The sequence below is a fragment of the Protomyctophum bolini genome, assembly GCF_963924005.1.
Source record: "Protomyctophum bolini genome assembly, chromosome: 9".
NCBI classification, from domain to species: Eukaryota; Metazoa; Chordata; class Actinopteri; order Myctophiformes; family Myctophidae; genus Protomyctophum; species Protomyctophum bolini.
The window spans coordinates 10,281,772-10,416,876 of record NC_137870.1 but is presented as its reverse complement, the minus strand read 5'-3'; the positions used below and the strand labels follow the sequence as shown (position 1 = coordinate 10,416,876).

The following is a 135,105-nucleotide window of genomic DNA, read 5'->3' as shown; positions in this document are numbered from 1 at the left end:
GTATTTACATTATGAAGAGAGGATATATACAAAATAAATTGATTTTTAAGTGATGGAAATAAGCGAATTAGCACAACACCCGATAGCCCCATTCAATTCAATGCAATTAATTGAGGGCTTATGGTAGGGGAAATGGCCAATAATGCACTTTTGCACAAAACAACACCTGGACCTCTTTGGTGGAGAGGTAAGAAAGCCTTCTAGCATGGAATTGTTTATTGAATGGATCCCCATTAGCTGACACCGGGGCGACAGCTAATCTTCCTGGGGTCCATATAAAATACATACAAAAAGTACATAAATACATAATTACAAATAATTCTATAAAATTGAATACAACATAATAATGGTCAGCTGTAACAAGTGTTCCTTTAACCCTCTAAGACCCGCATTAATTTCTACTTGAGCAAAAAATAGATTTCAACCTTACTACTACTTTGTACTACTAGGACTAAGACTAAAAAATATGTTAAAAAAAATAAAGAAATAAAGTTTGATGAAAAAATTATAATAATTATATAATAATATAATAATTTACATTTGGGGGATATCTTTCACAATAATGAATAAAACATGTTCTAGACGTTCTAATGATCACAAAAAAACATATATTACAATTATTTTACCTACTTTTATTATAGGGTAAAGGTCAAAAGTAGGTGTTAATAAAATGTTCAAAATTGCACAGAGTCCAGACATTTTTAATTTGTGTGAATTTCAGCCTCTGTGGGGGGTATTTATATGCCAATATCATGACCAATAGCATTGAAATGGCATTGCAATGAACATCACTGATGACGTTTAGGTGAAAAAAGAACAGAAAAAAATAATAATAATTTAGTAATTAATTAAAATAAAATTGTTGCTAAAAAGCAAACACTGGGTCTTAGTCTGTTTGTTTAAGGAGGTTCGTTTTTGGAGCAGGAAGTGTTAAATGACCGAGGCTGGCAATTGTGGTGGTTATGATTATGTCTGTCACTTGATTTTAATAACTGTTTGAAGAAGTAATCTGGTGTTTGATTTGAAATGGAGTTTGTTTTTAACAGATAACCAGGACAGGCATGTATGCATATATTCAATATTTGTGCGAGTAGAACAATGTTCTTTAATGGACTGAAAATTACTCAGTCATTAGAAATGACAGAAACAAACATGGTGGTGGTGTGTGCATGTATATTCACCAAGATACTGAATACATTACACGTATTGACTTGCAGCATGATGAAATTGAAACTGTGTGGGTTGAATTAATTTTCAAAAATGCTAAATCAATATTAGTTGGCACTGTCTATAGACCGCCCGACTAGCATGGGTTCTATGATATTCTTGAAGGGTGCTTAGCTGGGGAGGAATGTGTAGAGAAAATCCTGATTGGATGCATCGTAAGGAAGCACCTGTGTTTAAGTCATTCAGTCGGTTCTGTGATCTGCATAGTGTCAGTTAGCTAATTACCTCCTAGAAACCCAACGTAACAAGCTAAGAAACAGTGTAACTGCTATGACCAAATCAGCCAAAAGAAACTATCAATGATAAAGCCGAGGAAAACAAAAACAATCCTCGGGAGCTGTGGAAGCTACTAAACAACCAACTAGGCTGTGGTCAGAAACTAAAAACCAGGTTTACAAACATAAACATCAAATCGAATGACACCCTCATCACTGACAAGCTTGATGTAGCTTCTTTGACTATGCATGCAGCTCTTGGTACCACAGCACCTCAAAGGCCCTTAAAACAAGGCTCCAGACTTCACAAAACAAACTGGTCAGGCTCCTACTTGGCCTCTCTTCCCCCCCCCCCCTTTTCCCCTCACTGTATATGTTTCTTTTCCCTTTTTGCTTCCTTTATGATGAATTCCTGTTCTGTTCTTTAACTATATAGAAGTCTAAATGTTTTGATGAATTGAACATGGTGGACCCTCTTGTAATCAAGTGTAATGCTTAATTGGGTCGTCCACTCACAGTTAACAATCTTTGTATTGAGTTTGTGCTTGAAATTTACTGTAATTCTGCAAACTGTTAAATATTTCAATCAATCAATCAACAAAATGAAACCTAATGAAAAGGTACCCTGAACAGAAAATCTGCATTTTTATTATGCATCATTCTGTGAACCCATCCAGTCTAAAAAGTTGTTCTCAGTAGCAAATAGCACATTATGGTTGTGTGTAACAGGATATAATTGGGCTTGATGCAGCAGGCACCTCTTACAAAACTGACTGGGGCAACAGTGAGAAACAAATCCACCCCCCACCAATCTCCTCTCAATCCTGATCAGCAACGCCGATCAAAGGCAGGCAAGCTGTGAGAAAAGCTAACGACGCAAAAATCTACATGATTACAAAACCATGAATTTCCATTATGCTTTATTTTCAAAGTCGAATTTGCATAAAAAAATAATTCCAAGGTGTTAGGGATACGAATACAATGCATGTCTGTTGATCTTGCTTACAATATGAATACTGAGAGGATCATGGAAACATATCTTAACTGATTGAATACAAAAATCACACCTGTGTGAAGTGAGCATTGCAACTACTAGCCCTCCTCCCTGGTGTGTGTGTGTGTGTGTGTGTGTGCGTGTGTGTGCGTGTGTGTGTGTGTGTGTGTGTGTGTGTGTGTGTGTGTGTGTGTGTGTGTGTGTGAGAGAGATATGCTGCACAACAGCGCAATCCTAAGTGTGGAAAATACACATTAGCCTACTGACAAATTATGTAATTTCAAATAATGTAGCTTAATTTTCTAATAGCTTAATGATTTTTGATTTAGTCTTCTGGTGCGGCTATACAATTCTATCGCTCTGTGGATACTACAGCCTGAATGTTTGTGAAAGGTTGAATTTCTTCCCCAACCCTTGGGAATATCAGTTCTTCCCGAACCGGTAGGCCAAATGAAAAGTGCCTCTATGCATTCCTTCTCCCCCCCTCCCCTGTGCCTATCCAACGAGATTGTCGTGGTGATTGTATAGCCCTTGTGGATAATTATCCTGTCAACGTGTGACTGAGGAAACCGCAAGGGCCGTGCATCACTCCACCGGGGAGCGGAACACGGAGATGGAGAGGGGGAGGGAACAGAGGTAATGTAGGCAGAAACAAGAACTTTAGAAGTGAGGTATGTGATGGGGGAGTCAAACAGCCTTTCATTGTTATTCTTTCTCACTTTGAAGTCATCTGTCACTTTCGGAGGGATTTTATCCCCACCACCCCATCTCCCCTCTTGAGTATTGAGACAAAGAAAAGACGGAGTTGCGCCGCTAGGTGTGTGTGTGTGTGTGTGTGTGTGTGTGTGTGTGTGTGTGTGTGTGTGTGTGTGTGTGTGTGTTAGAGAACGTGTTGGGTCACTGCAGTGACAGCTGGCCCTCTCCGCTCATCCTGATTAATGGGCAAAGCAGCAGAGAGTGAACGCTCGTGTGCCCCTCAGTTCAATATGCTGTCATACTGGCCAATACATCATTCTGCCCACAGTGGACATGCACACGTCCAGACCCACACCACATGCACACTACTATGTCTTATCTACGGAACCGTGTCCAACAGACTGACCCAGACCTGCAACGACCTCAATGTTGGCATCGCTTTGTAATCATAATCGTATTTCTTTTTTTTATCCCGCGATTTTTATAACCCCTTTTTTTTCCACCCAAGGTCAATTGCCAAATGTAATCCTGGGCGCTATACACTCCCTCTGCCAACCTGGACTGACCTCATGTTTCCTTCAATGCATGAGGAGTCCAAGCTGCTTCTTTTCACCTGACAGGGGGGAGTTGACCAGGTAAGACGTAGCGTGTGGAAGGAACAAGTTCCTTTCACCTCCATCAGGTGCCCCGGCTGGCCAGGGGGAGGCAGTATTAGAGATCAGGATTACTGCCATGTTTTTTTTGTATTTTTGTGTGTGAGGGTACCTAGCCTAGGGGACACGGGGAGAACATGCAAACTCAGAAGGGCCATTTTGCCAACCCCATGGGTATAGTCTGGGTTCCAGCCTGATTCGCTGCGTTCCCTGGATTTGTTTTGTCACTCGCTACTGAGTCTGGAAAGGGTTCCATCTCCAAGGACATGGGTGAAATGGACCCATTGTTCTGAACCAAATGGACCTGTTCCATTTGTACACTCTCAAGAGTTAAATTAACTTTGATTTTACAATATACATTGAGGTCCCAGAGATAGAACTGCCATTAAATGAGGGGCTGTACTAGGGCATTCACTCTAGTCATTTTTACTAGTTGACTAGTTGCCTAGTTTTACCTATTATGTAAAAAAAAATTATAATGAAAAAAAAATTGTACATTGGTGACTATAACTATACCTGATCTTTTTTCTTAACTAGTCAACTAGTACCAACTAGTAAACTAGTCGACTAGTTGCTTAATGCCCTAGGCTGTAGCCTAATTCAGGTCAAACCTGAGGTCCTCTAAATGAAAATGGATGAGAATCACTGCTAGAGCTGTAAAACATTTCTCTTATGGGGGTCCGTAGCATATATTTTTCCGCAAGCTCAATTTGGGGGTCCGTGACATGAAAACCACTGGCATAGACATAACGCACTTATGTCGTTAAAACAGTCAGTGCTAGTGAATATAATACTATAATAGCCGCTAGATCCTACACTTAAGAGATAGTACAATTATTTATGACGGTAATAAAACTTACCACGCCGATACCTTCGAAGGCAAAGATGGCAGTCCCGAAGAAGAAGGGGAACTTTCCCACAGGGGACGTGAGAGGGATTCGGTGGGCAGCGCCAATGTCCTATAAAAAATGACAGAAAAATAATTTAGAACAGGGCATATACAGTGCTTTCGGGCAGAAACTTTTTCTCTCGGCCATTGCAGTCATCACAAATGTGATGTCAGCACATTTGTGTGTGACTATGGCCTTTTTAGCCCAATGAGTGTTTTTTTTTGTGCAAAACTAATGCTTGGAATGGATTTTTAATTGAATCTTTTGCCTTCTATAGGTTGTTAATGGATTGGTCACATTATGCCAATTTTGAAAATTGCTCAACATAATGCAAGTTACGTATAGCATCTGGCAGTTTCTATACATGCTGGAGACCCATTACTCAGCATTTCATTTCATTTCAACATAAAGCCTTGGTGTACTCAACATGTCTGGGTTCACAACGGGGCTCTATACGGGCTGGCAAGTAGACTAATATGATGTCATACATGACATGCAAACCACTCCAAGGAACAGCAATGTCCGTGTGTACCTACAGTATGTGACGTTCACCTAGAGTATGAGACAACGAGCACCAGTATGTACCAGTAGGGGCCAGTAGGGGTTAGCTGCACTGTTGCCTGCTAATGAATATATGAGAGAGAGAGAGAGAGAGAGAGAGAGAGAGAGAGAGAGAGGGATTTTCTAAATCATGATACAAAAAATACCACAATTTGTCTCATAGGAGATGTGGGCAGTTCAGAAACCTGTCCACCATTGACATCTGCGTTAGGCAGATTAAAAATAAAAAAAACAAGAAAGAAAATGATCTTTTTACATTTTTCAAAAATATCTGATCTAGTAGTTGATCAACATGTTGTAAGCTTGTAGATCAACTATTTCCACTATTTTGGATTTTCTTTTTTAGAAAGAAAAATATAGATAAAAAATAGATAGTGTCAATGATTTCTTTGTATTTGTCACATCTCCCTGTACAATTTGTGATTACCAAGCCTAAAGGGCAAACAGAAATACAAATTGATTCAGCAAACACCACAATTAAATCGCTAATCGCAGTAATTTGTGTGACAATTAATCGTCACCTTAAATTTGTAATCGTGACAGCCCTACTACAGTATATAGATAATATGCAGTGGAAAGATGACATTACACACGCCTGGGTAGGCCAACAGGCCTGGCTCTCTGCTCTGTGGAACACGGCTTTCTATTTGACAGAGCTTCTTTTCATCTGTGCTGATATTTAAGATCATCACTGATTCCTTTGATCTGTGTGTTATACCGGGGAATTATGAAAAACAGTGTTTCATTATTTATAACCTCCACTCAATTATCTCTCAGGGTGTGTGAGCAACAGGATACAACTATTGCCATTTGGCATTGTCATCCTTGATTTGATTTTCTCTAACCAACTTCCAGCTTGCACTTTCAAAAGATAATCATGTCGCCTCACAGCTAGAAGGTCCTGGGTTCGATTCCCGCTCGGGATGCTGTGGGTGCTGGCGGCGTGTTTCCTCCTCCGCGTCATCAGTGCCCATACCCGAGGCGGGGTTGGCTAAAGGGCCTTTCTGTGTGGGGTTTGCATGTTCTCCCCGTGTCCCCTAGGGTAGGTACCCTCACAAAAACATGCAGTAATCCTGGTCTCTAAACTGCCTCCCCCTGGCCAGCCGGGGCGCCTGATGGAGGGGAAAGGAACTGGTTGGAATAACGTGTTCCTTCCGCACTCTACGTCCAATCAGGGAATACTCCACCCTGTCAGGTGTAAAGGAGCAACTTGGACACTCAGGCATGAAGGAAGCATGAGTTCAAGTCCGTTGCTCTCCCCATGTACCCCATATATGGGGACTAGGTTGGCGGAGGGTGTGTAGAGCCCAGGATCACATTAGATAATTGACAAAGGGGTGAAAAATGGGTTACAAAATCGTGGGATAAAAATTATATAATATTTTTTTAATCCGATACTTAATACACTGGTATGCTTCTTTTCTTACTACAGAGGGTGAAAGTGAACACAACCCTCTCCTCAGCATTAACTACTAATGTTGGTGCTCCCCAGGGGTGTGTAAGCCCAGCTGTACTTTTCACCCTTTATACTGACAGCTGTCGTACTGAGGAATGTCTGTCTGAATGTCGCACTGACACGTACACCAGAGCAATACTTTCTAAAATACAGTTCGATACAGTTTAGATTTTTCTCCTAGATAGTTCCAGTGATGCAGATGATTGGGGTCACACTTGAGCAGCCAGGCCATTCAAACAGAGCCAATTATCCCATCGAGCAGAAATAAGTAGATATGCATGGATTGCAATTTTGTGCATACACGACTAGAAAAGCAAATAATCTGTACATGTGACACTAAAATACTTCCCCATAGACAATGACGGAGGGCCTCTACCGAACCTGAGCCACGTGAGACCACAGAGTTGCCGTGTCAAGCGTTGCAAAGTTTGGTAGAGCCGACTCAGCTCTGTTCGAGTTGTAAACAGAGGCACAGAATAGTAAATAATATAAAACCCAAACTCACCCAGCGCAAACCAGCCACAGTGAAATAGCACTTCCGACCGTGTTTGTGAAAGCCACGCTTCCGTCAGAAGTATATATATATATAGTATATACAGAATACAGATTTTTGGCTTTTCTAGTCGTGTATGCACCTACTTATTTCTGTGCGATCAGGCTGACCGAGCAGTCAGCTAATTGGGGTCGCATTTTGTGTCATACGCACACAGCCTGCACTGACTTACTGTTTCACACACAAACACACAGACCAAAATATCTAATAACCTCCAGGTGTGTATGTAATTTATAATAATTGGCAAAATAGTGTAATAAGGGATAATAATTGAACACTCTCAAACAACAGGCCCCAGAGGTGACGGCCGTCTCCTGTACGCCACATTTCCTGCACCCCATTCCCCCGATATTGGGGGAATTCTTGTTAGTTTCTTATCCTCTGCTTAGTAATCCCTAAATTCAGCGGGTCGCATTTTTATAGCGCTTTTCCAAGTGCTCAAAGCGCTTTACAATGGTTCATTCATTCATACTTTGGGAGGTGAAGCGGCGAACAGTCGACGCCAGCGTCCTCACTTCCCACATTAACACACCAATGGTGGCGAGCTCACACCGACCGACTCATTGGAGGCAACGTGGGGTCCAGTGTCTTGCCCAAGGACACTTTGACATGTGGACAGGAGGAGCCAGGATTCGAACCGCCGACCCTGGGGTCATTGGACGCAGGGGTCGCAGCTCCCCCGGGGGTGGGAGGCTCAGGCGGTCAGGGAGAGGCGACTCTCCCCACCGGTCGGACAGAGTCCGCCGGGATGCCCAACGAGCTGCTCCAGATGCAACGGTCCACAGGCAGCCGCCGCCGCCAGTGCCCGCCGCAGAACCGGGTCAGACGTGGGCACACAGGACGGGGCGGGGGCGGGAGGGAGGCTTGGGGGTGCGTGGAGTCTTTCCACGTCTGCATTTCGGGGGACGAAGCGCCAAGAGGTGCTGCGAATCCCCAGCCGTGGAGATGCAGGGTACTTCCTTTACTTTCCAAAAATGACAGGTGTTGAATTTAGCACCCAGCTATATATTTAGTCTCTCTGTCTCCTGTCGGACACACCGGACAGCCTACATTAAAGCACACCAACTGGCTACTCAGCATTAACGGAACCCAATCTATTCCAATCTGCTGTTAACCACTATGTCTCCCAGACTTTATGGGCTTTATCACAGCTAAAGGACACTTTCACTACTCTTCACATTAACGGTGGCCTACTATACGTAAAAATGAAATAATGCTGGTGTCATCTCTCTCCACCCCCAGCAGCAGATGCTACTGTCTCACTGTGGAAACCAAGTAGTGGCTGGTTCAAGTACACAGCATTTTCTCTGAGGGGCACAGATTTTTAGCATGTTAATGGTTATTACAGCAGTGTACTAAAATAGCGTGTAATAAAAGCAAAGGGAAAACAGGTGCAGGTCGTCTGATACACATGAATAACATGCAGAGTACATAATAGGGCCCTCCTAGTTCCTCCCACAACTCGCATTTGTCACTCGAGGTGACCGCGGGCCTTTGCATCTCGAGAACCGTTGCTCTGGAACTCCCTGCCCTCTTATAGCAGAGTCAGTGTCTTCTTTTAAAAGGCTTTTAAAACAACATTTTTATGTGAAGTGTATTTCCTAATATTGTTTTTGATGCCCTGTTATCTTTCATGTTTTATCGTTTTCTGATGTCTTGATGTTTTTGATGACCTGTTTTATAACCTAGTCTGTAAAGCACTTTGTAACTATACGTTTGGAAAAGTGCTATATAAATAATATAATAATAATAAACTTTATTTATATAGCCCCTTTCATACATAAATGTAGCTCAAAGTGCTTTACAGAGCAGAAAAGATAAAAACAAAAGCAAAACAAAAAATTAAGACAGGCAGGCAGTTAAAACAATAGGACAATAACGCAGTGTCAAAACAGGCAAAGGCAGTGGTACAAAGATAAGAACAGATATTTTAAAACTCAACTAAAAGCAAGAGTAAAAAGGTGAGTCTTAAGCTGTGTCTTAAAAATGTCTATAGAGGGTGCCCGTCTGATCCGCAGTGGTAATTTATTCCAGGCCGTTGGGCCATAAAAGCAGAATGCTGCCTCGCCATATTTCTTACTAGCCACCTTTTTAGGGAGTCGAGTAGGCCAGCAGTGGAGGACCTGAGGGGGTGGTTAGGGATATATCTAGGCAGACAATTATGGAGATAAGAAGGTGCAAGACCATTAAGAGCTTTATAAACGAGTAATATCTATAAAATGCATATCTATAAAATGCATTGATTCATTTATTCATAGTAAGGAGAGTCCAGAGAAGAAAAAAAGGTCAACAAAATTATTCACATTCACAGTTTCATATTATCATCAGTGAAACTGAAAACAGCACATTATTAAGTATGCTCTTATTTTACATTCCACAGACCATAATACGCAGCCACTGGGGGTGTGTGTGTGTGTGTGTGTGTGTGTGTGTGTGTGTGTGTGTGTGTGTGTGTGTGTGTGCGCATGCGCGCGCTGGCCACATTCAGCCCGAAAGCAAACTCCGCCTGCCCAAAATGTACAGTACCTTCAGTGGGTTTCTACTGTGTGGTTCTGTTAAACTGTGAGTGAGTCATGGAAGCAGAATATGTTCTGCACACAAAGCAGGGGAGAAAATAACTACCACGAAGGGCTTTCTCTCAACATTAATCCATCCCTCAAACAGGATGACAGGGACAATTATGAAGACTGTCATTCTGGATCTACATGATAACTGTGTCCTCTTTTAAAACACGACCTTGGGAGCTATCTACAGTACACAAGCCATTAAAAGTTGGCTCTGCCTGCCGGTGCCACCCCTACTCAAAATTAATAAAACATTGTTCAACTATTAAATCAGGTCAATCCCAAAAGGCAAAAGTTTCTGAATGTTCTCGGTTCTCACAGCCTGTATATCTCCGTGTGCTTGTAGATCAGCTTGTAGATCAGCTATTTTCAGCACGCAGGAACACGTTGTACGACGAAGAATAAATCAGCCATTACTGCAATTCACTCACTGTGGGAGGGAGATGTCTTTTGTTGGCCGTTTGGGGCGATATGGCCATATACCTCCTCGACACAAAAAGAAACAAGCTATTGGAAGCTATTTTTCGTTGAATCAAACAACAAGTTTCCTCAGTGTTTGGGTCGGGCGTGTTCTGGGGGATGGGATGTTCTGTGTCTGACTGCATGACAGGATCATGCAGTTGCGCGCTCCAGTGAAATTGTACGGCTGAGAAAGATAGTTAATTTGTGTCGGATAAGGGCCGATTCATACTCCTATTTTACCTCTGTACGAGCCGAAATGATTTCGGCTCGTCAGAAATTTTCATTAGCACCGAAGAGACTTTAGGACGGTACCCGCCCCCCCGAACCTAAAATGACGTCACATTGTAGGCTCTACAGCGCCGAACCGACTTTTATTCGGCTCTAAAATAGGAGTATGAATCGGCCCCAAGGGCTTATTGGTGGGTTTTCCGCTAGATAATAACGACTGTTGAGGGTGTGTTTTAGCGCCGGGGATTTCGCCTGGAAGGCTCTATGGAAACACTCACTCTTCAACGAAGTTGAACGTGAGAAAGTGACGTTCACACACACGCCAGAAATGAACGCGTTCACAATGACGTTCATCAGGCAGAAATACAGTACGCTCAGTCTCACGCTCCGCCAAAATGTGAACGTATTCCTGAATGATCGTTCTTTGAACGCATTCCGGGACAACACTGCCTGTAACACCATCATGTCACTCGTCAAAAATACCGGATTTTCCAAGCTGACAAATATGATGTCAGCCAACACGCTTCTTCACTATCTGACATCATGCTCGCAGGCATGTCTCCACACGTGTGTGTGTGTGTGTGTGTGTGTGTGTGCTGCTGACAGAGAGAGCAGGTCTTCGGGTCAAGTGCTGGTTTTGCATACTGATTAAAGTCAATAAATAGCCTTTTCTCAGAACTTGAGCCCTCTTGTCATTTGGTTAACACTTAACACAACACAGCCATGCTGTCGATTCTTCCAGCACAAAGAGACCCCAAGTCGCCGGCTCGATGGCTGATGTAACGGGTTGTGACAGCTGCCCCCCCCCCAGTGTGTGTGTGTGTGTGTGTGTGTGTGTGTGTGTGTGTGTGTGTGTGTGTGTGTGTGTGTGTGTGTGTGTGTGTATGGGTGAATGTAATGCACAATCTATTTAAAGGTGTATGAATGTGTGTGTGTGAATGGGTGAAAGTAGTGCATCTATGTAAAGCGATTAGGATAAAAGTGCTAGCCTATATAAATGCACCATTTACCAATTTTTCACCATTTATCTGGAAAGATTGCAATTCTGAAGGCTGAGGGGGAAACTAATAACTCTTCATTTGCCAATACCGTTGGTGCGATCCAATGGTGCATGGATATTTCATTGAGTGAAGCAAGGATATTTCATTGAGTGAAGCAAGGATATTTCATTGAGTGAAGCAAGGATATTTCATTGAGTGAAATTGTGGTATAAAAAAGGTTAATAATACTTTTTTCTCCATGAAATATAATGCAATAGTGTTGGGATTGCAACATCATCAACCTAAGAGGTTATAGGTTGTCTAAGTCACACATGTGGCACGGGGGCTTGTGAACGGGTCACAACAGCGTAAAACCACAACTATGAAAACCAATTATTATTGAAATGAATACAGCACAGGCTTGTGGCAGAGAGGACACAAGGAAAACTTTCCTCTTGCTTTGAATATGCATACTGTACATAATTAGTTGCCAACTTTACTTTCAGATGCCATTAACAGCATGTAGACATAGCGTTTCTGTGGCTTCAGCCAGTTCAGTCGAGATGGGACGCTGAACCAAAAGGTTTTAATTTGGAGTTACCCCCAAGACTATAATTATTGTGTGATGCATGGCCTAGGTATATGCGAGTGCAAACGACAAGGAGGATGTCACATAATGTTTGCTGTTGAATTTGCACCCAAAATGTGTTTTTTCTGTTTTTGTGGAGGCACAGGCTGAAGAACTATATCTTCAAATTGAGTTCTGTATGGAAATGTAAATCAGCTTGACATCAGACATTAACCATATGAACCCCAGTGGCCCTGTTCTGGGCATGTCATATAGGCCAAAGTTCTGCAGAAATATAGGCTGACAGTCATTCCGTGAAACTAGCCAACGTACACAAGCTCACAATGCACCGCCTTGCAAGCTTGTAGATCGGCCATTTTAGGCCTAGAGATTTGGTGCAGAGGGAAAAGACGAGGGGATTAAGTATAGATTCCTGGGGGGTCGCGGTCAAGGACGTACATTGGAGCACAGGGGGGGGGGGGGAGAAAGTATATATAAATAAAGCCTTACACTGGAGATGTACTGGAAGATGATGACCACACTGACGGCCATGCACACGTTGGCCAGGAAGGCCAGCACGGCCATGTTCTTCAGGTCCTTCATGAACACCAGGAGGACGAGGAACGGCAAGAAGAACAGCATGTAGAGGCGCAGGTCCAAGTCCCACCGTGGCTCTGGAGGATGGAACACTTTATTAGTCCCAAATGTAAACAGAGTACAGAGTACAGTCAAACACTATATGGTGACCCACTTACAGGTGGGTCATGACCCACGCCAGGCCGAGAAGCTAGAAGCAGTCTTTGTTCCTCATAGCACAATAAGTGACTGCGGTTAGGGTTACGGTTTGGGATGGTAGTGTTTAGTAAATCGGTCGGACTAACGGGAGGTCTGGAAAAACAATGACATGTCAAACGAAATCATTTTACACCTACCTGTACCTGTAGCGGGAGACACACTGCCGGACAGAGCTGTCGTCTGCGGCGCCGCGGTGGCATTGGTTGACCCGTTGGCCATGAAGGATATCAGTGAATCAGCATCCAACGCCGTCACATTCCTCTGGTCCCCCTCCACCACCTGGGAGGGGATGACACAATCACACAGTGAGAAAAACCCACATCACATACACATGATTAATGGTCCTCTTTTAATGCATCAAGACCTGGAACGCATCTGTGTCACCTTATAGCTTTTAGCCAATATATTATACTTCAGCTTGTTGAAAAATAGCAGATCTACAAGCTTGTAGATCTGCAATATTTTTTCCACAGCAAACGTTTTTAACTCGTATCTTTGCTTCTGGGCGCGGGGGGGGGGGACCGGGAACAACATAATTTCAGCGGCCAATTACATATGATTTTGGGGCTCCTTGACGTGAAACAGTTTGAGAACCACTGACATAGAAACAGGTTTTTTTTCCAGAAAACCGTCACGATTTAGACGACATCTTATAGAATCTGGTCTCAGCAGGTCTCACTGGATTAATGAGTGAGACGTCACCAGCTCCAGTTCAACTCCGGTGACCTTCAACAACGAACGGCACGTGGCCACGTGTACGTGTGCACGTGGCCGCGTGCACGTGGCCACATCCTCTTCTCGGAACAGAGATGGATCACCTGCTCCTCCCTCGGAGACATCTCTTTAAGCCACTGTGACCCGACGACGGATTCTACAAAAATGTCTTTGAAATAAAAATAAAAAAAACATCGTTTCTATATCAGGACTAGTTCTCAAACGATTTCATGTCAAGGACCGCAAACATTAAATTATGTAATTGGCCGCCGTAATTTGCCGCCGGACAGAGTGCCGTTGTACGAGCTTGTAGATCTGCTACTAACGGCTTAAATAAATGGTTAAAGTGGTTAAATGCTATGAGGTGACACGGATGCGTTCGAGGTGTTAATGGCTTAACCCTCTAGAATCTAGATATGAGGAACCGGGGTGGTGGTGGGGAGAGAAACGCGGAGAGGGGTAGCACCGAGAGGGGGGGAGGGGGGTGTCAGGGGAGAGTGATTGTCCCCGTTGGGTACACTAAGGGACGGGGGTGACATGGAACACGGGGAGAAACCAAGATGTGCATCTAGAATTGATTTGCGGAGGGGCCTGGGGGGGGGGGGAGGGGCTGTGAGCAGTGAGCTAAAGCCATTACATTGAGGTTGAGTGAGGACATGTCCTTGTCCCGAAGGAATTCAAAATTTAAATAATTGCACTGTGATGTGTTCGTCTAGTAGTGACTTTGTTATTACATTGTTTGGAGGTAAGTACGTGGAGGAAGGTCTTGTCTTTGACAGACACACAGTAGAGTAGGTATTGATTGTAAACTTAAACATGGGGCACGAGTTAACTAATCAGAATCTGCTGGAGTTGTGAAATCAATAATAAGCCATATAACATAGCTGCAAGCAGCAATAAGGCGGGACCAAGAAAGAAGACAATACGCAATAAGAACAATATGCACAAAAAAGACTGACGCGTTGAGTTTCAGTTCCCGGATTTGAACCGACAACCTTGTGGTCCGAAAGCAAGAGCTCTACTGACTGAGCTACACGGAGACAATCAGTTACTACATTTTAAACAGTAACATTCAGTGTCAAACTGCTCAAATTGGCGGAAAATCTGAGGGCGGAGCTTAGTTGTCAAAGTGACAGATGTGTTCCCCATTCCCCAAGTTCATGTGTAGACGTTTTTGTGCATTTTGATCAAAGATCCTGGGAGGAGATACATTTCAACTGATTTTCATATAATTCAAAATGGCGGGTGATCTAAAGGTCAGAGGTCAAAAGTCAGAACACGAAAGTTGTTTGGCATGAGGAGATGCATATGTGTCTCAAAGTTTTATTCCAGACGGTCAAACGGTTCATGAGCGCTATAGCGCCACCCTTTGACCAATGGTCATGGGCTTCCCATAGTCACCGTTTGGCATGGCCCTCTACCAGATTCCCGCATTTCGCGAAAACCGACTGCACGGTTCAGCCAAAATGGCTATTTTTGGCGGAAGGAGAAGAAGAAGAAAAACTAAAACACAAAAACAATTGAGCAAAGTCACTTCGTGACTTCATGGTCCCCCGCCGGCGGGGGCAAACGGCTGTCCACCTCATGAACAGCTCTCAGCGGGTAAATGGGGCTGGTCAAGGTCTCAGGTTCCAACTCCGATATTTTAGATTTTCCCTCCCGGACCCCTGTGGCGTTTAAGAGGTTAATTATTAAGGGACCATGAAGTCACGAAGTGACTTTGGTCAATTGCCTCCGTCCCCCCATCTGAACCAGTGGATCGACATACAGTAAGCGATGAGAGAGGGCAAGTAATGCTCAGGCACTGAACACAGGTCTATAGGTGAATGACTGAGGAGCCATTTTTTTTGCTTTACACTGACTGACTGCTCCATTAAACAGGTTATTGAGTTCCCAAACTAACTTCTGACTGACTGTTCCATTAAACAGGTTATTGAGTTCCCAAACTAACTTCTGACTGACTGTTCCATTAAACAGGTTATTGAGTCCCCAAACTAACTTCTGACTGACTGCTTCATTAAACAGGTTATTGAGTCCCCAAACTAACTTCCATGCAGATTCTGAACAAAGCAAAAACTGGGGGGTAATTGCTGACTCTCTCTTATTGCTCTGGCAATTTTCAGGAGTATATTAAATCAGGATTCAGATACAGTATGTGAACTCCTCCACGAAAGAATAGGAGGGAGAAAATAAACACCCTTTCTTTTTGCCAGAGAAATAATTGCAAAATATATATATTCATCATCGCTGGTCCGGAAGGGAGTGAACGTGATTTGTGGTAGGTGGGTGGTCTTATAATTTGGCAGATGAGCTCAAAATGATCATCCACCAAAATGATCCAATATCATTAATTCAATTTGACGTCTGGGACTCAAGAGTCTGCGTGTGTGCATGAGTGCATGTGTGCGGTGTGCACATACGTGCATGCATAATTTTGCATTCATATATTTTTTTATACACATTCCTTGCATGGGTCGACTGCTTGGGTGACTTACTGTATCTTAGACATGTTTATTGATTGATCCAGCTGTGCATGTTAGCACACTGCTGGCACGCCCCCAACCCCAAGACTCTACATTAGCCATGCAAATATAATCTACTGTGCTGACCCCATGAAAATAAAGTTATTATAGTAAAGTGAACACCAGCTGTGTTTACACGTGTTACGCTTGTTTACAGGAGATAAATAATGCATAGGGGGTGCTGATGTTGGGGGGGTGTGTGTGTGTGTGTGTGTGTGTGTGTGTGTGTGTGTGTGTGTGTGTGTGTGTGTGTGTGTGTGTGTGTGTGTGTGTGTGTGTGTGTGTGTGTGTGTGTGCGTGCGTGCGTGCGTGCGTGCGTGCGTGCGTGCGTGCGTGCGTGCATGCGTGCGTGCGTGCGTGCGCCATGATACTCGGGGGGATCAAAACATCGTAGTGATCCGCTAAGGCACCTCCAGACAAGTTCTATTGAATAATATACACCGATTTGATATATTTATTTATATATATATATATAATCCCATAAGGAGGATTACGCCATCGGGTCTCATAAGAAGAAGCCGATGGAAATGATGGGCATAAGCAGCTACGTGTCATATCGCACAGACCTAAGAGACATGTGTGTGTGTGTGCGTGCGTGTGTGCGTGCGTGCGTGGGAGGGAGAGTATTTGTCTACTTAACAATACGACACCATGCAAGGTCACCTCTGTGCTATATCACGGGTAAGAGACACTGGCAGACAGAGAGAGAGAGAGAGAGAGAGAGAGAGAGGGCACTGTCCTGACCAAGAAGACTAGGACTCCCTCTTACGGTGAACATAGGGAGAAACATGTACGGTATAATCCATGGAACTCAAAGCGCTTACAGTGTCAACACTACAGCACAGATAAACAAAGCTGCATCCAGGGAGGGAAAATGGTTGTACTGTACAAAACATGAAGACAAAAAAAAGCATTAGAACTAAGCCAATTGGGATGGAATGTACGGAAAGGGGAAATGTGCAGTGACCGATACGTCTTCATTGACTACGCAGATGATATATACGAATTGGCATGAGGTTTGGACAAAATACTGGATGTAGGAGCAGTTAAAAAGAAAACTGTCTCACGGTGGCGCTATAACTGGCCAATAATGAGATCCTGTCCGACTTGGAATCCAGGACAAGAAATGTCCCGCAATGTACACCTTAGCTTTTAACCACTTTAGCCATTATTTTAAACTTTAGCTGTTGAAAAATAGCAGATCTACAAGCTCATAGCAGTGCAGCGCTACGAGCTTGTAGTGCTGCTATTTTTTAAAAATTGTGAAAACGTGTGGGGGTGACATGACATGAAATAGTTTGAGAACCACTGATATAGAAACAGGTTTTTCAGAAAACAGAAACAATATTATGTCTGTTCCCACATTAAGATAACTGTTACGATACAGTACGAAAAACCTGTACAAGAAGTGTCTAAAGCACGCAAGACAAGGCATTTGGGGACAAAAGTAAAAATAGGTATTTGGGACAAGCGGCAGATATATCACCCCCATGATGAAGAGGATTTATTTCATTTTTCACTCGGGAAATGTCGACTGTCAGTCTGCATGAAACAGACCCTGGCTAATGGTACGTGATGTCTTGTCTTTGTAAAAGCAGGAAATGCCAACTTCGTGAAAGGTTGCATTGTAGCTTATGATAATATGAAGCCAATGGGCTGGGTTGGCCAATCAGAGAAGCCAATGCCTAAAAACTAGGGTCAACGGAGCACCTAAACCCCCCGTTATTCTGGCAATTATCACCACCAGCTTGTTTTAAACATGCCACCATTCAGCCACTACTCAAAAAACCCGGCCTCGACCCCACAGAGCACAATAATTATCGTCCCATCTCCAAGCTACCATTCCTCTCCAAAGTTTTAGAAAAAGTTGTGTTCTCACAGGTCTCATCTTACGGGTTTTACGGGCACTGTTTTAAATTGGTTTGCTTCTTATTTACAAAACAGGACTTTCTTTTTAGATACAACCCATGCATTCATCACCTCCCGCTGCCCCAGTCCGCCATCTCTCGATTACAGAGAGTTCAAAATGCTGCAGCTAGACTCATTACCGGAACCAAGAGAAAGTCTTTTTTAGTCTGGCCTTTATCATAGCTTGATGTTGTTATTTTTTGTATGTTGCCGTTTGCCTTTTTTTCTTTTTGCTTATCCCGTTTCATTATTGAGCCATATTTGTACTATTGCTATTGTTTTTTACTATCTGCACTACGAATATTTGTTCTGTAAAGCACTTTGCGTCAACTGCTGTTGTTTTGTGCTATATACAGTAAATAAAATTGACTTGCCTTGACTTGATTAAACATTGTTGGGCACCTCCCTTTTACATTGGCTATTTATCTATTCCAGTGGTTTTCAAACCTTTTCATGTCAAGGCCCATTTCTTTTATTTTTTAGCCTCACAGACCCAAAACTGAGGGATATTTTTGTTATCGTTGAATAAGATGTTGTCCACAATTCCATGCTGTATTGATGTTGGTGCCATAGGAGAGATAACAGGTAGATGTTGATCGAAATAACAATTATGGTGTAGACTTCTTGTAAATTAAGTAATGCAGCCGTTTAATACTTTCTCCGCGGAAAAACGTAGCCTACGTTAATCATTAGTCTCGGCAAGCACCAATAAACGTATAAGTTATGTTTATTCAGTTGTATAAATCGTGCGTGCGTGCGTCTGTCTGTCAAATTCTGCATAGGGTGTCAAAAGAGAGTTGAGCTGGCCTTGAAGCTTTGTTTTGTTTTGTTTGTTTTAAAACTTGACATTGATAAAAACATTTGCTCAGCTTTTGACAGTACAAATAAACGCTTCAGTGCGTGCCATGAGTGCAAATAATTAGACTGTAAACCAACAAAGCCTAAATCTACACACCCCGAGCTGGGACTTTTGCACATTTATGGCCATGGCACCATCCTGTGTAACAATCATCGATGATGTATGATACGGAATACTATTAACTTGAAAGTTAAAACACATTTCATATAGTAAAACGCCTTCCCTTTCCCCCCCCAACCTGTGCATGTCTATTTTATTATTTATTTTGTGATGACTTGAATTTTGTTGTTGTTGTTTCATATCATGATTATGAATTTGAATACCCAGGACCTGAATGGAAACAAGACTGCAAGGACTTTTTCCTTTAGTTAATTTCTGCCTAATAAAGTATTCAATTATTGAATCAATCAGATGCATGAATATGAATTCTTACATCCATGTCTATCTACAGTACACTCCAATATGATTGAGAACTAAAAAAATAAGGCTGAAATGGTGGGATTAAAATCTTGTCTTGAAGAGAGAGAGAGAGAGAGAGAGAGAGAGAGAGTGTGTCATCGTTACTTCTATCTACACATCTTTTGATTAGCTTCTTAACTCTTGTCTAAAGTCGTGTAGTCGCTGGGATTGATTTAACATTTCAGTCACTGTCTTTATCTATCCATGTCCAAGAGAGAGAGAGAGAGAGAGAGAGAGAGAGAGAGAGAGAGAGAGAGAGAGAGAGAGACAGAGAGAGAGAGAGAGAGAGAGAGACAGAGAGAGAGAGAGAGAGAGAGAGAGAGAGAGAGAGAGAGAGAGAGAGAGAGAGAGAGATAGATAGTCTGAGGGGAATGTATCAGTGAGTGTGCCTGAATATGTAGTGAATGATGTTGCCATTTATATAGCACTTCAACGTCTTCAAGAGACAGTGGTGAAATATCGCAGCCAAGCTCATTTAGTGTGACGGACAGATGATTTCAAACTAAACGGATTATATTGTTCACTTTCTTCTGTCAGTTCTCTGTGAACCTCAATTTAGGACTCCGATTCTGTGGATCAATCTGTCAATGAAAACACAGTCACCCTTGACTCGGGGCTGAGTGAAGAGAGAGACGCCATTATCCCCAAACACAGTTATTTTACTTTTTAATTATGAAAGCACCACAAGACAGTGGCTCTAGATGTTTCTGAGCATCAAGGCATGTCAATGCTCCTCATGAGGAAGGTAGCAGAGACAAGTAGTACGTTTTGTCTGGTAAGAGTTCTGATTGGATTAAGCACAATGTAAAGAAATGACACGATTCACGATGCATTGTGAGCTTGCCGATCGGATATTTAAAATAAATGCAGGTGAAAGTTGATAACGATAGGGCACATGTAGTGCGTGAGCTTGAGCTCTTCACGGATGTTTGCAAGGCAAGGCAGCTGCCACTGCCTGCCAGGGCGATTTGATTTGAAAACACCAGCAGGTCGGAATGGGACCAAATTGTCACGGGTCCACTCGGGCTTGGTGTAGTCATTTGAAAGAATTCATTTGAACCCATCCGGGTTTGGTTTTCTTATTTCAAAATGTTTTCGGAACGGGTCGGAATCGGATCACATTTCGGGGTCAGGACCTTTTATTTTTATTTGACCCGTGAAGAGCTCTAGCACAGCCACATACCAATAAACCATTTGTGATAAAGTGATGTTCAGAAATACGATGTACCTGTTTGATGTTCTCTGCCAGGAAGACAAAGTATGCACTGCAGAAGCCCAGCTGTGTCAACACTAGGAAGAAATTGACAAGGTGCCTGCCGGGGACAGAGTGAGACAAATATACATGTTACTTCTATGTTCTGCGACATACTGGCGTCATATCCAGGGGGTGTACTTCAAGCTGCCTCACGCAACAGAAACAGGAGATAGGCTCCTGTCCTATGGGCCTCGGCAAGGCTTACTTACTCTATGTTCGCTCTATAAATTAACCATATTGCCATGTCTTATTATTATTATCATTATGTTCAATTTAGATACTGTAAAACTCCCGTTGGAACAACGTTTTTTGGGTCATTTTATCGTCCACTCAGTCTCTTGTGAAGACCCCAGAGTAGACCGTTTTTACGTTGCTCTTCAAAGCACTTCATACAGTATATATCAGAGGGAACAAAAGGCTGTGTTAAATTCAGTAAGTTAATGGAAAAAGCCTTTGGATGTTCTGTGGTCAAATTAGTTCATAAATGCAATGTACCATTAGCAATCAACTTAATTTGTTCAGACTCAGGGTCCATTAAAAACAGAAAACACATACAAAATGCAACAGAGGTGACTCCTTTATTAGAATTATTCAGAGTTGCACAAAGGCCCAGTGTCACACTGAATTTTAAGAGATATTGAAAAATCAAACCAAACCTTTTTACATAATAAATTTAATAATACAACGAGAAGAATAAAGAAGGTGCTAATGTCGCTGGGTTTCTTTTGCTTTTGGCAATAACTGGTGTTAAGGTCCAATCCATTCAGTATTATTGATCATTAGCTCAGATTGGACCTGTAACAAAGGCTGATATCACACTCTGAGTATTAGGTGGTCTTTACACGAGAACTGTGTTCATAGAAAACGCAAAATAAAGTATCGTTTGCTGATGACTGGTCCATTTGGCAGCCCGTTACCGCCACCTAGCGACATTATAGCGTTTTCATAAAGAGTGCGTTTCTCGTGTAAAGGGTCAATAAAAATTGAGAACGCAACAGGACTTTGCCGTTTTATCTGGAGATGGTCGCCGTGTAAAAGAGGCCTTAGATTCCTTTCCAGTTGATTAGTGATTAGTGATGAGTGATGATGCAGTGAGACATGGACGCAGTGGGCCTGGCACTGTGAACGCAACTGTGGCGTGTCAGTAAGTGGACTTTCTGGGAATACTCGCCGGGCACACACAGACAATGTTAAAGGGGAATTATTTTCAACATTTTACTGTCATTAACCCATTCTGACCTGAGATCAGATTAAAAAAATGTCTTCTACATCCTGACAGTTTTCTGAAAAAGCTATGTTTCTATGTCAGTCGTTCTTCGATTTTTCAAAAATAGCAGACCTACAAGCTCGTAGCGCGCCACTCGGTGGCACGCTATGAGCTTGTAGATCTGCAATTTTTCATCAGCTAAAGCATAACATAATGCTAACACCAAAAGGGGTTCCCACCCAAAATGGATTAATATACCTTAGGGCTGTGTGGAAATAATAATAAAAAGTCCCCTCCCCCTCCCCATTCTGTGTTTCCTAGAACTGGAGGTATGGAAAACATCATTAACATGGTGAAGTACATCTTGATGACATCATCAAGATGTACTTCAATATGCTCCTCATTGTTTACGCACTACAAGAGTGACTTTGAGAGCAGTTTCAGTGTACAATGTAAGTCAATGTTGATTCAGACAATATATTACCAAACCCAATAGTGTTTTTTGAAAAAAATGTTAACTTCCTTTTGCCATTTTTATTAGGAAGAAAACCCGGACTGGATCCATGGTTCCGTATCCAGATCAGTAAAATCAACAGGAGGTTTGAAAACTTTAGTTACTTTGTAGATTTTGATAATTTAGCTTTTATTCACTGCTGTAGCACTTTGAGATTCTTGCGAATGTTAAGTGCGTTATAAATAAAATCCATTATTATTATTATTAATTATTATAAAGAACATGCATTATTACCCACTTCAGCCCTACATACATTTTGGCGATGCATTGTGAGCTCATAGATCGGCTATTTTCTTGAAATAGGACATTCTGCATAATGAGTACTTTCTACTTTTGGTACTTAAAAGTACATTTTGACACCGATACTTTTGTACTATTAATCAAGTACATTTTGAATTCTGTGCTTTTAATTTCTGTATTGCAGTATTGATACTTTTACTTGGGTAAGACATTTTAGTGCTTTTTTCCCACCACTGGTTTATAGACTTCGTCAATCTGCATGCACGGACCTGCAGGTCAAACACAGAGCGGAGCTGTTCGACAGTGGAAGGAGAGAGAACGCCCAACGCAGAATCACCAGAATGCCACCCTGGCAGCAGAACAGAGGAGCAGCAAAGCCACGCGAAACTGATAAAGTACTCAAACGCTTTATCTGCGTTTTGGAAATGCCAAGCTATTACATTTGTGACTGTACAAGCGAATGCTAGAGTTCCGACAGGACCTAGGCATAGGTTTCATGTCAATTCATGAATGCCAAAAGTCCACCGTAGACAGACAAACGAGAGCCATACACGGAATGGAACCCGGGGTTATGGAATGGCATGTAACACCGTATTTCAGATAACAGAGCAAAGTGACATGTACTGAAGCTAAATATAATATTGCGACTGAAATTAGATTAGGATTCGTGTCAGTCCGAATCTGTGATTTGTGAAACAGCATGAAAGTTTCCTAAACAAGTTAAACAACAAACTAATATGTAGACTGAGATGTTTAGATGAAATCGTTCTGTTTTTTCTATATCGAGGCTTTAATTTCATGATATAATCGAGAGCATTACCGTTTCAGAGCTACCAACCTGCACACATTTTGTGTACCAACCACGCAATTCTAGCACGCAATTGAGTTTGTGCTTGAAATGTACTGTAATTCTGCAAACTGTTAATAAAGATTTCAATCAATCAATTCTAGGTGTCTATACGCCTAGAATTGCGTGGTTGGTACACAAAATGTGTGCAGGTTGGTAGCTCTGCCGTTTTATGGTTTTTTCTAGTTTGAGCAAATACTATTTTATCTTAAAACAGCCAAACACTGAAAATAGCCGATCTACAAGCTCACAACACGTCGCAGTGTAGATCGGCCTATGGAAGACACACAGTACTGGCTTCTGTGGCATCCCAAAGACTGAATTCAGTCGTGGCGACTGAGAACTTTAATCCATGCATCATGCCATGAATTACAGTGTGTGCAGACTATACAGAAAAGCATTGTAGTAATGTCTTGTATTTGTCATACCTGCCAAAGTTGGCGTTTTTTCTTAAGAACTGATAGGAGCTGTGCTCCATGCCGGAGGCGACAGTGTCACTGTAGCTCAACGCAGGCCTCTTCAACCTGTAATGGAAGAGAGGACGCAGGAAAATAAGGTGCAATTAATAATTACATCAGCAAATCAGCAAATATTGGAAATTAGAGGGAGATATGAAAACGTTCAATAATGTTGAACGCTGAATTAGAATGATATTGGTAAATGGAATGCATTTATAGAGCACCTTTATCCAGAGTGATCGCTCGTCAAGAGATTAGTAGCTAGTGTACTTTACTGGAGGCCAGCAATACAGTACGAGTATACCATAGCCAAAAAGTCCTATGGGATTTGTTCTTACAGGAAAGTTGCACGAACGAACGAATGCACGCACGCACGCACGCAGAGAGGGGAAGGGGAGGGGAAGCATGTCAGGAACTGTGATCATCTGAGAAAACTGCTGCTGGCTGCTTTTCATCAAGCTACTAGTATTCACCACAGTTTGGAATATATGTAATTGAGATTACTGTAGTGTAGTATGCCGTCTTTGCAGCCCACAGTAAATAGTCATTAGGCCTAAATATTAGCCTGGCATGGCCAGAGAGTGACATGCAGACCTCAATCCGTCCAGGGTATTAACCTCCTCTGCATCTCATAAACATTCTCGTGGTCAAATTCTACAGTATGACTCAGTGATCACACACAGCCAGCTGATAACAGGTCACGTTGAAAGGTCATTGCTGGTCATGTCATGTACACTGAATCTTGGCAAGATTTGTCCTGAATCCGGATTATAAATGCAATTCACAAACTCCAGCACCATGTGTTAACTCATAAACTGGTGTGGACTCCTGGTGTGGTGGAGGACGCACACATGGGCGTGCATTATTCTGCGGCAGAGCTGCGGAGAAAATGGTTTTACCAACCATTTACCAACGCTGACCTGCTTAGCTGACCACATTTTAGCGATTGGAGCGACTGGAAAACAATTTTATACAGGTCTACAGGTCTGAACGCAGCTTTAGAGCCTCGCCACTATAGCGTGACAAAAAGAAAACAGCATTGCGTACAGCGTGCCATCTACAGTAAGAACTGGGATGCAATTTGGATGAATATATTCTATGTTAATAGCAGGGCATGTATGCAAAACAAACTAAATGAAAAAGAGCAAATAAGGATGCCTCAATGAGAGTCCACGCCATGAAATATTCATTGCATAGCATTTAGGTGAGATTAGAAAATCATCGGGCTATGAAAATGTAAACGAAAGGACTAAAACGATTGTTCCTCCTGTCCCATTCGCTCAAGACCTCCACACAAACGTGTGCAGCACACATGCAAATTCAGGAACTCTAAACGAATATAAGCACGCGGCGCGCACACACACACACACACACACAAACACACACACACACACACACACGTGTGTGGCCTATCTGAACACACAGGGTATTAAATCACTATTAGGATGCAAATGTGATGCAGACAAAACGTGGTGTGTTATCTTCTCTTGGCACTAGAACGGTAAACAGGCTCAGGATGGTTTTGGACACAATAAACAAATAGTAAAGGGGGGGGGCGGCGGGGGGGAATGAAAATACATTCTGCCTCGCTCCCTCCATTATGGAGCTTTCAGTCTCTCTCCGACTATTTATTTGAAAACCGGTAGGGACACTGTGTGGGCTTGATTACACATTGTGCACAAACTAAAGACGGCGTGTGTGAGATGAGTGCTTTCTGAGAAAGCGATGCCGAAGCACTCCGTTACTCAGATGAGTAACGGAGTGGGCCGACGTCTCGCTGTGTTGTCCGTTTAGTGTTTACACATTTTGACATCTTGAGTCACAGGAGGAATGCATCATTAGACAGACAAAAAGGACATGCACATTAACTAGTATATATATATAAAGAGCAACTCCAGACTGATAACATATAGGCTCATTTTCCTACTTACTGTATATTGACCCCAAATGACTTGCCATGAAATCTCTATGGGAAAAATGGAATGGACGATTTTTCAGTGGGTCCCGAAAACCATGGCCACTGCTATGCTCTATACTAGAGCGGAGCCCATAAGCATATCACTTTTACACCATCTGTTGCTTTGTGTTTTTTTCCCAGAAAAGACACTGTGATTGACCAGTACAGTCACTTTGATTGGCAGTTGTACCGAACGCTCACCCCATAACATGATTTGCTGCACGTCGTCACTGCAGATCAAAGGCATGGAGGCGCTTTTGCGTCCCGCTGGGACAGGAATGAACTTCCTGAGAATCCTGAGACAACATTCCGGTACATTACAGCCAGGCACTCTCAGGAAGAAGAAAGCCCCATCACGAGCTTCATGGCTGTCTGTCTGTCTAGTGGCTTCTCAAAATAAGAGCTAAACTGGGAAAATGCTGGCGAGAATTATATCATAATTTGTAGGGATGCACCGAAAGGGAAATTCTTGGCCGAAACCGAATACCGAATATAGGAAACAGTTGGCCGAAAACCGAATACCGAATAGCCGAATATATCTTTGTTGTAAAGCTACCTGATTATGGCAAAAGACATGATTATGGCAAAACCTAACTTAAATAATAAACATTTATGGGTCCATTAAAAAACATCTAAATAATTGGAGGCTTTGTGATTAATTAATCTCAATTAATCACATTTTAATCGCATATCAATAGGCCTATTTGACCTGAGCAGTGAGCTTTTTTTCTACATAAGCATATGCAATAAAACCAAGTAGTAATAATAATAGTGATAATAATATTATTTATATAAAGCTTCTCTGAGTACTTAAAGACACTTTTCAAGGAGAACATGAGAAAACAAATAAAAACAACTTTATTAGAGAAAAACTAAGACTATGGAATAAAATAAATTAAAGTGGAATGAGATAGCAATATTCCAGAGGTGGGTTTGAATTAATACGTGGTGGCATGTCTCTGAGTTTTGGGAAGTGCATCGTTTTGACAGGTCTGCCTGCTCATGTGAACAGTGAAACCCTGACCATTAAACACGGGCAGAAGCAACGATACAGTCTATCATTCATTGTTAAAGCTCCAAATGATATTCCCATTCGTCTTTGTGTCTGCCCGTGTAAACGCAGCAGCGAGTGTGAGGGGTTGGGGAACGGATGGAAAGTACTAGTGTTAAAACTAACGTTAGCTCCCATGCTAGCTACTAGCTTCCCTCGTCAACAGTACACCACAACAGATCGGGTGGAAGCTGCTAATATCACGTTGCTTGTGCCCGTGGATGGGACATAAGATTTAGAAGGCTATGGAATCGTGGATGAAAGCACAGATGTGTGGATCTGCCTGTGCATTCTGTGACTGCTGCTCGTGTGTTGTGTTGCCTGCGACTGTCGCTGGCTGCAGGCTGCTGAATGATGCATAGTTAAAGAGCGTCATAAGCATGCGCCCTTCCTGCGCTGAAAGTAGCAGATCTACAAGCTATCTACCCGTCGCAATGCACAGCGCGTTGGGCTTGTACATCTGTGTTTTCCTCGCAGTTTAGTTCGATTCACAACTTTAGGACCACTACTACGATTCGGTGATATTTTTCGGCTTATTTGAGCCGAAACCGAATAGGCCGAAAATACATTTTTAGCCATTTTCGGCCGAATATTTTCGGTGGCCGAATTTTCGGTGCATCCCTAATAATTTGTCAATAAATGCTAGCGCTGTAAGTGTTAATGAAAAATAATAATAAAAATGACCGCATCATTATGGGCTCCACTTATGAGAGCTGCTGGGGTCTGCGGGGGAAACTGGAGGACAGTGGCATTTCTGCAAAACAGACGCTATGGCAAGTCCTTTGGGATCAATACAAGTAGGAAAATGAGCCTACAGTATGTGTTATTTAGTCTGAAGTTGTCCTTTACGTACTCTGCACTTACTATATGAATATACAGTATATACACCCGTGTGAAGTGAGGGGCATTCTTATCATACATCATCACATTCCAGCCAATCACAATTGTCTTCAATGTTTACACAAACACTCAAAGCTGGCCCAAAGCGCCCCTCAAAATCACACCCGTGCGAAGTGAGGGGCGCTCTAATCATCATCTCATTCGTTCCAGTCAATCACAATTTGCGTCCTCACTTTTGTCTTCAATGTTTGACTTTTGTCTTCAAACACTCAAAGCCGGGCATGGGAGGGGACAGCGCAAGTCAAAAACACACGCAGGCGACTCGGAGGGAGGGCGAGTGAGGGGATGCCGGCAACGAAGTACAGGGAGCAGAGTCCACATGAATACACATGTACTTAATACATCATGTTAAACAGCATGTGTCTGTAAAGGCTTGTTCATCCATCATTCTATTAGCGAGGCCAATTTTCACATAGCACCATTACTGCAGGAGAAGGTGGTTTGTGGATTCAGAGAGAGAGAGAACATACAGGTGGCTGGACTGACCGATGGACAGAGGAAGACGCCAGGTAGTCGACCAGGGGCCGCCCTGTTTCACGAAACTTGGATTAGGGATTAACACCGGGATTTAACAGATATCCTGGCTAATTTATACTGGATCAGCGATTAACCGGTTTCATAAAAGCTGGTTAATCTTGCCAGATTAATATGTTGAGGCTTGATTCGGTTTCATGAAAGCAATGCCACATGGACATGGTTACCATGGAAACTAATGCTGTGGATTTAGCCTGCCCCCGGACCAGGCTAACAGCCAGGTTTAACCTAATCCTGATGTCTTTTACTGTTCATTAAGCATTCAATCTGATCACAAACCAAAGATCAGGTCGAGGCCAAATTTTGCACACACTTGATATTACTCCTCCAGATTCTCCTCCAGATCCCGCAAATCGTTACTCTATACTCTATAGTCATGTGTTCAAGCCGGGTCTGTCCGATATTTCATATCCCATTCTAATTGGCTAACATTGGCTTTCAAAGTTTGCAGGATTGGCCCGTTTTGAACAAAAAGCCTCAGAATGCAATTTACCGTATATGAAATCTTTCACAGACTTTCCTACATTCTGAGGAATATATCCCACCCTTTTCACATTGGCCAGTTATAGCACCACCAACAGGTGGATTTTTGCAAAACACATTTTTGGAACAAATGCCTCAAATCATCCAATTGCCATCCAAGGCGTAAGAAGAAATGGCACCCTTTTTACATTGGCCTAATATAGCACCACCAGGAGGTCACAACCTGACTTGCCCTGGTGGAGACCTGTGTAACAACCCCCTTCCCCAAAGGTAGCTCCCTCAGAGGAGGGAGTTATGGCCAAATATCACGATGCTACAATATCATGATGCTTACAATATTAAGAATTCTATTCTATTTATTATGACGATAAATCTGAGCCAGGATCAGTTAATCATTAGTTAATCAAGGTTTCATGAAACAGGCCCCAGGCTAGTAAGATCATTGGCGACAGACAATTGCAACTTGAATCAGGACATATACAACCGCTCCACAACCAAACTAGAGACCTGTGCCTCACTCACGGGGCACAGGTCTCCACCAGGGCAAGTCAGGTTGTGGCCTCCTGGTGGCGCTATAATAGGCCAATGTGAAAAGTGTGTCATTTCTTCTTACGCCTTGGATGGCAATTGGGATGATTTGAGGCATTTTGTTCCAAAAATGTGTTTTGCAAAAATGCACCTGTTGGTGGCGCTATAACAGGCCAATGTGAAAAGAGTGGGATATATTCCTCAGCCTAGTAGGAAAGTCTGTCAAAGATGTCACGTAAATTGCACGCTGCATTCATGATTTGAGGCTTTTTGTTAAAAACGGGCCAATCCTTCCAATTTTGAAAGCCAATGTTGGCCAATTAGGATGGAATACGAAATATCGGTCAGATCCGGCTTGACCACATGACTATAGAGATAGTGTGCAACGTTTTGTGCAAATGCAAATGTGTTTTTCAAAAGTCCGGCTCCTGGTGGCGCTATAACAGGCCGTTCTGGAAAATATGGGGCAGAGGTTCATTGTTGGCATCCAGGGAGTGGGTGTGCAAAATTTGGCATTGACCGGGTTAACGGTGCCGGAGATTAGCTGGTAACAGGCGCACACACACACACACACACACACACACGGAGTGCAAAGCATACTCTCTCTCCCCATGCCTTCGGCCTGGTGGAGACAAAAAGGCAATTCAGATTTACAATGTTTCACTTTCTACCCACCCTCTTCGCCCTGAATTTGACATGGAGGCTTAGAGTGCCATTAGCAAAAAAAAAGAAGAAGGGTTACAATTACAAGACATTGTTTGTGCCAACTGCAGTGGACATTTAAAATGTTTAAATATTTCCACCGCCTAATCCCTCAGCCCCTGATCACTGTTGCTGCGTTATGGGAATGCATTTCATGTAGTATTTTAATGCATTTGTGTATTTTATGTAATGACGTTTTTTATTGCTGTATATCGACTGCCAGTGTGCCAAAGGAAAATGTCCATTTAATGTAAGATTTAATGGCCAATAAAGCTTTCTTCATCTTTATCGTTATCTTTATCCGCTGTGGAGACCGCAATAGGAATCAGTCAGAAGAAGAAGAAGACCATTACTGCAGGCTACTTTGCTTAATTTGGTGGGAAATTAAAACTATTATCAACTTTTATTATACCGTATTGTGGTGGAGAGGTTTGTGTGCCCCCAATCAGTGTTGTTTTTGTCGACTAAAAAATGTTTGTCGACTACCTTTTTCCACTAACGAAAACTAAATGGAAACTAAATGGAAACTAAGCTATGATGACTGAAACTAAGACTAAATATACTGACGATTTCGTCAATAAATAAAAATAAAGACTAAAATGTTAGGAAGGGACTAGTGGAGAAGAGATCCAGTATACGTCATTTTACACTAGGTTGCATGCTGAAAATACCACATCTACAAGCTTATAGATCGGCTATTTTCAGCAAGTGAAAAAAAAACAGTCATTACGATGACATCAAGGCCCGCCAAAAGACATTTTGTTCCACTAAATCAACTGTAGATGTAGTCGACTAAAATCATATGATATTTAGTCGACTAAAACGAGACTAACACTAAAACATTGGTGACACAGGTGGTGACTATAATGTGACTAAATGAAACTACAACACTGCCCCCAATGAACCTCGGAGCTGTGTTGTCTGGAGCCCAATGCTCCTGGTATGGGTCCCATCATGGCAAAGTGGTCTCGGGGGAGACCACTTTGCCATGGGAAGCTTCTATTGCTGAAGCTGCGACTGTGAGCTGTGGTCAGAAAGTCTTAGGTGCCTGGAGGAGCGTGAAACCCCAGTCTGCTCCATCGTGATCCTCTCAGACACATTCCCACAATTGAAACCGCTGAGTCTGGAAATAAAATCCGCTATGTAACATTGAATCCAACCAAAACATACTTTTGGCAAGCGAAATACTATCGTTTAGATTAGAAGATAAATCAGACGCAAACCAAGCTTGTATTTGGTCTATAAAGTGATTACGATTACGTTCTAAGTTGCCGTTTCCCGATGGAAAGCATAAGCCAACGGATTTTTTCCATTTACGGTTTGAGTGTTTTTTTTTCACCAGATCGAAATAGGAGTGTTACGTGGGGGAACTGGACGCAGCTGAGCACCGTAATCAATTGATATTAACCCATTCTGACCTGAGATCAGATTCATACGAGGTTTCCACTGGACACACACTGGTCTGATTAACCCATTCTGACCTGAGATCAGATTCTAAAAATGTCAGTCGTTCTTTTGATTTTTCAAAAATAGCAGACCTACAAGCTCGTAGCGCGCCACTCGGTGGCGCGCTATGAGCTTGTAGATCTGCTATTTTTCAATAGCTAAAGCATAACATGATGCTAACACCAGAATGGGTTCCCGTTCAGAATGGGTTAAAAAAGGAGTGATAAGGTGTCATCAGCGCCGAGGTACATATGAAAATAGGTGTCAAAGGTGAACTTGGCGACAGAAACGATGATTGGAAGACAGTCAATGATGTTAATTATTAAACGATGATTGGAAGACAGTCAATGATGTTAACTAAACCATGGTTGTGGTTATATGATAAGTTCGCATTTCATATCACACACACACACACACACACCACACCATAACGCACAGTTTTTTTCACTGTTGATTGTGGCCCATCTGAACAGACTTTAAGGTATTAATCCAGCATCAGGAATTGGATGCAAATGTGATACAGACGGATACTAGGTGGCGCTCAGCTGCCTCTGATATAGAGGATAATAATGAAATGCAAATGAAAGTAACATTTTATTTTAATGACCGGAAGTCTCTCACAATGCAAGCGTATATTCACGTGGGCGCGGTCCCGTGAAGTTGTCGCACCTCTGCTCGTTTCGTGCACATGCCCTTGACTCATCAGACCTGAATTCGGTTGAGCTTTTTTTTTTTTTTACACTTGCGTTGTCGCGCCCCTCTTGAGCAGACCTGTCGTTGGTCCAGGCGACAGCGTATGCGTTCATCGCTGCCCGTTTGACAGGACCTTTACGTGACAAAAGTGTTATTTTTGGGCGTACCTGGATAGTACAGTAGGAGGTAACAATAGTCAAACGAGATGCATAACGGTGGCTGATGGATTTATGATGAACTAAGTAAAGTTCAGGTTTAACAGCCTTGACAGTTATTTGAACCCGACATCTCTGTTGTACTGTACTGTACTGTACTGTACAATACATGCATTCGTCATTCTATTAGCGAGGGACATTTTCAAATGCCAGCGTCACCGCAGGCTATATTTCTTAACCATTTAAATGATGCAACGTGGGGGCGGCAGTGCATAGCTCAGGAGTAGAGTGGCCAGTAGAGCGACAGGAATGACCGCGAGGTTCCCAGTTTCGATCCCGAGCTCCCCCAGAGATACTGTCAAAGTGTCCTTGAGCAAGACTCTGAGTGTGTGTGTGTGTGTGTGTGTGTGTGTGTGTGTGTATTACCTTTCACTAAGGTGATGGCTGCAGTGAACCAGGATGTGCATGCAGTGCACACACACAACGCCCATCAACACCAAGCATATGGGTCCAATCTGCAACACACACACATTCAATTCAAAGGAGCTTTATTAGCATGAGAAAACATACTTTTACAAAACAAGCAATAGTCCGACATTTGTCGGACTATTGTTCGAATTGTTAGAACCGTTACATACAGAGAATAAAGCTTTCTGAAACGAATAGCACCAATCTTTTGCAGTCATTTTGGGACAAATAGCAGCATTTTTCCTTCAAACTATTTAAATAGTATACAAAAGATAAAAGCCTTACATTTTAAATGTGTGTGAAAGTAGCAGCTCTGTTTAACGCATTCATTTGAGCAAGTCGGGCCGATTATATCAAAAGGTATTTTGAAAATATTCAAAAATAGCAAACAAGCTCACAATAAGCACCCACCGCCATTTGAAGAAAAGAAGACGTACATGGCTACAATTCCCCCGGTGAGTGCAGTACACTGCACACCACACCACCACCACCACCTGACGAAAAGGGTTAACGTCCGCTCATATGTGAGGCCCATTTAATAAAAGCTGTGTTGTACAGTAGTGGTACAGTAGTGGTCTCCACATTTCTCCTCTTACAAGACAGTAATTGAACACCAACACAGCTGACGCAAGAGGAGAGGCAATAAAGCGCACAATTGCTTTCGCAAACCTAAAAATTGGTACCTTTTCCTCAAACAATGATTTATGGCAGCCCAGGGCTCTCAAAGGTATTCTCTGTATGTATGTTGGGTTTCCTTATGGCTGCACAAAAAAATAAGAATGCTGAAACTTAATCTATACAAATCTTTAGATTCACTATGGGAATGCGTGTGCATGATGTGTATCTGTGTGTACGGTATGCGTGCATGCAAATTAGTAAGCTATGCCATTTCAGCCAGGAACAAACATGATAAAGCACATTCACAAGCCATTCATCCACTGAGAGAACCGATGCGGACATATTGCCGCGCTAGCTTAAATCATGGAGCTATAGTTCTGTAACAATACAATGTTCAAACTATGTATTGAATACTTAAAAGGTATATATGGTCTAATAAAAGCTCTAGGGCATTTATCTTCCATGATTTTCTGAACATAAATTTATGGCATGCAAATTGAAATCAGCGCACAGTGTGTGCTCATGAATATGCCAAGAGAATTGTTTGGAACATTTTCCAGAACATAATTAATCTGACTGCCTCTGATAATGCTCAATAATCAGAAGCAATATTTATGCATGCATTACTGCATCGTTAACATAATCATAATAGTGTTATCTGTTACAGACATTGCAGGTAAAGTACTTTCTAATCTAACTGTACAAAGTTGTGCTGAAATGAGCATGACAGCATACTGTACCTAGCCGTTAAAGAAGATTTGAGGATGGATTAATCACATTAGAAATATTATCAGTTGTGCTAATTAGTAATTAGTCATCAGAGCAGCAGCAAAATTGGCTTGGGAATTGAACAACAAAAAAAAAGTATAAATTACATTTCCCTCCTGTGTCAATAGCTGAATAGGATGAGGCAGGTCTACGCTCCTGTATTTTAACATCAGTTATTATGGTGGTACTTGGAGAGCCATATATATTCTGTGGTGATACTTGGTATAAAAAGGTTGAAAACCCCTGCTCTAGAGCATAGAGTCCTTGACCAAGGTTTGCCAGGAGTGATTCAACTGTTCCATGTACGGTACTGATTCGGTTCAACACTTGCCTTCAAATCATGCTTCAAATACTTAAAGCTGTTGCATTTGTATATTAGCACAAAACCAACTGTTTTCGTGGAGGAATTGGTAAGGCATTGTGTTGTGCTGTCACTGCAGGGTTCAGACGTTGGATGTAGAATTTACTCATTTCTGGCTTTATATTAACCTGCTATGGGTCAGGCTGTAGTCTTTATTTTAGACTATTATTAATTCAGATTTCACATTTTACCATCAACTGATCAGGCAAACACGTTCTCTCCTCCGTAAATAAATAGTAGTTAGACAATGATGCGCATCTGTGTAGTACAGTTGGGTCAGTTTGTTGTTAGCCGATCTTAGCCTCAAAGATCATGGGTGTCAAGCTGATGAAATAATAATACAACATCCACATTCCCCAAACGCATAATATGCTCTCTACCTGTGCTCAAACAGTTTGTTGCATTATTAATCAGTTACAATTTACTAAGTAAAACAAACACGGCTGATGTTTGAACGGAAATGGGGGACGTGGCCAGGAATTCCATGTATTAAGGCCAATATCTTTCTTCAGTTTAAAACTTAATCCAGAGCTATTGAGTGTGTCACAACACAAGGATATTCATCTCTAATGTTGAATCATTTTGCGAAAATCCAAGTTAGTTATTTAGATGTTTATGTAAAAACATCCAATATCCACCGGTCTCAATGAATTCTGCTAGTGCAAGCTACTAGCCGCTTTGTCACTAAGCCCATTACATTACAAGCACTTAGACAAGCACACATGGCACACAAATTGATTTAACAGATGTGCAATTAGTAGAATAACAAGGATTAAAAATAAATCCTATTATTAAGGACATCATATTTACTGTAATTTCATTAAGCAAATCGAGTAACTTCAATTGTTTCAGCCCTAAACATGAGCCTCCTTTCAAGCAGGATGCAGAACAGTCTGCAGGCAGTGCAGTGCAGCAGCTGTTATGGCAAAGTGTTGGAGGGAGTTTAGTGAAGGGTACTTACAATTATCCCTGCATTGTGCACTGCCAGAGGTAGTCCCAGTAGTCCTGTACCTATGTTTCCCTTCAACAGATGAATGAGAGCTTGGCTAAACCTGTAGAGCACAGAAAAACGTTCCTACATTAACATTAAACCCGTAGAGCACAGAAACATATTCCTACATGAACACTCGCAGAGTGTAGTAGCCCCTCGGCTGTGGAACGCCCTCCCCGACCACCTGAGAGCACCACAGTCCGTGGACGTTTTTAAAAAGGGACTAAAGACCTTCCTCTTTAGTAAGGCATTTGCCCAGTCGGACTCTTAAGCTGCCCTGTTTTTAACTGTTTTATTCTTTTTTTTATTTTACTTTTTTTTATCTGTAGCACTTTGAGATTTGTTTCAAATATAAAGTGCGTTATAAATAAAATGTATTATTATTATTATTATTATTAGAGGCCTTTTGGGTTTCTTTTCCCTATACTGGCACTTTCCTATACATGCATATATTGTTCTACAGTTTTAGGGGTTGACAGTGACACTATTAGGTCTCAGAGGCACTTGCCCGAAAAGTAAATTGTCCATTATAAAAAAGTTAAACTACCATTCAATTTAATACTATTTCACTTTCTGGGGCTGTGCGATAAAGAAATGTCATACCTCAATTATGCCGAATATGACTATGGGTTCACACTTGTTATTTTATATTTTTAAGTGTAAAGCAACACTCAAAACAGTACATTATAGGTAAACAGTGCTCTTATTTTACATTCCACAGACCAGAAGACAGAGCGGTCTGGCCACGTTCAGGTGTTTAGACAGATATCTCGTGTTGTGTTTATAGAATGGTTGCGTCCCCTTTCAAACGAGCACTTTCCCGGTTGGACAACCTGAAAGCAAACTCCCCAAAGTTGTATTCACCTATAGTGGGCAACCCTTAGTGTCAACCGCTGAGTGTTTTTTTTTAGGTCACACAATAATGAATGTGAGCTCAGGTTGTCTCCCACATGTCATTCCAACTCTTTACCTTCCTTCATTCCTTCCTTTCTCTCTTCACTGCATTATTAAATCAAGCTGAAAGCTAAATAAAGTGTGTCTAATGACATCCAGTACTAAGCAGGAAAAAAAATCAATCAATCCAATCAAACTTGCAATTGGATCATGTGTAAAGATTTACGGTGCTGTAGAACTAAGTGGCGTGTGGATGTGTAAAGACATGTATGGTAGAAACCGACGTGTGGATGTGTAAAGAATCGATGTGTGGTAGAAGTGGTGTGAGCGAGTCTTACGAGATGCCTTGGTGGTTGGCGAGCTGGACAGGAAGCAGCTCTGGGTCATGGTCCTCATCGGAAACCTCCTCCGAAGCCACGCTATGGTTCTCAATGAGTGGGGTCATCACCTCCATGTCTAGAGTCAGGGTTAGGACAAAGTCAATGAGTGGGGTCATCACCTCCATGTCTAGAGTCAGGGTTAGGACAAAGTCAATGAGTGGGGTCATCACCTCCATGTCTAGAGTCAGGGTTAGGACAAAGTCAATGAGTGGGGTCATCACCTCCATGTCTAGAGTCAGGGTTAGGACAAAGTCAATGAGTGGGGTCATCACCTCCATGTCTAGAATCAGGGTTAGGACAAAGTCAATGAGTGGGGTCATCACCTCCATGTCTAGAGTCAGGGTTAGGACAAAGTCAATGAGTGGGGTCATCACCTCCATGTCTAGAGTCAGGGTTAGGACAAAGTCAATGAGTGGGGTCATCACCTCCATGTCTAGAGTCAGGGTTAGGACAAAGTCAATGAGTGGGGTCATCACCTCCATGTCTAGAGTCAGGGTTAGGACAAAGTCAATGAGTGGGGTCATCACCTCCATGTCTAGAGTCAGGGTTAGGACAAAGTCAATGAGTGGGGTCATCACCTCCATTTCTAGAGTCAGGGTTAGGACAAAGTCATTTCATATTACTCCTCGTAGTGCAGTGCTTTTCAACTGGCTTAACCCATTGAGACCTGAGACCCGATTCTACAAATGTCTTCTAAATAATTCTGTACTGGCCATATAAGGAGCATGTCTTGGGCCCAGGTAGGGCCGGGCCGTCTAGAGTTTGAATGGACAGTTATAAGTCAAAAGGGAGACATCAAAGAGGAAGGATGGATGGGGAAGGATCAACATAATGGAATGACAGAACAGGTTCTGACATATATCCATATATGGAAATCTAAGGGTTTGAGGTCAGATGTAGAGTTGCTGGCCAATATTGATGACATCAGGGATATCCATATACAGTATGGGCCTAACTGTGACAGCAGGTCAGGGATCTCCCTGATGATGTCACGTGATGTCACAAGACCTGGGCACCATATATGGGGGCTTGCCTGGGGTGACCAACCAACCAACCAAACAACCAACACACCTGCGGTCACAATAATATATTTGTAATATTTACAATTTTCCTACTCTAGAGCTACACAAACAGTAGATGCTCAGCATAAGATGCATGTAAATGCAGAGCAAACGGACACTTTCTCTCCTGAGCATTATTGATCAAACAACAAAAAAAACTGTATGGGTTAGGGTTTGAGGAACAGAAAAAAAAAAAAGACTAGCCCCTGGAGCTAAACATAAAGGTCTCTAATTTATTTCAACAGACTTAAATGCTTTTCAAAGGTTTACTGCATAACTTGACCTTTAGTAAGATACAACAAAAAAACACTATTCCCTGTAGGACACAGGCCATGCCCTCTGTTCCCTCTCTGTTGTTCAGCCTTGATCAATTGTACTGCATTTTGGTGACTCCTCCTCACGACAACCCACTTTTGTTTTGTGCCAACTGCGAGTAGAAACGATTAGTTATGGCCTTTATACTTTTTAACCTTTTTTTTTGAACATTGGTGCATTGGACAGCTGAGAGGGCTCTCTAATTATCATCAGATAAGACTCGGGCCCTGCTTATGCCGAAGTTCCACTGCAGCCATCGGGCATCCGTCAGTGGCGCATCATCGTCAACGCAGGTAATGTTCCATTTTTAATCAATGCAGGGTGCTCTACTGCCGACAGCTGCGTTTGGACAGCGTCCAAACGCAGCGCAACGCACCCAGTGGAGCCCCGGCGTTAGAAAGCAGGCGTTATCTATATCACAGATGCTTGACATCAGACTTTGCCATCAGATTTAGCTCTCATATGTCTTATCAGTGAGCTGTTTCCATACCACACGGTGATGGAGAATATGACAAAATGCTGTGATAAACACGTATGAGTATCAGGGGTCATCGATGTGTCCGTACACGGACAAACGTGACAAACGTGTCCATGGCAAGACCTGTCGATGTGACATGTCCGTGGCAAATCTTTGATTTAAAACATAACAACACTAGAGCCAGTCTCCAGCTCCAGCTTTTGTTTTGCTTTCTGTTTCTCTCTCAGATTGAATTAACAGACATTACCAGAGGTGTCAAGTAACAAGTCATTTGTCAAGTCAACAGTTCTATACTGCCCTACAAAGCCAAAGTGCAGTGACTCAACGATTTAACTGATAAAGGGGTTGAAAGGCCAAATGTGTTATCAGCATATAAGTGATATTACTAGGGTGGGACTTGTCTTAAACTGATTCATTTAGATTAGTTCATTACAGAAACAATAACGCAATGAAAAAAATAGTTTTCGTTTTTGCACCACAGAACCTCTCTCACTGGACGAATTTCAGCCGGCGTACCAATCATACCGGTGCACGCAATGGCGTGAAGGCAATCAGACCACTTTGCTTGGCCCAATGGATGGGACATTTATATTTAGAAAACTCACGCATTGATTCAAATCATATACCAAAATCTGTTTTAATTGAAAAAGAAAAAAAATACACTTTTTTATAGTTACTGTACTTTACTGTACGGTATAAAAAGTCTTCCATGCCAATGAATGACCCGATTTTAACATGAGATGAGAGCTGGGTTTCCCCAAAGGCCCATTGATAAAGGCACTGCCAGACAGGTACCAAACAGACCAAACCAGGTACTGTACCAAACAGTGACGGATACAGAACATGTCTACCGGTATATGACTGGGACTAGAAAAATCTTCAAGTCTGTTTATTTATTTTTGTATGGGCGCTAGTCCCTCCTATGCCCAGATGTGTGTGTTTGTGTGTACCCCATAGCGATGATTTGATTGGCTGAGCAATGTATGTATTAAGGATAAAAAGTGAGGACAGAAAAATGGCCGGAATGTGATGATAAGGAGGCCCCCCACTTCACACGGGTGTGATTTATTTTTATTATTATAATGATTCTTGCCACTGTCTCCGATTGTCTTTAATGCGTTGAAAAGTTCAAAGCAATCACTTCAATATAGAAAGTGAAGAAGGTGAAGTAGAAGTAAAAGTACGGAGAAGGCCATGGAAATAATAACAGTAATAATACACTTGACTTGTTACAAATTGCTCCATCTATTCTATGCCAGAATAGAGCATCCTCGAGAGACCCGGAAAATACATCCCCGTTCATTTTCCTCATAGACTTTTCAGAAAGTATTTATTTAAAGTAGTTTACGCTGCGGACAAAGCCAACTCTTGCCGTGACAAATCATGACAACAAAACACAATTTTTGTTGTTTTTCTTCTTTGTAATTATTTGTTTGGTCCAAAATATTGTGTGTGTTGTCATGATTTGTCACGGCAAGAGTTGGCTTTGTACGACGCTTAAAAGGTCTTTAAATAAATACTTTTGAAATGTCTATGGGAAAAATGCATTGGGATTCATTTACTGGGCCTGGCGTCGTCATGAAAGGGGGCGGGACTGCGACGCTCTATTCCCTCACAGCTTCCGCTATCTTAATAAAATAAAATAAAGTACAAAGGGTTTGAGGTCAAACCCACTATAGGAAAAGGGTTCTACTGCCCACAGGAACTGAGCTTCACTGAAAAGAGAAAAACTAATATTCATATATCCAAATGTTTGCCTACTACACAAATTATATATATACCCCTGAGGGCGAGAAGCGACCTTGCATCCGCCTGGGTGATGGCAGACTGCTGGGCGAACGCTGGCAGGCGCTTTGGCATGGGGGGGGGGGGGGGGGTCACATCAACATATGGAATGAATTCTCTACTGGCCATGAAGAAGCAGTTCACTCAGTGGAGTGGGCGGGGTCTATGGGATGGAAAGTTGGAAACCAGGCTATACTTTCCCCATTTTCAACTGTTTTGAGTGGTGCTAGCCACTCCTATGCGGAGCTATGTGTGTATGTATGTGTACGTACGTGTATGTATTAGAGCTGGGATCGGGCCGACTTTTTCCAGCCGACCCGTTACCGACAGCTTTGTCCTACCCTAATCGAGCCCGACCTTAATTTTTAATATATGCGTCCGACCCGGGCTTGACAGCGTCGCTTTCCCCCCCCCCCCTTCATTTCTCTTTGAGGAAGGCACTTTCATTATTACACTGACAGCAAACATGTTATTGTTATAATGTACAGCTTGCCTTGCCTGACTGTTACATTTAGACATTATGCCACACTGTGCCTTGTAAATTATTATGAAAGGGGCACATTTTATATCTATAGCCTACTACTATGCTGATTAATAAGCATGTGTGTGTGTGCGTGCGTGTGCGTGCGCACACACACACACACACACACACACACACACACACACACACACACAGCAGAACAACAAGACTGTTCGTGCAAGTTGCAAACTCTTAAAGTATTTATATTAATCCAACCATCGCGATTTACATGTCATGGAGATCACATCCACCGTAGGTGGCTTTAACCTTAATGCCGTCCTCTGTTCAATGGTTCTTCCAGCTACGCTAAAGACGCTGTAGCCCCATATGTGACCTCAGTCCCTACGCTCATTTTGTAGCTCCTAGTAACTCTGTCTTAAGCGTTGTAACGCCTGGAAAATAGAACTGGTTTCTATCGGAGCGTCAGGCGAGGCGTCGGCGCGCGTTCGCAGACGGTGTGTGAAGCCCTTTACTCTGGCACCACCCATTCTGGTTAACCAGGAAATACACAGAGAGACAGACTAGTCGGATCGTTTTCATTTAGAGTTACACTTTTTTCTTGTATATATCAACAACATGGCCAGCCCGAACCTAATCCCGATTCCCGACCACCAATTATGCTAATGCTCCGACCCTAGCCCGGCCCGTCGGGTTTCGGTCAGGTATCCCAGCTCTAGTATGTATGTGTACGTGTCCTGTGTCCACGTGCTGCAACAGCGAAAGTGGCCAGTAGAGCGTGTGCGTACAGTACAGTACAGTACAGTACAGTACAGTACAGTACAGACAAGTCTGATTTTACTGGTATTTTGACACTTGCTTTGGCAATGTAAACGTATGTTTTCTCATACCATAAAACCTCCTTTGAATTGAAGTGTGTGTGTGTGTGTGTGTGTGTGTGTGTGTGTGTGTGTGTGTGTGTGTGTGTGTGTGTGGGGGGGGGGATGGGGGTTACCTAGTTGTTGCGAGGTCCCCATCCTGCTCCGAACACCTGCTAGGGAGCCACCACTGACAGCGGCTGGCCTCCTCCTGTGTTTGTTTACTGTTTATAGCCAGGTCACAGAGTCAGTCGCTGGAATGAGTTGGATAGATAGAGATACAGATAGAGATAGAGATATGCAGGCTCTTATTTAGAGGCCTGGTTGTAATTGTTATTAAAGAAACAATGGTGGGAAACCACCACCACCACCACCAACATGGACAGGACAGTCTTGGAAGATGACGTGCAGCCTCCTCCCTGTGGCAGTGGGCAACAAGCAGCAAACATTATATCAACTTAAATAAAGACCGGGTCTTTCTGGCTGAGAGAGAGAGCTCAGGAGGGAATGCGGTGTTATTAGTTCATGAGGTTATTAGCCTGGCCAATAATACACATGTGCCAACACAGACAGTGGAGCATATAGCCAGGTCTTAATAATAAACAAAGTCTATTCAAGGACTGTTATTCCTTTCCCTCGACACATTTGGCTGCTGACAGACTCAGAGGAAGCCAGGTGGAACTTGATAATTGAGAACGTCGTTTCATTTCAATAACGGACAAGTGTCCCATTAAATTAAATCACAGCTTATCATTTTTGCCTTCGATAACGAGCCCTGCTGTGTCCAGTATGGTCCATGTTGTATGCCCCACGGCGGGAGAATCCTTTCTGTTGTTGACAAAACTCTTGAAGTACAGCAGCTGGAGTGAGCAGGGATTCCCATCGATGTTATAATCGATCGTCCATGGCTGTCCTCTTCTTGTAAATGAATGAATTACAAGGTTAATATTCCACGGATTAAAAAGAGACAGACAGAGAGAGGCAGCATCTCTTCCTGATGAGCCTGCCGACGAAATCTGTGCGACTGTGAGACGTCATTATACGCCCGCCCAGGAAGGGTCCCCCCTTAAAGGGGCCGTGACGTGTCTATAAACATAGTTACCATTCCTCTGTCAGGTGTGTGTGACTGTAGCGTGAGGAAGGGTTGTGCAGTGCGTGGCTACTATGTATATGGAGCTCCAGTGTGTGAAAAACTGTATTTATTATTTCAGAATATTAGGCCTACTATACTATAGTGTCTAAATAATAATTGGGAAAAACGATTGATTGGTTGATTGATTGATTGATTGACGTATTAACAGTTTGTAGAATGGGTGCAGAGTAGACAGTTCAAGGAAAGTACAGGTCAATACAATCAAAATCTGCTAAGAGGATAAAACCAGAAAAGGCACTAAAGACTTGTATACATCAGGGTCCTCCGTAAGGGTCCTTCTCTACCAGGGAGAACTCAAATGCTGCCTGCTCTTGATTCTGAACACTCCTGCTCAAGTTCAAGTCTATTTAACACCAGGAAAGTGGATCATATCACTGAAGTAGAGTGACCAGATGTTCCCCTTTGCGTGAGACAGACCCTCATTTCCAAGACTTTTCAGGCGTCCCACAAATCGAGTACCTTGCCGTGTTCAAATGGAGGGTATGTGCGTGACATGACATGACATCATCATCATCATCATACCAACACCTACTGAGTCGTAAAAAATCTTTCTGGCTTTGACAGCCCATACATCCAAACAGAAAAGTCCTATCTGACTACATTAACCGATGTTAAACAACGTTAAACTCACTTTGCCACTCGATTTGCCACTCACTTTATGCATGCGCATACCCTCTATAGTTATTCCCCTAATAGTTGGCTTTCTGTTGTAAAGCTCTGTCATTGTCTCTTTTCCTGTGAAAAGAGACAATAAGGGGATATAACATGAGAAATATCCCCTATAGGCTACAGTACCAACTCGGCCATACCACCTGGAATTTACAAAATTAACAAAATTGTAGGCAATATTAGGCATATGGTCGAATATGACAATCAAGGCACTTAATAAGTTGATAACCCTGTCCCGTCCCCCCTGTCCCACACAAGTGATACGTAACGTCTGTCCCTCAAATGAACAGTTTGAATCTGGTGGTCACCCTATACTAGTGTGAAACCATTTTATTAGAATCAATCTGGTTGTCCCCCTGAGCTCTACGCAGCTCCAATGTCATTATAATGAGAAACTGTCTCGAAATAAATAACTATTTATAATTTCTGAATATTAGGCCTACTATATTCCCCGTGGCAACGGTATACAAGGCAGGGTGGCAGGTGTGGGAGTCAACATCCTGTGCCACTTTTTCCTGTCACTAACATTGTGAACCGCTACATGTCATCGTAGTAGCAATTGGACTATTTCACCAAGTGGCCATGCAGAAACATGATGAAGTTCCAGACCAGAGAACTGCTACCACACCAGAAGTGGTTCATGAAATGTTCTGCCAGTACGGCCCAGGTACAATGTACCCAACAACATGTTCCCTGCACATGTTCCCTAGGAGGACATGCTAGGCCCCAAAACCTTGTTTTTGGGGCCTGCCTGCACCCAACCCAGGTGGTCTATTTCTACAATATATACACACAAACTGACCAGAGAAGCGTTCACCAAGGCTGTGGTCTGACAGAAACTGACCTATGATTCCCGGTGTGCAGTTTTATGTCATTCATTTAAATATTTATTTTATGGCTGAGTATGTATCATGTGCCAAGAGCTGAGCTCGTAAACCCACCAGTAATTACTAATTACTATAGAATATGATACACTTTATTTTTTTATTTATTTTTTAAGATATTTTTTTTATTGGTTTTTTGAAGGGACAGACAGTAGGCTGACAGGAAACGGGAGAGAGATGGGGGAAGACATGCCGTAAAGGCCGTGTCTGGCTCGGGAGTCAAACCCGCGGCACACTTAATCCAGTCGGGTGCCCAGACGGTTACGCCACCGCCTGGGCCATATGATACACATTTCACAGTGTATGTCACAGTGTACAGGTGTAGCATTTCCTCCGACATGAAGTCTGGACAGAATTGGATTAATATAGGCCTACTTTTCTGCCAAATGCATCACAAAACATCATTATACTTCAGATTCTGCACATGCATACCTTCTGCTGCATTGGGTTGGTATTCACAGGCATGCAATAGAGACTAGCTTCTCTGCAGCTTTTCAGTCAGCCTATATAGCAATGTATAGTTTTAGGACTGTACTGTATGTGCGGTTGTTTTTGTTTGTTTGTTTTCTTATTTTGACCATATATAAGACATGAAGAGCAAAGAATAATCTTCTACGTCACTACAACTAAACTGTTGGTCTTCACTTGACATACATCTTCACTTGACAGACATACATACAGTATGCAGAAGAGCGAGGAACCCATAGCTGCCACTGTATAAATGATGCATTTATACAGCAATTTATTTAAATAGGCCTACATTTATTTACTTGGATGTCATGTAAATCAGAATCAGATACCTTTGTCAAGTGTCATGTGTAAAGTCCTATTTTTCACACTCCATCGTTTGGTACGTAGGTAGAGTGAGAGAAAAGACAAATAAAGTTATGTACATACGATAGCTTATGACACTGTGACCCCCTTTCCACCGGTTGGTTCTCCTGTCAGCCTGGGCACATCTGAACTTCCATGCGCGGCCAAAGGAAGCTGTCTGCCGGGGTCTCTTCCGGGTTTTTAGACAGCTGAGCGGTGGTTCTTCCATGAGCCAAAAATAACTCACCCACCAACTCGTGGAAAAGGGGCCTCAGGGATATAGGCTAAAGTACATATTGTTCAGGGCATGAACTAGGCTAGCTGGTTCAACTGGGTAAACAAATTGTGTGTGCGTGTGTCAATAATCATCTCATAAACTATATTTGGAGCAACGTCATCATCGACATCGATGGACTGCCATAAGCAAGTGTGTGTGTGTGTGTGTGTGTGTGTGTGTGTGTGTGTGTGTGTGTGTGTGTGTGTGTGTGTGTGTGTGTGTGTGCATGTGCGAGTGCACGCGCGCAGGGGTGGGCACAAACCACATTCAACATGATTTTAGATTTTTTTTTTCTCCACAGAAAACATCTCTGACTTACATCATGCATGCATTAACAGCTAGATACTACTGACCTCTGGTCTGAAATGCTATAGTACAACTTTCATGTGTTGTGTGAGAGGTGCCTTGGCATGAGTACATACATTCATGTGTTGTGTGAGAGGTGCCTTGGCATGAGTACATACTTTCATGTGTTGTATGAGAGGTGCCTTGGCATGAGTACACTTTCATGTGTTGTGTGAGAGGTGCCTTGGCATGAGTACATACTTTCATGTGTTGTGTGAGAGGTGCCTTGGCATGAGTACATACTTTCATGTGTTGTGTGAGAGGTGCCTTGGCATGAGTACATACTTTCATGTGTTGTGTGAGAGGTGCCTTGGCATGAGTACACTTTCATGTGTTGTGTGAGAGGTGCCTTTTGGCATGAGTACATACTTCCATGTGTTGTGTGAGAGGTGCCTTGGCATGAGTACATACTTTCATGTGTTGTATGAGAGGTGCCTTGGCATGAGTACACTTTCATGTGTTGTGTGAGAGGTGCCTTGGCATGAGTACATACTTCCATGTGTTGTGTGAGAGGTGCCTTGGCATGAGTACATACTTTCATGTGTTGTGTGAGAGGTGCCTTGGCATGAGTACATTCTGCACATTAGTGTCTTGGTGAGAAGGAGATGCACGTTCGCAGTTCAGAGAGTTCAAACAAACTGAATGAACGGAACTGAATGAATGGGTTCACATTTGGCTGCATGGCTCTTTTTGACTATGGTATAACCCAGATCGGAAACTTTCCAGAACGTTGTGAACGCGATGTTCTTTGTTTTGTTTATGTATAGGCCTACGTTTCCATTATAACCAAAACCACCATTAAATAAATATATGAAAAAATATGATCTACACGTTCACTTTTCTTTTAAATAATAATAATAATAAATCAAAATCTATAAGTCTGGCTAACCAGAATGCGGGCGTAGAACTATACCTTCTGAGAACCTTATCTGACTGAAACCAAGCCATAGGATATGGAAACAAATCCAGAACCTCTGTAATACTTGATTAGTTCTTGGAGTTAGTGCCTTAATTTTTTTAAACGACCACACAGTTGAAATTATTATTTTATGTTGTTTCTCCAGGTTCATGCTGGGACATACTGTATGAACACAACTCCTGAGGCATCAGGGTAAAACTAACGTTTTTATTACAAATTTAGAGTAGCCAATTGTTTGATAACTGTAGGCTAAGTCACAGTGTATCCCTTGAGTCTGTGAAAATGAATTGTATTTATTCTCCTCGCAAATAATTCACCCCAATCATCATAAATAAATCAACTTTGTAAAATACACAGTATTCCCCTGGCATATCAGAGACGTTTTTATTATTATTCCTGCTTTGGAGCCAACAACTCTGTAATTGTGTTTGCTTATACCTAATTTCTATAATACTGGACGTAAAATCAGTTTTTGTGCTCAGATTGAGGACATGGAAAAACTGTGCATTACCCAGAGATATTGTGTATTTATTAGCTTCAAATAACTTTGTACAGAGGAACATCGAGACCAATCGGAAATAATGAAGCAGAGAGATGAAAATAAATAGCTCTCATATAAGCTTCCACTGAGGTATACTTTCATTTTGCCAAGCATGGCTTTCCACATAAAATCTCAACTTTATAATTAACTTAATTATTTTTGAGTCGAGGCTGAGAAGATATTTCGCAAATTTAATTCGTTTGCCTTTCCAGAAGTATTGAGAGGAGCTGAAGAAAAAAACGACAGTTGAATTATATCATCACTTGCATGTCCTCCCTCAAACCCCAATTTCTTCCATACGAGCAAGACAAATTTAAAAGAAATACGATGTTAAGGATCCTCTTCCAAATTCAGAACGTCACATTTGAAGTCGGAATCAATTTATGTGATATAACAAAAAGTCAGCACTTACAATTTTAATTAAAAGTCCAATTCCAGGCAAACTAAAAAAAACAAATTACATTTGCCCAGGTGTTGCTTGCTGTGCAATGGCCGGATCTACCCATTGGTTGCCTCCTATTTTTATAAAGGAATACTGGAGTTTGATGATAAATAATTTTCCTTTCGGTGGAGTACTTCAAATATATGTAATTTTCTGAATTGAGCAAGCTTCCTTTGGTCCGAACTTATTATATTCAACTTCCAGCAGCAGAAGAAAGTGCACTACAGTATATGATTACATGAAATGAAATGTATTGACACGGAACTATATGTTCAGCAAATGGACCAAACTAAATAAAATACTACTGTATGTTTTTTAATGTGTGTGGATGATTACAATTTGTGAGTTTGGACCCATTGTTCCATTTGTACACTCACAGAGTTAAATGAAAGCTCAAGATTAATTGCAGTTGTTGTGTTGTTGTTAACAGCTAGCGAACAGTGATAATATTGTGGCAGGGTATCAATGTCCCCACCAGTATATCATCAGTAGGCCTATACAGTATGTTCAGAATTTGTCGTCGTAGTAGTATATGCCCAGTATGAGATCTTTTCGTGGGATTCAGAATTCCTGGCAGCAGCCGTAGTAGTGTGTGTGTGTGTGTGTGTGTGTGTGTGTGTGTGTGTGTGTGTGTGTGTGTGTGTGTGTGTGTGTGTGTGTGTGTGGTACAGTAGCTAGCTAGTGTTAATTGCCTTCTAGGATGGTGTGAGGCCAAAGGGTTGACAGTTGAAATATGATATGTCATCTTTGAGACAATCAAAACAAAAATTTGAAAAAAAGTCAGTCAAGTTGCAGAAAATAGCCCTATAGTGCTATACAGGCAGTTCGGACAGTTTGCAAGAAAACATATCACAATACCATAGTTGTGTGGTAGTTAGCAATAAAGAAATGCATATAGAAAAATATGTGTCCTCACAACACCTTTTTGAAGCCATACTAAAAGCCCAACGTCTTTGAAGTCTTGCTTTTAATCCGCAGTGAAAAGTATAACGCAGGAGTCTGGACTACACAGACAAGCACCGAAGATAGAATGTTTGATGTGCTGGTGGAGTCGAGTCAATGTAAATTATCAAAGTTCTTCAGTATAATGCTGAATCAAACTTGAAGGCAGTGATGTTGATTTGCTCCAGGCAACTTGTGCTGTTGAATAATTGCTCTGTCATTTCTCTCCATCCCAATAGCCTGGCTTCTTGGCCAGACTCATATCACAATTAATCCACCAAAGACAACAGTTCTTTTTGCCACCGGCATATTCGCGTCTGGCCACTGCGATTCTGAAGAATCCTTGTTTTACTCACACATTCAGTAAGCCTAAAAATAGAACTTATATAGTCAGACATACATTGTTTGTGAGAGATGGTAGAGTGATATGGCTGTGTAGCGACCCCCTAGGAGCAGTTAAATGCCTTGCTCAAGGTCACCGCAACAGTGTAGTCACAGGAAGTGAACCTGCACCTCTCCAGTTATCTGTCCACTCTCCGTAGGTACGGGTGTGCGAAGTCCCTTCGGCCTTACCTACTGTCACGTTTCAAATGAGTAATCACATATAATAATAGACTGAGGAACACTTGCTGTAGGCTACACTATAACACTTGCTGTAGGCTACACTGTACAGTAAATATACCTTAGTATAAGGTGCATACCTTTATAGCTTGGAATCCCCATGTGAGTGGATGGAAATTGTGCATGTTATAATGAGCACTGAGCAGCAGTGTATTATGTATACTGTATATGAAGACAAGGTTGAAAATGGGTGGCATTCTCCTTCAAAATATTTTATTTGTGTAAGTATAACTTCAGACAGTTGCAGGAAGATTGCGCAGAAAAAATGTCCTATGTCCTACTATGCTCATTGTAAACTTGTGATAAATGTGATAAATAAAAGTGTATTCGAGTTTTGAGTTTGAGATATAGCCTGCTGTGCCGTCATTCCAAACCTCTTTTGAAGCGGCTTGGTTGATGTGCCTGGCCTGCCGAGAAAAATAATGCCTCCAGCTATAAAAACTGTCTCTAAAGGTTTTGCTTGTTAGTTAGCCTCAGAATGGCCACCTCATATCCTGTACTTTTACTCTGGGGAAAACAGAATTCTTACTTCATACAAGAGAACGCACCCTCTTCTCATCTCTCTCTTTTTTCCTTCTCTTACAGATATTGCTAATGTAAGAGGTTTTATATTCATTGAGTACACTGGGAGGAAAAATGGCATGATTGATTTATTTGTCAGTCTGGGGGAGATAGTCGGACCTTTAGTGAGGTGACACCAGTTCTGATGCGCGCGTTGTGTGGTGTTGTTGTGTACTGAAAATGGAGGGAATACATTGTGACCTGTAAAGAGTTTAATGTCTCCGTGTCTCATTTTTAATGCATATGAACCTAACGTAAGCAAGTAACCGTGTCACCTCACTAAAGGTCCACTAAAGGTCCGACTATCCCCAACCAGAATGACAAATAAATCAATCATGCCCTTTTTCCTCACAGTGTACCCAATGAAAATAAAACCTCTTACATTAACATGTACAAACATTACATTGTTTGGCCAACTTCTAAGCAAGGTATATTTTATCTCTGTTAAATCGTAATTTATTAATTTTTTTGCTCCATGTTTCTGCCCTGCAGTAGCCTATAATTATTGTCTCTGCATTGGGGAAGAGTGGGTGGGCACAGTGGGTGGACGGGTGGGATGAGGGGTATCTATGTAGGCTATTATACAGTACTTGTACAGTATGCATATATGAACAAGGACCCCACATGGGAGGGGAAAGAATTGTAAAAATCCAATAAACAGAAGTGAAAAGTGAAAAACAACCATGCTGTTTTCGTGCTCAGACCCAGGCACCCAGCCACCCACCCAGCCAGCCAGCCAGCCACACACACACATAGCTCCGTAAGGGAGTGGTTTCACCACTCAAAAAGAGAAAGAAAACGCACCCTGCCATGTCTGCTTGTTGTGTTAATTTGTCTGTATTTGTGTGGGTGTGCATGTATTTTCTGTGCACAGCTAACACGCCGCGATATTTAAAGTCCTGCTATACATAGTAATACTATACAACTACTACTGTGGTGGTGTCCTGAGCTTGCTCTCAGATGAACGCCTTTTGTCAAGCTCATTACAAAACACCAAAACCTGTAATGTACCAATTAGCTAGTGGACAAGCAGAACCTGTAATGATGTTGTTATCTTTGTAATTGAGAGGCAGCACTGTACTCACAGGTTGGAAGCATTGTGCAGCCTGGGTTAAATTGCAACTTGGCGTATTTCACAGTCCCCTGACACAACACCCCTCTCTGTGACCTCCACTTATATAGATTCCACTTATCCCCATGCCATGCCATGTCATTTTGAAACATCCACATGAAATGTGTGAGTCCCACCTTACGCAAGCTGTTTGGGGAAAGTGCCTGACTGTATATGAGATGTGTTCTAGCCTCCGTGAGCATGTGTGTGCATGTGTAGCAGGTTGAACGCTATTCGTTGAGTGAGAATGTGTGTCAAACTGATGACAGTTTGAAGGATTGCCAAGACATTGCGAATGTGAAATGCCGCTAAGAAACTGTTCACCAACCGACATTACTCATTCCGTTCTAAGCACCCCTTCAAATGGTTGATTGATTGACAATGTTAACAGATTGCAGAATGCATGGGTACATCCAACTGATCCAAGGAAGGATAACTGCTAAGAGGATAAAACTAAAAAAGGAACTTTTTTCAATTGATCAAAACATGTAAAGACAGTAGGCTATACACAGATACAAATATACACACTGTATATCTATGCAAAAAATCTGCAAATACACAGAAGAATATAGAGGGGGCCATTTTCGAATTGCAGACGCCCGTAAGTGCTGGTTTTGAAGGAGGCTAGGGAGTAGGGATTCACATTTCTTAACGGCTGTTGGTAGGGCGTTCCACATTTGAGTGGCACAGGAGCGAAGTGAATTTAACCCCTCGTTTGAGCCGAATCTGGGTTGCACGTGGTTTGTTGAACTCCCTCTGGTGTTGTGATCGTGGACTTCGTCGACATTAAGGAAGTATAGTTTGACAGGTGCATGGGTATCTTTAACCTGACGGCAAAGTCAGTTAGGGTATCTTAGTGGTGTAGCGAATCTTGTAGACCAGGCCCACTGCAAGTTGCTGGGTTACACACCGCCATTCAGAAACACCCTAACCCTAACCCTAACCAGGTTTCTGAATGGCGGTGTTTCGGAATGGGGGTCCGTTCCCAAGTTGCTGTACCCTGTCGTCAACCCTAAGCCGGCTGATGTTTATGATCCCAACATTACATGTCTGGGTGGCTGGCTGTCCATATCACCCACTGCTGTTCTGGTAGGATGCAGGTTCTGATGCAGTTTGTGTGTTCTGTTCATCGTGCCAGCTTAATCCAATGAACAGAAAGCACATCATTGTGCTTTCTGTGAGAAAGCTAGTGCTATGGACAGATAGTTCTGGTCCATAGCGTTAGGATGATGTTAAGGAGACATCCGGTCAAACTACTCCCTACTACTCCCTACTCCCTGTCAAACTACTTCAATAATGTGAGAGACGCATAGGCACAACACCAGAGGGAGCTCCGCTGATCTCGTTCAACCCGGATTTGGCACAAACATTGGGGTTAAATTTGTTCTACTGTTATGCCACCAAAATGTGGAATGCCCTACCAATAACAGCCATCAAAGAGTGTGACTCCCTCCCTACCTTTTTTCAAAACCGCCATTAAAGATCACATGTCTGTAATATGCAACTGGTCCTGAGTCTTCTAAACTTGACACCAGAAATAGTAGTAGCCTACATGATTAGTTATGTGATTTGTCTGAGGCATATAGTAGGCCTAGTTTAATCCGTTCAATTAATTAATTGCAGGAATGGTTTATTGAGCAGAGTAAAACATGTGCCTAATTGAACTTGAATCATCAATCATCATTATGATAAAAGCAGTGTGGTTGAATGATAAATATACATAAACTGAGATTAAAGATTTGAAATTTCATAACCTATTCCTATTGACATGTCTGGCAACTACAGTAGGAAACCTTTCCAAAGCCTCTGGCACCCCCTGCTGATCACATTCCAAATCTGTTAATATTTTTGACAGCTGTAATTCCAGCATTTGAGCCAAGGACCACCATTTGATGACATCTCAGACCCAAAAACCATTTCTCAGCATATAGTATAATCATTTAATTGCCCAAGGAGCCTCAGAATATCAGATAAATGATTGGATGGTAGGCCTTGTAGTCAGAGCACTTGAAATATTCACTTTGTATATTTTTCCTTCCAAGGTGAAGAAGAGAACATGCTTTGTGGATCTTGTAACTTGCACCTATTCAAATAGAAAACATACTATACAGTAGTTGTAGATTTACTAAGTCTTTGTGGAGCTTTTCCTTCATGATTCAGTTCTTGGTGGTCAATTGAGACAAAAGTGACATGGTTAAAAATAGCTTTTTGTGGATCAGAATATCAACTATTATCACACTGGTTCTCTTCTGTAATAAAACAAAGTATGCCATTCTAGACAACACCCATATAGTAGCCCCATTATAATAAAACCTGTAATTGTTCCTCAATACCCTTCATTTAGTAAGCCATTAATGTGACAAATTCCCCTTTAACATTATTCATTCTGGACTGAGTATTTAGTATTCGACCATAAAACAGCCCATCCAAACTGTGCTTTGGTGACCCCATGTGGTAGAAGTGTTTAGGAGCTTGTCCCAGCCTTGCATAGCCAGTCTTCACCTGCCTCTGCAATTAATATCCACTCAGTGATATTAGTATCGTTAGGCAAGGCTAATCTTGTCCATCGCCTCAGTTACAGTATGATGCATTAATCATCGTGTTCAGGTTCCGGTACCCATAGGGAACGGAACACTATTTGAGCACTAACATCAACAGGTTTGCCCTCAGCTCCTGAAGAACCCCCTCAGCCCAGGCTGCCACCCATAGACCCCTTGCTCCAGGTGATCACCCTCCAGAAGGCTACTGGTTTCTGGACCCTATAGTTGCAGAGCTGACTGCTGTGCTTGGGAAGACTCATGAGGATTTGGAAAAGTCAAAGCCTCTACCAGTAAGTCCGAGCCACATGTTTCTGTTACACAGGGAGGTTTGTGCAATTTGTTCTATATTATGTTGTCGGCATATCTGTCACCATCTGCATGTCATGGGATTTCAGGTGATAGAGGAAGTTTGGGCCACGATATTGGCTCTAATCTGGCTCCATAGCTTCAAGATGGACACCCAGGATGAGTGGCAGCTTCTGGCTATGAAGGCAGTGTCCTGGGTTCATGCTCAGAAAGGTAATGGCCCCAAAATGTGCAACGCTATGACAGTTTCTTGCTGATCTGTGCATTCTGTTTGTATGATTCCCCTGGAACAGGGAACATACAAAGAATGTAATGGAAGGCCAAGAGTTGAAGCTGTACTGCGAATTTGCTAAATGATGATGAAAAACAGCTGGGCATAACATTATGTTATCTAAAGTGTTCCTGTTTTCCAGTGGGCTGCGTGACTGAGTGTGTGGAGGCTGGAAATACCTTGTTGGGCTGCAAGGTGCAGAAAGATGACCTGGGGCTCTGATGAGAGGTTCACTCCATCCACCTGCCACTACCAGTGGGGTTGCAACCTGCCATTTTCTGGGCTATACCTTGAATACCTCTTATCTTCCTGTAATTGGGTGACATTAACAGGATTTACAGCAGTTAATACATTTCTAATATTGTGCTCGTCTTACACTGTGGTTTAGGAGCTGATTCTCTACCAAAATATTATTACATTTTTTTTTAAACTGCATTCTCACGAACAATTTGTGTATTGATCCTGTTCTTTACACCATGCTGTGAATCTTTATATTACAAATAATACATTGTACTATAATAAAACATTGGGCATAACCAAAAAGATCAACCTTATACAAAATAAATATTTTGATTGAAATGTCATATGAATTCTACACTTGTTTTTTTAGTATTTTATGGCACTGTATTTATAGATGAGACAGTGGAAAGTGACAGGACAGCAAGAATGTGAAGGAGTGACATGCAACACAGGTCCAGAGCCTGCTGCTGGGATTGCACCAACTCTGTAGCCCCTTTCGGGACCCGTGTGTCTGTATTTGGACCGTCTTCCGCCAAATAGAGGGTATGCGCATGCATAAAGTGAATGGCAGATCGAGTGGCAAAGTGAGTGACAAAATGAATTTAATGTTGTTTAAGGACTTTTCTCTTTGGATGTATGGGCTGTCAAGGCCAGAAAGTAGGTTTTTTCACCGGAGGAAAAATATTCTATGAGGCAATTCTCTGGGCAATTTTCTTTCCGGTGGAAACAAATTCCTCTTTTGGCCAAAAAGTACCGTTTATACGTGTGGTGGCCGGTGGGGGGCTCAGAGTGCGTCCACTAAGGAAAGTTTTGATTGATTGATTGAAATCTTTATTAACAGTTTGCAGAATTACAGTACATTTCAAGCACAAACTCAATACAAAGACTGTTAACTGTGAGTGGACGACCCAATTAAGCCTTACACTTGTTTACAACAGGGTCCACATTGTTCAATTCATCAAAACATTTAGAGACAAACAAATAGACACTTCTATGTAGTTAAAGAACAGAACAGGAATTCATCATATAGGAAGCGAAAAGGGAAAAAAAGTATATATACAGTGAGGGGAACAGGGGGATAAAAGAAAAGAAAACGAAAGTAGGCTTTCTAATGACACAACCCGCCTTTGTTTTGGTGAGTAGCAAAAACGTTCTTTTTATTTACGCTAAAGACGAGAGGCTGGTCTGCATTCATGCGAGCGGCGGAAGTTGAGAGTAACATAGCTCTAAATGCAACCCATAAGAGCTATGGACCAGAGCTAATGAGACCCAATAAACTATTAGGTGCAAGTACAATAGAGGAGATCTCACACTTTACAATAATCTCTAGAAAGGTCTAATCATTTTACTGTGCATTAAGAATAATACGATTACATACTGACAAACGTAATCACTGTCACTGACGTCTGACATGGCTGGTCATCTCTCAAGATATATCCCACTCATTTTTTATTTCTCCCAACTCCAGCTCCAGTGCAGATATTCACAGTGCAAAAAATATCAAACAGCAAAAATAATACTGGCCCAAAAATAAATAACTCAAAAATACTTGCTGCAAAACTTAGGACAAAGGAAAAATAACCAAACTGCACTAGGCTAAGCCCATGAAATGGGCCCTAGCAGCTCTCTCACTGGGCTGTCAGCATGTTGCCTGCCAGAGCATAACTAACTGACTAGCTCTGCCTGCAGTCTCCCCTTTATAGGAGAGGATCCTACCACCCACAGAGAAGCAATTAACCATACACAGCTTATCTACAAGCTCACAGATCTCAGCTGAACATCAATAAGTAACCCCATACATAGATGTTCTATTTTAGACTAATCATCATATGGGTTTGCATTCATTTCCCCAGATAATAGAAATACTTTGCTCATTGACATTGTGAAACACCCCTACTCCTCAACAGTACTTGGCACCTTCCCCCCTTCTTAGATTAATGGCTGAGCCCTGCTCTGGTTCAGCAGCTCAGATTCAGATAGAAGAGTGCCAGCACTGGAGAGGCCATACAAACACTGAGCTAACCACAGGTTACAATAAACTGAATGTTTTCCCTGCAAGTCTGTGTGTACCATTTCATTTGTACATCATTGTGAATGCATTCATCAACAGTATTGACATTATATGATAGGACCTGTCTGCCCCACTACCCACAGTCTGTGTAGTGTGTGCGTGCGTGCAATGTCCTTACTCAGTGTGTGTGTGTGTGTGTGTGTGTGTGTGTGTGTGTGTGTGTGTGTATAGGGCACGGGCTGCCCTGTGACAGTTAGTAATAGTAAATATGTTATCACATTTAGAATGGGTACAGGTCAATACAACAACTGCTACGAGGATGAAACCAGAAAAAGCACTAGACTTGTTTACATCAGGGTCCTCCATTTTCAATTCACCAGAGCATTTAAAAACGTACTTCTATGGAAAAATAATATATACTGTATATATAGTTTTAAAAAAAGTTTTTCAAGAAAGGGAAAAACATGTAGGCCTAAAGGACTTTAACTTTTTTACAGGGACCAGTTTTGAATTGCAGCCGCCCATAAGTGCTCTTTGAGAGCAGTTTTGAAGGAGTCTAGGGTTTCACATTTCTTAACGGCTGTTCATAGGGCGTTCCACATTTTAGTGGTTTAGGAGTGAAATGAATTTAACGCATTGTTGGAGCCGATTATTAGTTAGTGTAGCAATACAGTAAGTGTAAGTGGTAGCAATACAGCTCAGATTCAGTTCAGCAGAAAGTATATATTTGTTTATTATTATTTTTAAATGGCCTGCAGCCAACAATAGGCAGCCCAGGGTTATGTGTCCACTGTTCAGGTTTAATGTTAGCACTAGTCAGACCAGACGGTGTCATGACGCATGTGCCCTAGGGGTGGCACTGTTGGAAGACGTTGACAGTCAGCCAGCCCAGCCTGAGCGCATTATTATGTATCCCACCCTTTTTACAATCTATGATCCCACCATAGCTCCAGGAAAACCCCGCCCCCAGGTGCTCTGAACCTGACCCAAGGAAAACCCCGCCCCCGCTGCTGCTCTGCAGGGCGGGGTTTGCCTGGAGATGTGGTGGGAACCATAATAACGCCTCGGTCATCCATCCACTGTTGCCACCCCCTATGGTTGCCACGTACAAGAACAAGATTCCTCAAGTGTGTGGAGTGGAGAGGACGATTCAGGAGACTGGAACAGCACAGCAGCAATAAAAAGGTTTGCACCGTCCTCTATTAAAACAGAAAGCAATCAAAACTTAACACCCAGGGAACAAATATGTTATAGGTTAACCTGGCTGAAATATATATTAAAGTGACGATTTAAAAAAGAAATGATACAGGAGGTGTGCGTCAGTTTATAAAAGTTGTTGACAGAGTTAGTTACAACTTAAGTTAGTCGTCAGCACTGCAGCAGCTGGTCATGCATGGTTCACATGTACGCTCGTCTTCAGTCATGTTTTAGGGAATTAGGGCTACAGCAGGTTTTTGGGGACGTCCCAAAAAACAGAAAAGGTAACCAATGTGGTCCCGAAAGGGTCTATTATTATTACAGCTGGTGACCGTTGTCCAAGACAAGTGGATTCACGTCAGCTAATGTTAACATATAGTGCCAAAGTCTATGTTATCAGGGGGGGGGGGGGGGGGGGTCAGTTCGCTACCGTCACACATGGACAGTGTAATTATTATTATATATTAAAAAATTAACATGTTAACAAGAGAGACGCAGATTATTTATGTTGGTTGGCTACTGTACTTTGCAACACTAGCATAAATCAATCAGCGTGGCTAACGGCTAAAAACTAGCATCAGGCTAACGATCTGCTAAGTGCTAACATTATTTGTTTATGACTGAATTAAGTTGCCGTTTGGTATCATTATTATTCACATGTCTAACTAACTACTCCGTTCCATATCAAAGCATGTTGAGTTTGTTTCAGTGAGCATCAGCTGAAGTTTCGATTAGCTTTGCATTTTAACCAACAGAGAAAGCAGTGCTTACTGCATAGGAGCTTTAACGCAGTGGTTCTCAACCAGTGGTCCGGGACCACCAGTGGTCCTTGGGGGGGGTTCCAGGTGGTCCCCAGCTAAATTTACTCTCCAAGTATAAGCCCAAACCCGGGGGGGGGGGGGAGCCCAGATGTAAATTTTAATAGAACCATTCAAATGTATTCTTATGAAATCTTAAACAGACTTTTTTTTAATATAGAATTGATTGTTACTTAAATTGTCGATGCATATGTGGCCAGAATGTAATTATTAATTAACACACATTTCAGTCAATTGCTTAATTGACTTCTTTCTGATGGAGTACATTTCTCACAAAGTGACAACACTTTAGTAATATGACCCTTAAACATGTGCTAAACTAAAACTATTGTACGGGGTATAGGCGCAGGCCGCATAGCGGCTGCAGGCGTTACACTGGAATTACTGATATAGTGAACTATGCAACTTCAGCCAACTGTCAAAAAACTAGTAATAGAGGGAGAGAGGAACAAGTGAGCTGACCTGAAACCCAAACTGCACCAACGCAACTCCTTAATTGCAACTGCCATTGGGAAATTAACATTATCAGATTATTATTTTAATGCAGTTTATCAACTAACCAGTTAATTGATCAATAAGATTATCAACAATAAGGTTATCAAAACGTACTATCAATTAATAAACCTGTTGATTAATAATTTATAACCCACAGGATTTCAGATTGTCCGGCTTATCGGATGGCATGTGGATGGTGTGTTTTGCATCATAGTTGCTGTCCATCAAGGCTCCAGCAAACTGGATAAAGAAATGTTCACAGGTCACAAAATTAACATAGTTGAAAATTAGAAACTGACATATAACCTGAAAAACGCAAGTGAGTTGACACGACATTATGCCCTGTCTTTACCCTGGGGTTACTGCCTGGGGGTTGGGTGGTCTGAATAACAAATAAGTATTTCACAAACCAGGATCAAGTTTGATAGATGGAAAATGTGTTGACTTGGCTATAGTTGGCTGGCAAACGAATTATAGCATAACATTAAAGTCCATAGACTTGGAAAGTTCAAACCAACAAGTCAACCAACAAAGTATTCTAAATGCAGGTGAAATTCACTTTAGGAAACTAAAGAAACCCCCACAAAATATATTCAATCAATACAATGTTCAACTCAAAAACCTGGGGTACAAATTAGTTACACCAGGTAGAGAGTGCTGCTGCCAGCATACAAACAACCTGATTTCTCCCACACTGAGTCACACCTGTGCCAGGTGTAGAACCCTTTGTCTACGTGGCCTGGTGATATCAGTAGAAAAAAACCAATAGTAATAATAATTAAAGAAATACAGCTTGCCACACTGTCAAAAAGAAGGCCCACTCCTTTTTTGACTGGTATACACTAGGATGAGCAATGAACAATAGGAGGCATGCTAATTACTAACTGTTGCAATAAGATTTTTGTATCCCATAGGCCATATATCATAGTTGTTGTCCTATAGACAATTTTTCTCAAACTAAAATCCTCACTCAGTATTGTTGCAGTACTGTTTCCTTTCCTGCCTGTATCACAATAAAGAATATAAATTATAGATTATTTTTAGCTTTTAAAATAATGGCGCATTCCTCCACCATTTTTATAGGTGCCATTCATCGCTTCCTTTGGGGACTTGATATAAATCACTGGGGAAGCACCTTTCTGAGTATGTCCTTATCACTAGTTTCATTTCTTAATCATATCACACTTTGGCCATAAAGCCAAGACTGATAATAATATTAATATAAAATAATTTGACATGTCTCCCTGTCACAGGTGTTCTTTCAGTGAGTGGAGCAGCGGAACACATAGACCGTCCAAACGGAACATTTGAGAACATCCGGTGCTGCTTGCGTGTGGGTCCGTCCATCAGGAGAGGGGAGACAGACGACATCATGAGGCAACTGAAGGGCAAGCCCAAGAAAGAGACGTCAAAGGACAAGAAGGAACGCAAGCAGGCCATGCAGGAGGCGAGGCAGCAGGTGGCCACCATCGTGCTGCCCACGCTGGCCGTGGTGGTGCTGCTCATCGTGCTCTTTGTCTACGTGGCCACGAGGCCTGGTGATATCGAGTAGAACCCTTTGTCTACGTGGCCACGAGGCCTGGTGATATCGAGTAGAACCCTTTGTCTACGTGGCCACGAGGCCTGGTGATATCGAGTAGAACCCTTTGTCTACGTGGCCTGGTGATATCGAGTAGAACCCTCTGTAGACTCTGTCTACGACGTGGCCACGAGGCCTGGTGATATCGAGTAGAACACTCCCGTCCAAAGACACTGGCTCTCAAACTTTTTCATGTCAAGAAGGACCCCCCCCCCCCCCTCCCGGAAAATCGACATTTATTAGGCCCCATTTGAAAAGATATGCCTGGGACCACCCCATAAGAGAAGATGTTTACGGCTCTAGCAGTGATTCTCAACCATTTTTTTAATTTTATTTCAAGGACCCCCAGTTTGACCTCCATTAAATGTCTACGGGCCCACATTTAATGGCATTGCTATCTCTGGGACCCCAACGTATATTGTAAAATCACTGTTGATGTAACTGAGAGTGTACAAAATGGAACCAAATGGTCAATTTAGTTCCATTTGTACACTGAGTTACAGAGAGTACTGTTACTGAGTTTCCCTGGACACCACTTTGAGAGCCAATGCTCCAAAGGCACTTTGACAGACATGTAGGCCTATACTAGAATATTGCCTGAAGCAGAGTGTGCAAACTTGAGAATGGCTGCACCACCCAAAGGATATTACCTTTTTAATCATGTCTTAACCATCACCCCTACTCCCCTGGCTAGGGTCTGGCCCCTCTCAGCCCCATTGACTCTCTCCCTATGTGTGTACGTTTGATCTACCTTTAAATAACGCCTCCTCCAAAGTGCAGGTTTGCCACAAGAAGGAATCAAAAGCTTCAAAACAATCAAAAATTAACATGGAGGTAGTTGTTTCTTTGTGCCTTTCAGTGGATGAAGAAAGGAAATGCTCTGATGCCATTTTTATCACCCACACTTTACAATGGCAGCGAGATTCATGTTGGCTATGGTGCTGTTTTACAAACGTTGCCATGTCATGTTTACCAAAGGACTTAAAAGTGCGCAGCTTGCCAAGTTTGACCAGAGATGTATGTAATCAGGTGACTGGTTAAAGGAATGTGTCATTGGTGTGACTGCATTGTTGATCAATGCATTTAACCATTTAATGTCACACACATGGAGCCTTTCACTAGCATTTACCACTTTATTTGGGCAGCACTTATCCTTATATCTGTGGAATGTATAAATATAAATGTGTTAGTGGAAAAAAACAAAGTATTGAAACATGCCAGCATTTTTTCCTGCCTCATTCAAATAGCTGAATGCAACTAAGGAGTACATCCTGAGTGAATGTGATGATAGAATGTGCATGGATGTGTTTGTGGAAGACAAATGCATCATATATATCCATGGTCATGGTGGTGTTCTTTTACAATCCAAGAGCTACAGTACAGCTCTTTCCATTAGCTTATTGACAATTGTCATCATGACATCTCAGATCAGCAGAAGATGTGAAAATGTGCCTTAGATCATTTCAAAATGCTTTATTTCTATTAATAAAGGAAAGTGAAATGTTACTGTTTTTTACTTGCCCTGTTTATTTTGAAGAAAACAAGGTTCACACATATCTAACTGAATGTTATAAAACTCGGTCTGTTAGAGTAGTATTTGTAATTTTGAAATTAATGCTTTTCTGGATCAATTTGTTTTATTTGTATGGGAACAAATAATGTTGCAGGCTGTAGACTTAGACTGCTGTGACATACATAATATAATCCTGCTATCCTTGAGGCCAGTAGTTTTCAACTCTATAGTCCTGTTTCAAATTTGCACATAATGAAGCAGCAAGTTGGGTTAATGAAAACAAAATAATCTCCTGCACAGAATTACTTGACAAAGTAGTTAATAATGTCTAGACCAGGGATACTCAAATAGATTTACCTGTGGGCCACATTACAAAAATGGCAAGGGGCCAGGGGCCAGTAGATAAAATTACGACAATGATATGCACACAATGTAAATAAATAAATGTGTTACATTTTCTTGCATAAACACAAAGAGCTGTTTCCATAACTGCACAAATTATTGCACATATGAGTAGCTGTCTGACTGCCTGCCTGTCCAATTCTCCATGAGTAGCTGTCTGTCTGCCTGTCTATGAGTAGCTGTCTGCCTGCCTGCCAGCAAGTTGGTTAACAGAAAATAAATTGTTATGGCTGAGTAAAATAAAATACAATAAACACAATTTGCCTGAAAATAGATTACCCAGCTATGACCTTTTTCATGAAAGAAAATGAGTAGTGATATGGCTGACTGAGTAAAATAAAACAATCTACCTGAAAATAGATAGCTATAAGTGAAGAGCAATTTCCGCAATTACCATTTCCGCAATTTCCATTTCCACAATTTCCTCAATTTCCATTTCCGCAATTTCCATTTCCGCAATTTCCATTTCCACCATTTCCGCAATTACCATTTCCGCAATTTCAGCAATTTCCATTTCCGCAATTTCCGCAATTTCCATTTCCGCAATTTCCATTTCCATTTCCAACTATTAATGGCAGCTGGGTTTCATCATTCAAATAAAATAGAATTCTGTCCGTTTAGCTATAAAATTATGTCAGGGAATAGGGATACACAGTATATGTCTTTCATTTGCATTGCATCTCCCCCCCCCCCCCAAGCTTTTATTTTCGTTCGAGTAATAGTACAACTCTAATAGTATTACTTATAATAATGTAATTAAAGATAACTTCATTCAGATTTATTTATTTTTATTTCATTTTCCAGATTTTTTTTTCTTCTTTTTTTTAGATTTTCATTGGTGGGCCAGTCATAATGGTCCCGCGGGCCTGATGTGGCCTGAGGTTGAGTATCACTGGTCTAGACCATGTCTATGGTGGATTTTTATGAAACAATGCTTTGCAGATTGAAAGAGGATAATTCAAGTTTGCCTTACAGCTGAAATATTGGTGAGTTTAGCCCCTTTTGGTGTTAGCAATTTTTGAAAAATCGAAGAACGACTGACGGAAACATCGCTTTTTCAGAAAACTGTCAGGATTTACATTTTTAGAATCTGATCTCAGGTCAAAATGGGTTAATAAGCAGATTGGACTTTTCTATTTGAATGGGATGGAGGGTCAATGGCGGGTGTTGCAACTCCAGATTCATCCCATTATTAAAAAATCTAGCGTTGTAAATTGCGGCTAGTGTATCCCCCCAGCAGGCATAGGACCGTGTTGCATGTCATTCCTTTCACCTTCCTGCTGTCGTGTCACTTTCCACTGTCTCATCTACACATCATCTAGTCTCAAAACGAATACAATTCATAGACCTTTCAATTAAAAAGATTTATTTCTTGTTGATATTTTTTGTTATGCCTAATGTCTTATTATATAAAGGCACAATGTATTTGTAATTCACAACATGGTGTAAAGAACTGGATTAGTACGTACACAAACCTTTCTCATGGGAATGCAGCTTAGTTATTCATTTTGTAGAGAATCAGCCCCTAAACCAGGGGTTCAACGTTTTTGCCCGGGGACCCCCGGAAATGCTTTGGCAATGTCTCGGGACCCCCACCCCCAATATAAATTTACTGCTACAATAACCTTAATAATAGAGACAATACAGAATACACCATAAATAAATACTTAAACCAGATATAATCATTTCCACTTTTGAAAATAATTTGAGGACCCCCCAAAATAAATTGGCGACCCCCCGAGGGGTCGCGACCCACGGGTTGAGAACCCCTGCCCTAAACCACACTGGAAGACTAGTACAATATTAGCTGTAAACCCTGTTAATGTCATCCAATTACATGAAGATAAGAGCACAGAGTGATCGACCTATCGAATGATGGGTTATTCAGGGTATAGCTCAGAAAATTCCATGCCTTGTTGCGACCCCACTGGTAGCGGCAGGTGGATGGGATATGAACCTCTCATCAGAGCCCCAGGTCATCTGTCTGCACCTTGCAGCCCAACAAGGCATTTCCAGCCTCCACACACTCGGCCACACAGCCCACTGGAAAACAGGAACACGTTAGATAACAGAATGTTGTAATGTGATGTCCAGCTGTTTTGTTTTTTTAACTCATTTAACAAATTAGCAGTAACACACCTTCAAGCTGTACCTCTATCGTAATTAATTAAATTAACCTGTTAAATGTTTGTATGTTCCAGGGGAATCATACAAACAGAATGCACAGATCAGCAAGAAACTGTCATAACGTCACACATGTTCGGGCCATTACCTTTCTGAGCACGAACCCAGGACACTGCCTTCATAGCCAGAAGCTGCCACTCATCCTGGGCGTCCATCTTGAAGCCATTCAGCCAGATTAGAGCCAAAATAGTAGCCCAAACTTCCTCGGTCACCTGGAAATCCCATGACATGGAGATGGGGCAGGGTATGACGACAAATGTAAAGTGAGAACATAATAATAGAGAACAAATTAACGAAGAAAGAACACTGGTCAAATTGAGCTAAATGTACTTGCACAAACCTCCCTGTGTAACAGAAACATGCAGCTCGGACTTACTGGTAGAGGCTTTGACTTTTTTAACTCCTCATGAGTCTTCCCAAGCACAGCAGTCAGCTCTGGAACTAGGGTCCAGAAACCAGTAGCCTTCTGGAGGGTGATCACCTGGAGCAAGGGGTCTATGGGTGGCAGCCTGGGCGCTATGGCTGGCAGCCTGGGCGCAGGAGCTGAGGGCAAACCTGTTGGGCCTGGGCCTCAGAAAGGGATTTTATACGAATGTTACTTTAAATCTATGGTATAAGGCAAATACATTTAGGCATTAGGTCAGGGACTGCTATGGTTACGTTTATGGATAGAAAATGTATTATTTAGGTATCACGTTAGCAAAGGTAATGGGTACAGTATAATTATTTATATATTAGATATGGGTTTGATGTGCTTAAAGTGAAGGTGAGGCCCCACTGTTTGATGGGCAGAATACAGCCATCAAACACAAATGTTTGGACAAACCATGTGACTCCCATTAGAAATGCAATGTGGAAGCCATTAAACACAAAAAAGACACAGAACATGTGTTCTGTATGTGTGCCTTAGAAAGCATTAGTCTGAGATCGGACAACTGCATTATGTTACTGTACCGTCATCTTCCTCACAGTCAAATCCGTCCGTTTCTAGGTTATCCATACCTATAAATGATTTAAAAAAACAACTCAACATCTATTATTATTAAAATCTAAAGAATTGACGCACCATGCCGGCCTGACTAGTAGGCTACTCATGCTTATACAGCCAATTAATTTCATATCAACTGTACAGTATTGTGCCGTGAAAAAAACTCTTAAATAGTATTGCATGAAAGAATTAATAATAATAATATATAAAACAAAATAATAATAATAATGTGGAATGTAGCCTGAAATACACAGAGACTTTCTACTTACTGTCACACATCAGATTCATCACTGGTGCCGGCATACAGCACTTCATCATCACTGGTGGTGATGGCATACTGCAAGCCATTGCCATCATCCGCTGCGGTGCGCTACCCATACAGGACATCACTGAAAACGTTTTTAAATTTGATTGATTGATCTTAATGAAGAAGGGATTTGATACACTATATCATCTTAGGAAGGGAAGAACATGATATAAACATTTAGCATTTAACAGTAACTTCAGTTCAAGCCATTATCGTGGACTGTATTGTCACAAAATCCAATACTTGAAAGAGGAAAATATTGAGTTAACCTTAACCTCACCAAATGCCTGGTTAAACTCAAAACGCTAACCTTAACTACAATTAATTCATTAAAAGGTAGGGTAAGTGATCTTTTTCTCTCCACGTAACAGACTTCACCCCACATGATACACTACATCTTAACACATTGTAGTATTACTTAGTATTAATTAATTAATTATTCCGCCACTGCCACAGTCTTTTCAGTGCACAACTTTATTTTGAAGGCCAAGGAAGTAAACAACGACTGTGTAAAGTGCCGAATGATCGTATATTCTTTCACCCGGAAAATAAATGTCATGGGCCACGAATGAAGCTTGTTTTGACCCCAAACGGAAAGGAAAAGAATCAGAGAAAACCATGAAGTTTACTAAACATTGAGGCGGACAGCAGGCGAGAATTTCACTTCTGGTTCATTTCCTGCATGTGTCGGTTGCCTAGCAACCTAGAACGTGATCTAACTAAATAAATGATTTGGTCTGACGTCCAGGGCCGTTAATGGCAGTTAAATGTGTTAATTGTGTTTGAGGTAGTCTTCATGCTGGAGCAGCCATGTCTTTACAGACCCCAGCCAAAGAGATTCCAGACCAAGAGACAAAACTTGGAATCACCACTAGATGCCGCCATCACTCCGAGATGGCGGCAATGCTCAATCAATATATGATAGTAGTAGTTCTTGTTTTGGGCGCTGGTCGTTACTATGGGACTTAATTGGAGTTTCGCCTCTTGTTCTAGAATCTCTTTGCCCCAGCGGGTACTTACTTGGCGCTGGGACATTTCTGCGTATCAGAGGTCCTTGTACGGCCTCCCCACTTCCTTTGTTGACGGCGATGAAGGCAGTGAAGACACTGCTCACTCCTGATTGGATGCTGAGTTCCACCACCCTCTTCTTCTCTGCTCCATCCTGCTTCCCTCGCTGGTCTCTCTGTTCCAGCTCCAGGGAGCGAATCAGGGTCCGAGCGCCCAGCCTGTGGATTGTCAATCTGCACACAGGAGAATAAAGAGGGTTATTTTGGGACTAAATGGTCACTTATTGTGCCTCACTGCTCGATGAGTAAAGGATACTTTACCCAGTGTCCTTGGTAGGTTTGAGACTGAAGCCAAGCTTATTCTGAGATGGTTGATCTGCCAGGCTGTACTTCACCGTCACACTGCCTTCACTGACCCCTGAAGCCTGGGGAGGAAGAGAGAGACATTGTTGGATTCAAATTCAACTGCATTATGAATTGTTTTTGATGTGCAAATTGCAACGCAAACTCAACTCTTTGAACACGAGAAACAAATACAAAAAAGTACTTACGATAGAAGTTGTATGTGCACTGAGCCGTGGTTGGACAAAAAACCACTACCATTGAAATAACGTGTTTTTCAGTTGCTTCGTATTGATATTTTGTGCATTCAATTCTTATTTTAAACTTGGTGTCAGTAAAAAGGAACATCACAGGTGCAGGACGGTGACTGGGCATATCATGTTTGTTTTTTATGTTTTAACAATTTCAACATAAACAAGACGGAACCAGGTCGGAAAAAAGGCAAAAAGAGCCTGCTGGTTAGTCAGTCAAGACCAATCAGAAGGCTGACAAATGGTGAATTGGAACCAAACCCGTCATGAAAAAGACTCTGCCTACACGGTCCATTACGTTGATCCAATAAAAGTAACTGATCTTACCTCTCCAGTGAGCTGGGCATAGATGAGCGACCTCTGGCCCTGGAAAAGGTTTGTGATGGGCGGAGACAGAGGTGTGACAGACATCCCCTTTGGCAGGTCCCACGAAACAGAAATATCCACCACCGCTGGCTGCAGGGCAAAGCGAAGTGACTGCATCACCTGTCGAATGAGAATGACAGACCTCAAACTTGGAATACTTTGTGCCATTTGTCTTTCCTATGCCAGCGGGATATGGCTGCCCTCAAGGTTCAAGGTTCAAGGTTAGCTTTATTGTCCCTTGCGGGAAATTGGTTTGCAGCCAGATCATAGTAAAAATACACACAAAACCACACAACAACAACATTCATTACAAGACTAAGAACAGGTCACTAGAGACAGAGAATTCATGACATACAGTAATAGCAAAGTCAGCAAAAGTGCATTAGTGGGCAGTATGTGCAAAAAGGGCAAGAATAAAGTGCTATTTGCTGTTCAGTAGTTGAATAGCAGCTGGGACAAATGATAATTTGAACCGATTGGTCTTTGTGGCGGGCACCCTCAGCCGACGACCTGAGGGCAACAGTTCAAACTCAGACCAAAGTGGGTGATCCGATACCTCCAGGAGGGAGGAGGTTCTCTTAAGCATCTCACAGATTATAGATCTTACTTTGGGTTGCAACCTTTCTGTTCCAGTGATGAACTGGGCATGACCTCCTCCCTGCTTGGCCATCCCAGTGATGAGAGCAGAGCTGGCCCCCTCCCCAATCCCGAAAGTAAAGCACCTGCAGTAGAATAGGATAGAATCAATATACAGTACTGTGTGCACGCACGCACGCACACACGCAATCCAGACTTGTCAGTTGTTGTTTGTCCATACAGGCCATGCTGTAGATGTGGTCCCACCTGTGAGAACTGGCATTGCTTTTCACCAGATCGAGCACTTCCTTGGTATTCCACACCTCGCCGTCAGTAAAGATAAAGAGCTGAGATGACAAAACAGACAGCTTTAGAAAGCACACTTATTTGTCTTCTCTTACTGTATACACTATACAGTATACATGCGACATAAAAGTGCTCATGCACGCACGCACGCACGCACACACTTGCACACTTTAAGATGTAAATCACAGGACTGTAGGTGGTACGGCTATTGTGTGAATAGTGTGTATACAGTATATAACGTATAATGTGTGTGAGTTGGCGACGGAAGTCTGGACTCCGATTTGCTACGACTGAACACGTGACACGCGTGTCGCCGCACTGCAAGGAAGGCATACTGGGTTACAGGTGCATGATGCGTGAACCTCTAGTAGTGTACGTGTAGTGTGTGTGTGTGTGTGTGTGTGTGTTTGCGTGCTACCTGTCTGGGCTGATTGGGAATGCAGGGCTGCTTGTAGATGTGTTTGAGAGGCCTTAGGATTTCTGTCCCGCCCAGATCAGCTGACATAGTCTTGACCTTCTCCAGAGCCTCATCCATGGTGCTCTGGCTGTACTCCACACTCGCACTGCCATAACAGAGTGGCGCCATGTCATTGTTCCGACAACCCATCATTCCGACGTCCCGTTGCTCCGACTGGCCCCATACTAACCCTGTCCCCAAACCCTAACCCTGTCCCCAAACCCTAACCCCAACACTAACCCTGTCCCCAAACCCTAACACTGTCCCCAAACCCTAACACTAACCGCATGTGGAACCCCCAGGCTGAGGCTTAATTAACCGGCCACATAGTCAGACTAACGGGATGTCGGAATTATAGGCAGGCAGTCCCCAATAGGGTATGGAAACACTATGACTATTCCACTGGCAAAAAGTTTTCACAAAAGGTACCTTGCCTGTCTGTCTGTCTGTGTGTGTTCAAGGCTAATGATAATGATAATAACAATAATTAGTAACTCACGGAAAGATGTGGTCATAGTCACTTCCAAAGCCAAATATGTTGAAGTAGCATCCCATTGGCAAGCTTTTCAGTAGCAGTAGCAGTGTGTCCTACACATTTTGATAGATGTATAGAAACATATCTTTTCAGTAGCAGTATGTCCTACACATTTTGATAGATGAATAAAAAAGAAACATATCTTTTCAGTAGCAGTAGCAGTGTGTCCTACACATTTTGATAGATGGATAGAAACATATCTTTTCAGTAGCAGTAGCAGTGTGTCCTACACATTTTGATGGATAGAAACATATACAAACACAGCAACATCCTCAAGTGTGTGAACATGTCTTGTATGAAGCAAACGATACAAATGAATGATTCGAATTGTTGAGTTGTGAATCGTTTTGTCTATGGGGTAATATACCACTGCCTTACACCCAGCTCGGCTGTTTCTAATCCCAAACAGATTTAATATAATTTGTGAAAAATAAATATTACGATAATTGAAAAATGCATTCTTGGCATTAATAGTATTATACTTTTCTATAAATGTACAAATTACTGGATGTTTTATGTGTTGGAACCTGGGGCTTATACAGTAGCAAGCCCTCAATGCTCAAACTGTTCATCGTAAAAAGGCAATATTCTCATCATGTACCCTGGCACTGCCAATGCGATCTGGCCCGGCCCCGCGCACGCTGCTGCTGCTCATGACACAGTCCATGCTGCCAGAACGATCCACTAAAAACAGGAACTCTCCACATGAAGCCAGTGATGACATCACAGCTTTAGGGAACTCAGGGTACAGGCTCAACATGATCACTGGGTCACCCATCAGAGAGCCTGGAAGACAGGACAGGGGATGAGGATAGACACATTGACACCTTTTAAAATCAAACCAACAGGCAAGTCCAATTTTTTCAGGGGAAGTCCCAATTTGACTAAATGTGTTAAATGTTAAAATTTGTAATGTCGGGTGCGGCAGTGGCTCCCGAGATGCAGGTTGGTGCCTTGCAGGGTATCCTCCGCCATCGGTGGTGTGTTTGTGTGTGTGTGTGTGTGTGTGTGTGTGTGTGTGTGTGTGTGAATTTGTGTGTGAATTTGTGAATGAAATGCACAATCTATGTAAAGCGCTTTGGATAAAAGCACTACATAAATGCACCATTTACCATTTAATGTTCTTTATGTGACGTAATAAGCTCCACAAAAGTGTAATTGAAATTTATTTTATAACAGCATAATAAAAAATAAAAAAAACAATAATAAAAAAACAAAAAACAAATGGAGATTACCAGCCTTGGCAGAATCCTTTCCTGCCTCTACAATAGCAGCGGGCTGGTGGGCATCTTTATAATAAACCAACAGTTCCACGTCTCTGTCAAACTTGTGCCCATCGCTCAGGCGGACCTGGGATTATAGAGAACACAATGTAAAAGTGTGTGTGTGTGTGTGTGTGTGTGTGTGGGGGGGGGATAAATTATGGACTTAGATGGTTCTACATCGCAACTGCTCTTGTTCCCCCCAGAATAGGGATGCAAATGGTTAACTTTGCATTCTAGCAGTGCACATGCATACATGTGCACAGCTATAAAACTTTTTTTTAAATTTAGTTTAGTTGTTGATGGTGTGTTTGCAAGTCCATTTGCACATACCTAGAATCCCTCCTCTGCATTTACCTATCCTAACTATTAAGGCCCTGACACAACTTTTACATCAACAGAAAACAAACTAAAACACAGGTCAACACATCCAACTCAGATGGAATGTTTTTGTCAAAGAATTGCTATAATTAAATATTAGAACATCACTTCACATCACCTTTCAATAGGAAAGGGTTAAGGTTCAAAACTGATGTTACTTGTTGATATTGATTGAAGTTCATTGTCTTATTCAGGACAATTTGACACTGGCATGGTAAATGCTCAAGGGGACACACATTACTGTAGTCTGCATGTGCACACACACACACACACACACACACACACACACACACACACACACACACACACACACACACACACACACACACACACACACACACTCTACCGTGGCCTGGGTCTGCTCTGTGTTGAGGTACTGAAGAGGGTCCAGGGAACAGTTTGACTCTACTTTAGAGATGGGTCGAGGAGAGGTCACTCGGGCAGAGAAGGACAGACTGTAGGGCACTAGAGAGGCTGGAACAGAGGTCACCTGAGGTTGACCTCTCCCTCCACTGACACCTTCACTACCTGAGAAAGAGTAAATAATTAAAGTACTATTACACACTAAAAAAAGAACATATCTGCAAATGTCTCTTTTCTTCCACTGCCACCTTCACTAACCCCTTAAAGGACCACTTCACCACTTTTCAACCCATCTTCATATATTAGCGAGGGGTTGTTTCCTACCTTGAGGTTGGTAGCGGGGGTTCAGCACAGCAGGCAGACAGAATCTCAGCCCATCGTCAGCCTCCACAGCCAGCTCAGTAACATACTCCAGCCTGATGGAGGCGCTCTGTCCTGGAGGCAGACTGCCCACACTCATCGAGAATACATCAGGGCTCTGCTCACTCTCCTCCAATAGGAAGGCCTGCTGGCCTGAGCTCAATGCGTCATCATACTCTTCTCGAGCCTGAGCAAAAAACACATTTAAAGAGATTCAATGGGAGAAATGAAAAATGAGAATATATGTTTGTTGGTCTTAAGGCCTATTCATACTCCAGTTTTAGGTGATAAGGTGACAACCGTTTGGTTAGTAAAAACAGAGAGATGTGTTTGGGTGAGCGGTGAGTCATTTACCACCGCAGCGTGACATCATGTTGTAGTTTTCGGTGGTCACCTTATCAGTTATCACCTAAAACTGGAGTATGAATAGGCCTTTAGTGTGTGATTGCCTAATTGTGTGATCTGAAGGAAATAGTTCAAAGTTCAGTCAAGAATAGCCAATGAGATGATGTGGATAGCCGTTGACCGTAGGCAAATATAAACCAGTTTTTCAGTGTTAAGAGTTGATTGATGACTGCAAAATACCACGTGTAAACCAGTCCTGAGCATTTCCTTTGATATTCTGACTCATAGTATGAGTCAGAGTGGCTCTATTTAACCATCTGTTGCAAGTAGGCTGGGTTTTAATCCAGGGTGTGTCAAGCATTTACATTGTTAGCTCACCTTCTGTTTCTCCTTCACCTCAGCCACAACCTCCGTCTGTCCGATCTTTGCGCTGAAATGACAGACGGCAGCATCGCCAGGAAGAGGGAAGACAAAGACGGCCTCTATGGGGCTCTCCTCCTTGTTCTCGTACTGCAGAATGGAGGTCACTGTCGCCACATGGTCGCTCACCTCAACCTCCACATCAATGCCTTTCAGAGGAACTGACAGACAAACGGAAGCATAGTGAGAGACGTTCAGGACAAATAGTACTGCTGTTTTTTTTGCAGGATAAAACCATATACCATATAAAACCATTATGACTACATATGAGGAAGAGAGAACAAAAGAGTCACAGAGAGCACAATGGAATGAGGGAACGTGAGAGTAAAAAGAGGAAGGGAAAGATGTTGAAGCTTATTCCCACTGATACTGTTGTGTTATTTTCTATTGCTGTAATTGTTGATGATTATGATTATTTGATTTTAAATTGTTAAGCGATTTGTAACATTGTTTAAAAAGGTGCTAAATAAATAAAGTTTATTATTATTACACTCTTATAGTGCTTAGACAACTCGAGGCAGATGCCCACCCAAGTGCCTAGCCTACCTGTCCTCTACCTGAGGTTTATTCCCATTAAGCGTTAACCCATTTAGACCTGAGGCCGTCTAAAACGCCTAATAAATTCTAACCTAAGTTTCCTGAAAAACTATGTCACATTTGTATTCCAAAAATGTAATCTAATCTAAAGTGACACATAGACCGCTGTCCCGGATTGAAAGCTGTTTTGCTTTGTATATATGTATATTTTGAGATGTAATTGCTAGTCACATTATTGACTGCTAACAGAGACTTTATTACACAGTCCCAATCTGTGATTACCCACCGGGTGTGATATGAGGTGATTAGCGGTGATAAAATCTAAAATTTACTTTTATAAAAGAAATAGAAGTTTAACTTTGTAAAGCTCCCAGTCAAGGCTTTATTTTATTTTAATAGACGTTTCGACACAAAGTCTTCATCAGAATGGTGACTTTTTCCTTGCTACTATCACTACATATGCTTGCTCAGGTAGGGTCTCTGCTCTTAAGTGTCTTGAGAAAACTTGTTTTGCCTTCCAGGCACTAAACTAAAATAGAATTCAAATTGAAGGACCATAATCTGCCTTCTGCATTAATATTATGTAAAATCTGATTCATATTATGGTTATAAAAAGATTAAATCAAGCAGTTATAATTTATGTACATAATTTATATTGAGTTCATTAAATTAGCAGAATCTCCCTTTCATGTACACTGCTAATTTATTTTTTAAATAAAAAAATAAAAACAATTGGAAAAGAAGAACCAGTGTTTATTCAAAAAATATGGCCAGGATGGAATCGCATATTTTAAACTTTTCTTTTCCATAAAAATGTAATCCTTAATGTTTTTCCAAGTATATTGGGGCTTAGAATCCCATCAAGTGGAAGATTTGATTCAACCCTTATCACCATTACACATGATAGATGTTCTTGATTTGCAGCAGCATTACAATATATTGATTGCAACTTAATGAAAAACACAGAGTTTTAAGTTTGAAAGCTTTACCTGGTTCATTCTTGCGAGTTACCAGTCCACATTCCATAGTGTTGCTTGGACTGTTTCAACAGAACTTGAAATCTGAAAGTAAAATACATTCATTCAAATCAGTTAAAGTTAAGCATGTAGTACATTTTCTACACTGCAGGTTACTGTCAAAGCAAATGTATCCAGGTCTAAAAATACATGTTGGCGAGTTGCCCTTTTGCCAATGTATAATAAAGCAATGCCCATGTGAATCATTTAGCTAAAGATAAGCCTGAAGTATTAAGCTGACCAGTTGTCTAAAATGGTGGCTGTGGGGAAAAGTTAACCAAATAATGTGGGTTAAATTGAGCCAAAGTTTTGCACATTATTATTACAAAGGTTCTTAATATCAAACTTTACTTGGATGGTTTTAATTTGTTTTAAGACCATTAAGAAAATAAATTAGAAAAAAAGGCAAATGTGTTTAAACTATACGCTCAGATTTAAACTTGAAAAAACTAAATTTCAGATGGAATCCATCTGGATCATCAACCTGACCCTTGTCCCTTACCACTTGGGGGGGGAAGTGAGCCACAGTACCAGGCACCAGGTTTTTGATAAGTCATATTTTTATGCATACACGCCGCTAGCCCTGAATCATGACTCTCGTATCATCATGGCAGTCATGTTTCAGGGCTAACACGCCGCATGATTCCAAACGACACGATTTGAAACTGAATGGCCAACTCATATATTATATTATTGTATTTTATAATAGCCTGTTATTCTGATGGTCTAAAATATAGGCTAAATGAGACATCTCAGAGTATAACAATCATTAGTAATTTTGTCATCATCACTAAACCTTGTTACTTACTACCAGTTATAAAGGATACTTATACACACAAGTTACAAGGAAATTATCAAAGTCCAAAATAGGCTAAAGCTAATCAAATCAAATTAACAATATCATGCTTACCTTGTTTTGCAAAGCAATAGGACTATAGTCTGAAACGATATGTTGGCAAGAGTTCAGTTTTGACGAATAGCCTCCTTAAATAGGCCTTTTATTTAAATGTACCGGTATGTAGATAGTTTGTGAAACATTATCCCTACGCCCCACAGCCGACTTCCTTGTTTATTGCAAGGAAGATAAAACGAAGGATCGGCCAAGGAAGATAAAACGAAGGAACGCCCATGTAGTCCAACCTCTTCTTCGGTGGGACAGAATCAGGACAGAATTCTTCTTCTTTTGACTTTCCTGCCTACTATATAGATGCCCGACGGTGTATTGCTGCCTCCGACGGTTGGTGTTATATTAAGTACTGCAGGTCTGCCTGTAGGTAGCTGTATCAAAGAGAAAATCCAGCTTTCGATGAATGCAGTTTGATGTTCCACAGCTGGTCTGAGCAGGTGTATTATAATCTAGCACTTGGCAGTGGAAAAAGAGGTGGTGTGTGGGGGACTGACTTTGTTTTTTACGGGTGCCAGTTTCCAATTGCAGCCGAGTGTGGGTGCTCTTTGAGAGCTGTTATAGGAGATGGGCTATAAATATATCGATGAGATGATTTTCTGGTTGCTTTTATTCATGTCAAAATAAAAAAATGCATTTAATGTATGAACTGAAATCAATGTACCATAGTCCGCTGTTTAGAATAGCTAACAAAAGTATTGGAATATAAAAACTAAAACTTTAATTGCCAAGAATAAGGTTCATACAAGGACTTTACTTTGGACTGTGGCATAATCATAACCCAACATTGAACAAAAACTAGTATCAAATGATATAAATCAACCTATGGTGCACTTAAGACACATATTGTCATACCCTAAATTATTATCACAATTACCATCAAGGAACCAAATGTAAACATTTTAACAACTGTTAAGGTGCATACAAGGACTCTGCTTTGGCCTGTGGCACAATAATAACCCAAATTATTAAACAAAAACAAGCATATATGTAAAATAAACTATGGTGCAGTGAAAATGACTCATATTCCGATACCAGTAAATTCTTACCACAATACCACAGGGAACCAAATGTAAACATTTCAATAACTATTGTAAATATAAGTACACGCTGGTGCAGGCATGCACCGACATCTTTATTAATGTATTTATTAATGAGTGAATGAATGAATTTATTTATGTTTGTGCCAATTAACTGTTTATGAATGTGGACCTCTAATTTAGCAGCTATTTTACTTAGGCAAGACATACAATGGCAGGATACATTTTCTATATATTTTCTCCTTGGCCATTCTGAATCAATGCAGGCACTTGGTATGGAGTGCAAACAATTTCATATTGTGAAAAGTGCATTAGTCAATTATGTTGTCAGAAGTTTTACACTACAGCAATCAAAAGTAATGATATTGGGAAACCAATACAATGCTAAGGCAGTAGATTAAATGCTGTGTGAAGGGAATGGTGTAAGGCTGGAAAAGATTCCCATTAAAGCCAGACATAATATTCTATTCCTTGTTCCAAGCCTGCTGGTGGATAGGCAAGATGGAGCCAGGCAGGATTAATAATAATAAATAACATCTCAAACTTATATAGCGCTTTTCTGAGTACCCAAAGACGCTTTACATGGGGGGGTCTTTACAGAGATAACAACACAAATAAAAACAACTTTATTAGAAAAAAAAGAAATAATCACTAGAAGCTAAACATTAAAATACAGTGAAAAGGGTTAGCTAGGGAAGGCAATGTTGAAGAGGTGGGTCTTGAGGGCGGTTTTGAAGGTTTGGAGGGTGGGGGCATCTCTGAGTGCCTTAGAGAGGGCATTCCACAAGGTTGGATTAGATGCACCTCTCACAGCCCCAGGGCATCTCTCTGAACCTTGCAGCTCAACAGGGTATTTCCAGCCTCCATGCACTCCATCAGATTTGGGACTGAAAGAACAGACACAAACTGTCAATACAGAGTACATACATACATAACATAGTGTACTGTACATATCAGAAATGAAATCAGAAATGTACAGTACAGGTATGTATAGTTAAATAGATGCAGTTGTACAGTTAATCTTATTCAGATGCTTTTGTTGTTCATATATTTTCACCCCCGTTTTCTATGTTTCATATCTAAAGGTCCTCTATAGCCACGCCCTGAAGAAGACACGGTTTGTCGAAACCGGTCGGCGTTTGGTGTCTTTTTATTTGTTTTAGAACATAAAAACACCAGCGTAAATGTCACCTTTCTGAGCACGGACCCAGGACACTGCCTTCATAGCCATTACCTTTCTGAGCACGGACCCAGGACACTGCCTTCATAGCCAGAAGCTGCCACTCATCCTGGGCGTCCATCTTGAAACCATGAAGCCAAATCAGAGCCAAAACGGTGGTCCACACTTCCTGGCTCACCTAATAAATCAAAACCAACGACAGAAATGCTTCATAAAAAGGTGTGTGTGTGCGTGTGCGCGTGTGTGCAAGACAATAGATGTATATCTGCCTGCTCTTAAATAGTTGTGCTGTTAATGTGCCGAGCAGGGAGTAATGTACAGCCTGAACAAGCCAATCATGTGTACAGACATTAAAACCTATTACATTCCACTATATACAGCTCTTCAGGTGGCATATAATGTTGCTTTTAGAATCTTTCTGAAACTCCCAAGATGGACCAGTGCAAGTGAAATGTTTGTGACTAATAATGTACGGTCCACCTTTCATGCTGTATTAAAGAACTTTGTTTAGATTTATGTGTAGACTGAAGGAGTCTAAGGGCCGATTCATACTCCTATAGTGCCGAAATGATTTTGGCTCGTCAGAAATTTTCAGTAGCACCGAAGAGACGACTTTAGCACAGTACCCCCCCCCCCCCCCCAACCTAAAATGATGTCACATTGAAGGCTCTACAGAGCCGGATCGACTTTTATTCGGGTATGAATCGCACCTAAGAATGTATTAATTGTGGCCTTAACATTTGTGGCCTTGTGGATCACACATAGTGATACAAGGTTTTGATGCGTTGTAAAACTTGTAGATCTGCTATTTCTGGCAAACCGATTTGGAGACAAAAGCAGACCAAAATACAGAGCCAACTCAGGTGTCACCGTGTGTGACTTTGAAGTCATATACTACGGGCTAATAGAGCACTATCTCCACGCAGCCATTTGATGAAAGCCTGCCAATCACAACGTGGGACAGAGTCTTGATTCTTGGGACATGTGGGACTATCGCTCACAAAGCGGGACATCTGGTCACCCTAGTGTTGAACTGATCGATATTCATTCAATTTATTAATATTTTAGGACATCATTCTCTACAAGCCCACCTGAACCTAACCTGACTCCGCTAGATTGAGGCAGTACTGAGTTCATAAGTTCCCTCCTCCTGCCTGCATCTGGGATCTCTCAGGCAGAAACTATGAACCCGGAAGCAGCGGGACAAAATAATAATTTCAGTTGTAGTCTTGTTGGGTTGTGTTTACATTTGCGCTGCGGCACAGCTTCAATATGTCATAAGCCTCGCGTTGATCCCACCTCTAGCAGCAGCCCCATACAGCCGCATATCGCTAACCTGAACCCGTTCAGGTTAGTCATTGTGGTCATACATGTATACTTGACTAGTTGACTTGACTGACCTGTGCAGGCATTGACTTTTCCACTTGGTCCTTGCTCTTCCCCAGTACATTTTTCACTAGGGCTGATGTCAGAGTCCAGGAGCCAGAGGCTTTCTGGAGGGAAATCAACTGCAGCAGTGTGTCTTTGGGTGGCTGGCGACTATGAGGCTCAGGGTCTACATCACAGAGCTGTGATGTAGACCATGAGCCTATAGCTCTATGTGTCCGAGTTGCACTTGCTATAGAGAAAATAGGAAGAATATCAAAGATTATAAGTGCAGCGAAAATAGTTCATCAGTCAGTTTTTACTCTTTATTTTGGAATTTTTTAATATGCAAGACAGACACCAAAGACAAACAAGACATACAATAGGACAGAAACATCAACAGTAAAAGAAAACTGAGTAAAAACAAAAGACAAAAAACAAAACAAAACAAGAGGTCATGGGATGTACAGCAGCAATACATATTACAGATTTTTGGGTTCGTTCATCAGTCTGTTGATGCTAGTTAAGATAGATGCCTCTGGTTTGAATATATCTAGGCAGAGATATTCATTTCAGGAAATGAGGTGGCGGGGACCTGCCTGGTCTGCCTACCTAGTGTTGTCGTTGCCGTACCCATGAAGTGTTCCTTGCTCCGCCCGGAACAGGCTCGATTCCTTGCCCCATCTTTAAAACCTTTGAATGCTGCAGAATCAAACAAAAGAAAGCGCCAGCACTCAATAAATGTCCTTTTCACATGCTTTATTTACCTCTGACGAACAAACAGTGGACGTGTTTCGGCCAAATGGGCCTTCCTCAGCGTTGTGTCACAAAAAAGGTCATTTATTGAGTGCTGGCGCTTTCTTCTTTTCGCCATTGTATATTACTGAGCCTTGCACCTATAAGGATATTCTTCTAACTTGGAGTGTTGCGGGTTGTCTGCTTTGGCAGTCTTTTTCTCTCAACTCAATCCATCTTCACTGCCAAATGAATGAATTGCATTTAAGATAAGGAAATATGTGCCGTGTCATTTTGGGCCCTATTTTGCGTGTCTTAAGTAACATGTCTTGACCTAACTTAAGACCTGGAGGTGTGACCGATACCGTTTGGCCAGTCAAAATAGCTAAACAGCATTGGCCACGCCTCCAGGTTTTAAGTTAACTAAGTTGCCTAAGCGTGCCCCCCAGCCAGAGTCCTGCAACGGGTTGGATACCCACGGATACCCGAGTTTGACGGGTGAAAACGTGTGTGAAAATATACTTTTATAAGTGAACTGGTGCAGGACGGGTGGAACGCAATGAAACGTGTGCTGGTTACATTTTAATCAGAGTGCACTGTAGGATATTATAGACAGTGCTTCTCAACAACGGAGACAAGTTAAGTCCGTCACATGCCCAAGGAATGGTCACTGGTCAGTCATGTCACATCACTGTCACATCACATGATTCCTTCATAATGGCGTTCTGTTTCTGTGTGCTACTTCCGTGTTGCATACAGCAGCAGTGACATCATGGCCGAATCCTTGCATGCTTATCGTAGCATTTCACATGTGGTTTTTATCTCTACGAGCTGTAGGCTGTAGCCTATTTCCGTCACTTCGCGCTAATGAAACACCAAGGGATTATTATAATGTCATGACATTCCTGTGACATACATGTCAAGTACAAGATGTAAAATAACCCAGGTAAAGTAATGCGTCACTCTGAATGAGTCTCTGAAAATGTAACTAAAGTTCTAACGTACAGACACAGCCATGGATCAAGACGGTCATCAGGCTAATGTTTTCATCATCCTATCCTGATATTACAATATATATATCGCCATTTAGGTCAAATCATGATATAACTTTATGTTGTGATAATAAGCAGCAGTAGCCTCAGTCTACATGTCTTCCGTGTGCAACCCGCCGCACTACCGCCGCCCACCTCCACCATCATCTGTGGTGTTGGAAGAAATAAAGTCAAAGATAGCGAGCAGTGATACAAATTGACGATTGACGGGCGGGACGGATCTGGTTTCGAGTGTTATAATAATCACGAGTAACGGGCGTGTCACGGAACTCATGATTGACGGGCGGGGCAGGTTTCTAAAATTGGACCCGTGCAGAACTTTTCCCCACCCAGGACAGGACAGTCATAGTGCCGATTCATACTCCTATTTTACCGCTGTTTCGGCGCTGTAGTGCCGAAATGATTTCGGCTCGTCAGAAATTTTCAGTAGCACCGACGAGCCGACTTTAGGACGGTACCCGCCCCCCCGAACCTCAAATGACGTCAAATTGTAAGACGTCAAATTGCATGAAAGAATTAATAATAATAATATATAAAACAAAATAATAATAATAATGTGGAATGTAGCCTGAAATACACAGAGACTTTCTACTTACTGTCACACATTTTTGACAGTTTTTTTGTCAGATTCATCACTGGTGCCGGCATACAGCACTTCATCATCACTGGTGGTGATGGCATACTGCAAGTCTTTCTCGTCATCCGCTGCGGTGCGCAGGACGCGAAACGTCCCACTGAAAACGTTTTTAAATTTGATTGATTGATCTTAATGAAGAAGGGATTTGATACACTATATCATCTTAGGAAGGGAAGAACATGATATAAACATTTAGCATTTAACAGTAACTTCAGTTCAAGACATTATCGTGGACTGTATTGTCACAAAATCCAATACTTGAAAGAGGAAAATATTGAGTTAACCTTAACCTCACCAAATGCCTGGTTAAACTCAAAACGCTAACCTTAACTACAATGAATTCATTAAAAGGTAGGGTAAGTGATCTTTTTCTCTCCACCTAACAGACTTCACCCCACATGATACACTACATCTTAACACATTGTAGTATTACTTAGTATTAATTAATTAATTATTCCGCCACTGCCACAGTCTTTTCAGTGCACAACTTTATTTTGAAGGCCAAGGAAGTAAACAACGACTGTGTAAAGTGCCGAATGATCGTATATTCTTTCACCCGGAAAATAAATGTCATGGGCCACGAATGAAGCTTGTTTTGACCCGAAACGGAAAGGAAAAGAATCAGAGAAAACCAAACCGTGCCGTTTACTAAACATTGAGGCGGACGGCAGGCGAGAATTTCACTTCTGGTTAATTTCCTGCATGTGTCGGTTGCCTAGCAACCTAGAACGTGATCTAACTAAATAAATGATTTGGTCTGACGTCCAGGGCCGTTAATGGCAGTTAAATGTGTTAATTGTGTTTGAGGTAGTCTTCATGCTGGAGCAGCCATGTCTTTACAGACCCCAGCCAAAGAGATTCCAGACCACTCCGAGATGGCGGCAATGCTCAATCAATATATGATAGTAGTAGTTCTTGTTTTGGGCGCTGGTCGTTACTATGGGACTTAATTGGAGTTTCGCCTCTTGTTCTAGAATCTCTTTGCCCCAGCGGGTACTTACTTGGCGCTGGAACATTTCTGCGTATCAGAGGTCCTTGTACGGCCTCCCCACTTCCTTTGTTGACGGCGATGAAGGCAGTGAAGACACTGCTCACTCCTGTTTGGATGCTGAGTTCCACCACCCTCTTCTTCTCTGCTCCATCCTGCTTCCCTCGCTGGTCTCTCTGTTCCAGCTCCAGGGAGCGAATCAGGGTCCGAGCGCCCAGCCTGTGGACTGTCAATCTGCACACAGGAGAATAAAGAGGGTTGTTTTGGGACTAAATGGTCACTTATTGTGCCTCACTGCTCGATGAGTAAAGGATACTTTACCCAGTGTCCTTGGTAGGTTTGAGACTGAAGCCAAGCTTATTCTGAGATGGTTGATCTGCCAGGCTGTACTTCACCGTCACACTGCCTTCACTGACCCCTGAAGCCTGGGGAGGAAGAGAGAGACATTGTTGGATTCAAATTCAACTGCATTATGAATTGTTTTTGATGTGCAAATTGCAACGCAAACTCAACTCTTTGAACACGAGAAACAAATACAAAAAAGTACTTACGATAGAAGTTGTATGTGCACTGAGCCGTGGTTGGACAAAAAACCACTACCATTGAAATAACGTGTTTTTCAGTTGCTTCGTATTGATATTTTGTGCATTCAATTCTTATTTTAAACTTGGTGTCAGTAAAAGGAACATCACAGGTGCAGGACGGTGACTGGGCATATCATGTTTGTTTTTTATGTTTTAACAATTTCAACATAAACAAGACGGAACCAGGTCGGAAAAAAGGCAAAAAGAGCCTGCTGGTTAGTCAGTCAAGACCAATCAGAAGGCTGACAAATGGTGAATTGGAACCAAACCCGTCATGAAAAAGACTCTGCCTACACGGTCCATTACGTTGATCCAATAAAAGTAACTGATCTTACCTCTCCAGTGAGCTGGGCATAGATGAGCGACCTCTGGCCCTGGAAAAGGTTTGTGATGGGCGGAGACAGAGGTGTGACAGACATCCCCTTTGGCAGGTCCCACGAAACAGAAATATCCACCACCGCTGGCTGCAGGGCAAAGCGAAGTGACTGCATCACCTGTTGTAAACGAATGAGAATGACAGACCTCAAACTTGGAATACTTTGTGCCATTTGTCTTTCCTATGCCAGCGGGATATGGGTGCCCTCTCACAGATTATAGATCTTACTTTGGGTTGCAACCTTTCTGTTCCAGTGATGAACTGGGCATGACCTCCTCCCTGCTTGGCCATCCCAGTGATGAGAGCAGAGCTGGCCCCCTCCCCAATCCCGAAAGTAAAGCACCTGCAGTAGAATAGGATAGAATCAATATACAGTACTGTGTGCACGCACGCACGCACACACACACGCAATCCAGACTTGTCAGTTGTTGTTTGTCCATACAGGCCATGCTGTAGATGTGGTCCCACCTGTGAGAACTGGCATTGCTTTTCACCAGATCGAGCACTTCCTTGGTATTCCACACCTCGCCGTCAGTAAAGATAAAGAGCTGAGATGACAAAACAGACAGCTTTAGAAAGCACACTTATTTGTCTTCTCTTACTGTATACAGTATACAGTATACATGTGACATAAAGGTGCTCATGCACGCACGCACGCACACACTTGCACACTTTAAGATGTAAATCACAGGACAGTAGGTGGTACGGCTATTGTGTGAATAGTGTACAGTATATAACGTATAATGTGTGTGAGTTGGCGACGGAAGTCTGGACTCCGATTTCCTACGACTGAACACGTGACACGCGTGTCGCCGCACTGCAAGGAAGGCATACTGGGTTACAGGTGCATGATGCGTGAACCTCTAGTAGTGTACGTGTAGTGTGTGTGTGTGTGTGTGTGTGTGTGTTTGCGTGCTACCTGTCTGGGCTGATTGGGAACGCAGGGCTGCTTGTAGATGTGTTTGAGAGGCCTTAGGATTTCCGTCCCGCCCAGATCAGCTGACATAGTCTTGACCTTCTCCAGAGCCTCATCCATGGTGCTCTGGCTGTACTCCACACTCGCACTGCCATAACAGAGTGGCGCCATGTCATTGTTCCGACAACCCATCATTCCGACGTCCCGTTGCTCCGACTGGCCCCATACTAACCCTGTCCCCAAACCCTAACCCTGTCCCCAAACCCTAACCCTAACACTAACCCTGTCCCCAAACCCTAACACTGTCCCCAAACCCTAACCCTAACACTAACCCTGTCCCCAAACCCTAACACTAACCGCATGTGGAACCCCCAGGCTGAGTCTTAATTAACCGGCCACATAGACTAACGGGATGTCGGCAAAAAGTTTTCACAAAAGGTACCTTGCCTGTCTGTCTGTCTTTCTGTGTATGTTCAAGGCTAATGATAATGATAATAACAATAATTAGTAACTCACGGAAAGATGTGGTCATAGTCACTTCCAAAGCCAAATATGTTGAAGTAGCATCCCATTGGCAAGCTTTTCAGTAGCAGTAGCAGTGTGTCCTACACATTTTGATAGATGTATAGAAACATATCTTTTCAGTAGCAGTATGTCCTACACATTTTGATAGATGAATAGAAAAGAAACATATCTTTTCAGTAGCAGTAGCAGTGTGTCCTACACATTTTGATAGATGGATAGAAACATATCTTTTCAGTAGCAGTGGCAGTGTGTCCTACACATTTTGATGGATAGAAACATATACAAACACAGCAACATCCTCAAGTGTGTGAACATGTCTTGTATGAAGCAAACGATACAAATGAATGATTCGAATTGTTGAGTTGTGATTTGTTTTGTCTATGGGGTAATATACCACTGCCTTACACCCAGTTTCTAATCCCAAACAGATTTAATATAATTTGTGAAAAATAAATATTACGATAATTGAAAAATGCATTCTTGGCATTAATAGTATTATACTTTTCTATAAATGTACAAATTACTGGATGTTTTATGTGTTGGAACCTGGGGCTTATACAGTAGCAAGCCCTCAATGCTCAAACTGTTCATCGTAAAAAGGCAATATTCTCATCACGTACCCTGGCACTGCCAATGCGATCTGGCCCGGCCCCGCGCACGCTGCTGCTGCTCATGACACAGTCCATGCTGCCAGAACGATCCATTAAAAACAGGAACTCTCCACATGAAGCCAGTGATGACATCACAGCTTTAGGGAACTCAGGGTACAGGCTCAACATGATCACTGGATCACCCATCAGAGAGCCTGGAAGACAGGACAGGGGATGAGGATAGACACATTGACACCTTTTAAAATCAAACCAACAGGCAAGTCCAATTTTTTCAGGGGAAGTCCCAATTTGACTAAATGTGTTAAATGTTAAATTTGTAATGTTGGCTCCCGAGATGCAGGTTGGTGCCTTGCAGGGTATCCTCCGCCATCGGTGTGTGTGTGTGTGTGTGTGTGTGTGTGTGTGTGTGTGTGTGTGTGTGTGTGTGTGTGTGTGTGTGTGTGTGTGTGTGTGTGTGTGTGTGTGTGTGAATTTGTGAATGAAATGCACAATCTATGTAAAGCGCTTTGGATAAAAGCACGACATAAATGCACCATTTACCATTTAATGTTCTTTATGTGACGTAATAAGCTCCACAAAAGTGTAATTTTAATTTATTTTATAACAGCATAATAAAAATAAAAATAAACAATAATAAAAAAACTAAAAAACAAATGGAGATTACCAGCCTTGGCAGAATCCTTTCCTGCCTCTACAATAGCAGCGGGCTGGTGGGCATCTTTATAATAAACCAACAGTTCCACGTCTCTGTCAAACTTGTGCCCATCGCTCAGGCGGACCTGGGATTATAGAGAAGACAATGTAAAAGTGTGTGTGTGTGTGGGGGGGGGGAGATAAATTATGGACTTAGATGGTTCTACATCGCAACTGCTCTTGTTCCCCCCAGAATAGGGATGCAAATGGTTAACTTTGCATTCTAGCAGTGCACATGCATACATGTGCACTGCTATAAAACTTTTTTTTAAATTTAGTTTAGTTGTTGATGGTGTGTTTGCAAGTCAATTTGCACATACCTAGAATCCCTCCTCTGCATTTACCTATCCTAACTATTAAGGCCCTGACACAACTTTTACATCAACAGAAAACAAACTAAAACACAGGTCAACACATCCAACTCAGATGGAATGTTTTTGTCAAAGAATTGCTATAATGAAATATTAGAACATCACTTCACATCACCTTTCAATAGAAAAGGGTTAAGGTTCAAAACTGATGTTACTTGTTGATATTGATTGAAGTTCATTGTCTTATTCAGGACAATTTGACACTGGCATGGTAAATGCTCAAGGGGACACACATTACTGTAGTCTGCATGTGCACACACACACACACACACACACACACACACACACACACACACACACACTCTACCGTGGCCTGGGTCTGCTCTGTGTTGAGGTACTGAAGAGGGTCCAGGGAACAGTTGGACTCTACTTTAGAGATGGGTCGAGGAGAGGTCACTCGGGCAGAGAAGGACAGACTGTAGGGCACTAGAGAGGCTGGAACAGAGGTCACCTGAGGTTGACCTCTCCCTCCACTGACACCTTCACTACCTGAGAAAGAGTAAATAATTAAAGTACTATTACACACTAAAAAAAGAACATATCTGCAAATGTCTCTTTTCTTCCACTGCCACCTTCACTAACCCCTTAAAGGACCACTTCACCACTTTTCAACCCATCTTCATATATTAGCGAGGGGTTGTTTCCTACCTTGAGGTTGGTAGCGGGGGTTCAGCACAGCAGGCAGACAGAATCTCAGCCCATCGTCAGCCTCCACAGCCAGCTCAGTAACATACTCCAGCCTGATGGAGGCGCTCTGTCCTGGAGGCAGACTGCCCACACTCATCGAGAATACATCAGGGCTCTGCTCACTCTCCTCCAATAGGAAGGCCTGCTGGCCTGAGCTCAATGCGTCATCATACTCCTCTCGAGCCTGAGCAAAAAACACATTTAAAGAGATTCAATGGGAGAAATGAAAAATGAGAATATATGTTTGTTGGTCTTAAGGCCTATTCATACTCCAGTTTTAGGTGATAAGGTGACAACCGTTTGGTTAGTAAAAACAGAGAGATGTGTTTGGGTGAGCGGTGAGTCATTTACCACCGCAGCGTGACATCATGTTGTAGTTTTCGGTGGTCACCTTATCAGTTATCACCTAAAACTGGAGTATGAATAGGCCTTTAGTGTGTGATTGCCTAAATGTGTGATCTGAAGGAAATAGTTCAAAGTTCAGTCAAGAATAGCCAATGAGATGATGTGGATAGCCGTTGACCGTAGGCAAATATAAACCAGTTTTTCAGTCTTAAGAGTTGATTGATGACTGCAAAATACCACGTGTAAACCAGTCCTGAGCATTTCCTTTGATATTCTGACTCATAGTATGAGTCAGAGTGGCTCTAGTCAACCATCTGTTGCAAGTAGGCTGGGTTTTAATCCAGGGTGTGTCAAGCATTTACATTGTTAGCTCACCTTCTGTTTCTCCTTCACCTCAGCCACAACCTCCGTCTGTCCGATCTTTGCGCTGAAATGACAGACGGCAGCATCGCCAGGAAGAGGGAAGACAAAGACGGCCTCTATGGGGCTCTCCTCCTTGTTCTCGTACTGCAGAATGGAGGTCACTGTCGCCACATGGTCGCTCACCTCAACCTCCACATCAATGCCTTTCAGAGGAACTGACAGACAAACGGAAGCATGTGAGAGACGTTCAGGACAAATAGTACTGCTGTTTTGATTATACCACTTCTGCTTCAGTCTAAACAGCCATATAATGCAGGTTATGAGCAGGATTAAAACCATTATGACTACATATGAGGAAGAGATAACAAAAGAGTCACAGAGAGCACAATGGAATGAGGGAACGTGAGAGTAAAAAGAGGAAGGGAAAGATGTTGAAGCTTATTCCCACTGATACTGTTGTTATTTTCTATTGCTGTAATTGTTGATGATTATGATTATTTGATTTTAAATTGTTAAGCGATTTGTAACACTGTTTAAAAAGGTGCTAAATAAATAAAGTTTATTATTATTACACTCTTATAGTGCTTAGACAACTCGAGGCAGATGCCCACCCAAGTGCCTAGCCTACCTGTCCTCTACCTGAGGTTTATTCCCATTAAGCGTTAACCCATTTAGACCTGAGGCCGTCTAAAAACGCCTAATAAATTCTAACCTAAGTTTCCTGAAAAACTATGTCACATTTGTATTCCAAAAATGTAATCTAATCTAAAGTGACACATAGACCTCTGTCCCGGATTGAAAGCTGTTTTGCTTTGTATATATGTATATTTTGAGATGTAATTGCTGGTCACATTATTGACTGCTAACAGAGACTTTATTACACAGTCCCAATCTGTGATTACCCACCGGGTGTGATATGAGGTGATTAGCGGTGATTTTAAAAATAACCTACATTCAGTCACACTCCACACTGATGAAGGCCGAAACGTTTGTCCGTAATTGTTCAAAGTTGAAATAAACTATTTGAACTGCAGTCTTGATGTGTGCGACCCACTACCTTTAATTTGATATGTTTTGAACGGGGTAGCGCACCTATAGTCAGAGCACGGTGGTCATATGAAGAGCCGGATTGAAAGCTAAAATCAAAAATTTACTTTTATAAAAGAAATAGAAGTTTAACTTTGTAAAGCTCCCAGTCAAGGCTTTTTTTATTTTAATAGACGTTTCGACACAAAGTCTTCATCAGAATGGTGACTTTTTCCTTGCTACTATCACTACATATGCTTGCTCAGGTAGGGTCTCTGCTCTTAAGTGTCTTGAGAAAACTTGTTTTGCCTTCCAGGCACTAAACTAAAATAGAATTCAAATTGAAGGACCATAATCTGCCTTCTGCATTAATATTATGTAAAACCTGATTCATATTATGGTTATAAAAAGATTAAATCAAGCAGTTATAATTTATGTACATAATTTATATTGAGTTCATTAAATTAGCAGAATCTCCAGGGCCGGATTTAGCCAGCCCCACTAAGGTGGGCAGACAGAATTTGGGGTGTCAAACCACCAAAATGCATAGAAAACTATATGCTATCATCATCAGTTCATCTATCTTCTCTTTGACCAACAGTATGCTAACCCAATTGCCCTTCCTGCCACTACCTCTGCATTTACCCCGGGCTTGGGACAACTTGTGCAACACAGGAAATGCTTTCTCGTATGTCTTCATGGGTTTAGACACAGTGGCCAGGTCTGTTTCGTTTGGACAACATAAGTTCCCTTTTCAGAGTTGCGTAGTCTGTTCCAGTTCCAGTAAGAGCATGCAAAGGCTCCAACAAGGTTGAGTCTAGAAATCTCTCAGAATAGGGTACAAGGCTTGATATGGTATGATATGATTATGATACTATTGACATACTTTTGACTCCACTATACCTTTCTAAGCCTTATATTTCAAATAGTGAAACTAGCAGATCAACAAACTTGCAGTTTCTTTTTTAACGTCTACATTTTAATATAGACAGAGTTTTAAAGGCCTGCGCACTTACATTATTGTAAAAGAAAGCACTCCAGTACTTCAACTCACGTACACATTTGACAGATAATATTCCACTTGAGTCGTACTTTGACTCAAGTACTGGGGTTGGTTTGTTGTCGTTGTTCATCCATGTCTAGATATATTTGTTATAGATTTCTCATTTGCCAAGATGACCAAGTTATTTTTTCTTTCGTGCAACATGGTGCGACGGTAGGGGGTTAGGACACGTGCCAGTGTGGAGAAGGAACTCTCACATGAAGCTGAAGACACACCAATTACAAGGGCTGTCACATACAACTTGTGCAACACAGGAAATGCTTTCTCGTATGTCTTCATGTGTTTAGACACAGTGGCCAGGTCTGTTTCGTTTGGATAACATAACTTGGCCAACATTGGCTTTGCAACAATGAGTTCCCTTTTCAGAGTTGCGTAGTCTGTTCCAGTTTCAGTAAGAACATGCAAAGGCTCCAACAAGGTGGAGTCTATAGAAATCTCTCAGAATAGGGTACAAGGCTTGATATGGCTGTCATTAGGTCTAAATTCTTCTTTGAGAATCTGTTTTCCAGCTCTGAAATGGCCCTGTCGAGGATGCTGAGCAAGGATCTTTTGAGAGACTGAGAGGGGGTGATGGTGGGGTTATCAGTATCTGTATAGCTGGAAGCCCTTCAAGGACCTCTGGGGTAGCCCCAAACCTCACTTTGACCCCATATTATTGCTTATAGCAGCTTTAAGTAAAAGTAGCAATACTGCAACATATACATATTCTGTTAGAACTAAAAGTGTGGAATTCAAAATGTACATAAGAAAAAATACAAAAGTATTGGCTTAAAAATGTACTTACAGTAGGCCTACCAAAAGTAAAAGTAGGCCTACTAAGTAGGCCGATAAACTTTATTTTCTTTGTGTTTGAGCATATAGAATTACTCCTGCTTCGTGGATCTGTTGCTGGAGGCGTGGTTATGTGTAGGAGGTTTTCGACGCTGCTCATTTTCTTCAGTGTGTGCTCTGTGTTGTGTTCTGAACACTTCTTTGTTACACTTTTGCGGTATGGGTTCATTGTTGGGTCTAAAAATGCTGCGCAGTGCCCACCCAATCAGAAACGCTACAGATATTTTGTGATATTTTTATAGGCAAAAAAATAAAGGATCCCCATAACTTTTGATTGGGTGGGCAGGACGCACGTTTGGGTGGGCTGTGCCCACCCCTGCCCCCCCCTAGAACCGGCCTTGAGAATCTCCCTTTCATGTACACTGCTAATTTATTTTTTAAATAAAAAAATAAAAACAATTGGAAAAGAAGAACCAGTGTTTATTCAAAAAAATATGGACAGAATGGAATCGCATATTTTAAACTTTTCTTTTCCATAAAAATGTAATCCTTAATGTTTTTCCAAGTATATTGGGGCTTAGAATCCCATCAAGTGGAAGATTTGATTCAACCCTTATCACCATTACACATGATAGATGTTCTTGATTTGCAGCAGCATTACAATATATTGATTGCAACTTAATGAAAAACACAGAGTTTTAAGTTTGAAAGCTTTACCTGGTTCATTCTTGCGAGTTACCAGTCCACATTCCATAGTGTTGCTTGGACTGTTTCAACAGAACTTGAAATCTGAAAGTAAAATACATTCATTCAAATCAGTTAAAGTTAAGCATGTAGTACATTTTCTACACTGCAGGTTACTGTCAAAGCAAATGTATCCAGGTCTAAAAATACATGTTGGCGAGTTGCCCTTTTGCCAATGTATAATAAAGCAATGCCCATGTGAATCATTTAGCTAAAGATAAGCCTGAAGTATTAAGCTGACCAGTTGTCTAAAATGGTGGCTGTGGGGAAAAGTTAACCAAATAATGTGGGTTAAATTGAGCCAAAGTTTTGCACATTATTATTACAAAGGTTCTTAATATCAAACTTTACTTGGATGGTTTTAATTTGTTTTAAGACCATTAAGAAAATAAATTAGAAAAAAAGGCAAATGTGTTTAAACTATACGCTCAGATTTAAACTTGAAAAAACTAAATTTCAGATGGAATCCATCTGGATCATCAACCTGACCTAGCCCCTCTCGGAACCCTACATAAAGCTTTTATGAAATTTGATGTCGCTTTAGGTAGGGTCCCTGGTCATGCTAAGATTTTTCAATGCGATTGTTGGAACGCGGATATACACAAACTCATCGTTTAGTCGATCGGCGCGGTATTGCCACGCTTTTTCTTGTGTTCGTTTACGAATGTGCGAACTATAAGTACCTTACATACCTCTGATAAAATATCCTGTGTCGCGGAAGCCGTTAAGTATTTTTAATCCATGTTTGATTAAAAATGCGCTTTGATTTCTTCTTGTTTATTTACCGTTTATTGTACCGCCTCCCGATGTGCGGTTGGCTTTGCGGGCTATGTCCCTGCCTCTGATCTGCTCCGTCATAGCTGTAGCACCACTAGCTAGCCAGATAGGCGGTACAATGAGGTGTCAATAAACAAGGTAGGAAGAAGCGACATTTTTAATCAATCATGGATTAAAAATACTTAACGGCTTCCGCGACACAGGAGATGTGTCGGTATGGTATGTAAGGTACTTATAGTTCGCACATTCGTAAGTCAATACATGAATAAACATGGTAAAAGCGCGCAGAAGTCCGTCTCATGGCGTGTTTACATTGTATTTGTGTGTGCGTAACTGGCGACAGCCCAGCGTGGAGCAGGACCCAATGGGTAAAGTAAACAAAGTGTCAGAAACTTTACTACATTCGGGTTCTGCTTGCGGGGCTAAACCTGACCCTTGTCCCTTACCACTTGGGGGGGGGGGGGGGGGGGGGGAAGTGAGCCACAGTACCAGGCACCAGGTTTTTGATAAGTCATATTTTTATGCATACACGCCGCATGATTCCAAACGACACGATTTGAAACTGAATGGCCAACTCATATATTATATTATTGTATTTTATAATAGCCTGTTATTCTGATGGTCTAAAATATAGGCTAAATGAGACATCTCAGAGTATAACAATCATTAGTAATTTTGTCATCATCACTAAACCTTGTTACTTACTACCATAGTTATAAAGGATACTTATACACACAAGTTACAAGGAAATTATCAAAATCCAAAATAGGCTAAAGCTAATCAAATCAAATTAACAATATCATGCTTACCTTGTTTTGCAAAGCAATAGGACTATAGTCTGAAACGATATGTTGGCAAGAGTTCAGTTTTGACGAATAGCCTCCTTAAATAGGCCTTTTATTTAAATGTATGTAGATAGTTTGTGAAAAGGCACGCCCACTTCTGCCAACCAGGAAGGAAAGAGCAGAGCCATAAAAGGACAAGGACGCATGTCCAGGAAACGCCTGTGGGGGGCGCTGGTTTACCCATTTGTTGCAAGCGTTGTAGACTGACTGAGATCATAGACCTGTGCAGAGTGCAGCTAGACTAGAGTAGACCTAGTGCACATGTAAGCAGAGCTGAATCTGAGGCTTTTTTGCGGTACTATTTAAGTCACTTTGGGACTAAAAAAAAGATTGCTGCTATATTTGTTTCAAAAAAAGCTTTATACCCCTGGGCCATGGGCCCATGGCCCATGGGCCTGTAGGCCTATAACATGTATAGCCTATATGTGACATAGCTAGATCTGTTTATAAAAATGTGACATAGCTCCGTTTATAAAATGCTGTAGCCCCTCCAACTACTATATGTTTGAAAGCAGAAAGCCAACAATTAATTAGGGGACTATTGAACATTGACGTCTGCCAGTCACAATGTCGGACAGGGTCTCAATTTGTGGGACGCCTGAAAAGTATTGGAAATTAAACTGTCCCACGCAAAGGGGGACATCACCCTACCCCATACTCAAATTATGGTCAAACAAACATATAGGTACTCTACTACAATCAAGTAGTAAAGTTGCTCAGTAGGATTGTTTTAGTAGCTCAGTACAGTAGCTTTTAAACTTTCTCTAAAGTACATTTTCTGTGGTTTTCACAATGCATTTATTTTACAGAACATAACGCTCCGAAACCACCCCACAAAGCCTCGAGAAATGCCTGTAAAACTTTGCACAGAATTGACAAAAAAGGACATTTACTTGTCATCATATTTGTCACTATTGCATTGCAGATTTGCAATAATAGGCCAAATCAAACGGTACACTTTCTGGCTCACCTAATAAATAAATCAAAACCAAGACAGAAATGCTTCATAAAAGAGTGTGTGTGTGTGTGTGTGTGTGTGTGTGTGTGTGTGTGTGTGTGTGTGTGTGTGTGTGTGTGTGTGTGTGTGTGTGTGTGTGTGTGTGTGTGTGTGTGTGTGTGTGTAGACTGTCTGGGGTGATTACTGTGAGATCTAAATATAGTATCATCAGCACAGTGGAAATCAGAATCCAAAGCTGTTCTACGTACACAGTAAGTCCAGTAAGACATGCTGCATGGGGACTAGAAAGGGCCTTCTTCATAAACACCTCAGTCATCCGACAAACGTCATCGGAGAGAACATCCATCAATTTGGGTGAGAATGCAACATTGCACCCGAATGCATGTTGAGATGTGTCATCTCTTGTCACTGAAATGATATCAAATTGCATAAACTGGATCATATGACTAGAAAAACAGGTGGGACTGTCGAAAAGCAATGCAAACCAAGAAGCAACAAGGAAACGGACAGGGTTAGGGCTACGATTCAATTGTGGAAAGTAACTAAGTACATTTACTTAAGTACTGTAGGCCTACTTAAGTACAATTTTCAGGTATCTGTATCTTACATGAGTATTTCCAATTTCCAATACTTGTACTTCTACTCCACTACATCTCGGATCCAAATACTTATTTTAAAACTATAGTTACTAGTTTGTAAATTTAGATTATTACAAAACAATTTTCGTTCCTACTCTCACCTATATGGTCATGAAGTGTGGGTCATGACCAAAAGAATAAGGTCGCGAATACAAGCGGCCGAAATTAGTTTTCTTCGACGGGTGGCTGGCATCTCCCTTAGAGATAGGGTGAGAGCAAGGTTCGGGCATCTGGTTAGGATGGTAGTTGTTACCATTATGGTTCTGTTTTCTGCATCTTTCTCGGCCACTCCAGCGTCCAGCCACCTGCCTGTCGTGCTGCATCCCTAAACCTGGCCTTCATCCTCTTCTCCTCTTACCTGGCGGCTGTATCTTCAGCATCCTTCTTCAATTTACCCCTCAATACCTCCTTTTCTCATGTCGAACCCATTATCCCCAAACCTTCTAACCTGGGCTGATCCTCTAGCATATAATCATTTTTGATCTTGGCTCTCCTACAGTCAATCGTAACATCCTCAATTCTGTCACCTCCAACTTTGCCTCCCGTCATTTCGTCACCTTTTCCAAGCCGTACGTACAGCATAGCTCGCTGAACTACCTGTGCAAATGTTCTCTTCTCAGGGGAACATTCGCCGAAAACAGCAGATCTACAAGCTAACAACAGACATTTCAGCAAAAACAATTGGTACAAAACATACAGAGCCAGCCAACCTGGTCAACCAAGTATTAGACCTTCACAGAGCTTAGACGGTTTAAGTGGTTAAAGTGCAAGACCACTTTGGTAGAGGTTTGTGTTGTGTAGTTACAAGTCAAACATAATTGCCCCAGTTAGTCAAAATACTCATTGACTTGCATTGTATACTGAAACAGCTCTCAAAGTACTTACGTAAACAAACGCAAGCAAAGTTGATTCAGACAATATAGAACCCAGGTATCTGAGTGGAAAGAGTGAAACCTATGATCTCAAGTCATTCTTATACATTCTCTAATTAAACTGGAGAATAACAGTGAAATTAAACCCAGCCTCCCGTACACCCCTGGGGGGCCCTTGACACGAAAAGGTTTGAGAACCACTGACCTATAGGCTAGTTTTGAAACACTATGGTAAAACTCCCTCAAACACACACAAAAACCTTCACCCCATCTCCTGTTAACCCAATCAAGTCCAACACACTAAAGTACATCGGCAAGCCTAGCGTTGGCTAGCAACCCCCCCCCCCCCCCTTACTTGCACATTTAGAATGGCGGTTAACTAGTGGGAAAGATGGGGAGGGAGGGGATGTTTGCCATTGTGAAAGCCAGCCTAAACGTTTTTGTTGTTTTTGTGAGAAAAGAGGGAGAGTGAAGGATTGAGAGCAGGGTGGGAGGGATAACGGGGGGTTGGCATGGGTTGGATGTATGGGGATAACTTCAGTTGAACACCATGATGGCTGGTAATATATGCAGCCTTATTGTGGCGAGCCAATGCACCATGCTATAATGGGAGGCGACAGCGGTGGTGGGGGCAAGCCTGGGGGTGGGGGGGGCCCATGGCGGGCTATGTCCTCAGCCTTATACGTATGGCCCCCTTGCTCACACACCCCCAAGAGGTGTCTTGTCATCCAGACATTCCTCTGACCTCAAAATGAAGCTTCTTCGATCCATTAATAATTAAGTACTTGTTCGTGTGTTCTCATAACGAGTGGAAGGCCAGACACAAAACCAAGGACAGGCAGACATGAAGACTCAATAAGACTCTTTCAAGATGTCAGTGTGACTACTGCAGTGTCCCGTACGTGCAGAGTCACACTACTGTGTGACTTTCCTCTACAGACATATCTACGCGCTGGCATCACAGCAAACTTTAAAGAGAAAGGCAAAGCCTAAGAAACAGGACAGACTAAGGTGAGAAAAGTAATTATATGAAAAGATGTATGCATTTGTTTTTTCTCTTACTTGAAAGCAATTCTAGATGGCTACTTTACTAACACATGAGGCTTAAATAATTTTGTATTCATAAATAAGTGATGTAAATATGTATGCACTCCTTCACATGAGGTTTGAAGTTTAGCTCGCCTTATTACTATGATGATAACTGCTGTTTAACTTTTATGAATTCATACTTTGAGTGTATTTACTGTAGCCTATATGTCTTGGGATTCCCTGAGTAAGCAGTAACTGTCCTACTGACCTAATAGTGCATATGCTTCTATTTAGAAAGATCAATTTTGTTTTGAAGCCCCCTGCATTGAACAGTTCTACACACAAACTCAAGAAATGTGATAATGAGCAATCGGTAGGTAGTGTCATTGAATTCAGTAATTGATGAGGCAAGAGGAGTTGGAGACAAATTCTAGGTGGTGATGGATATACTTTCATGTACATGATATCATGGGGAGAAGTACAATAACATTCATGTCGGTAGTATGGTAGTTAAATAGTAAATGGTGCATTTATCCAAAGCATAGATTGTGCAGCAGCATTACATTCACCCATACATTCACACACCGATGGTGGAGGAAACCATGCAAAGCACCAACCTGCACATCGGGAGCAATTAGGGGTTCATCGTCTTGCTCAAGGACACTTTAACACTAACTCTGGGGGGAAAGTTACTAAATTGAATAGCTATGCACAATAAAGCTTTATAAAGAAGGGAAATAACAATAATATATAGATTTCTTTTTTTAGATTGACATTTTTATTTGAATAAAGCAATTTAAAAAACAATATAAACAAAAACATCATAATAACATGCCAAAATAATAAAAAAGTATATTAAAAAAGGAGTGAGAAAAAGCATGGCTTATTGCTCCCATCCCCTTTCCATTAATACCAAATATCATTCAATAATTCAAATACAACTAAATCTGTGATATTTAATACATACATATATTTCTTCACACATACACACACAAACAACCCACATCACAGTAATACTTCTTATCTAACTACAAGTGTACTCACCTGGCGTGCTACAGAGGAGGAGCTCCATCAGTACAGTGAGCAGTAGGACTTTCATGTTGTCAGTGCAGGTTGTTGTGAAGGTGAAGCGTCTAACGCCAGCTTTTATACTCGCACAACATCTATACCAACCAAACCAGTAACTCGAATACATTTCCTGGTGTATAGTCTGACTAACAGGAAGACATTCCTCAAGTTCATTTCATTGCATTGATCCGTTTTGTTTTTCAAGATGCAAAGAGATTTAAGGGTGCAGCAGGCTATCATCATGCATGTTTCCAGAAAGAAAAATATATATTAAAGGGTTGTGGGTAGTGGTAAGGAATGGCCCTTCAACACAAATTAAGGCAGGCAACAGCAAACTTTAAAATGTAGTCTACACAACTACACACTCATTTGGGGAACTATCCTAACTAAACAACAAGGGCCATTTCTAATCCCTGAAAAGGCCTCTGCAATATAAGTCATTATCCGGGATCGAATTCCTCTTCCGGCCACTGAGCCACTCTACCCCCGAGGCACTGCCAACGAGCACAGGGTTCAGATAGTTATACTGTACTGTAGCTTCTACAAGGACATGCTGAACCATAAAAAGATAAGATGTACCAAAACAATAGCTATCAGCTCTAAATTCTGTGTCACAAGTCAATTAATTCAATCTGATTTGTTTAAATAGACAGTGGCAGAATAGAGAACACAGATTTTTTTTCCCAGGCCTTGCAGGCTTTGTTTCAGACACTTTCCCTGCAAAGGCCTGGCCCATGAGAAGTATTGTACTGTATCTGCACAAAGATGACAAAGGACAATAGGAGGGGGTCTGACGCTGATAAACATGGCATGGGAAGGAGGCAAAGAAGGACAAAAGATCAACTGATTGGAGCAAACTGACCAAATTGGTGCAAAACATAATTATAGAACTGAATAGTACTGAAATCAAATCAATTATCAATTATCAGTTAAAAAAATCATCAAAGTTCAACAAATAGCCTTACTGATAATAATGGGAGTCGAATTATCACAGCAAGGAAACTCCAGTGAATGAACCCATTTATTTAGATACTACTGAGTTGCAAGCTAATGTCATGTACACGCTAAACTGTAAAATGATTGATATTCGTTCCGTCTTGAATATTGTAAAAATAAATAAAAAATCTATCCAATTAAAGGAAATAAAAAGATCAATACAAGGCTATGAGAGGCACTTCATTGTACCATTATACTGTAGCTACTTTGTGTAATTACTTTGTCTGTCTTTCAAGTGTAATGCTATGGAGTTTTGTGAGATTGAATTTATAGGGATTATGTGAAGGGACATCGCATAAAGCAAATGGTTTCTCAGACAAAATTCAAACCACTGAATTAAACCATGTACCGTGTCAGCATTTGCATTGTGAAAGGCTGTCTTGTTATTTATTATACCACTCGATCAACAGGTGTGACTGTGATGCCGTCCATCCCCCCCTAATCCCAGGAAGTGATGATGTCGATGACAAGAGGGAGAGTTCGGGGTAAAGGAGACTACTGGATCTCCAGGTTCGCTCTTGCTTACCTTCTGTTGATAGTCGTACCAACATGCACAGGCTTCCTTCCCAACTTCTGGTCGCGGGTGTTGACCCTGTCGTGGGATTCACACACACACCAGTACATCACAGAGCAGGCCATCGTCAATGTCACCCTGGAGACCCTGGAGACCCTGAGGAGCGTCAATAAACACCAACACAGCCATGCAAAAGAACAGGTGAAGCGTTTTTTTTTTCTTCTTTTTTTCTACATTTTATCCCACGATTTTTGTAACCCATTTCTTTTTACCCAGTGTCTAATTTGTCTAATGTAATCCTGGGCGCTAACCTGAGGAGAGCAACGGAGTCCAAGCCGCTTCATTTCACCCAACAGGGGGAAGCATTTCCCCAGTTGGACATGGGAAGGAACACGTCATTCCAACCAGTTCCTTTCCTCTCCATCAGGTACCACGGCTGGCCAAGGGGAGGCAGTATAGAGAGCAGGATTACTGCATGTTTTTTATGAGGGTACCTACCCTGAAGCGCACTTGGAATATAACATCTATTCTGATGACAGTAAAAGAGAAACTAATAATCTTTTCTAGATGGAATTGGGCCGTGGGTTCTGGCGAGCCGTAGGAGAGGTGGTGCAGTCCAATGCTGCCATGGACTTCCTGAGCTCCACCAGGTCTGACCCGGTGTACCACTTTGATTCGGAGCGTGTAGACAGCGCCATCGCCATGCTGCGGCAATTCTGGTCTCAGACTCTGCTTTCGCTGCGGGCCAAGGAGTATCAGAGAGCCCGCCACAGCTTGGGCCAGCTTCTACACTCCCTGCAGGTACAAACAAAACTGTGATTTTATAGTAAACATGTTCCTATATCATCTTTATATCAAACATGTTTACAGTGTGCATTACATTCACCCATTCACACAAAGTTTAGGTTTGTTGCCCAAGGACACTAAGGTCATGACACCCGGAGGAACCGGGCACTGAACAGGGTACCTTTCGGTTCTCATTCTGACATGCACTCTACCTCCTGATCCACTGTGGCCTGTGTGCATAATTATCTAAACTAAAGTAGGCCTACTTTGTTAATTGTTATATTACCCCTTTTGGTTCTCAAAGTGGGGTTCGGGGCTGTCTAGACCCCCAGGGGTCCAGGGGGTCCCCAGCTAAATTTGTTATTGTTAATATATTGTCACAATCATCCGGCATGGCATGGAAAGGAGTGTCATTTTGCATTTCTTTCACCATTAGTAAATGCTGCATTCGTGGTCTGGAAAGGGCAGTTGTTTTACAGCCGGGTAAAAGGGCAGGGCCTGAGGCACCCTTTGATGTCCATGTGTGCACGTCCCTGGCTGGTTTCTTACACCCTGTTCCATCAGGACTTCTACAGTCACAGTAACTGGGTGGAGATGGGCCAACGCTCCATCTACCTCCACCTACTGGTTTCTTACACCCTGTTCCATGCATGTTCCATCAGGACTTCTACAGTCACAGTAACTGGGTGGAGATGGGCCAACGCTCCATCTACCTCCACCTACTACAGCCTGACGAGCCGGCCTTCCCTGTAGCTAAAGGTTCGTTTTTACAAATGGCAGATTAAGAAGACCAGTATCTGTTTTGTCAAAATGTCAATACACACATTTAACTGTCTATCATCATTGTAGATGTTATTCAACAGTCATGTTAATATAAGTTCTGGTCGTTTGAGCCTCGAACTGGCCGAAATCCTCTGATAAAGAGATCTTCACTGCTTTGTTTAATGATAGAAAATAAATATCATCATATCATATCATAATAAATAAAGAAAACAAGCAAAGTATCTGTAGTGTGTAGACTGTAAAAAAAATAACGTCCAAAAATAAGGTAAATATTTTATAATCAGAACGTATTGCTTATTTTACTGTAAAATGACATGGGCCAAGTTATTGTGGAACATTCGGTCCACTAGCTCCTTTAGCATAAGATGTATATAGGCCTACTACATTTCTGGAGTAAAATGACACGAGAAACAGACCCCACAAAAAGACCACCCCAGAAATGTCCCCTTTCCTTGTTTTGGGCACCTGCCCCCTCAGTGCTCTCTGCACGGCCTTGGACATTACAATAATAGTGATTCAATGTCATGTGATGTTAATTAATGTGTATTATCCCTATTAAATTAAGATTAAAAACCTGTAATGCTCTGATTCACCAAACCAGGAGTGGATAACCATGATAACAATAAACCTCTTTTGTGTTGTTCGTATAGATGATACTCCCACCTGTATGGAATGCTTCAGTGCCACCTGTAGAGGGAACCTCCTGCCCAGAGTCACTGGCGTAAAGCAACACTCTCCACTGCTCACCACTGGCTACTTCAGCACATACCCTTCCAAACCACATGGTTAGCGCAAGTACAGTAGACGTAGACAATTTCTCAGCAGCAACCATAACCCCAGCAACCCTAACCCTAACCTGGCAGAAACTGGGGGAACTTTATAGAGCGTCGCAGTCCCGCCCCCTACCAGGGCCCAGGAAATGATTCCCCGTTCATTTTCCTCATAGACATTTAAAAAAGTATTTATTTAAAGACCTTTTAAGCCTCGTACAAAGCCAACTCGAGTTGTGACAAATCATGACAACACGCACAATTTCTCGGGCCAAAAACAAATAATTAGAAAGAAGAAGAAAACGGCAGGTTACAACACTTTTGTTGTTTTTTGTAATTATTTGTTTGGTCCAAAATATTGTGTTTGTTGTCATGATTTGTCACAACTTGAGTTGGGTTTGTTCGCTTATAAGGTCTTTAAATAAATACGTTTTGGGAAATATGCATTGGGAATTATTTCCTGGGCCTGGCGTTGTCATGAAAGGGGGTGGGACTGCGATGCTCTATAGGGCTGAGGGATAGGCATGACACCGGACCCTCAAATCAATCAGTCACCAAAAGACTGCAACACTGAAAGGACCCCCTCGAAAACGTGATGATCTCAAGGGGTTATTCCTAAATTAATAAAGAACTTCAATCATCATCATAAGAGATAGCCTATACAGGTATTCTGCAATTGTTTTTTCCATGCAGGCAAATGCAGCCATGGGGGCATACTGGACAGTAGCCGCCATAAAGGTGCCAAGGGAGGCATCAACAAGGATAGCACCTCCCCCATCTTCTCCCCCCACCACTACCTCCACTTTGATGCTGCTCAGCTGGCCAGCAAGGCCACTCTGGCTGTCTTAAAGGACCTCCGAGACACCGTGAGCCAAACAAGCTTCTTGAGGTGAGATTCATGTCAGTGAACCACATTATATTATTCAGATTTCCTACAAATTTGAATATTGAAATTAGCCTACAGGCCTGCCTATTCACACTGACCACTATAACTATAACAACAATAAAACTGTACTGAAGGCCTACAGTACAGAGTACAGTATAACTATCACAATAAAAGTATAGTAACGTTGCACCACTCGGTTCACACAGGTGTGTTTTTATAATTATCTTTGTTTAAAGCTGCACTATGTAACTTTTCTCTTCTACCCCGGATTAGAACCTGCATGTTTCCTGCGGGATACATTGAAGGACCACTTCACCACTTTTCAACCTATCTTCATACGAGGGGCAATTTTTTTCTACTCTGTCTCTCACAGGAGGGCTGTGGGCAAAGCAGAAACCGTCTTCCAGTGACATCATCAATGGGGAATACAAGCTAATAGAAACTGCAGGCTTTCTAGTCCTGAAAAGTTGCAATGCGAAAATGGAAGCCATCGTTCTCACGATAATGAAAATCTAAACATTTTTGTAAAAGAAATCTTGTTTAAAATGAGTGAGGACCTATTAGTGAGGACCTATTATATGAAGATAGGTTGAAAAGCATTGAGGTGGGCCTTTAACTATCAGGTCAGAATTATACTGTCTACTTGACACAATCTGCATGTCTCAATAGAAGAGCAGGGAGGCAAGACAACCACCCAAATTTCCTAGTGCCGCTTGAAGTCTGTATCCACTCTTAACGTACAACAAGACTACAACTACAAATGTCCTACAGATTATTTATTTTATGACTTATGTCTTGTGTTTCCTGTTCCTCAAAAGGCTCTTCAGTGTGAAGCAGCCTCCTGCATTAGTAATCGTCATGGACACAACAGGCAGCATGTTTGAAGAGATCACCGCTGCCCGTCGTCGGGCCTTGTCCATCATCCAGAGCCGTAGCGGGCAGTCTGGCACCTTTCTGTTGGTGCCCTTCCATGACCCAGGTGAGGTTGTACCCTTCCATGACCCAGATCTATTGTACAAGCTTATACAACACGTGGGACGTGTTAGTTGTAAGCTTGTAGTAGATCAACTATTTCTGCTATTTTGTACATTTTCTGCCCTGTGCAATTTGTGATTACGGAAGCCTTAAAGGCAAATGGAAATAGCCTCGCAGTGGCCAGACGCGAATCTGCCGGTGGAAAAAGTCTGGCCAAAAAGCCAGGCTAAAATAGAAATTACAAATTGTAACGCTCCAATGCAAGTAAAAAACAATTAAATCGTCAATCGTAATCGGCAACTTTAATGTGTAATCGTGACAGCCCTATATGTTTGTGTCCTATATGTTGCAGACGTAGGACCAGTCTACGAGACTGATGATCCAGAAGAGTTCATGCAGCACATGGAGAATCTGACAGCGCTGGGAGGAGGAGATGAGCCAGAGATGTGTCTCTCTGCTATTCTGGTGGGCATGCTGAACAAAACATACTAACCTAAAATTGCAAACATTGAATTGTTTTAACCATTTTTTAACAGGTAGAAAGAAAACAGTGAGATTCCGAATGTTATTTTCAGGTGTGAACGGTAGCCAAGAAAGTAGCAAGAATGTCACACAGACAAACAACGATCTTGGGAAGTGTGATGGGAACATCCCCAAAACGACTTTCTAAACCAATGTCAACCAGTGACTTAATCTGCATGTAAACAGACATCGATTCAACCCCAGCATACAATTTAGATTCCCGATCCGAAATTTATATTTTTATAGGACACTTATGCCATACCACAATAGTACAATATCTAAAATCCCAGACAATATCCAGTCCAATATTATGATATGGATATAATATTGATACTGTAGGGATGTCCCGATCAAGTTTTTTAGCTCCCAATCTGATTCCGATCATTTGAAAATTACGTGATCGGCTCCGATTTCTGATTACATCGGATCGGGACAACCCTAAACCAGTGTTCATTTTGTTGACTAAGACTATAAGACTAAAGACTAAGTCAACTAAGGTTTTTCAGAAGACTAAATAAACTCTCTGAATATAAGCTGCATATCACTAATGTGATCTCTTTCCCTCAGCTTGCCCTCACTCACAGCCCACCTCTGTCAGAGATATTTGTCTTTACTGATGCTTCCCCCAAAGATTCCCACCTGTTCGACGCAGTGAAGGCTCTGACACTTGAGCGGCAAAGCAAGGTAACGTTCAGGACTGTAGTCAAAATGACTTCAATGGGACTTTCTGGTATAAATAACGGTAAAAATAACTATCAGTTAAAAAAATATATATATCAGTTCCACCGATGGATCTACTGTCCCGCAGGTGACGTTTCTCATCACTGAAGACCCCAGTCACGAGACGGACAGCGGAGGGAGGAGGGGAGCGAGGGGGAGGAGGGAGACCCTCTCCCCTGGCCGTTTCTCCCTCTACTCCGACCTGTCGTCTGTGTCGGGGGGCCTGGCGGTGTTCACCAGCAACGCCGACATCCACAGGGTCTCTGCCATCGTGGGTGACATCACAGCCCCTGATAAGGTATAGTACTGCAGCACAATGGGCTCTGTGTGTGTGCACACACTAGAATAACTCTTCCTATACTTCCGGGCCCCTTCCCTATATACTTCCTTCACGGTGTTACAGATGATGCTAATTAAGGCTCTGTTCCATTTAGCGTACAGCGGTTTTCAATTTATTTTTTAATTTCAAGGAACCCCCCACTTTGAAAGTGTATAAATGGAACCACATAGAAATGTAAGGGATCAAGGGTCCATTTGGTTCCATGGTTCCACTCTCGAGTTACAGACCCGTACAGGGCCATTTGGAACCCACTCAAGGACACTTTGAGACCCACTGTAGCAGAGTGTTTCCAGTGATCCAACATGCACAATAGCAGCACCCTGACTCTGTTTGACCAGAATGGAACAGAGCCTTCATTAGTATCATTAACACTCACTCTGTTTGACCAGAATGGAACAGAGCCTTCATTAATATCATTAACACTCACTCTGTTTGACCAGAATGGAACAGAGCCTTCATTAGTATCATTAACACTCACTCTGTTTGACCAGAATGGAACAGAGCCTTCATTAATATCATTAACACTCACTCTGTTTGACCAGAATGGAACAGAGCCTTCATTAGTATCATTAACACTCACTCTGTTTGACCAGAATGGAACAGAGCCTTCATTAATATCATTAACACTCACTCTGTTTGACCAGAATGGAACAGAGCCTTCATTAGTATCATTAACACTCACTCCGTTTGACCAGAATGGAACAGAGCCTTCATTAATATCATTAACACTCACTCTGTTTGACCAGAATGGAACAGAGCCTTCATTAGTATCATTAACACTCACTCTGTTTGACCAGAATGGAACAGAGCCTTCATTAATATCATTAACACTCACTCTGTTTGACCAGAATGGAACAGAGCCTTCATTAATATCATTAACACTCACTCTGTTTGACCAGAATGGAACAGAGCCTTCATTAGTATCATTAACACTCACTCTGTTTGACCAGAATGGAACAGAGCCTTCATTAGTATCATTAACACTCACTCTGTTTGACCAGAATGGAACAGAGCCTTCATTAGTATCAGCGGCAACACCTGTGAAGGAAGTAGAGCCCAAGTTCTTTCCAAACTTGCGTGTATGCATATAGCCCATCAGTGCAAAATCAGTTTAACCCAATTTTATACCATAGTCAGGGGAAGGAGGGATCAATCATCACAACAAAAACCTCTTTTCAGATGGGGGTCCTACCTGTGGCCAAATACATGCACATTGAAATGAATGTTTGTTAACCTCTGTGCCACAGGTTGGACACATTTTATGGGTCCCTTTATTTTTTGTTTCCTACAGTTATTATTTTATTTAAAAACATTTATTTTAAAAGGCTATTTTCCATGAATTAAAAACAAATACAATGATTTTTTTCCCCCCCATAAATTCCATAAATTAGAAAACAAAATGTTTAGGAAGTATAGTGAAATTAACCGATCTACAAGTTCGCGACACGTTGTAGATCTGTTATTTTCCCAAGATTGGGTCCCGGGAGAAATTTCTCTTCTGGGTCACGCAGGGCTAAAGACGTTTGGGAAGCACTGAGAGATAAGATCTCAGATAAGATGATGCCTCCGTTCCCTTTCCCTTAATTGCAGGTGACCCTCCTCCATGTGGAGAGTGACGCCGACTCCACGTCCTCTCACTCGTTCAGAGTGGACGCCGCTGTGAAGACGGTCACCCTGCACCTCAGCGGAAACCTGACGCACTACAACCTCATCAGCCCAGCGGGTAACAGCTGGGGCCACATCACATCAGCGCTAGTGTCTGTGACTCTTACAATTAATCCAGAGGATTGTGTGTATGATGGAATATAGCACACATGCAGTACACAAACGTGCACAGGAAAGGAGCTATAAAAGCATGTTTACATCATGCAAACAAACTGTAGAAGAATGCGAGCTCAAGTCACACACACACACACACACACACACACACACACACACACCCTACTCAATAGCTCTTTTGCATGAGTATTTCAGTCACCATTTAATTTTACTCCATTCTTGGAATTAACTCAGATTTGTACTTTTCACATCTCTCTCAGGCGATAGTCAGTCAAGCCTGAATAAGATGGGTCCTCTGGCAGAGTTGGAGAGATTTGAAGGTCTGCATCGCATCAGCCTGCTCTCCCCTATAGAGCCGGGGCGATGGATCCTCCAAGTCAGGGCTGTCGGGCACCTCACCTTCAACGTTATAGGTGAAGATATGTAATTGCTGTTAACTGTTAACATACCGATTAACGTACTGATTACTGTTAAGTTATTGATTACTATAGGGTTGTCCCGATCCGATCACGTGATCTGGGCAGGTCATGTCATTTTCAAATGAACAGAATGGGATCGGGAGCAAAAAAACGTGATCGGGACATCACTATATATATGATTTTGGATATTGTTGCGACCGTATTACTATGAAAACCTGCAAAACCTGTCAGTTGTTCCGTCAGTCGTTCCGTCACGCCACCATATGTGGCCGTCAGTCCCTCACGCCCCTGACACGTCACGCCACCATATATGGCCGTCAGTCCATCACGCCTCGTGACACTCGATACGAAGATCACGACACTGACCTCATCAAACCCTGGATAGCCATTAGCCATACATGGATAAGACTGAATCATCACCTGCATATATGGAGCCGGCCAGCAACTCTACATCTGACCTCAAACCCTTAGATCTCCATAAGCTGACCTGTTCTGACATTCCATATGTTGATCCTTCCTCAGTCCCCCACCTGTCCTTCCTCCTCAATGTCTTCCTTTTGACTGATACCTGTCCATTCAAACTCTAGACAGGTTAATTAGTGCAGCCGCGCCCGGCAGCCAGCGAAAACTAGAGTTCTCAACAGGCCAAAAATTAAGACCCAGCCCTACCTGGGCCCTCATCAAACCCTGTACACTCAAGACACTGCCCCCACTGCCAGCCTTAGATCTCCATATATGGAGCTCCTATGTTGTTCTGACCTCATCAAACCCTGTACACTCAAGACACACTCCATATATGGCCAGTACAGAATTCATTCCATATGTTCACCCCATGCCAAAGCGCCAGCGCTCACCCAGCAGTCTGCCATCACCCAGGCTGATGCGTGCACGCGACTCTCTCGGTCTCAGGGCATCTTAGTGGCACTATTGTGATATGGCATAAACGTGTTCTATAAATATATAAACATCAGATCGGTAAAAATTGCTATCGACAGATGCTCAAAATCAAATGATCAGAATCAGATCAGGAGAAAAAAAAAGTTACCGGTAAGTACTTATTTAAGTAGTTAAATGTATACTGAATGATAGTCTGCTCTGTATGTATCCACAGGTGACAGCACTGTGGACTTCCTGTATTATTTTGCCACTGTAGCCAATGACACACACCCAGGTCTGTCCAGAATGGAGGGCAATCCAATAGCAGGTGAGGTGACCTCAATTTGATTACATCTATAGCTCAATCTCACTCCAGTGACTATAGTGGTCTTTTATCAGCGATGTACAGTATTATAACAGTGGTTTTCATCAAGGTCCATGTATAATTATTTGGCATTTGAGCCACCATTTGATGCGATTGAGCCTCTCAGACCCAAAACTTGATGTTGTGGTACAATAGGAGAGATAACAGGCAAACGTTGATCAAAATAACAATTATTCCAGATATATTTTATAGGAATATTACTCCAACCCCCTCCTTTACTTTCACAGGTGTTCCTACCTTCCTGGTAGTGGCAATCACAGGCCTAGCTCCCGAAGAGGAGGTCTCTTTCAGTCATGTGACGCTGTTGGCAGCCAATGGGGAGAGCCTCCAGCAGGTGCAGCTCAACTCCTCCTCCTCCTCCTCCTCCGTACAGGAGGAGCTGGTCGGCCGCATGGACTCGGTTCCCAGAGTTCCCTTCTGCGTCCGCCTGACCGGCCGAGACGGGAGAGGAAACACGCTGGAGAGGGCGTCCACCGAGATGGTACAGCCCACCCACGTTCACATACAGGTGAGGAAAGACAAAACACAAATAATGATGTCCTTAGTATAAAGTCTGGGTAGCTCAGTCGATAGAGCTCGCACCTTTGGACCGCAAGGTCATGGGTTCGATCCCGGGCACCGCCAACTCAGCAGTATGAGTGGTGCGGTAAACTGGGAGCTGATGGTAGGTGTAGTGTAGTGTAATGAATATGGAAACAGTGTAGAAGTGCATGCTGTGCAAATAGTGGAAAACGGAAGGCGGGGTCTAGATCGGTAGCCATGTTTTCAAGGGGGAGTGGTTAACCAGGCTACTAGATCGGATCACACTGGTTAATTATGAACAGGCTTTCCAGTACTGTGGAGAGTCTGGTGACATAATGTTAGAGTTTTAAAGTGGGTATCTTGCCCTCTCTCTTTGTAGGTGCTCTCGTTCCCACGTCTGGTGCCTGGTCACAGCACCGTGGTACGCTTTGACGTCCAGAACCACGGTCCAGCCCGCCTCTTTGATCTAAGCGCTGGCGATGACCGCGGGTATCTTCATCAGAGAGGACCGCACAGGTGCAGCCTTGAGACATCAATTCAATTTGACTTCCACTGATGAATCACAGGGTCACTTCACGAGTCGTTTGTGCCATTATTTCCTCATGCTTTTCTCAAATTACGGTCATGAATACTACCTGGCAATCAAATCAAGGCATCCGAATGACAGGTTGAAGTGTTTTGTTTCAAAACAACAATATTTGAACACAACAGTGACACCAGTTACAATTTACGATACGAAAGGAAAAACAATCACACCCGTGTGAAGTGAGGGGTGCTCTTATCATATACATCATCATACATGATACATCATCTCATTCTGGCCAATCACAATTTGAGTCCTCACTTTTGTCATCAATGTCACTCAAAACTAGTCATAGGAAACGTATATAGCAAAACAATGTTTGTGTTTACACAAACCCTCAAAGCTGGACATAGGAGGGGCTATAGCGCCCCTCAAAAACACAGAAACTCAAACAATGCTGAACAAAGCAACACTACTTTTATTTTTAAACATAGAATACTTGTATTTTTCTATTCCCTGGCCTGCAGCTTCCCTGTTGCAGACAGAGGGTCTATCCGTGATCAGGTGAACCTCCACACACCTGCCACAGCTGAGGCAGGACAGACCGTCACCTTGACACTGACCGTACGTGCCCAGGGCTCCCAGGATTCAAACTACGCAGTGGCCTACCTGACCGTGGTTCCTCCGGTGAGGCACTTATTTGACACACAAACTTCCATTTTGGCCCTTTACATTTACTTTAGGCATTTTTGCCCATGCTCTAAGAAAGGCTCAGTTTAGACTGCAGTCACATCCAGTCAAATCCGATTCAAATCTGATTTATTTCTCAAATCTGATCTTTTGGCCCGACCGCTCACACTGAATTTGCAAGTGACCAGATCGGATGTGTCACATGGAATCCATCCATTTAGATCGAGACGGATCTCCTGAAATCAGATTTGATTCAGATTCAAATCCGACCACCTCTGAATGTGGCTCAAGTCATATTTGTAAAAATCGGATTCCATGTGACTCGTTTGTGTTTAGACTTATTTAAACAAATCGGATTCCAATCTGAATGTGGCAGAGATCTGATTCAGGCTGGATTTGGCTGCCAGTGTAAATGGGGCCTAATACTGAGCAACTTGTACTCAAATGTAATTCCGGGATCTAATATAAGAGTGGGATGTGAAGCACTTTTTGAAGGAATGGGTTTTCTATCAAAGCTAAAGTTACTTACAAATATCGTTGTATTAACCCCATTTCATACTTCATCGTATGACGGTGACACAAAATGAGCGCGACCAACATACTCTGAGCTTGTAGGTCGATCTGCCCATTTGAGCTATTAATATTGGAAAATGTGTGAGAATGTTTGAAGCATTTTCTCTGTGCTTTGCTTATTATTCCATTGTCCTGCCACAGGATCCAGACATGTCCCCTCCATCATGCTCCACGACGCGAGTGGAGTCGTCCTGTCCGACCGCACCCCAGCAGTGCTCCATCTCCAGCTGGAGTGTCTCGCTAGCCGTGGCAGACAGGGGGCGCTCTGGCCTGGCCTTCCTCCAGCTGCGTCAGGGCGAGGGTGTTCTCGCCCTGTTCCAAAGCCCCACTCTTCCACAGGACAACGTGGAGGAAGAGGCCGAGCCCAGCTCTTCTGGCCAAAACCACACACAGGTGGAGAGGACAGCTCAAGAGAACCACCACCACCACCACCATACGGCCAGGTTAGAGAAAGGAGATGACCCTCTCGACGTGTCTGAATGGATGAAAGGATCGCCTCAGCCCCTGTGGGTGAGGTACACGTCCAGCTGCTGCTCTCCTCAGGCACAGGTCCTGGTTTGGGACGCGGCTGGGAACATGAAGCGCTGTCATTTGAGCTCTCCTCAGCAGAGGGTGCTGCTAACGGACAAGATCACAGAAATGAATAACAGTGCTGGAAAGACATTTCTAGACCGCTGGGTGTTGCCGCTGCTAGCTGGCCTGCTATGGACGTCACTCCACTGTGCTTTTGGTCTGTAGGATTGTGAGGTTCTTCTCATGTCAAAGTACTCGATCTGTGTGTTAATTATTGGAGTCCAACACTGCAACATTTATTTTTCTCCAAGCTGATGAAATCACTTTCTTTCTTTCTCCCTTTATTTCTTTCTTAACCCATTCTGACCTGAGATCAGATTCATACGAGGTTTCCACTTGGACACACACTGGTCTGATGAACCCATTCTGATCTGAGATCAGATTCTAAAAATATCAGTCGTTCTTCGATTAAAAAAAAATAGCAGACCTACAAGCTCGTAGCGCGCCACTCGGTGGCGCGCTATGAGCTTGTAGATCTGCTATTTTTAAATAGCTAAAGCATAACACGATGCCAACACCAAAACGGGTTCCCGTACAGAATGGGTTAAAAGAAAAATGTTAAAAGATAAAGAGGTCACGCGCCATCAGCAATGGGTTCTCTCAGTGGAATGCTAGACCCAAAATCCAGTATATCGTACATATACTGTACAAAAGTAGAAGGACAAAGTATTCACATTGGCTTTTTTAACTGCAGACATAATGCTCTGACGAAGGCTCGTAGCCGAAACACGTAAGTGATCGTTGCATGTGTGCCAAATTAATACAAAAGTGGAAATGCGAGTTGGCCTACTTCATTTATTTGAAATTTTGGATGTGCTACCATTTGGGGATTTTTTTCAATTCCTACTTTTGAAAAAAGAAAAAAAAAATAGTATGCCCTAATGAATGAATGGTAATTTTGCATTTTGCTACAGTACAGTTCCAGATACTCCACCATCCCTGCCAATCTGTGAACAAGTTGCTTTGACACAAACTAACAGAACTAACTAACTACTGATCATAGACGTATCATGTAGTAAATGGTGCACACTGACATTAAGGTACAGTAGCCTACAGTACATGACTAAGAACTTTATACTTTAAGATCAACTCTGTAATTATCTTTTTAATAGGTTATTTAAATTTCACAAAAACATTTTTCATTCAGCAATGTCTCTATTATAAAACACTAAAACAGGAACATTCTTCATCCATGTTTCTGTACATTCTGAAACTGAAGGCTACAGCCAGGTAATTATAAAAGCATTAAATACAAAATGTAATGCAAGGTAAGATAGGATCAAATAAGGTAAGCTATATCCTAGGTAACGTAATCAGTAAAATGTACACAACGCTATCATAAAATGACAAAGGATGGAACAATATATTCACCCTTAAGGGGAAATGGGATGATTTAATACAGAGACCTGCTCATGCAAGCTACAAAGCTGAAGGCATCAAGAATATTTGTGCAAAAACATATTTATTTTTGCTGTAGTTGTTGTTGGGGTATTGTATTTGTCACTGTACAAGTCCACATTCAATTCAATTCATCATCTTGCTTATACTCATATTTAAACTAAGGGGTGGAGTTTCTACAAGTTATCGTTCACTTAACAGTGTCTCATTGACTGACTGAACATGACCACATTGTCAAAGACCGTTCTTCTGACTACACTACAAAGAGGCAGGAATTGGTCATCTAAAGTTAAATTACAATCTCAGTTCCAAATTAAGACACACTGTAGTGTAGATCTGATAGACATCACCAACAAAAACCTGGACAAAGAGAAGGAATATCTAGGAAAGATATATAAACCAAGACCTCCTAGACAAAGCCTCTGGAAATGTTGAAAAAAGGCACAGTTGAACGGACAGGAGAGGTAATAATTGAAGAAAGAGGACATTGGGGCAGTAAAGCGGAATTTCTCCTGGCTGTGGCTGGGAACGTTGTCGGCCTCGGCAACGTGTGGCGATTCCCATACCTCTGCTACAAAAATGGAGGGGGTAAGTCTGTCTGTTGAGAACGACTGATTTGCAAAAAGTTTTTTAAATGTTTAACCCGTCGTGATTTATTCAAGGTATTAGTGATGCTTTGTATAAATTCAGGCGCGTTCCTGTTGCCATACCTGATATTTGTGGCAACGTGTGGCGTACCCCTGTTCCTTTTGGAGACTGCCATGGGACAGTACACCCAGGAAGGGGGGGTCACCTGCTGGAGGAAGCTGTGTCCACTGGCAGAAGGTAAATTCATACTGTACAGCCCGGGGGCCACATGCAGCCCCACCTCCACTTCACTTAATGTGAATGTTAATATCTCAATACTGACATATTATTGATTTCAGCTATTACAATTCCAAACATGCAAACACAACCCGCTTTAATTACTTCAGTCTATATTAGTAGGCTAACTTAATGACTAGTATTAAAATGTTTGTATTTTTTCTATGTCCAATGTATTTGTATTCGAGTTCATAAGGTTGACAAGACATACATTTAACTCAATTCATTTGAAATAAAATAAAATTTTACTTTTCAGGATTCCAATTTAAATATAGCAGAAAATAGCTTGTAGAGCAGCTATCTTTGCTAGAATATTAGTAGGGCAATTATGAAAAAAAGTTAAAATTATAATAATTTGGAGTGTGGAAATATAGTGGCCCTCTCCATCATCAAAGTTGCCCACCGCTGGTAAGTCATAGCGATATAGCACCAATTTGTGACATCTATTATGTTGTTTTCCACAGTCAAGATGGAAAGGGATTTGATGGTGGTGACATTGATGGTGGTCAAGGCATAAAAGTGACATTTTTGTCTTTAGGTCACACTGGCAAAGAAATCACAACCCACTTCACCCTTTAACCAGCCAATTGGACTCACAGAATGGAACAGGACATTATGCTTTCCAGGGGGGCTGGTCAATTAAAAAAGTCCAACAGCAATAGCAAACATTTTAACTTGGTAGTACCTTTGTAATTCTGTAGTATTGGAGCTAATATAGTTAAACTAAACTGGGAATGTAAACTGAATTCTAAATACAATATAAATAGTAAAACCGTTACGTTAATGTTCGCATGGTACCCGGTAAACATTGACAACACAGTAGCTATGGCCTCACTGCCCTCAAGTTGGCATTCTTTGGTACATTTGAAACAAATTAATATTTAAACAAGTGTGTCTCAACCCATAAGAGTTCCTGGAGAGTTCTCTATTGTGTTACTGAAGATCTTTTAGGCATAGCCTACACACACACACACACACACACACGTGCACGCACACGTGCACAATATGCATTTGTTTTAAATGAATTGCTGCAGATTTGTATTGCAATCAGTGCCAAAGTCATGCGCATCATGTCTACACATTTCCATATGTATTTTCTGTTCTCTGTCTTTATTTGCCACATCTTGTATAATTTGGTTGTTTTATATCTTATGGCCTACCTATACCATGTGCAAAGCCGACGACCAGTCAAAATGATAAATACATTTTGCCCAACAGGTATAGGCTATGCAGGGCAGCCGATTCTCTTCAAAATGATAAATACATTTTGCCCAACAGGTATAGGCTATGCAGGGCAGCTGATTCTCTTCTACAGCTGTATGTGTTACATTATTATTTTGGCCTGGGGGTTGTTGTACCTCGTCTTATCCTTCAACTCCCAGCTCCCCTGGGCTAGCTGTACCAACCTCTGGAACACAGGTAAGACGTACTGTAGTCTCTCAATGTTTTACACAAACTGAGGCTATGCATATATATAGCCCCATATAACGGATATTATAACATAATATCACTTGAAAGCCTATCTGATACACCCCTTTCCATTCTACACCATGCTGCAAATGTATCCAATATCCATAAACTAGAATATATGCATGGGTCATCACTCATCACTAGCCTATGCTTGTGTTTTGTGAAAGCATGTCATTAGTAGAACTTACTTAGTAGAATTGTTACACTAATTAAATAAAAAGGTAATTACTGACGCAAAATAACATTTCTATTCAAACACATTCAATCATAGAACTGTTGAAATCCTGCAGTGTCTGTGATTAACACACCAAAGCTCTTCGAATCCTCTTTATATTTCAATTTCATTAAAAGTGCGTTATAATTTTAAATACAAATTATTAAAATAATTAGTAATACTATTACCATCATTGTATGATAACCAAGTTAAACATTTTCTCTCTACTCCACCAGATAATTGTGTAAACTTCTCGTCACAAAATGGTTTCAACAAATGGGCTAACCTTACCAACACCACCTCTGCTGCCACAGAATTCTGGGAGTATGTTAATAAGGGAAGATTATAGATTAACAAAACCAATTAGCATTTTGTTCCTGCATCCTTTGAACTGCAGGCCCAGCCTGGGCCGCCCAGGGTTGCACACTGTCATATTATAGAGCTGGATTTATATTGGAACAAATAAGAAAACAAGAAATTTACTTTTACTTACTGTAATGCTTCTACTAGAAATCAACACTGTATGCTAATTAGTGGTGATTTTTTTTTAACTTAAAAGGGGAATACCACTTATTTTCATTTTCAACATTAATTACTATCATTAATATACCTTAGTTTGAGTTGTGTAAAATAAATAAAGGTGGTCTGAAAAAAACATTATGAAGTACATGTTTGTGATGTCACTGAGATGTACTTCATGTTACAGATTTTTTTCAGACTCTAAGGTATATTAATGACAATAGTAACATGTTGAAAATGAGTGGTATTCCCCTTTAAGTAAAAGTATCAATACTGCAATGTAGAAATACTCACAAAATAGTTTGAAAATAGCGGATCTACAAGCTCACATGGCAGGTGAAAGTACAATATTTGCCTCTGAGATGTAGTGGAGTAGAAGTAAAAAGTACAGAAAATTGGAAATACTCTAGTAGCCTAAAGTCAAATACCTCAAAACTTACAAAAGTACAGTACTTGAGTAAATGTACACCACTGATGCTAATCACTCTAATGACACTTTCATTTGGAGGATCGTTGTATACATTTAATTGTGACTGTGACAAATTACTTTAAAAAGTGGTGAAATTGATGGAAGTATATAGGAAACTATTGCTATTATTAGTAGAGGCTTTCATAATCTATCAGCCATTTCAGACACTTCAAATGCATCCCTTCTTTGTACAATCTGTCTTTTTGTCCAGGCGCCGAGTGCTGGCCATCTCAGGAGGTATTGAAGAGGTGGGCAGCATCAGATGGGAGATTCTGTTATGCCTCATCGCTATGTGGACAATCTGCTACTTTTGTATTTGGAAAGGAGTCCGGTCAACTGGAAAGGTATTTTGTGCCCAATACATAGATAAAAGTAGCCTACTGTATTTCTTTCACTGTATTGACTATTAAAATGTAGAATGTACACAACTTTTAGTAGATCCTAACGACCTATATCATCATTTCCAGGTGGTGTATTTCACAGCTACCTTCCCCTATGCAATGTTACTGATTCTTCTGATCCGTGGACTCACTCTGCCAGGGGCTCTACAAGGCGTTGTGTACTACCTTTACCCTGAACCCTCACATCTCCTCAATCCACAGGTAGAAGATTAGGATCTGAACACTCACATCTCACCAACCCACAGGTAGATTAGGATCTGAACCGGTGAACGTAACATCTCACCAACCCACAGGTAGATTAGGATCTGAACACTCACATCTCACCAACCCACAGGTAGAAGATTATCATCTAAACCAAGGGTCTTCAACGTTGGGGGCGCTCTTATCATCATACATCGATTATCACATTCCGTGCTCAGCCAATCACATTATCACATTCCGTGCCTCTGTGGTACGCAAACACAAAGCTGGGCATAGGAGGGGCTGGCGCCCCTCAAAATTGTGTTGCAGATTAAACTTAGATCTCATAGATAGCGTCATAGACTTGTATTTTCAGACATTTAAACACTTGAACCGGGTCAATACTTAGTAAACTTGATTTCACTCTGTACTTGGTCTGCTCTTTTCCCCCTCCCCACCAAACCTCTTTGCCAAAAATAGCCGATCTACAAGCTCACAACGCCTCGTGCTGCAAGGCATTGTGAGCTTGTATATAAGTTACGGCCTTTTGCAGGGTCGTTACAATATCTATGTTTATCTGATTTAAACTTGACCAAAAAATAATGCACTTCAATTGAACAATCAATAGAAGTCAGAAAGTAAAAAGGCAATGCATTGCTAAAAAAGGGGGACAAAAAGTATATTCCTCACCAAACCTTCAAGTCAGGAGGCCACAGCTGGTTCACCTTAATTTGTCCAAAAGCTCTGAAGGGATTCAGAGCTAAACCCTCAGAAATATTCCTTGACCAAACTTTTCTTCTTCCAGAAGTTTTCCGGACCCACTACTCTGTAGTTTGAGTCTCTTTGACAAACCACCACCAAACACTCTTTTTGATACCTGTCCTAAAATGGAATCCCTGGTCACTGTTACACTTCCTGTACTTTTATAGTTACCTCACTTCCTGGAACTAATGCTAACATGCTTTTTCCCCACAGCTCCCCCTATGATCAAACCTTGTCAACATACCTTGTTGACCTCATCAAACCTTGTCATTGACCATAGTATACAAAACAAAATATTGTTTCCATACACTACATTTTGCAGTTAAATATTCATATTCATATTTTAACCATACAGTTCCCTTGTTATCATCACCTAGTATGTTATGTTTCATTTTCTTTCAATATTCATAACAGGACAGGAAATACATTTCTTCACACATGTATGTGGCGGTGTCGTGTAGATCGGCTATTTTCGCCTAAAGTTCTCCTCAGAATAGGCTTACTAGGGTTGAAGTGGTTTATATAAAGATAGGGTTGACATGGTTTATGGTTTATTTAAGAAGAAAATCCTATCACACAAAGATTTGGAGCCCCCCCCCTCGACCTGTAGTAGTAACTGAGGACCCCTATAGGGTCACGGACACCCTGTTGAAGACCCCTCATTCTAAACATTGTTGCTGAATAATACAATAAATTCAAACATTATAGGCTGATTTCGGTCCATGTTAAGTAAAACATATACTTTACTTTTTCCACCACTGCTTTATGCATGCATCTCTCATTGCAACCTTTGTATCAGAATTCAGAACCGGTGTGGATGGAATGCATCTCTCATTGCATCTTTCATTGTGACCTTTGTATCAGAACAGGTGTGGATGGAAGCCGTGGCCCAGATATTCTTCTCTTACAGTGTAGGCGTGGGTTCCTTGACTGTTCTAGGGAGCTACAACACGTACAACAACAACTGCTACAGGCGAGTCTGTTCAACATGGATTGTGTGAATTTGCATTCGTTATCCATAGCAACGAGAAAGATCTGTCTATACTGGTCCATAATAACTATAGGTATGAACTGTGCTAAATGACCAAATGTAAAATGTTCAGAATACAGCTGTTGATGTGAATTATATTGCAAGGTAAAATCTGAAGCTAAAGACTGTGTGTTCTTTTTATAATGTTTTTTACAGAGACTGCCTATATCTGTGTTTGCTGAACAGTGCCACTAGTATAGTAGCTGGATTTGCCGTCTTTTCAGTGCTGGGATTCATGGCTCACGAGCAGGGTGTTCCCATCGACGAAGTGGCAGAGTCAGGTACCGCAAGTCACAATGTCTTATTATTATCCATTCTACAGAAGTCATAATAATCCCACGGGATTATTCAGGAAACGACTCAGCGAAGCAGTAAGGAGTAGCAGCAGAGGTCATTATGTATTTGTATTCTCTGTGAGTTGGTTAGGGGTTATTATGCCAGCTGACTGTAACTGCCACTGTGCCTGCTGAATTGGCACTGCCAGCGACCTCACTGCTGAAGGAACTCACCATGTCAAACGTGAGAGAAACTCTGCTGCCAAAACGCCGTTGTTGCTGCTGGTGATTTAGTAGAATTCAGTTCTGAGGAGACACTGTCTGGGCTGGCAGCCCTGTTGCATCAGGCCTTGGCTGTGGCTCAGATGCATACTACACCGGCACATGGTTGGATAGAATTGTGCAATGACAAATGGTATTATGAATGATCTGCTACTACACAGTGTTCTGTTTCTGTTGTTCAGGTCCAGGTCTGGCTTTCATTGCATACCCTCAGGCAATAGCCATGATGCCCCTACCTCAGCTCTGGGCTGTCTGTTTCTTTTTCATGATCATTCTCTTGGGTCTGGATACACAGGTGAGGTGATATACAAATGGAAGACTACATTTGATACTGAAATATATGTGGGTCATAGTGGTTTCTGTGAAATCACTTTAACTACCGGTATGTAAAAATAAGAAGTTGAACTACAAAATGTTGTGCTTTTCGGCTAATGACTTTTGTTGTTGTTGTGAAATACCCCTTTATTTTTTTCACAACTTTCACCTCTATTTGGTGTCTGTGTGACAAACCCAAGGTCAAATACGGTTGCATCTGATTTTCTGCTATCTGCTTTTTTTCTCAAACAAGTATAAATCACGCATTTAAAGTCATTATAGTCATTACATTTATTCTCTCTCATTCTCAGTTTGTTGCAATGGAGGTGGTGATGACATCCATTACAGATATGTTTCCCACAGTACTGCGTAGGACAGGCCGACGGGAGATCTTCCTTCTCATATTCTGCGTTACATGCTTCTTCTCTCAGCTTCCGATGGTCACTGAGGTCAGTCACTTCTTATTATTGATAAAGGCCTATATCACACATGCTGTACCAAGCTAACAATGCCTGCCTGTTGCCAATAAGGCCGTCATAGACATATAGTAGCAAAGTGACCACCACAAAATAAATCTAAATGCAATTTTAAAATGCCATTGGCATCATTGAGACATAATGTGCTTAAATGTGGGATAGAGAGGTTCAACGGGTGGCAGTGGCTCAGGGGTAGAATGGCCGGTAGAGCAGCCGGATTGTGGGGTTCCCAGTTCGATCCCAGGCTCCCCCAGAGTTAGTGTCGAAGTGTCCTTGAGCAAGACCCTGAACCCCTAATTGTTCCTGGTGTTTCAGGTTGGTGCCTTGCATGGTTTCCTCCGCCATCAATGGGTGAATGTAAAGCGTGTTCGATGATATTCTATATAAATGCACCATTTACCATTTTCATAATAATAGCAACATTAAAAGTTTGCACGGTGGGTGACCACCAGTGACCACTGGCACTGATTCTTCCCAAAAGTCAGAAATGCTGACACCAAAAGAAAGAAAACTAAAGCTCAGATTCTCAACTACACCCTGTGAAAGCTATTTTAACATTTCTAGGTTAGGTTCAGATGGGACACCAAACTAGATAAAATGAACACACCTCATGTCTCTTGCCACCAGGGGGGGATGTATGTATTCCAGCTATTTGACTACTATGCCTGCAATGGAACCTGCCTTCTCTTTCTTGCTGTGTTTGAGTCCCTGGCTTTGGGCTGGATATTTGGTGGGTATTCTATTTCAGAAATACATACATAATCATTCACAAGCAAGCGCAGTGTCCAAACATTTCAACAGCTATTAAACCTCTGTCCGTAACGGCCCTGTACCAAATTTAATTCTGTTATCAGGAGCAGATCGTATGTGTGGCATCATACATGACATGACGGGTGTGCGCCCCAATCCCATGTTCAAACTGTGCTGGCTCTATCTCACCCCCTTGGTCTCTCTGGTGAGTTGAAGCAAAATTATCTGTAGCTATAGTGGTTTACAACGGTGTGGTTCTGGTGACAAAGACTATCCAGTCTGTGCTCTTAGCCTGCATGCTCTTTTTTGAATAATGTCAGTCTTGCTTGGGAATGGCCCTTATCTATAGTTTAAGTCACAAAAAATCTAATCTAAAACAATTTTGTTTTTTGAGCGATGTGTGTCTGTCTCTGTGTCTGTATGTCTAAGCACGGAAAGCTGCAACACCTAAAGTGGCCAGTAGAGTACAGCACAGAGTAAAGTGGCACAGAGTACACTACAGTACGAGCCCTGGGCTGTGGATGTTCCGGGGAGCCCCCGGGGACCCCCACACGGACCCCCCAGGGACCACCAAACAGACCCCCCGGGGACACCCACACAGACCCCCCGGGGACCCCCACACGGACCCCCTGGGGACCACCAAACAGACCCCCCGGGGACCCCCACACAGACCCCCCGGGGACCACCAAACAGACCCCCCGGGGACCCCCACACGGACCCCCCGGGGACCCCCACACGGACCCCCCGGGGACCACCAAACAGACCCCCCGGGGACCCCCACACGGACCCCCCGGGGACCCCCACACGTACCCCCCGGGGACCACCAAACAGACCCGCCGGGGACCACCAAACAGACCCCCCGGGGACCCCCACACGGACCACCAAACAGACCCCCCGGGGACCCCCACACGGACCCCCTGGGGACCACCAAACAGACCCCCCGGGGACCCCCACACGGACCCCCTGGGGACCACCAAACAGACCCCCCAGGGACCACCACACGGACCACCCGGGGACCCGCACATGGTAAATTCTCGACCGTTTCGGACGCGGGCGGCTCGCTGGGGGTCTGGATGTTCCGGGGACCCCCGCACAGTACACTACAATACAGTACTGAGCACAGTAACTATAACGATAAATGTATAGTTGCACCACAACCACAGTTCATACAGGTGTGATTTTTTCTTATTTTTCAGATCTGTTTCATATGTTCCTTAGTGGAGTACCAGCCCCTAACTTTCAACCGCTGGTATATCTATCCAGTATGGGCCTATATTATGGGCTGGGTATTTGCGCTCTCCTCCATTGTGCTTATACCAGGGTGGGCACTGATGAAACTGGCCACTGGGCCAGGGACCCTCCGCCAGGTGAGAGAGTACAGAAGTTAGTAACATTTTGTAATAATTCATTTGAGATAGATACCTTGAATAATTAACATTGTGCCGATGCAGTCCCCACTGATTCAACTCAGCAGCAACATTACCATTTTGTTATTTTTATTTGTGCCTGCCCTGCTAAGTAAAGTCTTCAGAATGAATGTTATATGGCGATGAGGGCCTCAAGACTTGTTGCTTGTTACTTGTTGCCTCATCTTAAGTCTATAATTTTATGGCTAACTCATAACTCATTGACCTATCTACCAAGGAAAATCATAAAACCCCAAATACCACTGCTCATCTCAACAGCAATTTAGTAAATGCTGTCACTACTATTAGTAGAAAACAAACTGTTCACAAACATTGGCAACTAAGTCAATAATTAGAAGGAAATCAGAGCATGATTTGAATGTTGTTCTTTTAGCTACAGTGATGTCATGCCCTTGTACACGGGAGGAAATGGGAGGCAGTCCGCACACAATCTTTCTTTGTTGAGCTCCCAAGATACTTGACCCAATGTTTCGACCCTAGCGTGTCCTCGTCAGGTATGCCCTAGTAGTATGTGCAAATAGAGAAGAGAACAAAGGTGCTTCTTCATTTTTTCATATTTACTGAAAGTATGTCAGCACTTTTTATTAAAGTGAGAATACATCACTTTTGTGGTAGGACAATGCTATCTCACAAGCATAGGCTCGCCCTCAATGCTACCTAGATAGATAGATGAAAGCATGTGCAAGTGCAACTATCGTTTTATGAGGCTATTGTGATTTGATCAATTCAGCGTAGTAGCCTACACACCACTGAACAGCTCCAAATTTGCAGACAGTATCAAAGGAGTACACTGGAAACTTTAAAGGACCATAGGCTACTGGTAATCTGGCATGCAGCTAATCCAAGACTACAAATCACAGTATACTGCTGACCAGTGGCAGTGACCAAAGCTGGCAAAGCATGATGTGACTTGTTTGATTTTTGTTTTGGAAGCCATTGCAGGATGATTGATTTCAGTGAGCCTGCAGTATGAAAAAATATACATGCAGACTTAAAACTAAAGCACGGATTGAGTTGTAAAGTCCAGCTCCAGTCCTTCAAGGAAAGATTGATATTATTAGGAACAAAAGTCACAAGTCCATGTGTCTTATTAGCCACATATTGCTTCGGCGACCGTAACCCCAATTTCATGGAATAATGAGTCATGTAAATGTGTCTCTTTACTCATAGCGATTCCATTTGTTATGTGAGCCAGCCGACCTGCTGACCCAGAAGACAAATGCTCTGCTACACCACATGAGCTCAGAAGCAGAGATGGAAGCGAGAGATGGAAAGGGATAAGCTAATGAAAGTCTTGTGATTCCTGTGTGTGTACCGCAATCCTGGATTCATCTTTTAATGATTGTCACTGTGCCATGCACGTGCCAAAGCAATTTCCATGTATTAACTGCAAAATAGTAGTATACAGTGATGCTGATGAAAATGTTAACTTTACCCAGAACAGAAGCAACAGTATTTCTATTGGGTGTAAACAAAATATATATGAAGTTATATTTTATTTTCCATTGATTAAAGTAACCTCTTTTTGAGCAGAGAAATTGCCAGTCATATAATGTTATTTGACTATCAGCAACTGATTGTCATACGTTAGGCCCATTGCTATAACAATCAAGTACTTCGTCAATCAATTAGAAAACTCACAAAACTTTATTTAGAGTCCATACTTTTCAAATCCATACTTGTCAGGCCTCATTATGAGAATGTTTCATCATATTTAATAAAAGGAGTATACATTCAGTACAGTCAAAACACTGACTGTAGACTTACTGTTGCCATAATGTTATTAGGTGACAAGCCAGTAGCTAAGTCTACCATTTTCCTGACAGATATTATGTAAATATCGAGAGAAAAACTGGAACCCTCTGATGATTCAGGAACTGAACTGTGTGAACTGAACTTCAAATAATGCCTACTATTCCACAATGTGCTTGTGTATTCTCAATTTAACGAATCAAAATATTTCACTTATGTCATAATAATGAAAAGGAGTACTGCAGAACATTGGATTGGACTTAGAACCAATATTGAGGGCTGGCCATGATTTACTACAACCCATAAAAATGCTATCTTGTGTGCATGATATGCATTTCGTTCCCTTGTTTGTGTGTAACTTCATGGACCCCAGGGAATCAAGAGTACAGTCCAGTGGAGTCTGGGAAACGGTTATATCGAAGGAAGTGTATAATTGAGGGTTGGGGTGGGCAGTGAGAGAGCAGGGGACAGCGTGCGTGTGTGTGTGTGTAAGTTGGAATAGGGTATATTCACTGAGGTGTGGCCAAGTGCCAAGTGCATGAGAGGCAGGCAGAGATTAGCAGGTGAGGCTGGAATATAAATTGTGCAGAATGTGCACTCAAATTAACAAAATGAAGGAAATAATTAACCAAAAATGGTAGCAAAATGTACAATGTGTGCATGAGATAGCATTTCTGGGGCTCAATGTAGGAAATTGTGGCTTCAATAAAACAAACGTTCCATAGAGCAGGCTATTTGTGGTGGAAAGGAAATGTATTCAACAGTAGGGGGTGGGGAAAGAAAACAGTTGTATTTGCTTATTAGCTTTTTGTCAACAAAAAAAAAATCTTATTATTTTTAAAAGAGACTGGGGAGGCAAGGCAATGGCAGCATTTAACCCCTACACCAGTGATTCTTGAGGCACAGAGACATTTTCGCTCATAAACCAAGAGATACATGCACAACCACTATAGACCTATAAACGATTTTTATTATTTAGAAATGTGCATTGTTGACCATGGTGCCTAAAACATGTAGAGCACAAGATTGTTTTTTTTTAAAGAGAACACAAATCATAAACATATACTGTACATATATGCACAAAACCAACCAAATGTTAACACACACACCTATGGTATAGGCTACAACTATCCTTAAACATATTATAATCTTTTAAACTTACAGTACAAACTGGTTCATCTACAGATAAAACAGATGGTGCCAATAAACACCACCAATTTGAGGCTAATGTTAATGTATAAATAACACAAAACCATTAAGTTCAATTTGTACAAGAAAGCCTCTGAGAGGAAATAAGGGGCAAAAACAGTCAATCAAATAGTTTCTCATTCCCATGAGATGCTTATGCACTTGGTAGCTTCACAGAGAAACAGTTTTGATTGAATTTAAGTGTGAGATTTCATGTCACCAATGTGCCTAGGTTGTGGAAATGTAATGTTTTCCCCCACCGGCTCAGCTGAAAAGCATTTGGACGGCAGCCTTGGCTGAAATACAGCGTAGTGCAGTCTGTTATTTTGTTTAAAGGTCCTCTCTGCGTCATTACCCGCACGTACAGCTCGTTCTTTACCATTTCCTTTGCCCTAGTGCCATACCGCTGGGAGCCAGGCCAACCACAACTTCCACAGTATTGATCGGCGCCCTTATAGCTCACAAAGGGAGAATAAAAAGAAAGAAAAATAAATCTTAGTTTGGGAGTGCTAGTCACAGAGTAGGATACTAGAAACAAAGTGAAAAAGTCTCTGAAACAGGAGACATCATACATCTTTATTCCGACCACAACAACTGTCTTCTCTGACAAGACAGTAATGAGCAAAGGATGCAATGAGATAATGAGATATCTCAGAGAAGAGTCACTGTGAATGCTGTTTAAAAGCCCAGTTTCTGTATTTCTTGATTAAGAGTTCTTTTGATCTCATAATATTCGTATATAGGAGCTTACAAGCCCTTTCCTGAGTTCCTCAGTGTTTTTCTACGTAGACTGGAATGGTGATATCAGATGACATGTGGGAATTAGGTTACACTGGACTGGACTGCTGCTTGGAGATCAGCTTCTGCACTTCCATCCCTTTAGTCACTAAAGTTTAGTGCCAGTGCAACTTTTCAGCCCGTGACCCAAAACAGAAATGAGATATTCTCCCTGGGACCCAAACTAGTGAAAATTGCCGATCTACAAGCTCACAACATGACTCTTTGCGCCACGTTGTGAGCTTGTTATTTTCACAATTTGTTTTTCAAAAAACCAAATGTATAGGAAACACAAACCAAGGGGACCCATAATAACAATGTGTCCGCGACCCACAGATGGGTCCCGACCCACAGTTTGGGAAACAGTGCTTTAGTCCCATCAGATAGGTATAGTGACTGACTGCAATGGGAGTATAGAAGTCTTAACCGGCCCACCCGTACCCAGAAACCTGAGACCCTACCCGAGAAAATCTGTGTTATTATAATTGCAGCGTGTCTCGGGTAAGCAAATCCTAAATCGATATACCCGTATGGTCCCGCAAGGCCCCAATCATCTTTTTTCATATTGAATTCCTTGATCTTAAGTATACAATGATTTCTATAAACAAAAAGGTGCATTTAGACATGACAAATTAATTATTTTTGGAATTACATTGGCAGTACATCAGTGGTTACATTATAGCTTGTTTGCTATGGCCGATTATTTTTGTGCATGCTGTTCCTAGAATCTCTTTCTTTGATTTTCATTTTAGAACAGGTCTTTGTTTTTTAGTGTTTTTTTAAAAGGGGTTAAAAAATGGATATGGGGTTTGGGCATTCCATTTCGCATTCTATTTCAGAACGGGTCCAACTTTGGTAGCTTACAGTCGTAAAAAACGAAAAAGATGTAAAATGTGAAATGGAGACTGAAGCCATAAATAGTGTTTGTTTTCAGCTTCATCAGCCTGCATAGAAACGTCTTGTGATCCTTAGGAAAACATGATCTCCATAACCACCAATAAAGACTTTAAATCAAGCATACTATAATACACAATAACGGTCACCACTAAAGTAGTACCGTAGTACAGTACTATAGTGGCCTTAGGTATTGATTCCTTTCACAGGCACTAACAAACATCCCCATCAGTTGAACTGTCGGGTGGCACAATGGTGACTTTCTCCGATTGCTCTCTGTTGACCTCAGATGCATCAGACATAGTATTGCTGCTATTTACTGAGCTGTGCTCCTGCACATGACACGTCTGTTTCAAGTTCAACGATGGAGTGTGAAGTGGTAGGGACGGAGCATCTTGGTTCCGAGCAGCAAACACAACGTTAGCATCTCCCACAGCACCAGAATCACTATCCGAATCTCCTGAATGCGAGTTGCTGTTGGAGGAGTTCTGCTCACTGCGGAAGTCTGTTACGCTTGAGTATCGGCCGGATTGTGCCATGGCCTTGTGCACCTTCTCCCAGGCTTCATCGCCATGCAGGCTGCCGTTGGGATTACTCGCAGCCTGGCACAGTAGCCGGGTGTGCTGGCGCAGCTGGGCAATCTCACGATCTGTGGTGTTACTCTGGCGGAGGAGATCTCGAGTGCGCATGGTAATATCCAACAGGCCCGACTGGCTGAGGATTTCGATGGTGTTGACGAAGCGCCGATGGTGGGAATTTAGGAGGCTGTTCAGTAATCCACAACCCTTCCTTGCCGCTATGATGGAAGACAAGTGGCTGTGCTGCCGGGGCGAAGAGAGGGAGGCGTCTGGACTGGAGATAGTTTGGGAGCCCAGGCTGGAAGAAACTGCGGTAGGACTGAGGTGTGCGCAGCTGTCACCGACTGGGACGGATGTGCCTGCAGGCACCTCAGAGGAACAAGTTACAGAATGAGGTTCTCTGAGGTGTTTCTCAAGTAGGCCCTTTAGGGTGGACACGTTACGTACTCTCTGATCTTCGGTGCAGATCCTCTTGCTCTGGCTCTGCGAGTCCAGGCTCGCCTTATCCGACGGCTTTTTGGCAGGGTGTGGCGCGATGCGGGGATAGGAGTTGAGGATGGGCAGATAGGTACCGTTGCTTTTCCTTCCTGTGCCATTGTTTTTCCGTGTCTGGGGTTTATGAAGTCTCTCAGAGACGGGCAGGTTTGGGATTGTGCTTGGCTGTTGGAGTAGGATCACGTGGGAGGCAGCATTGGTACTGGTATTACCTCCACCATTCCCCCAGATCAGCTTAGTTTGAATGTGATCACCCCCATCCTGGATCATCTCCTGCTAGACGAAGAAAGAGAGTAAGAAATAGAGGATGGCGAAAAGGTAATGATGGTGAAGTAGTAGAACAGCTCCACCAGAGAGCTCCAGACTTCCCTCTCCAGAGAAACATTAGTGACTTCCTCCTGGGGGATCCCGAGACGTTCCAAAGCCAGTGAATCGATGCGTTTCCTCCAACTGTGCCTTGGTCTGCCCCGGGGTCTCCTCCCAGTGTGACGTGCCTCGAGGACCTCCTTAGGGAGACGCCCGAGAGGCATCCTAACCAGATGCCCAAACCACCTAAACTGGCTCCTTTCCAAGCGAAGAAGCAGCTCTACTCTACTCCGAGTCTCTCACGTGTGACATCTCACAGGTGTAACTTCTCACCCTATCTAAAAAAAAATTGTTATAAATTTTATCCCACAATTTTGCAACCCATTTTTTCAATTATCTAATGTATTCCTGGGCGCTACACTTCCTCTGCCAACCTGGGGGGGGCAGCGGATTGACCTCATGCCTCCTTCTATGCATGAGGAGTCCAAGCTGCTTCTTTTCACGGGGGTGTTTCCCCGGCCGGACGTAGCGCGTGGAAGGAACACGTTATTCCAACCAGTTCCTTTCCCCTCCATCAGGTGCCGGCCAGGGGGAGGTAGTTTAGAGACCAGGATTACTGCATGTTTTTTGTGAGGGTAACTACCCTAGGGGACACGGGGAGAACATGCAAACTCCACACAGAAAGGCCCTTTCGCCAACCCCGCCTCGGGTATGGGTACTGATGACGCGGAGGAGAGAACACGCCCCCAGTGCCCACAGCGTCCCCAGCGGGAATCAAACCCAGAATCTTCTACTGTAGCTGTGCCACCGTGCCCCTTCTAACCCTATCTCTAAGGGAGATGCCAGCCACCAAAAAACTATTTTTGGTCGCTTGTATTCGCGGTCATGAAAGCTAACCTTATTCCTAAACGTAACCTTAGTGAAACAGTGCCAAAAGACTAACCTTATTCCTAATCTTAACCTATGCCTAAACCTACATTTTTATTTCTTACCTTTTTAATCAGTAAAACAAAATAATATACAACAATAGTTGATAACATTAATAACATGCAAAAGATAATATGTGATTATACATTACCGGCATGAGCAAAATTTGGTTTACAGCCCATCCCTATTCTAATCTTTACATTCTTAAAAACTGTTCCTCCATACTGTACATTAACGGTATTGTACCTGCTTGAGCATGTTCTTCAAAAGGTAGGCGGGTCTGACCTCCCCACTCCCTGGCATCATGACAGGATTGGGCGTCTCAGCCCTGTCTTCTTGGCCCCGTCCATGGCTCTGTCCTGGGTGTGATGGACAGGGACGTGCAGAGAATGTAAGAGAGGCAGGGGCTGAAATTCTCTAAAAAGGCACTTTTGGCCAACAACTGAGAAAATAGCTGATCTACAATCTCACAACGCATCGCACTGCGACCAGTTGAGAGCTTGTATACATCAGCTATATTGTCAGGGCACGACCCGCTCTCTTTAGCTACTGAAGATGTGGCGTATAGGCTATTATGGATTTCTACACAGACAACAAATTCTCTCCATGCAAAATGCTGGGTTCGAGTTCTATTCAGGAGAGTGTGTGTGTGTGTGTGTGTGTGTGTACGTGCCTGGTGATGGTGCTGGTCCATGGCCACCGGCCCCAGGACTGGGTTGGCTCACACTCTTATGCTGCTTGTCCTCAACATCTGGCTGCTGCCAGTCTGAGCCATTGTCTGCAGAGGAACAACAACAGGACGTCATTTATTTTCAAATGTATATGCATTCCATAATCGGTTCAGTGTATAGAGAGGGAAAGGACAGAGTGAGGGGACACATGCGAGACAAAGACAGGGACAGGGTCGGATTTGAACACGTTTCCTTAAAACCCATTTTGGGCAGGAACCCCTTTTGGTGGTTTAAACATTATGTTATAATTTAGCTAATGAAAAATAGCATATCTACAAGCTCACAGTGCGCCACCGAGTGGCACACTACGAGCTTGTAGGTCTGCTATTTTTGAAAAATCGTAAAAATGTGGCTCAAATCTTTGAATATATTGTGTGAATGTTTTTAACTACCGGTAAATGGGTTAATTCCTTCCCTTGCACTCACAAGGAAGCAAGGTCTATAAAACACCAGATACCACAAAGAATCATTTAAAAAAAAATAAGAAAAACCTCATTCACCAGAGTAACCGGAATCTTTCTCTGAGCTGCAGTTTGAGTCCCGCACACTGGAGTCATCTGTGTCTTTGTGTTCCCGTAAGGCCAGCAACGCAGCACTGTTGCTCTTCTCCTTAGCTCTCTTATTGCTTGATGTGCGCAGGTCTTCTTTAGGCATACTGAGGCCTGTTGGGACATGGCATAATTCAGACAATTATATAACATTTAATCTGGCCAGACAATTCCAGACGATTATGCAAGTGTCCTTCCCCCGTAAACGTTTATATCCACAGAATTGTCACTTGGCCCCTTCATAGGATGTAAAACGAGATTGTAAGAGGCGATTTGTGGCGGTGTGAGATTAATTCACATTACAGACACAAATCACAAAAGGATATGGACAGGTTAAGATGATATTCAATAAGTTATTTTGCTATAGCTAAATGTGCAAATGACCTGCTTCTAAAAGCTATTTTCACAAAAGAATGGCAGAAGAGATTGCAACTGCTTCACTCTCCATTATTCGAAGATGAGAGGGCAAAGGTTAAGAGTAAGACAGCAATTTATAGACTATTCTTCTCATTCACATACAGTAGATACAGCTGACAGTGGCAAGCCAAGGAATGCCCATGAACCTTCAGACTGCCATGGGGAGAAACGAAGTCCACAAGCACAACACCAGAGGGTGTTCAACAAACCGTGCAACCCAAGGGGTTAAATTAATTTAGCTCATATGCCACTAAAATGTGGAACGCCCTACCAAGAGCCATTAAGAAATGTGAATCCCTATAGACTCCTTCAAAACCGCTCTCATAGAGCACTTATACAGATGGCTGCAATTGGAAACTGTGTATATTTTGTCTTGTATAATTGAAAATGGAGAACCCTGATGTAAACAAGTCTTAGTGCTTTTTCTGATTTTTATCCTCGAAGCAGTTTTTGTATTGACCTGTACTATTTTTGTTGAAATGTACCCATTCTACATACTGTTAATAAAATGTTCAATCAATCAATCTCAACCAAGCATGGATATTGTAGAAACCAAATACATCACTTCTCTAGGCTATTAGCTTGAAATTCTTAATTTTAATTACACAAGAAAACATGCCAACGGTTGTATAGTTTCTCCTTAGAAAATGCTATTTGGGAGAGTCAGCACATTGCTGTGATCTTAATATAGGCTATTACCACCCGTTTGTTTTACATCACCATTACATCACCTAATCAACATGAGTTATACTTTAATATATTAGCTCCACTCACTTCACACAGGTGTGATTTTTATTATTAAGACTTGAGTTGAAAATAGAAAACAAACACAACTACTAGGAAATGTGCAGATATGGCTAGATGCAGTTTCCCAGTAAGATGTGACTGACTGAGTTGGCAATACTAATAATAGTCCTAGTTACATAATTTCCATTTAGATCATTATGTAACCAGGAAGAGAATTATGAATATTGTGCCACACTGCCACCTGATCACCATGGTAGTGATTTGATAGCCTGATTTGATAGCCTCCCATTTACAATTTAGGCGTTTAGCAGACGCTCTTAATCTAGAGAGATTTAAAGTAAACAAAAACAACACATGGTTCATTGCTGAGATTACTATTTGATCAAAAAGAATGGATTCAGTTTTTCCCAGGTGTAAAGATAGTTTGTTATCAGCGAGCCAGGTGCAGATTCTACCGAGTTCAGAGCTGAGGGCCTTTTCAACCTGCAGTTTGTTCCTGTCCGAGACCAGCAGTGCTGAGTCATCTGCGAACAGGAACAAGTTGCAGTCACAAGCTGATGTCATGTCGTTTATATAGGAAAGGCCCTCGTATGCTTCCTTGTGGAATGCCATAGCTCACTGGGAGTGTGGGGGGGGGGAAACAGTGTTCCGTTCACCTCCACCATCTGTTCTCTCCCCTTCAGGTAGGATTGCATCCGGCTCACTCATGTGCTATGAAAACCAATTGCTTTTAGCTTGTTAACCAGTATGGAGAGGTTCACAGTGTCAAAAGCCTTTTGGAAGTATTTGTCTATCATGATTCATGTTGGCCAAAATAACTAAATAAGGACACCAGGGCAAAATTGGTTATTATGCTTCCATATACGAAATCTATAGTCTTCCAGCCAAAGATTGTAAAACAGGTAAACAGTTGAACTTGGAAGAATAGGCTATAATGTTTTCAGGCATTTTACCTAGCCTACAGATATCACAGTGCAAAAAGGAAATGCAAACATGGGGGTATATATTTGTGTGTAAAGATAGTAAAATAAATAGATGCCATGGCCTCTCTACATATTTGTGGTCAACTGAAATTGTCACACATTCATAAAAGCACATCTCACATGCCCCGTGCAGTGACTATACTATAGCTCCTCCTTCGCCAATCCCCCTCTCTCTCTCTCTCTCTCTCTCTCTCTCAGCTCAGGACACACCAAGTCAGTGAAGTCACCAACTTAACTTAATAACATAATAATTATAGCTACGCAATGAATGAACAACTGTGTTTAATTGAGGGAGACAGACAACAACACAAACTGCAGCTGACCTGGATTTATACAAACCTTATGCTGCCTATCGCTGCCTCAAGCTATAGCTATAGGCTGTTGAGCGACGGTATTCAAACGCATATTTATCAGGGGAGTTGTTCATTGAGAGTGCATTTCAGGTCATCCATACCACGCAGACAAGAGTGCATTTCAGGCCATCCATACCGCGCACTGCGCGCAGACGTAGAGCAGTCACAAAGAGTGCATTTCAGGTCAGCCATACCCATAACGTATGCGCAGGCGTAGAACAGACACGAGTGCATTTCAGGTCAGCCATAACGTATGCGCAGACGTCACTTAGAGCAGAGCAGACAGAGTAGGGGTTATTGCGGGACACCGACTGGCTGCTATAACTGTCCCGAGCTGATCCCTCTCTCTCTCTCTCGCTCTCTCTCTCTCTCTCTAATTCAAATGAGCTTTATTGGCAGGGAGAAAAGCAAAAGTAGAACAAAACAATCAAGATAAACTCTCTCTCTCTCTCTGTGTGTGTGTGTGTGTGTGTGTGTGTGTGTGTGTGTGTGTGTGTGTGTGTGTGATAGAGAGAGAGAGAGAGAGAGAGAGATTCTCTCTGTTTCTCTATATCCCTCTTTCTCTCTCACACACACACACACACACACACACACACACACACACACAAACGACGCTTGACCCTGCATGAACTGTCCACCGTGGCTGACTGACTGTTATAATAAACCATGTTGTAAGTAAGTACACAACACAAAGCTGCCAAAATGGCTTCACCCTCCCTCTCCTCTCCTCTGCCCTTCCCCCATCCATGCACAGGCAGTCAGCTAAACGACGGAGGAAAACATCACAGGCGTCGGCCTGTATTCCCGGATCTCACTGAGTCATTAGCTGTCACACAATAATATCAGTGCTGCTGCTTGCTAACAAAGGACTCCACAAGAACTAACTGTTATTTAGTTCAGACTGCAACCAAAACGGCTCTGCAACTATAAAGGCTCTGGTATCCGATTCCGACGGTGTTTTTCAACAGCAAGGGTTCCTTTATGGTAAACAAATAGGTGGGATCGGGAGTGCCAATAATGAGGCAGATACATTGCTCCAATACAAAGATCGAGTAAACAGTGCTGCTACATTTGTCCCAAAATTACCGCAACAAGATTGGTATCAGGCCTACTATTAGTTTTGTTTCAAAAAGCTTTATATCCATATAACATATGCAATGTGACATGATAACTCCCCCCTCCAACTGTAGCCTACTTTACACATTTTCAACTGTTTAATATTATATTTTGACACTTCATGCTTTGGCAATGTAAACGTACGTATATTTTCTCATATAGCTCATTTGAATTTCTTATCACAGTCAGACACTGACTGTGCCACTGTCTGAGACAGATGATATTATGCAACCATCCACACCACAGTGACACACAACTTCTATGCCTTTTATGTCACAGTCACACTTCTCTCACTTTGCTCGGAAACAACAGTAAAACAGCAACTGTCACAATTGTCATGGACACTCGTTGGTAGAAATTAATTAAATGGTGGCTGACAATTAAAAAAAACAACAACGTGCAAGTTATCTAAAAGTGCAGGCATGAACTAATAAGCTATATTAAATGCAAATGGTCACAGCAAGCAGGAATTCACCCCCACACATTTTTGTATTGCATTATTTAAAATGAAGAAACATAAAACGTACCTTACCCCCCAAAAGTGTAAAACCTCAAGCAAACCTAAAAAGATATTTCCAATGAACGGTCGCTGCCTGGCCCTGGACCACTCTCGCAAGTTGTGGGACAACAGACATTGGACGGGGTTAGACAAGGACAACTGCAGGCTGCATGAATCTCTCCCACACCACACTCTAGTGTCAAGCTGCAAAACCTGCATCTAGCCGTGCTCGTCAAGTCTGACGAATGTAAGCGTTTGACTTCTGCTTAGCAATTTCAAAATAAAGGTAATTGTTGACTATTTCAAAATAAAGGTAACTGTTGACCATAATATTTAGTCAATATTTTGTAAAGGAAAAAGATAAAAAAAAAAACATATATTATTTTTTTAAACAAAAAAAAACTGTTTCCACTATTCTTTTCTAGGGTTAGAATTTGTATAGGCTATATATTGATTGAACATTTGAAACAGTTTGTAGAATGGGTATAGCCTACTGTTCAAGGAAAGTACAGGTTAATACGAAATCTGCTAAGAGGATAAAACCAGAAAAAGACTTGTTTACATAAGGGTCCTCCATTTTCAATTGATTAAACAAATCAAAACAAGATATACACTTCAGTCAGGACAACTCATGAATGGATAGAATATATATTTAAAATAAAATGAGCAATATATTTATTATGGTTTGGCGATGAATTGGATCTGCTTTTTAGATACTCAGATCAAGCGCATCAGTCCGACTCCTAACCATAGGCTCCAATCACACACTCATTCCTGGAAACTGGA

The 135,105-nt window shown here is 42.1% G+C and overlaps 6 protein-coding genes and 1 long non-coding RNA gene across 11 annotated transcripts in view; 4 read left to right on the top strand and 3 right to left on the bottom strand.

Moving 5' to 3' along the window:
- Positions 1 to 42,724, bottom strand: part of slc36a4 (solute carrier family 36 member 4) — a 162,288-nt gene extending 119,564 nt beyond the window's left edge. For 2 of the 3 annotated variants that reach the window (XM_080771439.1, XM_080771441.1), the window contains exons 1-9: positions 41,866 to 42,724; positions 36,713 to 36,830; positions 35,451 to 35,541; positions 32,701 to 32,789; positions 23,796 to 23,891; positions 20,533 to 20,617; positions 12,980 to 13,121; positions 12,558 to 12,721; positions 4,646 to 4,744 (exon numbers count right to left, since the gene is read on the bottom strand). In XM_080771439.1, the coding sequence (XP_080627565.1) occupies positions 4,646 to 4,744; positions 12,558 to 12,721; positions 12,980 to 13,121; positions 20,533 to 20,617; positions 23,796 to 23,891; positions 32,701 to 32,789; positions 35,451 to 35,541; positions 36,713 to 36,830; positions 41,866 to 41,887 (906 nt within the window). In that variant the 5' untranslated portion in view covers positions 41,888 to 42,724. The remainder of the gene's footprint in view (positions 1 to 4,645; positions 4,745 to 12,557; positions 12,722 to 12,979; positions 13,122 to 20,532; positions 20,618 to 23,795; positions 23,892 to 32,700; positions 32,790 to 35,450; positions 35,542 to 36,712; positions 36,831 to 41,865) is intronic. The other variant, XM_080771440.1, reaches the window with a different exon arrangement.
- Positions 42,725 to 53,047: 10,323 nt separating this feature from the next.
- On the top strand, positions 53,048 to 54,660 carry LOC308321643. Its single transcript, XR_013964643.1, has 4 exons — positions 53,048 to 53,078; positions 53,650 to 53,836; positions 53,942 to 54,065; positions 54,266 to 54,660. It is a non-coding gene; the product is annotated as an uncharacterized lncRNA (long non-coding RNA).
- A 2,794-nt stretch (positions 54,661 to 57,454) lies between these two features.
- smco4 (single-pass membrane protein with coiled-coil domains 4) lies at positions 57,455 to 61,974 on the top strand. Of its 3 annotated transcripts, XM_080772215.1 has the most exons (3): positions 57,496 to 57,559; positions 59,968 to 60,027; positions 60,138 to 61,974. In XM_080772215.1, exon 3 carries the CDS (start codon positions 60,257 to 60,259, stop codon positions 60,434 to 60,436), a length of 180 nt encoding a protein of 59 aa, XP_080628341.1. In that variant the 5' UTR covers positions 57,496 to 57,559; positions 59,968 to 60,027; positions 60,138 to 60,256; the 3' UTR covers positions 60,437 to 61,974. The 3 variants fall into 3 exon arrangements, with proteins under 3 accessions (XP_080628340.1, XP_080628342.1, XP_080628341.1); XM_080772214.1 differs by lacking the exon at positions 59,968 to 60,027 and having other exon boundaries at positions 57,455 to 57,559; XM_080772216.1 differs by lacking the exon at positions 59,968 to 60,027 and having other exon boundaries at positions 57,466 to 57,568; positions 60,150 to 61,974.
- Positions 61,975 to 63,727: 1,753 nt separating this feature from the next.
- Positions 63,728 to 93,062, bottom strand: LOC308321321 (von Willebrand factor A domain-containing protein 5A-like). The gene is made up of 35 exons (XM_080772162.1): positions 92,944 to 93,062; positions 91,331 to 91,402; positions 87,766 to 87,968; positions 87,007 to 87,229; positions 86,666 to 86,847; positions 85,959 to 86,073; positions 85,304 to 85,488; positions 84,675 to 84,763; positions 84,162 to 84,306; positions 83,711 to 83,790; positions 83,471 to 83,585; positions 83,202 to 83,360; positions 82,604 to 82,707; positions 82,296 to 82,516; positions 81,262 to 81,362; positions 77,560 to 77,683; positions 77,137 to 77,212; positions 74,355 to 74,410; positions 72,787 to 72,989; positions 72,028 to 72,250; positions 71,687 to 71,868; positions 70,933 to 71,047; positions 70,299 to 70,483; positions 69,662 to 69,750; positions 69,124 to 69,268; positions 68,667 to 68,746; positions 68,431 to 68,545; positions 67,785 to 67,943; positions 67,186 to 67,289; positions 66,878 to 67,098; positions 65,820 to 65,939; positions 65,517 to 65,564; positions 64,939 to 65,132; positions 64,651 to 64,774; positions 63,728 to 64,421 (listed from the first exon to the last, which is right to left on the bottom strand). The coding sequence occupies exons 2-35, from the start codon at positions 91,365 to 91,367 to the stop codon at positions 64,342 to 64,344; spliced, it is 4,602 nt and encodes a 1,533-aa protein (XP_080628288.1). The 5' UTR covers positions 91,368 to 91,402; positions 92,944 to 93,062; the 3' UTR covers positions 63,728 to 64,341.
- A 5,941-nt stretch (positions 93,063 to 99,003) lies between these two features.
- On the top strand, positions 99,004 to 111,341 carry vwa7 (von Willebrand factor A domain containing 7; the record flags this gene model as incomplete). Its single annotated transcript, XM_080772161.1, has 16 exons — positions 99,004 to 99,255; positions 99,622 to 99,855; positions 100,503 to 100,599; positions 101,274 to 101,408; positions 102,087 to 102,282; positions 103,098 to 103,258; positions 103,607 to 103,719; positions 104,344 to 104,460; positions 104,585 to 104,794; positions 106,427 to 106,559; positions 106,876 to 107,028; positions 108,146 to 108,238; positions 108,523 to 108,803; positions 109,197 to 109,333; positions 109,868 to 110,027; positions 110,745 to 111,341. The coding sequence occupies 16 exons, from the start codon at positions 99,004 to 99,006 to the stop codon at positions 111,339 to 111,341; spliced, it is 3,069 nt and encodes a 1,022-aa protein (XP_080628287.1).
- A 1,661-nt stretch (positions 111,342 to 113,002) lies between these two features.
- On the top strand, positions 113,003 to 123,347 carry LOC308321319 (sodium- and chloride-dependent GABA transporter 2; the record flags this gene model as incomplete). Its single annotated transcript, XM_080772160.1, has 14 exons — positions 113,003 to 113,162; positions 113,265 to 113,399; positions 114,717 to 114,857; positions 115,359 to 115,446; positions 116,322 to 116,454; positions 116,578 to 116,712; positions 118,323 to 118,426; positions 118,640 to 118,764; positions 119,223 to 119,335; positions 119,667 to 119,804; positions 120,459 to 120,561; positions 120,686 to 120,786; positions 121,778 to 121,948; positions 123,179 to 123,347. The coding sequence occupies 14 exons, from the start codon at positions 113,003 to 113,005 to the stop codon at positions 123,287 to 123,289; spliced, it is 1,758 nt and encodes a 585-aa protein (XP_080628286.1). The 3' UTR covers positions 123,290 to 123,347.
- Positions 123,348 to 123,636: 289 nt separating this feature from the next.
- On the bottom strand, positions 123,637 to 134,494 carry LOC308321941 (CLOCK-interacting pacemaker). Its single transcript, XM_080773059.1, has 5 exons — positions 134,382 to 134,494; positions 130,157 to 130,318; positions 129,599 to 129,703; positions 129,172 to 129,284; positions 123,637 to 127,968 (listed from the first exon to the last, which is right to left on the bottom strand). Exons 2-5 carry the CDS (start codon positions 130,308 to 130,310, stop codon positions 126,832 to 126,834), a joined length of 1,509 nt encoding a protein of 502 aa, XP_080629185.1. The 5' UTR covers positions 130,311 to 130,318; positions 134,382 to 134,494; the 3' UTR covers positions 123,637 to 126,831.
- Positions 134,495 to 135,105: the final 611 nt, after the last annotated feature.

Excerpts from the sequence above, each read along its gene's own strand:
- smco4 (XM_080772214.1), top strand. The coding sequence starts at position 60,257 with ATGAGGCAACTGAAGGGCAAGCCCAAGAAAGAGACGTCAAAGGACAAG.
- LOC308321321 (XM_080772162.1), bottom strand. The coding sequence starts at position 91,367 with ATGGAATGTGGACTGGTAACTCGCAAGAATGAACCAG. Across the intron at positions 71,048-71,686 it reads CAGAGCAGACCCAGGCCACG|GTCCGCCTGAGCGATGGGCA; the intron begins GTAGAGTGTGTG and ends CTATAATCCCAG. Across the intron at positions 67,944-68,430 it reads CAGAAAGGTTGCAACCCAAA|GTGATGCAGTCACTTCGCTT; the intron begins GTAAGATCTATA and ends CTCATTCGACAG.
- LOC308321941 (XM_080773059.1), bottom strand. The coding sequence starts at position 130,310 with ATGCCTAAAGAAGACCTGCGCACATCAAGCAATAAGAGAGCTAAGGAG. Across the intron at positions 129,704-130,156 it reads GAAAGATTCCGGTTACTCTG|ACAATGGCTCAGACTGGCAG; the intron begins GTGAATGAGGTT and ends GTTCCTCTGCAG. Across the intron at positions 129,285-129,598 it reads TGGACCAGCACCATCACCAG|GACAGAGCCATGGACGGGGC; the intron begins GCACGTACACAC and ends CATCACACCCAG.